Source organism: Garra rufa, chromosome 19, assembly GCF_049309525.1.
Source record: "Garra rufa chromosome 19, GarRuf1.0, whole genome shotgun sequence".
In the NCBI taxonomy this organism is placed as follows: domain Eukaryota; kingdom Metazoa; phylum Chordata; class Actinopteri; order Cypriniformes; family Cyprinidae; genus Garra; species Garra rufa.
The window spans coordinates 7,313,860-7,429,851 of NC_133379.1; the positions used below are offsets into that span (position 1 = coordinate 7,313,860).

General features: G+C 39.5%; 5 protein-coding genes, 1 long non-coding RNA gene and 2 pseudogenes across 6 annotated transcripts in view; 4 read left to right on the plus strand and 4 right to left on the minus strand.

Annotated features, from left to right (window-relative positions):
• Positions 1-3,646: 3,646 nt before the first annotated feature.
• Positions 3,647-4,699, minus strand: LOC141291894 (uncharacterized). Its single transcript, XR_012340409.1, has 2 exons — positions 4,319-4,699; positions 3,647-3,819 (listed from the first exon to the last, which is right to left on the minus strand). It is a non-coding gene; the product is annotated as an uncharacterized lncRNA (long non-coding RNA).
• An 8,448-nt stretch (positions 4,700-13,147) lies between these two features.
• On the plus strand, positions 13,148-15,542 carry LOC141291941 (serine/threonine-protein kinase pim-1-like). Its single transcript, XM_073823937.1, has 7 exons — positions 13,148-13,758; positions 14,077-14,171; positions 14,291-14,341; positions 14,455-14,833; positions 14,935-15,111; positions 15,241-15,329; positions 15,453-15,542. Exons 1-7 carry the CDS (start codon positions 13,278-13,280, stop codon positions 15,540-15,542), a joined length of 1,362 nt encoding a protein of 453 aa, XP_073680038.1. The 5' UTR covers positions 13,148-13,277.
• A 7,587-nt stretch (positions 15,543-23,129) lies between these two features.
• On the plus strand, positions 23,130-25,394 carry LOC141291942 (serine/threonine-protein kinase pim-1-like). Its single transcript, XM_073823938.1, has 7 exons — positions 23,130-23,610; positions 23,929-24,023; positions 24,143-24,193; positions 24,307-24,685; positions 24,787-24,963; positions 25,093-25,181; positions 25,305-25,394. The coding sequence occupies exons 1-7, from the start codon at positions 23,130-23,132 to the stop codon at positions 25,392-25,394; spliced, it is 1,362 nt and encodes a 453-aa protein (XP_073680039.1).
• Positions 25,395-35,124: 9,730 nt separating this feature from the next.
• Positions 35,125-37,443, plus strand: LOC141291943 (serine/threonine-protein kinase pim-1-like). The gene is made up of 8 exons (XM_073823939.1): positions 35,125-35,343; positions 35,446-35,659; positions 35,978-36,072; positions 36,192-36,242; positions 36,356-36,734; positions 36,836-37,012; positions 37,142-37,230; positions 37,354-37,443. Exons 1-8 carry the CDS (start codon positions 35,125-35,127, stop codon positions 37,441-37,443), a joined length of 1,314 nt encoding a protein of 437 aa, XP_073680040.1.
• Positions 37,444-38,039: 596 nt separating this feature from the next.
• Positions 38,040-48,126, minus strand: LOC141291944 (von Willebrand factor A domain-containing protein 5A-like; annotated as a pseudogene).
• A 1,591-nt stretch (positions 48,127-49,717) lies between these two features.
• LOC141291945 (serine/threonine-protein kinase pim-1-like) lies at positions 49,718-51,994 on the plus strand (annotated as a pseudogene).
• A 357-nt stretch (positions 51,995-52,351) lies between these two features.
• Positions 52,352-104,864, minus strand: LOC141291947 (cation channel sperm-associated auxiliary subunit gamma-like). Its single transcript, XM_073823940.1, has 30 exons — positions 104,682-104,864; positions 104,499-104,546; positions 102,196-102,343; positions 101,547-101,673; positions 101,383-101,455; positions 101,047-101,202; positions 99,626-99,791; positions 91,066-91,203; positions 90,874-90,951; positions 90,583-90,702; positions 89,214-89,397; positions 84,984-85,051; positions 84,005-84,064; positions 83,654-83,744; positions 83,439-83,562; positions 76,271-76,414; positions 76,069-76,139; positions 75,728-75,935; positions 74,621-74,680; positions 74,283-74,451; positions 73,840-73,901; positions 73,619-73,699; positions 73,404-73,460; positions 73,151-73,307; positions 71,087-71,150; positions 70,869-70,967; positions 70,142-70,255; positions 69,312-69,407; positions 69,075-69,168; positions 52,352-52,435 (listed from the first exon to the last, which is right to left on the minus strand). The coding sequence occupies exons 1-30, from the start codon at positions 104,862-104,864 to the stop codon at positions 52,352-52,354; spliced, it is 3,324 nt and encodes a 1,107-aa protein (XP_073680041.1).
• A 7,326-nt stretch (positions 104,865-112,190) lies between these two features.
• chm (CHM Rab escort protein) overlaps positions 112,191-115,992 on the minus strand; it is an 84,291-nt gene continuing 80,489 nt past the window's right edge. Inside the window, exons 14-15 of the mRNA XM_073824594.1 lie at positions 112,954-113,111; positions 112,191-112,865 (exon numbers count right to left, since the gene is read on the minus strand). Coding sequence (XP_073680695.1) covers positions 112,605-112,865; positions 112,954-113,111 — 419 coding nt within the window. The 3' untranslated portion in view covers positions 112,191-112,604. The remainder of the gene's footprint in view (positions 112,866-112,953; positions 113,112-115,992) is intronic.

A 115,992-nucleotide genomic window follows, 5' to 3' on the forward strand; every position in this document is an offset into this window, starting at 1 on the left:
GTGAAAAGGTCAACAAGAAAACCTTCACATTTAGATTGTGTTACATTTTTCACATTGTTCAGGGTAATGCGCTGAAAGGTTTTTTTGAAAAAAAAAAAAAAAAAAGCATATCCACTCTCTCTGGTTTGCGGCATGACCATTGACAAGTTACTATATTGCCTGCTGCACTGAAGAGTCTTTCAGATGGTGTGCTTGTGGCAGGAACACACAGCCAACCTGCTCAACCTGTCATGATCGGGGCTGTGGATTTTCCCTCAGCCACCTGAGGTCGCTGTCCTACACTGCACTTCCTTGATTGTCCACCTGTCCTTGTCATCAGCACTGATCACCCACATCTGTTCACAATTATCATCAAGACTATAAGTATCCTCACTGCTCATTCTGCTTCATGTCTGCATTGTCTCTAGTTATGTGTATTTTGTGTTCTTGGAAATTCCTGACCGTGTTCTTGATTTTGTTATTTTGTGTTTCAGTTTATGTTCAGTTTGTGCCGTGTTGGCCTTTTGGTTTATGTTTATTTTGTTTGTTTAATTAAAAACCCTCTTCCTGCACTTGGACCCAGACCTCATCATCTTTTACCGTGACACAACCGGGGAAAGTTAACCTGGTGCTGTTTCCACCATGGTCAGGGGTTTCTCTTCTCCATCAAGCGTTGATGCAGTTAAGTAGCTGCTTAGCTCTGCTTCCACCACTTGATGTAAACTAGGAGGTTCTTCTGGAGACATAGAGGAAATCTTGAAATAGCTGCCAAGTGTCTTTGCTTTCACAGACGTGGATGATGTTACATCCAGAAGTTCTTGAGTGGCTGGGTCATTTTGAAGTATTGAAGGACTCTGGCTTTGATTGCCCGTGTTAGATTAGTATCGTCCTGATCTTCAGAGAGTTTCTTCTTCCTCAAAAGGTGAAGAACTGGCTTAAGATAGGAGACACTTATATAATTCTCTCCCGAAAGCACATCTGTAAACTCCTGGGGCCTCATGTACAAAGACTTGCGTTGAATTCATACTAAAACATAGCGTACGGACAAAGCTGTAAATGTGCGTACGCAGTAAAAAAATCAGATGTATGAAACACTGCGTACGCGGAATTCCACGCATATCTCTTTGTACATCTGAATTAACGTGAAATTGAGCGCACATGCACGAGCGCAAAACCCCTCCCTGCCTCCTCCCCCGTATTAATATGGTAATGACTCCACTTTGGCAAAACCAAACGAAAAAGCAAGCAAGAGAAACTTAACAGAATGTGATTTGAAGGTGCTCCTCACCGGTAGACCGGAGAAAAACTGTTATTTGCAAGTTTGTAAAAAAAAAAAAAAAAATAGAGTGGGAGAGTTTAGCTGACGCGGTTAACGCAGTGGGGTCTGAACATCGCACTATGAACGAATTAAAAAAGAAATGGTCCGATGTAAAGGTGCAGGTGGAGAACAGCGGCGACTTAGCCTACGTTTCAGCGCATCAGTCAGAGTCATAGAGCGCAAGCAGATGAACATCGTTGTCTTGTAACGGTAAAATATCTTGTTTGAATAAGTGCAACGTTGTCTTTATGAAATAAACAATAGTAGGCCTATGTCTATAAAGGTTCATATAATGCCTCACACGGTGTGATGTTGACATAATGTGATTTAGTTTGACCTTTTTTCAGTTTCAGCACATGCCCCTCAAAAGGTCTGTGCACGGCTCTGGTGCCACCGGCATTTCAGCTGCCCAATCGCCCGCTCTATAAGTGCGAGAATGGGCATCACTGCCATTGCCATAGACTAAGGGATGTATACATTTGCAAATGCTTTTATATGTTCTAAATCACATAATTGGTAGAAACATATTGTCTCAATTAACCCATTTTATCAATTATAAATTAATAGCAATGTTTTCCACATGTGTTGGTGCGATACTTTGTAGTGTGCAATTTAAAATAATTGCCTCTAGGAGTCGCCAAGGGAAATAAAACAAACACACGCACAAAAAATACACGTACGCCAGACATGGGCTGCATCCGAAATCGCATACTTCATGAGTAGGTACTTAATTTCAATAAGTAGGTACTTCACAAGCGCTAAAAGAGTACCTACTGTACAGCCAAATCTCGTTGAGTATGAATGCGATCCGCCATGAGGACGTTATCATGTGATCTACGACGTTAAAACAAGAGCAACAATTTAAAAGATATGAGCGACAGGTTTAATTCATCTATTTGTATATATTATCTATTTGTATTGATGTTGATCAAATTTCTCATTTTGTGATCTTCCAGAAGAAACAGATACCTTTATGTTTTTAGTACGTTTTTAAGCTATAACCCAGTTTAATCCTTAAAGATGTTATTTTTTATTACGAAAACCTAAAATCGTAACCACTTTAATATGTTTTTAATTTATTTATGTGCAAAATTGTTTATCCACACCCAAAACTGGCTTGAAATCTCCTTTGTTTTCCTTTTTATTGTGGGATTTCTCTTGTTTCATCCCCGAGGATTATAAATAACAAAAAACAACACATGCAATTTTAATGCATTATGATTAAATGAATATTACGATAATTTAAAGATATTTAATCTTTTTTTCACGTGTAGAGAATCACATGTACGCAAACCCTTTACAGTTTTTTTCTGTCATTATTTTTTACTGATAAAACAGCCTTTTCCTGCGGTTGTATGTACTTATAAGTTCTGGGGCCTCATTTATAAAACTTTCTTACGCACTGATTTGATCTTAGAGTGTTCGTACGATCAAATCCACGTCAAAGTACAGATTTATAAAAACCGTCTTTGACGTGGAAAAGTACTTATCTCCACGTCAGATTCCAGCTTGGCGTACGACCGTTTCCTTGTGGTAATGCCTGGTATTGCAGATAGTTCAGCCTCACTATAATTTGATTTCTTGCGCTCCTTTTTACTTGCCATTGTCACAGAGTTTTTGCTTTAGGAATGAGCTCATTTTATATGTTAATTAATTAAGCAGGGGCGTTTCGACGGCGGAACATTCAGCTGCACACTATTCCACGATCATTTGTGATTTATAACCGAATGACTGGCGTACGCATGGATTTCGTGGTACGTTCGTTTCTCTGAATCGCTCTTACGATCAAATCAGAAAAGTTCTTAGATAAAATCAAGGATGGTTTCTACGCAAGTCTTTATAAATGAGGCCCCTGCAGTGATAATAAAATAAAATAAAGGAGACGGGTGCACAGAACACCCAATGGCATCACGACAACCCTACCTAGTACGTTGCCCTCCTTGTTTGCAATGTTTGTAATATCTGCACAAAGGAGACGTCAATCAGCTGCTGGAAGATCACGTCTTTGGAGAAGACTTTTGATTTTACACTCGAAAGAATTAAGTATTACTTAGAAATTAAAGATGACCTCGGAATGCATTGCTAGACAACACCAACTCTTATGAACAATAATACTGATAAATGCTAACCACTAATTAATTATATTTTTAGTAAAATGAACTACATGCACTTTTTTATACGCCATATGCATGACATATTCATGACTATGCAGTCAATGTGAATACATCTCAATTCTCAGTCAAGTAATGAATTAATGCTATATTTTATTAACTGACAAACAAGAAACACGAATAAATTTGTAAAAGAATAAATAAAAGTAACCTTGATGTTAAATAAGTACAAGTCAAAGACACATAAAACAAAGCTTTATTCAAAGTAATTGTTCTAACAATCATGTGTTCACAGCCTGTAAATAACAACTGCCATCAACAGCTGTGCCAATTCTGCATCTTTATTCTGATGAAGCAGCTGACCAGCGTGTCCACCTTCACCTGTCTCTGCCGTCCATCACGTCCCTGTCCCTGTAACATCCAGAAAAGTTTCAAGTCACCTCTGTGATTCATGTGCTCAACACTGCATTTACATTCGCATTTTATCCAACACAAATGCTCCTCTATTTATTTATATTAATACAAAAGATCAGTTATGTTTAGTTACTATATGTACATGCGTTTATTTACATTCCATTCATATAAAGTAAACGGTGTTGACAACAGTGAATTCTACTGTAACAGCACACAACACTCAGATGTCTATTACGTGCTCATCTGCAATTGTTTGCGAACTTTTTCTGTCACATATTAAATACTGTAGACATTTAACAATGGTCTTTCAGATGTATATGGTTATGTACATTCACTTTGGAGATATACGTGTGTTTACTGGATCTCCCCTCTTTGCTATACATATGAAACATGTTTTTACAGAACAGTCACAAATATACTATAATGTTACACCTTAAGCGATTTAACAGTTTGTTCTGCGCGATTGTGACACAAGGAACAGCGTAAGGTTACTCACTTTTGAAAACACCCTTGTTGCTGTTCTCCATCACGTTCGATGATGACGTAGGCTATTGATCTCCCGTGGGCTTCTGGGATAGAAAAGTAGAAAAGTATCCCTCGATCGGCACTTCGAAATCTGGGCGGGACGCAGTAGGCATCCGGGGATCTCTCGCTTACTCTTTTGTGGTTACTCTTCTCACGTACCCATTTCGCCTACTATATAGTAGGTAAGTAGGCATATTCGAACGATACTTAGGTATACGTACGCCTGAATCTCGCGAGAAATAGTGCTTCATCCTGGTAAATCTCGCCTACTCTTTTGTGGTGTTTGAGATTTCATGCATACTTTTTCTTCGCCTACTGCTTTTTGCCTACTAAATAGTATGGAAGTATGCGATTTCGGATGCAGCCATGGAGTTGGCGTGGATCAACGCACATTCTCACGTTAATTTCATCGTTAGTAAATCCAAACGTGAGTGTGAAATGTGGCGTACGCAAAGTTTTTGTGCGTACGCAGCGTTGATACATCAGGCCCCTGGGCCCTCATTTATCAACAGTGCGTAGAAAAGGTTCTATATTTTGTCCAACGAATGAAATTTAGAATGTGCCTAAGTACAAGAAAATCCGCATTTATCAAACGTGCGCAAGCAGTTCTTACGCACATGAGTAAGCAATCATTGTTGATAAATACCACGTGCGTAAGTACCATGCTCGTTCACATTCATGGTCATTAGCATTCGGAAACGCCTCCAATTAACCATATATGGTTGACAACACTTCACTTTAAGAAATACGTGATTGTGTTTTTTCCTCACTGCAATAATACTTAGAAGCCACTCTGTGCTCTCGCCAAGCAGATCAGCGCGATCTTGGAAAACGCGCTCTCTGCGGAGCGCATTGTTTGCCAAGTCTTCCAATAACGCAAGATAAGCCATTGCACTGAGACAAATATATTTCACATCTGTCTTTTATAGGGTTTCACACCAATTAAGCATCGTGTTTAAAACTAGACAAATTATAAATTGAGTGTTTTAAAGGAAACACAGGACGTATGTGGATTGCTTAAAGCTTAATGTGATCTTAAACGCTTTTTATGTGTAGTGTCGCTATTCTACCACTAGATTATCTGCGTAAGCATGCTCAGAGGTGTGCTTATATTTACACACATTTCTACGCATAAGTACAACTTGGTGAATCCCACACTTTGCGTGAAATTGTTCTTACGCACTCACTACGCACAAATCTGTCCGTACGCACCATTGATAAATGAGGGCCCTGGAGTGGATGCAGAGTGGATGGATTCTAACACCTCTATGTCGTGCCATTTCTTGTCTCCAGACAGCACATGATTCAGAGCTTTACACTGCTCCAGAACCCTTGCAATCATTTTTCCTTTGGTTCCCCATCTTGTTGGGCACTCTGTAATTAATGAGTGCTCTGGCAGATTCAGCTCTTTTTGGGCTGAAGTCAATGCCATTCTTTTCTTCCAGCTGTGGGAGAATTGACTGACCAGCTTCTTGCAAACTCCTACTGCTCGCTGCACACTGTCATCTTTCAGTGCGTTTTCTGAAAATACACCATTATAAAAAGCTTAGAATGCAATTATCTCAGTTAGCATTAGTTAATAAGATGTGAATGAGCCTACAATCAACTTTTTTTTTACAGTATATACATATATACAAACTTCTTTTTACAAATATTATTACAAATTATTACAATATGATTATGTATTGTATTTGAATATTTCCCAATTATGATATGTATATTATGAACACTTAACAATAGCAAGATGGAGTCTGTGACCAAAACATTGCAGCCTAGTCCATCCATTTATTTCCACTGCCCTTATTATGTTGGCGTATTGTCAGTAGAGATGCACACCTGGCCTTCTTCGTTCAGACCCCAGCCAGCTAGAGCATCTTTCAAAAGAAGAAGCGATGTTTTCTCCAGTATGGTCAGTGGGAAAGTATGACGTTTGTAAACGTTTGTAAACAACGACTCTTTACTTCTCATGAAGAACGCATGAGAAGGAATGTGATATCTTTTATCGTGCGTTAGGATAAGATTCTTAAAACCATCTTTTGTGACAATGTTAATCTGCATCATATCTTTAGCCAGGTAACTTGTTATGGCATCTGTTATTTCACCGTACCTTCGTGAAGATTTGTCATAGAGTGTGCTTGAGCATTTGAAGTTTGCTTGGATGTCAGTCGCGGTGGTTGTGATGAAATGTGTTCATAGGTGGGCCTTTTGGCCATGCATTCATCATAGAGTCGTCTGTGATACTTCTGCAGGTGTTAATACAGGTTGGTTGTGTTGCCCCGTGAGGTCGACACAGACGTTCGGCACTTTTTACAAAGTACTTGCCTTTGAAGTACATCAGTACGTCGAAATCCAAAAAAAGAAAATTGCTCTTCTGCAGACACACCTTGTTGGGAAGTTGAGCCGCTGATCCTGCTCATCTTTTCCAAATGATGTTAACTTTATTTGCTTGTTCAGTCAGTACATGCAGTGTTAAAATGCCCCCTATTGGTTAAACTCTGCATCAAACGTAATATACGAATGAAGACATAATATGCACATGAAGCGAACTGTCAAAAACTATGTTTATGCTTGTTACCATATTTGATAGTCCATCAAAATAATTTCAGCTCTTGCGATTTGAAAATCGCACCCATTCAAATCGCGATTACGGTTTACAAACAATTAATCGTGCAGGCCTAGCTCCAAGCAAGTACAGGAACCTGCTACTACCAAAGCATATGGCGATATGGTGCTGTGAATATTTAAGACGTACTGCTGCTGCACAAATAGCATATAAAACAACCCATAGCAGATCTATACAGGTGGAGCTGGGGAAGGTGGAGGCTTTCAGAGGAACTCTAAAAGCACACTGCTAAAGGCTCAAGTGAATGCCAGCCAGTGGTAACCATGGTTTTTGGTTTTATGTTTAGTAAAACCACGGTTAATTTTCATAAGGGTTGTGTTGTTGTCTGCCTTAGCTCCCTTTAAACCCGTTTTAAAACGATGTGAATATTTGTCAGCTAAATTTCTACGCTTTATAATTGTAATTATGTATGTTAATTGTGTAGTATTCCTAATTTGTAAGTCACTTAATATTAAGATTTGTATAAAATAAAAAATTTATAAAACTGTTGTATAAATTCAGTTTTACTTTTGCAAACTCCCTTTATAATTATTAAAAACTGTCACTTGTCTTAGTTCATCGCGATCTCCCAAACTTGCGTTTAATTAATGAAGCTCTCTACACTGCATACTGAATCTATTATTTACATGGTCTCTCATGGTATATATACTACTGTAATACTTTCAATTAGTCATAAATATACTTATAAATGTTTAAAAGTAGGGTTCAAGTGTATTTGTTACTATATATAGTTTTTTTAAATACAGATATAGTACACTTTTAGTACAGTACTAAAAAGTATACTTAGTGTACTTAGTGTATTTTAGCACACTTTTTTCACATTTTGTATATTTTTTTAAATATATTACTATTATACTTTAAACTATTCTTAAATATATTTATAAATGTTTAAAGTGTATTTCTAGTTGTAACTAAATATATATTTTTTAAAATACAGATATAGTATGTTAAAAGCACATTTTAGTTCAATTTCAGGGTGTCTCAAAATAGCACAGTTGAGTACACTTAAATGGTCTTAAGTTTATCTTAATATATACTTAATACTATTTTTTAGTACATTAAGTACAAAATTAGTGTGCGAAAATAGAGCACTTTTAGTACATTACTGAAAAGTTTACTAAGTATACTTAAAGTGTATTTTAGTGCACTTTTTTTTTTTTTTTACCTGGGTTATATAGGATAATATTACTTTTAGGGCTGGGTAATAAATCGATTTTATCAATTAACTTAAATGTGTAGTTTACATCGATTTGCTTGAATGAAAATCGGTTTCAGCACAAGCATACCCGCCAAAAAAACAACCTACAGTTGTAGAAACATTCACAAATTGTATCCGCTATAATAAAAATGGGAAAGCGATCACGGATGCTGTAGCACTGTGTATTGCAAAGGATGTGGTGCCCATATGTATTGTGGAGAAGTCGGGGTTCATTCACATGCTGAAAGTTTTGGACCCCAGGTATGTGCTACCAAGCCGCAAACGTTTTTCTGAAGTTGCCTTGCCTCAGCTATATAACAGCACACGCCAAATGATCGTTAGGGAGCTGGAAGGGGTGTCGTTTTCTCCACCACAACTTATCTGTATGACTAAAGACAGCGGCACCAATATGATCAAAGCTCTGAAAGACAATGAGTGGCCCTACCTCCAGTGCTTTGGACACAGATTGCACACTGCTACTGTATAGGTAAGAGTCTAATGGGTATGCATTTAAGTTATATATTTTCCCATTTGCAAAAGACCCATGAGCAGCCTAATTAATGTATCATGCAATTAATGCGTTATATCAATCATAATGGTATACATGCTGTGTGTGTGTGTGTGTGTGTGTGTGTGTGTGAGAGAGAGAGAGTGCGTGCACTCTGTGCATGTGCATTAATCTGTCCACAAAATTGGCATGAATAATCATAATGATATACATTATGATTACATTTAGCCAGAGGTAGTAGACAGACTTGTCTTCCTGGCTAAGAATGTTTAGAAAAAAGAAGAATGTTCAAACTAACAACAGCACAACACATAAGCACTCTATGCTCTCATGCACTGATATTTAATGTTTGTTTGCACTTTATCAGAACTACCTCCTATCTACTGAATTGCAAGATGTTAAACTTGTGTTTAAAGACATAATTTCCATTTTGTGGTGAACTGATACTTTAAAATTGTGTTAACATTTGTTACGCTTTATGATGAAACCAAATTCAGTTTGCCCCGTTTCTTTAGAACACTATATGTCTTAAACATTTGGTTCTTTTTGTAAAATATGATAGATCTTTCATTTTGGCACGGCTTATCCTTCAAAATTGTGTTCACTCTTTGAGTTTGAAACCAAATGTTTAAAGAAAATTAATCAAAAAGGCTCAAATAATTTTATGTTTTATGTTTCATTTCAAGTTACGTTATGTTACATTTTCACTGTGTACAATGGCAAAAGGCCAATGTCTTTTTGGCCTGTTGTTTCTGATTGCACTTTAACCCCAAGGGGGAAATCCAGATCAAATCCCAGAAGGGAAAATCAAAACTAAATAGTAAAAACTTGTTTTGAACAATTTCTTTGTCATTTGCCGATTAATTTTAAGTGGGGGGATTTTTTGTGAAAAAATCGGGGATTTTTTTTAGGCCATGTCGCCCAACCCTAATTACTTTATGAAGATAGTTATGCTGTTTGGGCCTAAACCAGTTTCTCACAGATTTGAATTGCGAAGCGGTGCTGACGTGGAGGTCACTTTTAACAGGGAAACGTAAGAAGTGAGTGTTTTACCTTATTTAACAGTATCGCCATCAGAAAGGGTCCAATCCACAGAGATATTAACCACAGCAGGCTGCAGTGCAAACCTACATCACCTAATATAGTTTGAAGAGAAAGAGAAACCACTGAGACATTTGACTAGGAAACATCTGTGGCTGTAAAATCCAGTGGACAGACATCAACCGCATACAGCCCAAAGTAAAGCTGTGATAAACTGAGCGTGACCAGATCCCTCCCTGGCCATTCCTGTGATGAGGGCAGCACTTACACCCTCACCAATCCCGAATGAGAAACACCTGAAGACACAATAAACTCTATTACTGTTAGTGATGAAGATATGAAAGATGGACAGATCAAACCCAGCAGACCTTCACCTGTGAGAGTGAGCGTGACTTTTCACCAGGTCCAGCACCTCTTTAGTGTTTCCCACCTCTCCATCAGTGAAGATGAACAGCTGAAGAGCAAAACAATATTAAATCTTTGACTAAGATCCATTACATTAGTACAGTGTAACATTCAGGTGCACATTGTTGTACCTGTCTGGGGTATTTGGGGTTACAGCGCTGACTGTAGTTGTGTTTTAGATATTTAAAATATTTGTGCCGCCAATGTCTGCTTGCATTTCCTTCACTCTCTTCAGAGCCTGATCCATTGTGTCCTGATAGTACTCAACACTCTGACTGCAAAGACAGAGGCAGCCAGCAGACAGAAGCGCAACCCGGCGCCGACAGACACCCAGTCTGAACACATCAGGACTGTCTGTACTCTCTTCCAACAGAAACGCTTGCTGACCTGAACTCACAGTGTCATCATACAGATTTCTCGCCTGCAGGATACAATTTTATTATGTGATGCACAGTAAAAAATATATGCAACTGAGCTGTGGTTTATATTTGGACTCACGCTTTCTCTGTCCTGCACCACAATCTCCTGCTTTCCGATCTTGGCACTGAAGTGGCAGACAGCAGCATCAGCAGGCAGAGGGAAGACGAACAAGGCCTCCAGGGGGCGCTCTTCTTCATTCACATTCTGCAGAGTGGAGGAGACTGTGGCTACATGATCCTGAACCCCAACCTCCACTGAGTCACACAAACCAACAGAACAACATCACAAAAACAGATATATCTAATACAGCTCTGATTAAAAAAAGATTGTATTCGACACTCTATATTTAAAATGACACTCTCTTAAGAACATGAACGTATAGATGTATGATTATAATTTGGTGAACAAGGGAGAACGGGACATAGGCCTATGCTCCATATGACATTTATGAAAAATGCACTTCTTGAAAGAAAGAGCATTCTTTCGGTTAAAATCGACTAACTTGCCTGAACACCTCAGGTCTCACACAGATTAAAAAAGTTTTAATTTAGGAAATAGTGATAGTAAACGGGTGAAATCATACCTGGGCCTGGCACGTTTTTCTCGGAGAGAAAACCGAAGTTCCGTTAGAGTCAATCAGGGGCGGAGTGGCAATCGGGACGACCGGGACATTTCCCGGTTGGCCGGCCGAAGGATTTACACAGCGGATCACAAATTGAGTGGGCGCGAGGCGAACGCGACCGGCCTGAGCTTATTAGAATCATTGACGTTACTAAATTCTCCGCGGATAGCGACCAAATACTCCCACATAGGAGAGAGCTGACACTTTTTGAATTTCGCGGATTATGTAAATCCACTTGGGGTTCAGAGTACAATTTTTACCCACATTATTTTCACACTTGTCTAGTACAAATATATCGCTTTGTTTTATATTTACAGCGTATACGTTTTTCGTTATTTACCTAAAAAAAAAGGAAGTGAAACGTGACATCATGCCCCGTAGGTGGGCTACATTGTAACATCTGAGGGGCACGTTGTAACACGACCATATGACAGCTTAAAATGTTATCTGATCAAATGAAAAAAAATATACACAACAAACTAAAATATTTTGTCAGTAAAATAAATGTGTTGACTTTTTCAAATGAAGTAATGACGTTTAAAAAAAAAGTTTGACAATGCATCGCATTCGCAACAATGCTTTGAACGGCCCTGATCGCAACACACAGCTGCACAGTAGTTCAAAACAATGTGGACAAATAAATGAAACACATTTGGACATTCAGAAAAACACTCTCCTCCCTCCACACACAGCTCTCATAGAACACCACACACATAAACGAACCAAATGCTTTACATTTCTTGAAATAATAACTTCTAAGGATTTTGATAAGAAACAGGTGAATAAAGGCTGACAATCAATGTTTAATGTTCAGAAGTAAGTAGTGTAAATTGCATCGCTAATGTCATAGAATAGCATAGTTTAATAACAGCGGGGCATATTGTCACACAGTGTTACAACGCTCCCCATCTGCGCCACTGGAATATAATACAGGTTAGTGTCTTCTGCTGGTTTGCGAAGCATTAATAAACTATCTAAACTGATAAATAACAAATTGGAGATTAAAATAATAGCAGATTTGTCTCATTTTAAATGAATACTAAAAACTGAAATGAAAAGTTTACTTCAGCCGGAAATGTACTTTTACTATGGTATAGTAAAGTTGGGCCGGTGGCAGCTTCTAAACATACGGCTGATTCTTCCATTAAATGTATTCATTTACGTTAAAAACGTTTTATTTCACCTATTTAACTAGTTTTTCTTAATTTAATATCATTTGCAAGGAAATGGAGGTTTACGACTTCACTCCACCAGACTGTAATCCAAATCTGAACATATTCATGGAGGAATTTTTTTCTGGTTATGTTTCCCTGCTATAACATTTGAATATGTCTTAAGGGAAAAGGAAGAAATTTTGAACTATTGTTTAGTTGTTTCTAGGTTTGATTTTTTAATTTATTGATGTATTTTTTTTCTATGTAGTATTAGTTGATTTAGTTCATCTGTTTTTTCTCCTCTTATTCACTGTTATACAATTTAAGATTGCTATTTTATTCTGTGTATCTGGATTTATATTTCAATATTTTTGTAATGCTCAATTATTCTTCTTTAATAAAAAAAAAACCCTGAACGTATTATACGTTGCATAGACGCCCTCTACTGGAGAAACTAACAACATGACAAACACTGACAGCTAATGAATAAATAAATAAATAAAGACATGTTGACCAGAGATTTTGTGTTGTCATATGGCCTAAAAAGTATAAAATTGTATGCATTCATTAATCTTTATACCGAATAAATTTATTGAATTTAAAAACAGCAACACAACAATTGCTACTAATAATGAAATGTTTTTGCTTTAAAACCTATAGGTCTATACATACATTATAAATATATTTAAATGCAAAATAATAATAATAATAATTTAATGTAATTTATTTTCTATCATGTTTTATTGATATAGGACTGAACGGGAATCATTAGAGTTTTGAAAAGCCTCGTTCAGTTTACGTAATGTGCGTTGGTTTCTATGGCAATGACGCTGCGTTGTTATGCCAACCCTAAAAAAACAATTACGGTACATAACGTTATACGATACAGCTTGCAATACAGATGTTGTCTTAAGCTATGACATTCTGATATTATTGTAGTGTTCAGTGTTTTCACAGCGATGGGACAGCGAGCTACCAAAGTAAGACCGATGACAGTTGGCGAGGTGTACGATCAACATCTTAGTACACCCCCAAAACCCGGCACCAACACCGCGGTTCAACATCCTCCTCCCCGCGATGAGACCCCTGTTGATGCTGGAGGAGGAGGAGAGGAGGTAGGAGGAGTAGGAGTAGGAAAGGAGGGAAAAGAAGGAGGAGAAGGAGAGGAGATAGGAGGAGTAGGAGAAGAGGAGGGAAGACGAGAAGGAGAGGAAGGGGGTGAGGAGAAAGAGAGGAAGGAGGAGGAGAAGGAGGAGAGGAAGGAGGCAGGGAGAGCTGAGGAGAAAAGAAAGAGTAAGAAGTGGTGGCGGAGGCTTCGCTCTTTCTTCCGAGCTGCCAAAAAACAGCCTCCAAAGAGCAGCTCAGGTCAGGGAGAGGTGGAGCAGCAGCAGGATGAGGGAGAGAAGAGGAAGGTGGCATGGGCTGGAAGAAGTAGTGATGGTAAATCACACAACCATGTTATGAAAATGTGTTGTTTCTAAACAGCTCTACTTTGATCATATAAAAACTACTATGATCAAACACAATATCAAAATGTACTAAATGTTGTACTAAAATCCACTTCAAGGCCATGATTAGATCTTTATTCCGTGACATGTTAAAAACATTACTGTTTTATGTCTATACGTACTAATGTGTGTTCAAACTTGAAATATCCATTAATTACATGTATAATTACATGAAAAAAGTTTTGAGTAAGTTTTATTGTGAATACTGCCTGACACATCACAAGTCCAGGTTGATTTATTTTTTTAATAGACTACATCTTCAGCCGCTACACCATTGGTGATCAGCTGGGGAAAGGTGGCTTCGGCGTGGTGTATGAAGGGAGACGTTTGGATGATGATCTTAAAGTAAGTAAATATAAATAATGCATTAACAAGAGAGTAAATGTTTGCCTTGTCTTTTCCTCATCCTATATTCTTAACCCTGTTTGCATTTCTTAAATGAAGTTTTTTGTTTTGTTCAACAGGTGGCTTTGAAATATGTCACTAAGACCACAAACACAGAATGTATTGTCATTGTAAGTACATTGCACTATATAAACAACATCCAACATCTAATATTAACATTAACACAAGTCCCTATTTGGGAAACCACCCTCATGTAACCATCATAAAAACTCAACTCCTTTAGCCCGATCATCCAAACCCCCTTCCAAAAGAGATCGCCCTCACCATCCTGGCAAACAAGGGTCCCAGCGTGCCAGAGATCATCAGGCTGCTGGACTGGACGGACCACCCTGACCACTTCGTCATGGTCCTCGAATGTCCCTCTCCCTGTGAGAATCTGCTGGAGTTCATCAGGCGTCAGGGTGGAAGCCTCGACGAAGAAACAACAAGGAAGATCATGCGGCAGGTGGCTCACGCTGCAAACATGTGCTACCTCCGCGGAGTGCTCCACCGTGACGTCAAACTCCAGAACCTCCTGATAAACAGGGAGACATCTGAAGTCAAGCTGATTGACTTCGGATGTGGGGACATTCTGAGGAGGACACCGTACTGGTCATACTGTGGTATGTATGATATAATTCATTTCCTCTATCCTAATAGATATGGATCATTTCTCCTGTCCAAAAGCAAACTTACACATTATACAAACTCTGCTCTCCTCCAGGCACAGCAGCGTACTCCCCTCCAGAGTACCACCGCATGCGGAAGTACTACGGCGGGCCAGCGACGGTCTGGTCACTAGGGGTCGTGATGTTCACACTGCTGTGTGGACGCTTGCCTTGTGACTACGACCTCTTCCTGCTGGAGTACAAGCAGTGGTCCAAACCCGGCCTGTCAAAAGGTGAGATCTTCATCACAAAAATAACTAACACATGTAAAACATCTTACAGCTTATCAAATAGAATAGCAATCAAATAGAGCAGATGTCAAGTGTAAGGTTACCAAACGTCCTTCCCGTCTTCCTGCACAGAATGCTGTCACCTCCTCAGGGCTCTCCTCCACGAGAAGCCAAGTCGGCGACTTGGCCTGGGGCGAATCATGTCCCACAACTGGTTTAAGGTAGTGAACCTGAGATCAGCTCAAAAAAATATTACGGGAAGGAACCAAAAGGTCAAACCTGTTGTTTTTTCTGTTGTTTCAGGTCGTCTCATAAGACCACTCCAGTTGGTGTCTCTCATGCAGCTTAGCGTCTTGCGGGCTGACATCCCTCCTCTCGCCTTTGCGTCTTGCGGGGCAGGCAAGCCACGTGAAGCGTCTTGCGCCTTGGCTTGAGGTAGCAGTATTAGCGTCTGGCGGTACTGCTTCCGGAGGTATGTGTACATATTGTATACATGTACATACTTCTTTTGGTTGTCTCTTTTTGTTTGTCCCATCATGGCCACTCCATTCCTGAGGTTCCTACCACAGCTGTGCCAATGCCAGAGCTCTCTGTCTTCAGCTCCACAATGCCAGAGCTCCCAGAGCTCCCCTGCCACTGCCAGTTGAGAGGTTCTTGTCATGGCTGCCTAAAGCGCTCTCTCTAAATGCCATTCATTCTGGTCATGGCTGGCCCAATGATTCACAGACCCAAGACCATCTCAGTCCTAGAGATACCAGTCTCAGCAACCTTACTCTCCAGGCTTGCTGCCGTGTCTGTCCAGACCCAAGGGCTCAAGGTTGCCAATAATCATCTGTCCTGCTGCCAGAAGTTCCTGTTATAGCAGCCATAGAGGGTGCTGTCATTGGTACCCATTGGTCTACAAGCTTTAATCTGAAATAAATAACAAAACTTGAAATTAATATTTTCATTTAGTAATTTAGCTTTAAACCAAAGCAGTTCAGACATGGGAAACATTACAAACTATGTATCATACAAGTTTCAACAATACTCACAGAACCACAATGCCAAATTTCAATCTGAGGTAAGTAGAAGCTAAAAAAGAAAAACACAGGTAAGTAAAAATGAGAAACTGGTTTAATTAAACTTATTTACAGGACGTGCCTGTTGACTTCGTACCTCATTGAGATGCTGCTTACTCATGGACCATTGTGGAACAAAGAGAATATGATATGAAAAATCACAAAATTGTATTCCTTTAAATATATTAATATGTCAACCTTTAAAAGATGGTAATACAAAGACGTTCATCATTATTGATCTCTCCTGGTTATATCAATAACTGTTGTAGTAGCTAGCATACTTTATCTAAATTAAATGTATGTTGAAATATAGGGACATCATGATATGGAATTCAAATATTAGCTCTATGGACTATTGTAAGGTGTTTGGTTTTATTATTGCAGGAAAACTTGGTAAGATTCTTCTTTTTTTTACTTTAATAGTAGTCTCAGCATTGTGTTGTCACCCAAATTTCAATAAAGTAACCATTTTAACCATTCTTTGGCTGTGTGAAAATATCCTCATTGAATAAAGACCGGTCCAACAGCTTCAGATAAACACTGATACACACACACACACACACACACACACACACACACACACACACACACACACACACACACACACACACACACACACACACACACACACACACACACATGTTGGGTTTACATGTTTTATGGGGACATTCCATAGGCGTAATGGTTTTTATACTGTACAAACCGTACTTTCTATGGCCCTACACCTACCCTACACCTAAACCTAGCCCTCACAGGAGATTGTGCACACTTTTACTTCCTCAAAAAAACTCATTGTGCATGATTTATAAGCCTGTTTCCTCATGGGGACCTGAGAAATGTCCCCACAAGGTCAAAATCTACTGGTATTCCTATCCTTGTGGGGACATTTGGTCCCCACAACGTGATGAATACCAGGTACACACACACACACACACACACACACACAAGGACAGATCGACCACTAAAACACACAAACACTTAAATCATCAGTGTGTGACAGAGAACTGAAGATATTTGCTCCAACGTCTCTTGACGAACGCTGACTGAATGAATGTGGTCTGGAATGGAGATCTCACCTTTCTGAGAGCCAATCCATGACGCTGCCTTCATGGCCACAAACTGCCACTCCACCTGCTGCTCTATTTTACAGCCGTATAACCAGATCAGAGCCAGGAGAGTGGCCCATACTGACCCATCCACCTGTAGACAAATCATCATCCACTTCATTTGTTACTGGACCCTGGACACAATCACTGCTGTCTTATTATTTGATCACATCTCTCACCTGTGCTGGTTTCTGATTGGTCAGCTCGTCCTCCGTTATCTCAAATGCATCAGCCAGTGTGGCGTCCAGCTTCCAGCAGCCTGACGCCTTTTGAAGAGAGTCCAGCTGCAGTAACGGGTCCTTCTGGGGCAATATATATTCACATAGTAGGTAGTATAATGTGTAAATTCAGTATGTAGTGAGCTGGTAAACTAGTATTCCATTCTAAATATAACCATTGCACCAGTCTCATGCAGTAAGTGCATGTAGGTGTCCTGGTATTGATTATGTATACTATACATTTTTTGTCCACATGAGGAAAACATATTTTAAACAATGATTTTTGACAATGGTTAAGGTTACGGGATACAATATACAATTTGTAGAGTATAAAAATGATTGTGTTAATGACAGTGGTGTTAATATACAGTCGTGGCCAAAAGTTTTGAGAATTACATAAATATTGGAAATTGGAAAAGTTGTTGCTTAAGTTTTTATAATAGCAATTTGCATATACTCCAGAATGTTACGAAGAGTGATCAGATGAATTGCATAGTCCTTCTTTGCCATGAAAACTAACTTAATCCCGAAAAAAACTTTCCATTTCATTTCATTGCTGTCAATAAAGGACCTGCTGAGATCATTTCAGTAATCGTCTTGTTAACTCAGGTGAGAATGTAGACGAGCACAAGACTGGAGATCATTATGTCAGGCTGATTGGGTTAGAATGGCAGACTTGACATGTTAAAAGGAGGGTGATGCTTGAAATCATTGTTCTTCCATTGTTAACCATGGTGACCTGCAAAGAAATGCGTGCAGCCATCATTGCGTTGCATAAAAATGGCTTTACAGACAAGGATATTGTCTTTTGGTCTTGTTTGGTACGGCAGGTTGACTTGTGCTTATTTGTCAGTTACTGCATAATTGAACTTTGAATACTTTTAAGTAATTTTATGTTTTAAAATAATTTTATCCTCAGTGACATTTTTGAAAAATGTCAAAAAAAAAAAAAAAAAGAACATGTAGGATTGTGGCCAAAACTGGTACTGCAATCACTTTCAAAATACTGTAGAACGGTGTATCCCCTCCCCCCCTGACTCGAGGTTGCCAGCTAAGCTCATAGACAGTAAAAAAATATGGACGTAGTATCCGTGACGTCACCCGTAGGATTCTGAAGCGCTATTTTGAAGCTCATAGTGGGCGGGAGTCGGCCGTCGCCATCTTGGAATCGCGTCACTCCCGGATAATCAAAAATGGGCAAAGAGGCGGGACGTGGGTGGAGCTGGTTGCTGAAACCACGCCCGCCTAGCGCGACAGTGGTGACAGCAGCGGCAATCCCCCTGTCACTCAAGTGGCTACGCCCTTAATTATGCTGAACTTTAAGGCTTAATATAACTTAAACGGATGAGTTATAAAAAAATTCACCCCCCTCACAGTTGACATGAAGGGCAAAACTAGCTATACAGACCAAAACCATTTTTTGAACCAGGCTGTAAACCTACTTTTTTCTGCTGCAAAGTTGGGCATTTTAACATAGGGAGTCAATGGGACTGACTCCCTTTTGCAGCTAGTCTCTAGCGGCCAGTTGATGAATTGCAGTTTAAGTCACTTCCGTGTTGGTTTCAACAGAGAGAGCGGGAGGTTGCCGCTTGGCTAAGCAACAGGAACATCAGTTGTGGGCTGCAAGTTTCACTTTTAAATGACAATATCCTGGCCGGACCACTGTTGTCAGTATTTGAAATGAACATGATTTCTTAATGTCTAGTGACAAGTCAGGGCCATTTTATGATTAACTGAAATAAATTTCTTAAATACGGTTCCTTTAAATCTATCTTAAATTTGTTTTGTTTAAAAATAATTACATGGAATTGAAAAGTAATAACACTAGAACACAAAGGTTTTGGTCATTATTTATTTGGAGAGGAGGGGTAAACAGAGCACCCACAATCAGAGCACTAATGCTTAAAGTCTGTCTTTTACTACAAGTCAGTAACTACACTGATTTGTTTTATTCACAAAAAAGAACGCATTTATTGTGGAATCAGACTACATTGGTTGCGCTGTTTTTTTGTGTGCGGTAGATTCAGAAATACAGATTTTTGTCTTTGGTTATTGTGTGGCGTCTTGCTGTTTTTCATTGGCCATAGTTGCAACGCCTCCGGACAGCTCACACAAGACCAAGTCCTATCTAAATGCATGGGGGAATCCTGAAATCTCTCCAGCTCATCTCGCAATTAAATTACATGTTTCAAATCAGCAACAAAATCTGAAATGAACTGCCCCATTAATGTTGTTTCTTATGCTCAAATAGCACTTAAAAGGCTTATTTTTCAAGCTAGACCAGCCAATGGGTATGCGCAGTCATAACATGCTTATTACTGTGCATGCGCATTGGCTGGTCTTGCCTCAGGTATGGGAAGCCATTTTAGCATTAGGGAAGCGTTACTCGTCGTAATTGCATTTTTACTAGTAACAATTCAATTACAGAGCTCTATAATACAATTTTTACTAGTAACAATGCCAATTAAAGAGCTCTCTGATTCAATTGTTATTAGTAAGAACTGAATTAGAGAGCTATTTAATTCAATTACATGCTTCTACAATTAAACATATCTTCAATGTGTTTTTTGACTAGTAGAAATTAATTTGTAGAGCTCTCTAATTGAATTGTTACTAGTAAATATTGAATTGTAGAGCTCTGTAATTGAATTGTTACTAGTAAAAATGCAATTAGGACGAGTAACACTTACTCAGTTTACAAATGTAAACTGTCACCTGACAACTATTTTGAAATCATACGTTTAACTGGATTTAAACTAGCCTGACAAGCCAGACCCACATAAATGTAGGGTCTGGGCACTCTCCACAGACAGGGCTCAACCGGAGGGGTGGGATAAACGGTTGTCTTTCAAACTCCTGCTCCACGCAATAGCCCTACAACCAATCAGAGCAATGAAGAAGGTGACGTAGTCAGAGCGACGAAGATTTTTAACGAAAACCGGTGCAGTCTGTCAGCCAAATAATGGACATAGATTTGCACCAGACCTTTAAAAGTAAAAACATGCACAGACAAATCCAAATTACACCCTGCGGCTTGTGACAATACATTGATGTCCTAAGACACGAAACGATCGGTTTTTGCAAGAAACAGTATCATTTTTTACCTTTGATACACAGTCACTTCCTTCTGTCATGAGCACGAGTTTAGCATTCGACTCGTTACATGTGAACGCGCTCTGCCGTAGTATACGCAAGCGCCGTAAGCAGGGCCAGATTAACACTTTGTTGTACCCTGGGCAACAATATTCAAGGGCCCCATCATCACCATAATATGGTCATATATCAAATATATTAATATAATATACAGTAAATATACTCAATACTTCAAATCCTAACTTTCATCATATTTTGATTTACAAATATTTAAATGCTCATAGAACTACAAATGCACTACTATGTCCCCTATCAAAGACATTCACTCACATATGATGCTATGAAAACAAAACACATCAGCATCTGTATAATCTGGTAAAATTGACCCACTACATTGAGAGGGAGGGAAGTATCCATTTTCACAAAAAATGAATAGATAAGCAACCACTTTCAAACCATTGTTTATTTAACAACACTTATTCCCAATAGAAATGTATGGAATTGATAGAGCTATCACAGAAGACAATGCAATCAAGTTATTAGTCCAACACAAACAATTTGAAATCTGCCAGTTATCCCTCCACAACAATTTACAGTATTTTCATAAAGCTGGCACCTCAAGGAAAAAAATAAAAATAAAATGCAGTATCACTATTTGATCATAAACATTTTGATCCTAAGCTCATTTAACTTGTTTTAAAATAGAACAACAACATATTATAGCACAATTAACCAGTTAAACATTTTAGTGCTACATAAATACACTACACAAAACAAGTTCTCTGAAGAAGACAAGATCAAATAAATGCTATATAATCTGGCAAAACACACAACTTTAGTCCTAAATAATGAGGAAGTGCATGTTTGAATTTGAAATGCCTTCATTTGGCAAACACATCTTACAATGGCTTTTTTCTGGACTTTAACTGTGCAAACTGGTGTATAACATCTTCAAAATCAAGGCCACTAACAAGTTCATGTGCAATAGCTAAAATAGAAAGTGCAGATCCGTGTCTGTGACACAATTTCTCTCTAGAAGACCAGATAGAAATAAATACCGTATATCTCATACAGCTCTGATTTAAAAAAAAAAAGATTGTATTAGACACTCTATATTTAAAATGACACTCTCTTAAGAACATGAACGTATAGATGTATGATTATAATTTGGTGAACAAGGGAGAACGGGACATATGCTCCATATGACATTTATGTAAAATGCACTTCTTGAAAGAAAGAGCATTCTTTCGGTTAAAATCGACTAACTTGCCTGAACACCTCAGCTCTCACACAGATTAAAAAAGTTTTAATTTAGGAAATAGTGATAGTAAACAGGTGAAATCTGGCACGTTTTTCTCGGAGAGAAGACCGAAGTTCAGTTAGAGTCATTAAATGAGCAAATCTATGTTTTGAGAGACGATTTCTGTTTGAAACACAATCAGAGACACCGTTAACTCTGCGTTGTGTTCTGACGCCTCACGTTATTTAAATTGAGGTTTGGCTCATGAATATTAAGTACAGAGTAGGAGTGAAAACTTTCTATGCAGCTTCTAAACATACGGCTGATTCTTCCATTAAATGTATTCATTTACGTTAAAAACGTTTTATTTAATCTATTTAACTTAGTTTTTCTTAATTTAATATCATTTGCAAGGAAATGGAGGTTTACGACTTCCCTCCACCAGACTGTATTTTTTTCTGGTTATGTTTCCCTGCTATAACATTTGAATATGTCTTAAGGGAAAAGGAAGAAATTTTTAACTATTGTTTAGTTGTTTCTAGGTTTGATTTTTTTTAATTTATTGATGTTTTGATGATTTTTTCTATGTAGTATTAGTTGATTTAGTTTATCTGTTTTTTCTCCTCTTATTCACTGTTATACAATTTAAGATTGCTATTATATTCTGTGTATCTGGATTTATATTTCAATATTTTTGTAATGCTCAATTATTCTTCTTTAATAAAATAAAAAAAAACCCTGAACGTATTATACGTTGCATAGACGCCCTCTACTGGAGAAACTAACAACATGACAAACACTGACAGCTAATGAATAAATGAATAAATAAATAAATAAATAAATAAAGACATGTTGACCAGAGATTTTGTGTTGTCATATGGCCTAAAAAGTATAAAATTGTATGCATTCATTAATCTTTATACCGAATATATTTATTGAATTTAAAAACAGCAACACAACAATTGCTACTAATAATGAAATAATGTTTTTGCTTTAAAACCTATAGGTCTATACATACATTATAAATATATTTAAATGCAATAAATAAATAATAATAATAATTTAATGTAATTTATTTTCTATCATGTTTTATTGATATAGGACTGAGAATCATTAGAGTTTTGAAAAGCCTCGTTCAGTTTACGTAATGTGCGTTGGTTTCTATGGCAATGACGCTGCGTTGTTATGCCAACCCTAAAAAACAATTACGGTACATAACGTTATACGATACAGCTTGCAATACAGATGTTATCTTAAGCTATGACATTCTGATATTCTTGTAGTGTTCAGTGTTTTCACAGCGATGGGACAGCGAGTTACCAAAGTAAGACCGATGACAGTTGGCGAGGTGTACGATCAACATCTTAGTACACCCCCAAAACCCAGCACCAACACCGCGGTTCAACATCCTCCTCCCCGCGATGAGACCCCTGTTGATGCTGGAGGAGGAGGAGAGGAGGTAGGAGGAGTAGGAGTAGGAAAGGAGGGAAAAGAAGGAGGAGAAGGAGAGGAGATAGGAGGAGTAGGAGAAGAGGAGGGAAGAGGAGAAGGAGAGGAGGGAAGTGAGGAGAAGGAGAGGAAGGAGGAGGAGAAGGAGGAGAGGAAGGAGGCAGGGAGAGCTGAGGAGAAAAGAAAGAGTAAGAAGTGGTGGCGGAGGCTTCGCTCTTTCTTCCGAGCTGCCAAAAAACAGCCTCCAAAGAGCAGCTCAGGTCAGGGAGAGGTGGAGCAGCAGCAGGATGAGGGAGAGAAGAGGAAGGTGGCATGGGCTGGAAGAAGTAGTGATGGTAAATCACACAACCATGTTATGAAAATGTGTTGTTTCTAAACAGCTCTACTTTGATCATATAAAAACTACTATGATCAAACACAATATCAAAATGTACTAAATGTTGTACTGAAATCCACTTCAAGGCCATGATTAGATCTTTATTCCGTGACATGTTAAAAACATTACTGTTTTATGTCTATACGTACTAATGTGTGTTCAAACTTGAAATATCCATTAATTACATGTATAATTACATGAAAAAAGTTTTGAGTAAGTTTTATTGTGAATACTGCCTGAAACATCACAAGTCCAGGTTGATTTATTTTTTTAATAGACTACATCTTCAGCCGCTACACCATTGGTGATCAGCTGGGGAAAGGTGGATTCGGCGTGGTGTATGAAGGGAGACGTTTGGATGATGATCTTAAAGTAAGTAAATATAAATAATGCATTAACAAGAGAGTAAATGTTTGCCTTGTCTTTTCCTCATCCTATATTCTTAACCCTGTTTGCATTTCTTAAATGAAGTTTTTTGTTTTGTTCAACAGGTGGCTTTGAAATATGTCACTAAGACCACAAACACAGAATGTATTGTCATTGTAAGTACATTGCACTATATAAGCAACATCCAACATCTAATATTAACATTAACACAAGTCCCTATTTGGGAAACCACCCTCATGTAACCATCATAAAAACTCAACTCCTTTAGCCCGATCATCCAAACCCCCTTCCAAAAGAGATCGCCCTCACCATCCTGGCAAACAAGGGTCCCAGCGTGCCAGAGATCATCAGGCTGCTGGACTGGACGGACCACCCTGACCACTTCGTCATGGTCCTCGAATGTCCCTCTCCCTGTGAGAATCTGCTGGAGTTCATCAGGCGTCAGGGTGGAAGCCTCGACGAAGAAACAACAAGGAAGATCATGCGGCAGGTGGCTCACGCTGCAAACATGTGCTACCTCCGCGGAGTGCTCCACCGTGACGTCAAACTCCAGAACCTCCTGATAAACAGGGAGACATCTGAAGTCAAGCTGATTGACTTCGGATGTGGGGACATTCTGAGGAGGACACCGTACTGGTCATACTGTGGTATGTATGATATAATTCATTTCCTCTATCCTAATAGATATGGATCATTTCTCCTGTCCAAAAGCAAACTTACACATTATACAAACTCTGCTCTCCTCCAGGCACAGCAGCGTACTCCCCTCCAGAGTACCACCGCATGCGGAAGTACTACGGCGGGCCAGCGACGGTCTGGTCACTAGGGGTCGTGATGTTCACACTGCTGTGTGGACGCTTGCCTTGTGACTACGACCTCTTCCTGCTGGAGTACAAGCAGTGGTCCAAACCCGGCCTGTCAAAAGGTGAGATCTTCATCACAAAAATAACTAACACATGTAAAACATCTTACAGCTTATCAAATAGAATAGCAATCAAATAGAGCAGATGTCAAGTGTAAGGTTACCAAACGTCCTTCCCGTCTTCCTGCACAGAATGCTGTCACCTCCTCAGGGCTCTCCTCCACGAGAAGCCAAGTCGGCGACTTGGCCTGGGGCGAATCATGTCCCACAACTGGTTTAAGGTAGTGAACCTGAGATCAGCTCAAAAAAATATTACGGGAAGGAACCAAAAGGTCAAACCTGTTGTTTTTTCTGTTGTTTCAGGTCGTCTCATAAGACCACTCCAGTTGGTGTCTCTCATGCAGCTTAGCGTCTTGCGGGCTGACATCCCTCCTCTCGCCTTTGCGTCTTGCGGGGCAGGCAAGCCACGTGAAGCGTCTTGCGCCTTGGCTTGAGGTAGCAGTATTAGCGTCTGGCGGTACTGCTTCCGGAGGTATGTGTACATATTGTATACATGTACATACTTCTTTTGGTTGTCTCTTTTTGTTTGTCCCATCATGGCCACTCCATTCCTGAGGTTCCTACCACAGCTGTTCCAATGCCAGAGCTCTCTGTCTTCAGCTCCACAATGCCAGAGCTCCCAGAGCTCCCCTGCCACTGCCAGTTGAGAGGTTCTTGTCATGGCTGCCTAAAGCTCTCTCTCTAAATGCCATTCATTCTGGTCATGGCTGGCCCAATGATTCACAGACCCAAGACCATCTCAGTCCTAGAGATACCAGTCTCAGCAACCTTACTCTCCAGGCTTGCTGCCGTGTCTGTCCAGACCCAAGGGCTCAAGGTTGCCAATAATCATCTGTCCTGCTGCCAGAAGTTCCTGTTATAGCAGCCATAGAGGGTGCTGTCATTGGTACCCATTGGTCTACAAGCTTTAATCTGAAATAAATAACAAAACTTGAAATTAATATTTTCATTTAGTAATTTAGCTTTAAACCAAAGCAGTTCAGACATGGGAAACATTACAAACTATGTATCATACAAGTTTCAACAATACTCACAGAACCACAATGCCAAATTTCAATCTGAGGTAAGTAGAAGCTAAAAAAGAAAAACACAGGTAAGTAAAAATGAGAAACTGGTTTAATTAAACTTATTTACAGGACGTGCCTGTTGACTTCGTACCTCATTGAGATGCTGCTTACTCATGGACCATTGTGGAACAAAGAGAATATGATATGAAAAATCACAAAATTGTATTACTTTAAATATATTCATATGTAAAACCTTTAAAAGATGGTAATACAAAGATGTTCATTATTATTGATCTCTCCTGGTTATATCAATAGCTGTTGTAGTAGCTAGCATACTTTATCTAAATGAAATGTATGTTGAAATATAGGGACATCATGATATGGAATTCAAATATTAGCTCTATGGACTATTTTAAGGTGTGTTTGGTTTTATTATTGCAGGAAAACTTGGTAAGATTCTTTTTTTTACTTTAATAGTAGTCTCAGCATTGTGTTGTCACCCAAATTTCAATAAAGTAACCATTTTAACCATTCTTTGGCTGTGTGAAAATATCCTCATTGAATAAAGACCGGTCCAACAGCTCCAGATAAACACTGATACACACACACAAACACAACTATAAGAAACAGCAAAAGGGTTCATTTAATCTGATCATAATTTCATTTCAGAACACAATGAGTTTTAAAATATTCTGTATAATAATATGGTGTTGATTTAAACTAATAAAGAATACAAATTTAATGAAACCCTGACAGTAATGGTTAATGAAATACTAATAGTTCTTTGGTCTTTTGATGGATCAGGATGTAAAAATACTGACGTCTTTAGATTCTTAGTCTCTTTGGTCACCTGAACCCCCCCCCCCCCCCACACACACACACACACACACACACACACACACACACACACACACACACACACACACATGTTGGGTTTACATGTTTTATGGGGAAATTCCATAGGCGTAATGGTTTTTATACTGTACAAACCGTACTTTCTATGACCCTACACCTACCCTACACCTAAACCTAGCCCTCACAGGAGATTGTGCACACTTTTACTTCATCAAAAAAACTCATTGTGCATGATTTATAAGCCTGTTTCCTCATGGGGACCTGGGAAATGTCCCCACAAGGTCAAAATCTACTGGTATTCCTATCCTTGTGGGGACATTTGGTCCCCACAACGTGATGAATACCAGGTACACACACACACACACACACACACACAGATCGACCACTAAAACACACAAACACTTAAATCATCAGTGTGTGACAGAACTGAAGATATTTGCTCCAACGTCTCTTGATGAACGCTGACTGAATGAATGTGGTCTGGAATGGAGATCTCACCTTTCTGAGAGCCAATCCATGACGCTGCCTTCATGGCCACAAACTGCCATCTATTTTACAGCCGTATAACCAGATCAGAGCCAGGAGAGTGGCCCATACTGACCCATCCACCTGTAGACAAATCATCATCCACTTCATTTGTTACTGGACCCTGGACACAATCACTGCTGTCTTATTATTTGATCACATCTCTCACCTGTGCTGGTTTCTGATTGGTCAGCTCGTCCTCCGTTATCTCAAATGCATCAGCCAGTGTGGCGTCCAGCTTCCAGCAGCCTGACGCCTTTTGAAGAGAGACCAGCTGCAGTAACGGGTCCTTCTGGGGCAATATATATTCACATAGTAGGTAGTATAATGTGTAAATTCAGTATGTAGTGAGCTGGTAAACTAGTATTCCATTCTAAATATAACCATTGCACCAGTCTCATGCAGTAAGTGCATGTAGGTGTCCTGGTATTGATTATGTATACTATACATTTTTTGTCCACATGAGGAAAACATATTTTAAACAATGATTTTTGAGAATGGTTAAGATTACGGGATACAATATACAGTTTGTAGAGTATAAAAATGATTGTGTTAATGACAGTGGTGTTAATATACAGTCGTGGCCAAAAGTTTTGAGAATTACATAAATATTGGAAATTGGAAAAGTTGTTGCTTAAGTTTTTATAATAGCAATTTGCATATACTCCAGAATGTTATGAAGAGTGATCAGATGAATTGCATAGTCCTTCTTTGCCATGAAAATTAACTTAATCCCTAAAAAACTTTCCACTGCATTTCATTGCTGTCATTAAAGGACCTGCTGAGATCATTTCAGTAATCGTCTTGTTAACTCAGGTGAGAATGTAGACGAGCACAAGACTGGAGATCATTATGTCAGGCTGATTGGGTTAGAATGGCAGACTTGACATGTTAAAAGGAGGGTGATGCTTGAAATCATTGTTCTTCCACTGTTAACCATGGTGACCTGCAAAGAAACGCGTGCAGCCATCATTGCGTTGCATAAAAATGGCTTCACAGGCAAGGATATTGTGGCTACTAAGATTGCACCTAAATCAACAATTTATAGGATCACCAAGAACTTCAAGGAAAGAGGTTCAATTCTTGTTAAGGCGGCTTCAGGGCGTCCAAGAAAGTCCAGCAAGCGCCAGGATCGTCTCCTAAAGAGGATCGGAGTGCCACCAGTGCAGAGCTTGCTCAGGAATGGCAGCAGGCAGGTGTGAGCGCATCTGCACGCACAGTGAGGCAAAGACTTTTGGAAGATGGCCTGGTGTCAAGAAGGGCAGCAAAGAAGCCTTCTCTCCAAAAAACAAACAAAAAAACATCAGGGACAGATTGATCTTCTGCAAAAAGTATGGCGAATGGCCTGCTGAGGACTGGGGCAAAGTCATATTCTCCGATGAAGCCTCTTCCCGACAGCAACTTCTTCCAACAATCCAACAACAGTTCGGTGAAGAACAATGCATTTCCCAGCACGATGGAGCACCGTGCCATAAGGCAAAAGTGATAACTAAGTGGCTCGGGGACCCAAACGTTGAAATTTTGGGTCCATGACCTGGAAACTCCCTAGATCTTAATCCAATCGAGAACTTGTGGTCAATCCTCAAGAGGTGGGTGGACAAACAAAAACCCACTAATTCTGACAAACTGTGATTATGATAGAATGGGTTGCTATCAGTCAGGATTTGGCCCAGAAGTTGATTGAGAGCATGCCCAGTCGAATTGCAGAGGTCCTGAAAAATAAGGGCCAACACTGCAAATACTGACATGTAATTGTCGATAAAAGCCTTTGAAACGTATAAAGTGCTTGTAATTATATTTCAGTACATCACAGAAACAACTGAAACAAACATCTAAAAGCAGTTTAGCAGCAAACTTTGCAAAAAACTGTCATTCTCAAAACTTTTGGCCACGACTGTACATATGGGCATCGGACGCTTCAAACACAGATACGATCACTTATTTTGACAGAGGAATTGCTCACTGATGATGAGTCGCCTTCAGATCGCTGTGTTTCCACACATTAATTTGTCATTTTTAGAGTGTTTAGTGATTCTGAATGGATCTGTATATGAGTTTTGGTTATGTCTTTTGGTCTTGTTTGGTACGGCAGGTTGACTTGTGCTTATTTGTCAGTTACTGCATAATTGAACTTTGAATACTTTTAAGTAATTTTATGTTTTAAAATAATTTTATCCTCAGTGACATTTTTGCAAAAAAAAAAAAAAAAAAAAAAAAGAACATGTAGGATTGTGGCCAAAACTGGTACTGCAATCACTTTCAAAATACTGTAGAACGGTGTATCCCCTCCCCCCCTGACTCGAGGTTGCCAGCTAAGCTCATAAGGCGTTTCTCAATGTCAAGGAAGGATCCTCGGAAGCCAGAATTTCGAGGATGCTACGTCATCGACATCCGTCGAAGGACTGTTCCAATGTCGAGGATCCTCGGAGTTTCAACCAAGGACTGCGTCCTTCGTTCGAAAAATATCTCATACACAGGAAAGGATGCATAAGTGTAGCCTTCGCGCTCTTCGCGCTCTAAAATCACCCACAATCCTATGCGTGCAGCTTTGCTATCTTGTTCAAAAATACAAATGTCGGACGTTAGCGGAGTCATTAAGGGAATGAAGGGATCATTTTGCTCAATAGGGTAAAAATAGTGTAGTTGGGGAAATTAAAAAATAAACTTGTTTGTGAGATAGGACAAGTCTTTAACAAATAGTTGTTAAATTATAAATATTTTTCAATATCAAATATTATTACAATGGCTTGGTTGAATACCGGTCTGTTATTTCTTGATAACAGACAACCGCGAAGTATACGGCACACGGTTGCCATGAAAAACAGAGCGTTGCTATGGACGCAGTTCTGTTCACTCAGGCAATATAATCGTTTTTAAATCAATAAACTCCTTTTTAATCATATTGATTTTTTGACTGTCAAGTGTGTTTAAACAGTGCAGGGTCAATTTGACGTAATGGATGTAATTATTTTTAAATAAATGATAAGAGCGGACCTTTCACTGAGGTAATGACGCAATAACGTGCACTTGCTAGCCTGTTCCATTTATGTGTTCTCCGAATGCTTAAGAGGAGTCTCGCCTAGCCTCTGAAGGAAGTGACTTGGAAGGACCAGTCCTGCCAAGGACGTATCCTTGACATTGAGAAACACCTATAGACTGTAAAAAAATATGGACGTAGTATCCGTGACGTCACCCGTAGGATTCTGAAGCGCTATTTTGAAGCTCATAGTGGGCGGGAGTCGGCCGTCGCCATCTTGGAATCGCGTCACTCCCGGATAATCAAAAATGGGCAAAGAGGCGGGACGTGGGTGGAGCTGGTTGCTGAAACCACGCCCGCCTAGCGCGACAGTGGTGACAGCAGCGGCAATCCCCCTGTCACTCAAGTGGCTACGCCCTTAATTATGCTGAACTTTAAGGCTTAATATAACTTAAACGGATGAGTTATAAAAAAATTCACCCCCCTGCACAGTTGACATGAAGGGCAAAACTAGCTATAGAGACCAAAACCATTTTTTGAACCAGGCTGTAAACCTACTTTTTTCTGCTGCAAAGTTGGGCATTTTAACATAGGGAGTCAATGGGACTGACTCCCTTTTGCAGCTAGTCTCTAGCGGCCAGTTGATGAATTGCAGTTTAAGTCACTTCCGTGTTGGTTTCAATAGAGAGAGCGGGAGGTTGCCGCTTGGCTAAGCAACAGGAACATCAGTTGTGGGCTGCAAGTTTCACTTTTAAATGACAATATCCTGGCCGGACCACTGTTGTCAGTATTTGAAATGAACATGATTTCTTAATGTCTAGTGACATGTCAGGGCCATTTTATGATTAACTGAAATAAATTTCTTAAATACGGTTCCTTTAAATCTATCTTAAATTTGTTTTGTTTAAAAATAATTACATGGAATTGAAAAGTAATAACACTAGAACACAAAGGTTTTGGTCATTATTTATTTGGAGAGGAGGGGTAAACAGAGCACCCACAATCAGAGCACTAATGCTTAAAGTCTGTCTTTTACTACAAGTCAGTAACTACACTGATTTGTTTTATTCACAAAAAAGAACGCATTCATTGTGGAATCAGACTACATTGGTTGCGCTGTTTTTTTGTGTGCGGTAGATTCAGAAATACAGATTTTTGTCTTTGGTTATTGTGTGGCGTCTTGCTGTTTTTCATTGGCCATAGTTGCAATGCCTCCGGACAGCTCATACAAGACAAAGTCCTATCTAAATGCATGGGGGAATCCTGAAATCTCTCCAGCTCATCTCGCAATTAAATTACATGTTTCAAATCAGCAACAAAATCTGAAATGAACTGCCCCATTAATGTTGTTTCTTATGCTCAAATAGCACTTAAAAGGCTTATTTTTCAAGCTAGACCAGCCAATGGGTATGCGCAGTCATAACATGCTTATTACTGTGCATGCGCATTGGCTGGTCTAGCCTCAGGTATGGGAAGCCGTTTTAGCATTAGGGAAGCGTTACTCGTCGTAATTGCATTTTTAATAGGAACAATTCAATTACAGAGCTCTATAATACATTTTTTACTAGTAAGAATTCCAATTAGAGAGCTCTCTAATTCAATTGTTATTAGTAAGAACTGAATTAGAGAGCTATTTAATTCAATTACATGCTTCTACAATTAAACATATCTTCAATGTGTTTTTTGACTAGTAGAAATTAATTTGTAGAGCTCTCTAATTGAATTGTTACTAGTAAATATTGAATTTTAGAGCTCTGTAATTGAATTGTTACTAGTAAAAATGCAATTAGGACGAGTAACACTTACTCAGTTTACAAATGTAAACTGTCACCTGACAACTATTTTGAAATCATACGTTTAACTGGATTTAAACTAGCCTGACAAGCCAGACCCACATAAATGTAGGGTCTGGGCACTCTCCACAGACAGGGCTCAACCGGAGGGGTGGGATAAACGGTTGTCTTTCAAACTCCTGCTCCACGCAATAGGATAGCGCTACAACCAATCAGAGCAATGAAGAAGGTGACATAGTCAGAGCGACGAAGATTTTTAACGAAAACCGGTGCAGTCTGTCAGCCAAATAATGGACATAGATTTGCACCAGACCTTTAAAAGTAAAAACATGCACAGACAAATCCAAATTACACCCTGCGGCTTGTGACAATACATTGATGTCCTAAGACACGAAACGATCGGTTTTTGCAAGAAACAGTATCATTTTTTACCTTTGATACACAGTCACGTCCTTCTGTCATGAGCACGAGTTTAGCATTCGACTCGTTACATGTGAACGCGCTCTGCCGTAGTATACGCAAGCGCCGTAAGCAGGGCCAGATTAACACTTTGTTGTACCCTGGGCAACAATATTCAAGGGCCCCATCATCACCATAATATGGTCATATATCGAATATATTAATATAATATACAGTAAATATACTCAATACTTCAAATCCTAACTTTCATCATATTTTGATTTACAAATATTTAAATGCTCATAGAACTACAAATGCACTACTATGTCCCCTATCAAAGACATTCACTCACATATGATGCTATGAAAACAAAACACATCAGCATCTGTATAATCTGGTAAAATTGACCCACTACATTGAGAGGGAGGGAAGTATCCATTTTCACAAAAAATGAATAGATAAGCAACCGCTTTCAAACCATTGTTTATTTAACAACACTTATTCCCAATAGAAATGTATGGAATTGATAGAGCTATCACAGAAGACAATGCAATCAAGTTATTAGTCCAACACAAACAATTTGAAATCTGCCAGTTATCCCTCCACAACAATTTACAGTATTTTCATAAAGCTGGCACCTCAAGGAAAAAAATAAAAATAAAATGCAGTATCACTATTTGATCATAAACATTTTGATCCTAAGCTCATTTAACTTGTTTTAAAATAGAACAACAACATGTTATAGCACAATTAACCAGTTAAACATTTTAGTGCTACATAAATACACTACACAATACTAAATACACAAAACAAGTTCTCTGAAGAAGACAAGATCAAATAAATGCTATATAATCTGGCAAAACACACAACTTTAGTCCTAAATAATGAGGAAGTGCATGTTTGAATTTGAAATGCCTTCATTTGGCAAACACATCTTACAATGGCTTTTTTCTGGACTTTAACTGTGCAAACTGGTGTATAACATCTTCAAAATCAAGGCCACTAACAAGTTCATGTGCAATAGCTAAAATAGAAAGTGAGATCCGTGTCTGTGACACAATTTCTCTCTAGAAGACCAGACAGAAATAAATACCGTATATCTCATACAGCTCTGATTAAAAAAAGATTGTATTCGACACTCTATATTTAAAATGACACTCTCTTAAGAACATGAACGTATAGATGTATGATTATAATTTGGTGAACAAGGGAGAACGGGACATATGCTCCATATGACATTTATGAAAAATGCACTTCTTGAAAGAAAGAGCATTCTTTCGGTTAAAATCGACTAACTTGCCTGAACACCTCAGCTCTCACACAGATTAAAAAAGTTTTAATTTAGGAAATAGTAATAGTAAACAGGTGAAATCATACCTGGCACGTTTTTCTCGGAGAGAAGACCGCAGTTCAGTTAGAGTCAGAGTCATTAAATGAGCAAATCTATGTTTTGAGAAACGATTTCTGTTTGAAACACAATCAGAGACACCGTTAACTCTGCGTTGTGTTCTGACGCCTCACGTTATTTAAATTGAGGTTTGGCTCATGAATATTAAGTACAGAGTAGGAGTGAAAACTTTCTATGCAGCTTCTAAACATACGGCTGATTCTTCCATTAAATGTATTCATTTACGTTAAAAACGTTTTATTTCACCTATTTAACTAGTTTTTCTTAATTTAATATCATTTGCAAGGAAATGGAGGTTTACGACTTCACTCCACCAGACTGTAATCCAAATCTGAACATATTCATGGAGGAATTTTTTTCTGGTTATGTTTCCCTGCTATAACATTTGAATATGTCTTAAGGGAAAAGGAAGAAATTTTGAACTATTGTTTAGTTGTTTCTAGGTTTGATTTTTTTAATTTATTGATGTTTTGATGATTTTTTCTATGTAGTATTAGTTGATTTAGTTTATCTGTTTTTTCTCCTCTTATTCACTGTTATACAATTTAAGATTGCTATTATATTCTGTGTATCTGGATTTATATTTCAATATTTTTGTATTGCTCAATTATTCTTCTTTAATAAAAAAAAAAAACCCTGAACGTATTATACGTTGCATAGACGCCCTCTACTGGAGAAACTAACAACATGACAAACACTGACAGCTAATGAATAAATAAATAAATAAATAAATAAAGACATGTTGACCAGAGATTTTGTGTTGTCATATGGCCTAAAAAGTATAAAATTGTATGCATTCATTAATCTTTATACCGAATATATTTATTGAATTTAAAAACAGCAACACAACAATTGCTACTAATAATGAAATGTTTTTGCTTTAAAACCTATAGGTCTATACATACATTATAAATATATTTAAATGCAATAAATAAATAATAATAATAATAATAATTTAATGTAATTTATTTTCTATCATGTTTTATTGATATAGGACTGAACGGGAATCATTAGAGTTTTGAAAAGCCTCGTTCAGTTTACGTAATGTGCGTTGGTTTCTATGGCAATGACGCTGCGTTGTTATGCCAACCCTAAAAAACAATTACGGTACATAACGTTATACGATACAGCTTGCAATAAAGATGTTATCTTAAGCTATGACATTCTTATATTCTTGTAGTGTTCAGTGTTTTCACAGCGATGGGACAGCGAGTTACCAAAGTAAGACCGATGACAGTTGGCGAGGTGTACGATCAACATCTTAGTACACCCCCAAAACCCGGCACCAACACCGCGGTTCAACATCCTCATCCCCGCGATGAGACCCCTGTTGATGCTGGAGGAGGAGGAGAGGAGGTAGGAGGAGTAGGAGTAGGAAAGGAGGGAAAAGAAGGAGGAGAAGGAGAGGAGATAGGAGGAGTAGGAGTAGGAAAGGAGGGAAAAGAAGGAGGAGAAGGAGAGGAGGTAGGAGGAGTAGGAGAAGAGGAGGGAAGACGAGAAAGAGAGAAAGGAGGTGAGGAGAAAGAGAGGAAGGAGGAGGAGAAGGAGGAGAGGAAGGAGGCAGGGAGAGCTGAGGAGAAAAGAAAGAGTAAGAAGTGGTGGCGGAGGCTTCGCTCTTTCTTCCGAGCTGCCAAAAAACAGCCTCCAAAGAGCAGCTCAGGTCAGGGAGAGGTGGAGCAGCAGCAGGATGAGGGAGAGAAGAGGAAGGTGGCATGGGCTGGAAGTAGTAGTGATGGTAAATCACACAACCATGTTATGAAAATGTGTTGTTTCTAAACAGCTCTACTTTGATCATATAAAAACTACTATGATCAAACACAATATCAAAATGTACTAAATGTTGTACTAAAATCCACTTCAAGGCCATGATTAGATCTTTATTCCGTGACATGTTAAAAACATTACTGTTTTATGTCTATACGTACTAATATGTGTTCAAACTTTAAATGTCTATTCATTACATGTATAATTACATGAAAATAAGTTTTGAGTAAGTTTTATTGTGAATACTGCCTGACACATCACAAGTCCAGGTTATTTTATTTTTTAATAGACTACATCTTCAGCCGCTACACCATTGGTGATCAGCTGGGGAAAGGTGGATTCGGCGTGGTGTATGAAGGGAGACGTTTGGATGATGATCTTAAAGTAATTAAATATAAATAATGCATTAACAAGAGAGTAAATGTTTGCCTTGTCTTTTCCTCATCCTATATTCTTAACCCTCTTTGCATTTCTTAAATGAAGTTTTTTGTTTTGTTCAACAGGTGGCTTTGAAATATGTCACTAAGACCACAAACACAGAATGTATTGTCATTGTAAGTACATTGCACTATATAAGCAACATCCAACATCTAATATTAACATTAACACAAGTCCCTATTTGGGAAACCACCCTCATGTAACCATCATAAAAACTCAACTCCTTTAGCCCGATCATCCAAACCCCCTTCCAAAAGAGATCGCCCTCACCATCCTGGCAAACAAGGGTCCCAGCGTGCCAGAGATCATCAGGCTGCTGGACTGGACGGACCACCCTGACCACTTCGTCATGGTCCTCGAATGTCCCTCTCCCTGTGAGAATCTGCTGGAGTTCATCAGGCGTCAGGGTGGAAGCCTCGACGAAGAAACAACAAGGAAGATCATGCGGCAGGTGGCTCACGCTGCAAACATGTGCTACCTCCGCGGAGTGCTCCACCGTGACGTCAAACTCCAGAACCTCCTGATAAACAGGGAGACATCTGAAGTCAAGCTGATTGACTTCGGATGTGGGGACATTCTGAGGAGGACACCGTACTGGTCATACTGTGGTATGTATGATATAATTAATTTCCTCTATCCTAATAGATATGGATCATTTCTCCTGTCCAAAAGCAAACTTACACATTATACAAACTCTGCTCTCCTCCAGGCACAGCAGCGTACTCCCCTCCAGAGTACCACCGCATGCGGAAGTACTACGGCGGGCCAGCGACGGTCTGGTCACTAGGGGTCGTGATGTTCACACTGCTGTGTGGACGCTTGCCTTGTGACTACGACCTCTTCCTGCTGGAGTACAAGCAGTGGTCCAAACCCGGCCTGTCAAAAGGTGAGATCTTCATCACAAAAATAACTAACACATGTAAAACATCTTACAGCTTATCAAATAGAATAGCAATCAAATAGAGCAGATGTCAAGTGTAAGGTTACCAAACATCCTTCCCGTCTTCCTGCACAGAATGCTGTCACCTCCTCAGGGCTCTCCTCCATGAGAAGCCAAGTCGGCGACTTGGCCTGGGGCGAATCATGTCCCACAACTGGTTTAAGGTAGTGAACCTGAGATCAGCTTAAAAAAATATTATGGGAAGGAACCAAAAGGTCAAACATGTTGTTTTTTCTGTTGTTTCAGGTCGTCTCATAAGACCACTCCAGTTGGTGTCTCTCATGCAGCTTAGCGTCTTGCGGGCTGACATCCCTCCTCTCGCCTTCGCGTCTTGCGGGGCAGGCAAGCCACGTGAAGCGTCTTGCGCCTTGGCTTGAGGTAGCAGTATTAGCGTCTGGCGGTACTGCTTCCGGAGGTATGTGTACATATTGTATACATGTACATACTTCTTTTGGTTGTCTCTTTTTGTTTGTCCCATCATGGCCACTCCATTCCTGAGGTTCCTACCACAGCTGTGCCAATGCCAGAGCTCTCTGTCTTCAGCTCCACAATGTCAGAGCTCCCAGAGCTCCCCTGCCACTGCCAGTTGAGAGGTTCTTGTCATGGCTGCCAAGAGCGCTCTCTCTTAATGCCATTCATTCTGGTCATGGCTGGCCCAATGATTCACAGACCCAAGACCATCTCAGTCCTAGAGATACCAGTCTCAGCAACCTTACTCTCCAGGCTTGCTGCCGTGTCTGTCCAGACCCAAGGGCTCAAGGTTGCCAATAATCATCTGTCCTGCTGCCAGAAGTTCCTGTTATAGCAGCCATAGAGGGTGCTGTCATTGGTACCCATTGGTCTACAAGCTTTAATCTGAAATAAATAACAAAACTTGAAATTAATATTTTCATTTAGTAATTTAGCTTTAAACCAAAGCAGTTCAGACATGGGAAACATTACAAACTATGTATCATACAAGTTTCAACAATACTCACAGAACCACAATGCCAAATTTCAATCTGAGGTAAGTAGAAGCTAAAAAAGAAAAACACAGGTAAGTAAAAATGAGAAACTGGTTTAATTAAACTTATTTACAGGACGTGCCTGTTGACTTCGTACCTCATTGAGATGCTGCTTACTCATGGACCATTGTGGAACAAAGAGAATATGATATGAAAAATCACAAAATTGTATTACTTTAAATATATTCATATGTAAAACCTTTAAAAGATGGTAATACAAAGACGTTCATTATTATTGATCTCTCCTGGTTATATCAATAACTGTTGTAGTAGCTAGCATACTTTATCTAAATGAAATGTATGTTGAAATATAGGGACATCATGATATGGAATTCAACTATTAGCTCTATGGACTATTTTAAGGTGTGTTTGGTTTTATTATTGCAGGAAAACTTGGTAAGATTCTTTTTTTTACTTTAATAGTAGTCTCAGCATTGTGTTGTCACCCAAATTTCAATAAAGTAACCATTTTAACCATTCTTTGGCTGTGTGAAAATATCCTCATTGAATAAAGACTGGTCCAACAGCTTCAGATAAACACTGATACACACACACAAACACAACTATAAGAAACAGCAAAAGGGTTCATTTAATCTGATCATAATTTCATTTCAGAACACAATGAGTTTTAAAATATTCTGTATAATAATATGGTGTTGATTTAAACTAATAAAGAATACAAATTTAATGAAACCCTGACAGTAATGGTTAATGAAATACTAATAGTTCTTTGGTCTTTTGATGGATCAGGATGTAAAAACACTGACGTCTTTAGATTCTTAGTTTCTTTGGTCACCTGAAACCCGAGCAGGACATTCCCCACACACACACACACACACACACACACACACACACACACACACACACACACACACACACACACACACACACAGATCGACCACTAAAACACACAAACACTTAAATCATCAGTGTGTGACAGAGAACTGAAGATATTTGCTCCAACGTCTCTTGATGAACGCTGACTGAATGAATGTGGTCTGGAATGGAGATCTCACCTTTCTGAGAGCCAATCCATGACGCTGCCTTCATGGCCACAAACTGCCACTCCACCTGCTGCTCTATTTTACAGCCGTATAACCAGATCAGAGCCAGGAGAGTGGCCCATACTGACCCATCCACCTGTAGACAAATCATCATCCACTTCATTTGTTACTGGACCCTGGACACAATCACTGCTGTCTTATTATTTGATCACATCTCTCACCTGTGCTGGTTTCTGATTGGTCAGCTCGTCCTCCGTTATCTCAAATGCATCAGCCAGTGTGGCGTCCAGCTTCCAGCAGCCTGACGCCTTTTGAAGAGAGTCCAGCTGCAGTAACGGGTCCTTCTGGGGCAATATATATTCACATAGTAGGTAGTATAATGTGTAAATTCAGTATGTAGTGAGCTGGTAAACTAGTATTCCATTCTAAATATAACCATTGCACCAGTCTCATGCAGTAAGTGCATGTAGGTGTCCTGGTATTGATTATGTATACTATACATTTTTTGTCCACATGAGGAAAACATATTTTAAACAATGATTTTTGAAAATGGTTAAGGTTACGGGATACAATATACAGTTTGTAGAGTATAAAAATGATTGTGTTAATGACAGTGGTGTTAATATACAGTCGTGGCCAAAAGTTTTGAGAATTACATAAATATTGGAAATTGGAAAAGTTGCTGCTTAAAGGGATGGTTCGGAGTAGAATTGACTTCATTGCTATGCACTCCGAAGCCCATGTAAATACCCCATACGAAGTTTTTTTTACCTTAGTCGAACATTTATGGAGATATTAGAGTTTTTCGAATTGCTTGTTACAGGAGTGAATGGTACATGTGATGTATCTCGTAAATTGCACCACTAAACGTGCAAGTAATCTTACCAAACTTGTACAGTAGTGTAAATAGGTTATGTACTCACAAAACGCTGCATCGGAACATTTGTAAGTCCACCATGAGTGTTTTAAAAACACGTTTTAGCCGATCCCTACTAGTCTCAAAAACTACAAATGGCGACACGTCGACGTCACTTCCCTGGTTTGAAAAAAGCACGTAAAAGTCCTCCTACAAGTTGACATGCACACAGATGTAGTAGGAGGACTTTTACGTGCTTTTTTCAAACCAGGGAAGTGACGTCGACTTGTAGTTTCTGAGACTAGTAGTTCTCGGGTAAAACGTGTTTTTAAAACACTCATGGTGGACTTATAAATGTTCAGATGCAGCGTTTTGTGAGTACATACCCTATTTACACTACTGTACAAGTTTGGTAAGATTACTTGCACGTTTAGTGGTGCAATTTACGAGATACATTACATGTACCATTCACTCCTGTAACAAGCAATTCGAAAAACTCTAATATCTCCATAAATGTTCGACTAAGGTAAAAAAAACTTTGGATGGGGTATTTAGATGGGCTTCGGAGTGCATAGCAATGAAGTCAATTCTACTCCGAACCATCCCTTTAAGTTTTTATAATAGCAATTTGCATATACTCCAGAATGTTATGAAGAGTGATCAGATGAATTGCATAGTCCTTCTTTGCCATGAAAATTAACTTAATCCCGAAAAAAACTTTCCATTGCATTTCAATGCTGTCATTAAAGGACCTGCTGAGATCATTTCAGTAATCGTCTTGTTAACTCAGGTGAGAATGTTGACAAGCACAAGGCTGGAGATCATTATGTCAGGCTGATTGGGTTAGAATGGCAGACTTGACATGTTAAAAGAAGGGTGATGCTTGAAATCATTGTTCTTCCATTGTTAACCATGGTGACCTGCAAAGAAATGCGTTCAGCCATCATTGCGTTGCATAAAAATGGCTTCACAGGCAAGGATATTGTGGCTACTAAGATTGCACCTAAATCAACAATTTATAGGATCATCAAGAACTTCAAGGAAAGAGGTTCAATTCTTGTTAAGAAGGCTTCAGGGCGTCCAAGAAAGTCCAGCAAGCGCCAGGATCGTCTCCTAAAGAGGATTCAGCTGTGGGATCGGAGTGCCACCAGTGCAGAGCTTGCTCAGGAATGGCAGCAGGCAGGTGTGAGCGCATCTGCACGCACAATGAGGCGAAGACTTTTGGAAGATGGCCTGGTGTCAAGAAGGGCAGCAAAGAAGCCACTTCTCTCCAAAAAAAAAACATCAGGGACAGATTGATCTTCTGCAAAAAGTATGGCGAATGGACTGCTGAGGACTGGGGCAAAGTCATATTCTCCGATGAAGCCTCTTTCCGACAGCAACTTCTTCCAACAATCCAACAACAGTTTGGTGAAGAACAATGCATTTTACAGCACGATGGAGCACCGTGCCATAAGGCAAAAGTGATAACTAAGTGGCTCGGGGACCCAAACGTTGAAATTTTGGGTCCATGGCCTGGAAACTCCCCAGATCTTAATCCCATTGAGAACTTGTGGTCAATCCTCAAGAGGCGTGTGGAAAAATAAAAACCCACTAATTCTGACAAACTCCAAGAAGTGATTATGAAAGAATGGGTTGCTATCAGTCAGGATTTGGCCCAGAAGTTGATTGAGAGCATGCCCAGTCGAATTGCAGAGGTCCTGAAAAAGAAGGGCCAACACTGCAAATACTGATTCTTTGCAAAAATTACATGTAATTGTAATTTGAAACGTATAAAGTGCTTGTAATTATATTTCAGTACACCACAGAAACAACTGAAACAAAGATCTAAAAGCAGTTTAGCAGCAAATTTTGCGAAAAACTAATATTTGTGTCATTCTCAAAACTTTTGGCCTCGACTGGGCATCGGACGGAGTTTCCACACATTAATTTGTAATTTTTAGAGTGTTTAGTGATTCTGAATGGATCTGTATATAAGTTTAGATGCAGTCTTTTGGTCTTGTTTGGTACGGCCGGTTGACTTGTGCTTATTTGTCAGTTACTGTATAATTGACCTTTGAATACTTTTAAGCAGGGCTGGACCGGGACAAAAAAAGGGCCCTGGCATTTTTGCTCAGACCGGCCCACCACAATCGGTCGGACACAATCAAAAAGTACACCATCCTTGCGGTCCCTGTAGATATGCATATCTACTGTTCTATTTCCAAAAACCTCTACAAAGCTGAGAACTAAGTGCTATGGGCCAGTGTACTCACTCTCTCTTTACTCCCTGGTGGTGATCAAAGGTGGCAGAGGAGTAGGGCCTACACAAAGTGAGGGCATCCTGAGAGAGAGAGAGAGAGAGAGAGAGAGAGAGAGAGAGAGAGAGAGAGAGGGACAAGAATGATAACTGAATGAGTAAAATGATCACCATACAAGTATCTTTAATATATAACAATGTAGAGAGATGGTTGCACATATTTCCCGGTACTTTAGCCTACTTTGTGTAATAACAAAAACATTTATTTCAGTGAAGTCCAAATAAATAAATAAATAAAATCCAAAACTCTTAACAATCTTTTGCCTTTTTTTTTTTCAATAGAATTTTTTTTGTGTTTTCATTTTTCTGATAATCAAATGAAAGCATAAACATTTATTTATTTTTAATCAAAATGAAAAATAAACCCTTTTCATTTTTGGCAAACAAACAGAGGTTTACTGTTAAAATCAATACATGGAAGAAAAATTATATTCAGTTTAAAACGTTTAAATAACAATTGTAGTATTTTTTTCTACAATTAAGTGGTTAATCTTAATATTAAGTGGTTAATATTTATTTTTTATCATATATATTGTTTTATGTAAAAAACGCCATTCATCCGCCATTCATACATACAGAGGCAAACGGAACATGCAGGATTCATATTAAAACGGTCTTTTTGCATTTCAGTTTTCACAGACACTAGTCCATATCGCGATTTGAATTAAGTGACAGACCAACTTTTGATTTATTAATCCAAAAATCAACGAATTACGTGGCATTCCGCGCTATAGTAAATTCCGTTTTTATGAATGGAGTCCGCGATCCAGTCCGTGTTTTGAGCTATTTTGAAGCTCATAGTGGGCGGAAGTCGGCCGTCGCCATCTTGGAATCGCGTCACTCCCGGATAATCAAAAATGGGTAAAGAGGCGGGACGTGGGTGGAGCTGGTTGCTGAAACCACGCCCGCCTAGCGCGACAGTGTTGACCATAGATATATATAGATGTCATTCTATATATATATCTATGGTGTTGACAGCAGCTGCAATCCCTGTCACTCAAGTGGCTACGTCCTTAATTATGCTGAACTTTAAGGCTTAATATAACTTAAACGGATGAGTTATAAAAAAATTCACCCCCCTCACAGTTGACATGAAGGGCAAAACTAGCTATATAGACCAAAACCATTTTTTGAACCAGGCTGTAAACATACTTTTTTGGGCATTTTAACATGGGGAGTCAATGGGACTGACTCCCTTTTGCAGCCAGTCTCTAGCGGCCAGTCGATGAATTGCAGTTTAAGTCACTTCCGTGTTGGTTTCAACAGAGAGAGCGGGAGGTTGCCGCTTGGCTAAGCAACAGGAACATCAGTTGTGGGCTGCAACTTTCACTTTTAAATGACAATATCCTGGCCGGACCACTGTTGTCAGTGATATAAGTATTTGAAATTAACATGATTTCTTAATGTCTAGTGACATGTCAGCCTGGGCCATTTTATGATTAACTGAAATAAATTTCTTACAAACGGTAAAAAACCTTTAAATCTATCTTAAATTTGTTTTGTTTAAAAATAATTACATGGAATTGAAAAGTAATAACACTAGAACACAAAGGTTTTGGTCATTATTTATTTGGAGAGGAGGGGTAAACAGAGCACCCACAATCAGAGCACTAATGCTTAAAGTCTGTCTTTTACTACTAGTCAGTAACTACACTGATTTGTTTTATTCACAAAAAAGAACGCATTCATTGTGGAATCAGACTACATTAGTTGCGCTGTTTTTTTGTGTGCGGTAGATTCAGAAATACAGATCTTTGGTTATTGTGTGGCGTCTTGCTGTTTTTCATTGGCCATAGTTGCAACGCCTCCGGACAGCTCATACAAGACCAAGTCCTATCTAAATGCATGGGGGAATCCTGAAATCTCTCCAGCTCATCTCGCAATTAAATTACATGATTCAAATCAGCAACAAAATCTGAAATGAACTGCCCCATTAATGTTGTTTCTTATGCTCAAATAGCATTTAAAAGGCTTATTTTTCAGGCTAGACCAGCCAATGGGTATGCGCAGTCATAACATGCTTATTACTGTGCATGCGCATTGGCTGGTCTAGCCTCAGGTATGGGAAGCCGTTTTAGCATTAGGGAAGCGTTACTCGTCGTAATTGCATTTTTACTAGTAACAATTCAATTACAGAGCTCTATAATACAATTTTTTACTAGTAACAATGCCAATTAAAGAGCTCTCTGATTCAATTGTTATTAGTAAGAACTGAATTAGAGAGCTATTTAATTCAATTACATGCTTCTGCAATTAAACATATCTTCAATGTGTTTTTTGACTAGTAGAAATTAATTTGTAGAGCTCTCTAATTGAATTGTTACTAGTAAATATTGAATTGTAGAGCTCTGTAATTGAATTGTTACTAGTAAAAATGCAATTAGGACGAGTAACACTTACTCAGTTTACAAATGTAAACTGTCACCTGACAACTATTTTGAAATCATACGTTTAACTGGATTTAAACTAGCCTGACAAGCCAGACCCACATAAAGGGTCTGGGCACTCTCCACAGACAGGGCTCAACCGGAGGGGTGGGATAAACGGTTGTCTTTCAAACTCCCTCTCCACGCAATAGGATAGCCCTACAACCAATCAGAGCAATGAAGAAGGTGACGTAGTCAGAGCGACGAAGATTTTTAACGAAAACTGGTGCAGTCTGTCAGCCAAATAATGGACATAGATTTGCACCAGACCTTTAAAAGTAAACAAAAACATGCACAGACAAATCCAAATTACACCCTGCGGCTTGTGACAATACATTTATGTCCTAAGACACGAAACGATCGGTTTTTGCAAGAAACAGTATCATTTTTTACCTTCGATACACAGTCACGTCCTTCTGTCATGAGCACGAGTTTAGCATTCGACTCGTTACATGTGAACGCGCTCTGGCGTAGTATACGCAAACGCCAAAAGGGGAAATCGGTGAAAAGTCCTGGTTGAGTTTCACAAGCAAATGTAATCTTTTAGCTTTAAATCGGTTTGAACAACCAGGATAAGCGCAAGTAATTACCATTTTGAATAGCCGTTATACCCACAATCTCTGTGCACTCTGTGTGTAAACAATGAGTGTTGTATTCATGCGACAGATCGCTTCCGGTGTTTGCGTATTCTACGCCAGAGCGCGTTCACATGTAACGAGCCTGATGCTAAACTCGTGCTCAGGACAGATGGACGTGGCTGTTTATCAAAGGTAAAAAATTATACAGTTCAGTTTTTCACACGTAATTCATGGAACCAGAGAATGTCTGACGGAACTTATGGTCGCAGGTCAGTCGCCATCATGTTAAGCCCGCCCACCCGGTGTCCCGGTACATGTCCCGGTACATCTTGGATTTTTCGAAATCTTAAGTGAATTGAGAGTAACTAGACTGCCCTTGGAAGCAAATGTAATTTGCTGCCGCTAGGGGCGCGTCTAGATTCTAGGCTAGATTTAAAGATTTATTTTTTTCTGAGGAATTTGTGATTGGTGCTCATCATGCAAAAGCCACTGCCACATATTGGCATCTAGGGATTTTCTATAACCAGTGCATATCTGAAGAATTTGTTTTCAAAAGTTCACAATGAGAGCACTAACCTTTCGTCGGCAGTCTTCTCTGCAGCAGGGGTCCTTTGCTGTCTTTATTCACAGCAATGAAGGCTGTATGAACACTGCTCACTCCTGCCTGAACACTGAGCTCCACCATCCTGCTCCTGATGCCATCAACATCTGCAGCACCTGACCTCTCCTCCTGCTCCAGAGAACAGATCAGGGTCTGGTGAATGGACAACCTTCAGGAACATGGAGGAAATTAGCTGAATTAGAAAAGCAAACAGCTAATGTCACTCCAATTCAACGTGTTTCTATGTGTGTTTTTGTGTTTTACCCTGTTTCCTCAGTTGGTTTGAGGCAGAAGTGAAGCTGGTTTGTTACTGGTCGATCTTTAAGACTGTATTTGACTGTCACTGTTCCCTCAGAGCCTCCTGAACTCTATGAGAGAGAAAAGGACAGATTTTTATTTTCTAAACAAATAGGAAACACTGGAATTAAAAAGAAACACATGCTAAATCACCTCAAACTCACCTCTCTTTTAAGTTGGGCATAAGTGCCCTTTCACCCTGGAAGAGATCATTGATGGTTGGAGACAGTGTGTCAACAGTAACGCCATCTGGAAGGGTGCGCCACTCGCGTCCAGTGTAGACACAGTGAAAGAGAAACCATTGAGACACTTTGTGAAACATTTGTGGCTGTGAAATCCAGTGGACAGCTTTACTTTGGGCTGTATGCGGTCGATGTCTGTGATAAACTGAGCGTGACCAGATCCCTCCCTGGCCATTCCTGGGATGAGGGCAGCACTTACACCCTCACCAGTCCCGAATGAGAAACACCTGAAGACACAATAAACTCTGTTACTGTTAGTGATGAAGATATGAATGATGGACAGATCAAAACCAGCAGACCTTCACCTGTGAGAGTGAGCGTGACTTTTCACCAGGTCCAGCACCTCTTTAGCGTTTCCCACCTCTCCATCAGTGAAGATGTACAGCTGAAGAGCAAAACAAAATTAAATCTTTGACTAAGATCCATTACATTAGTACAGTGTATCATTCAGGTGCACATTGTTGTACCTGTCTGGGGTATTTGGGGTTACAGCGCTGACTGTTTTAGAGGCTGTAAAAAGACCAATCTATCTTTTTGTAACTGACCATATAAAGTTATGATAAATATTAAAGAAAAAAACGTTGTCTTGTCTTAAAAAAGTTTTAAGACAAGTGTAAGCAGTTTATGCAACAAATTCTTACTGTACACAAGTCATTGGTATTTTTTTCACAGTCCAATAAAACCCCCAAAACATTAACTCAACACCCGTTACAAATCTACGTTCTGGCATAAAAATATCCTGTTACTGAATCTTAAATCTTAAACTTTGCACTTTCAGTGCGCATCTGTGCTCCTCTCTCATGATACATCATGCTGCCCATACTGCCTGATCTGTCAATCACAAATACAAACTCACCTTGAGTTCCCAGTGATTTCAACACTTCCTCTGGGAACTCTGGGTACAAACTTATCATGACCACTGGGTCCCACATCAGAGAGCCTAAAATAAAGAGAAAAGCTGTGTCTCAAATGACACAGTATGCACTATGTACTGTAGAAGCTACAGTAGTACCTGCTGGTGTGTAGCTCAGTGACATAGATGATGGTGACGGCAGCATTCTGATCCGCCAACAGACACCCAAAACTCAGTCTGAACACATCAGGACTCTCTGCACTCTGCTTCCAATGGAAACACTTGCTGACCTGAACTCACATTATGTGATGCACAATAAAAAATATATGCAACTGAGCTGCGGTTTATATTTGGACTCACGCTTTCTCTGTCCTGCACCACAATCTCCTGCTTTCCGATCTTGGCACTGAAGTGGCAGACAGCAGCATCAGCAGGCAGAGGGAAGACGAACAAGGCCTCCAGGGGGCGCTCTTCTTCATTCACATACTGCAGAGTGGAGGAGACTGTGGCTACATGATCCTGAACCCCAACCTCCACTGAGTCACACAAACCAACACAACAACATCACAAAAACAGATATATCTCATACAGCTCTGATTAAAAAAGATTGTATTAGACACTCTATATTTAAAATGACACTCTCTTAAGAACATGAACGTATAGAAATATAATTATAATTTGGTGAACAAGGGAGAACGGCACATATGCTCCATATGACATTTATGAAAAATGCACTTCTTAAAAGAAACATTGTTTCGGTTAAAATCGACTAACTTGTCTGTATGGGAACACCTCAGCCCTTACACATGTTAAAAAAGTTTTAATTTAGGAAACAGTAATTGTAAACAGGTTAAATCATACCTGAACATTTTTCTCGGAGAGAACACCGAAGTTCTCCATTGTCACGCTCCGTTAGAGTTAATGACTAGAAGACCTAACCTTCCTTCGAAAGTGAATGAAAGAAACACTAACGTTGCTACTTTTATCTCTGGTTACCGACAGAGTCATTAAATGATTAAATGTTTTTAGTGTCTAGCGTTTGAGGAAGAGACGATTTCTGTCTTTGAAACACCGCAGCAGCATTAATAATCAGAGACCGTTAACTCCAAAGTCCCTTTTAAGGCAAGGCATGTCACTCGGCGACCATCTTTGAAACGCTACTCAGGCAGGCAAGTGCAGCTCCTATCTCTTTGAATGGGGAAACATCAAATTCTCCAAAACTGTTCGCCAAGTTTAGGATTAAATTTCATATTTTAAATCTCCAAAGAAATCCAAAGAACTACCTCATAAATATGGTTCCTTGTACTCCAATAGCGTTTAAAAACGCTTATTTTTCCGGCTAAATGAGCCAGTGCGCATGCGCAGAACTGAGTGCACGTCTTAGAGCACCGATCGTTTCTATAGCAACCGGGACTTCTAACTGCAGCTGCAGTGACGCGCTGACTTTACTAATCAACGATTGGCTCTTTCACTAAGAAGGCGGGGCTTCGCGGCCATAATGAACGTTGCATTTTTCCCCATTCAAAACTACACGTCTTTGGTTAACTCTGCGTTGTGTTCTGACGCCCCACGTTATTTAAATTGAGGTTTGGCTCATGAATATTAAGTACAGTGTAGGAGTGAAAACTTTCTATGCAGCTTCTAACCATACGGCTGATTCTTCCATTAAATCTATTCATTTACGTTGAAAAGTTTGATTGCATATATTTAACTAGTTTTCCTTAATTTAATATCTTTTGCACGGAAATGGAGATTTACCACTTCAGATTCCACCAGACTGTAATCCAAATCTGAACATATTCATGTCTTTTCTCTTCTTATTCACTGTTATACAGTTTAAGATTGCTATGCTCTGTGTATCTGGATATATTTTAATATTTTTTATCATTTTAAAATTTTTGTAATGCTCAATTATTATTCTTTAATAAAATAAAAACAAATGAACATATTATACGTTGAATAGACGCCCTCTACTGGAGAAACTAACAACACGACAAACACTGACAACTCATAAATAAATAAAGACATGTTGACCAGAAATTTTGTTGTCATATGGCCCAAAAAGTATGAAATTATATGCATTCATTGGTCTTTATACCAAATATATTTATTGAATTTAAAAACAACAACAACAACAACAACAAAACAATTGCTATTAATAATGAAATAATGTTTTTGCTTTAAAACCTATAGGTCTACACATACATTATAAATATATTTAAATGAAAAAATCATTTAATGTAATTTATTTTCGATCATGTTTTATTGATATAGGACTGAACTGGAATCATCGGGAAAGTTTTTAAAAGCCTCGTTCAGTCTACGTAATGTGCGTTGGTTTCTATGGCAATGACGTTGCGTTGTTATGCCAACCCTAAAAAAAACAATTACGGTACATATTCGATACAGCTTGCAATACAGATGTTGTTTTAAGCTATGACATTCTGACATTCTTTGTGGTTTTGTTGTAGTGGTCAGTGTTTTCACAGCGATGGGACAGCGAGTTACAAAAGTAAGACCGATGACGGTTGGCGAGGTGTACGATCAACATCTTAGTACACCCCCAAAACCCGGCACCAAAACGGCGGTTCAACATCCTCCTCCCCGCGATGAGACCCCTGTTGGTGCTGGAGGAGGAGGAGAGGAGGTAGGAGGAGTAGGAGAAGGAAAGGAGGGAAAAGAAGGAGAGGAGGAGGGAAGAGGAGAAGGAGAGGAGGGAGGTGAGGAGAAGGAGAGGAAGGAGGAGGAGAAGGAGGAGAGAAAGGAGGAAGAGAAGGAGGAGAGGAAGGAGAAGGAGAAGGAGGAGAGGAAGGAGGAAGAGAAGGAGGAGAGGAAGGAGAAGGAGGAGAGGAAGGAGGCAGGGAGAGCTGAGGAGAAAAGAAAGAGTAAGAAGTGGTGGCGGAGGCTTCGCTCTTTCTTCCGAGCTGCCAAAAAACCGCCTCCAAAGAGCAGCTCAGGTCAGGGAGAGGTGGAGCAGCAGCAGGATGAGGGAGAGAAGAGGAAGGTGGCATGGGCTGGAAGAAGTAGTGATGGTAAATCACACAACCATGTTATGAAAATGTGTTGTTTCTAAACAGCCCTACTTTGATCATATAAAAACTACTATGATCAAACACAATATCAAAATGTACTAAATGTTGTACTAAAATCACCTTCAAGGCCATGATTAGATCTTTATTCCGTGACATGTTAAAAACATTACTGTTTTATGTCTATACGTACTAATGTGTGTTCAAACTTGAAATATCCATTAATTACATGTATAATTACATGAAAAAAGTTTTGAGTAAGTTTTATTGTGAATACTGCCTGAAACATCACAAGTCCAGGTTAATTTATTTTTTTAATAGACTACATCTTCAGCCGCTACACCATTGGTGATCAGCTGGGGAAAGGTGGATTCGGCGTGGTGTATGAAGGGAGACGCTTGGATGATGATCTTAAAGTAAGTAAATATAAATAATGCATTAACAAGAGAGTAAATGTTTGCCTTGTCTTTTCCTCATCCTATATTCTTAACCCTGTTTGCATTTCTTAAATGAAGTTTTTTGTTTTGTTCAACAGGTGGCTTTGAAATATGTCACTAAGACCACAAACACAGAATGTATTGTCATTGTAAGTACATTGCACTATATAAACAACATCCAACATCTAATATTAACATTAACACAAGTCCCTATTTGGGAAACCACCCTCATGTAACCATCATAAAAACTCAACTCCTTTAGCCCGATCATCCAAACCCCCTTCCAAAAGAGATCGCCCTCACCATCCTGGCAAACAAGGGTCCCAGCGTGCCAGAGATCATCAGGCTGCTGGACTGGACGGACCACCCTGACCACTTTGTCATGGTCCTCGAATGTCCCTCTCCCTGTGAGAATCTGCTGGAGTTCATCAGGCGTCAGGGTGGAAGCCTCGACGAAGAAACAACAAGGAAGATCATGCGGCAGGTGGCTCACGCTGCAAACATGTGCTACCTCCGCGGAGTGCTCCACCGTGACGTCAAACTCCAGAACCTCCTGATAAACAGGGAGACATCTGAAGTCAAGCTGATTGACTTCGGATGTGGGGACATTCTGAGGAGGACACCGTACTGGTCATACTGTGGTATGTATGATATAATTCATTTCCTCTATCCTAATAGATATGGATCATTTCTCCTGTCCAAAAGCAAACTTACACATTATACAAACTCTGCTCTCCTCCAGGTACAGCAGCGTACTCCCCTCCAGAGTACCACCGCATGCGGAAGTACTACGGCGGGCCAGCGACGGTCTGGTCACTAGGGGTCGTGATGTTCACACTGCTGTGTGGACGCTTGCCTTGTGACTACGACCTCTTCCTGCTGGAGTACAAGCAGTGGTCCAAACCCGGCCTGTCAAAAGGTGAGATCTTCATCACAAAAATAACTAACACATGTAAAACATCTTACAGCTTATCAAATAGAATAGCAATCAAATAGAGCAGATGTCAAGTGTAAGGTTACCAAACGTCTTTCCCGTCTTCCTGCTCAGAATGCTGTCACCTCCTCAGGGCTCTCCTCCATGAGAAGCCAAGTCGGCGACTTGGCCTGGGGCGAATCATGTCCCATAACTGGTTTAAGGTAGTGAACCTGAGATCAGCTCAAAAAAATATTATGGGAAGGAACCAAAAGGTCAAACCTGTTGTTTTTTCTGTTGTTTCAGGTCGTCTCATAAGACCACTCCAGTTGGTGTCTCTCATGCAGCTTAGCGTCTTGCGGGCTGACATCCCTCCTCTCGCCACGTGAAGCGTCTTGCGCCTTGGCTTGAGGTAGCAGTATTAGCGTCTGGCGGTACTGCTTCCGGAGGTATGTGTACATATTGTATACATGTACATACTTCTTTTGGTTGTCTCTTTTTGTTTGTCCCATCATGGCCACTCCATTCCTGAGGTTCCTACCACAGCTGTTCCAATGCCAGAGCTCTCTGTCTTCAGCTCCACAATGCCAGAGCTCCCAGAGCTCCCCTGCCACTGCCAGTTGAGAGGTTCTTGTCATGGCTGCCTAAAGCTCTCTCTCTAAATGCCATTCATTCTGGTCATGGCTGGCCCAATGATTCACAGACCCAAGACCATCTCAGTCCTAGAGATACCAGTCTCAGCAACCTTACTCTCCAGGCTTGCTGCCGTGTCTGTCCAGACCCAAGGGCTCAAGGTTGCCAATAATCATCTGTCCTGCTGCCAGAAGTTCCTGTTATAGCAGCCATAGAGGGTGCTGTCATTGGTACCCATTGGTCTACAAGCTGTAATCTGAAATAAATAACAAAACTTGAAATTAATATTTTCATTTAGTAATTTAGCTTTAAACCAAAGCAGTTCAGACATGGGAAACATTACAAACTATGTATCATACAAGTTTCAACAATACTCACAGAACCACAATGCCAAATTTCAATCTGAGGTAAGTAGAAGCTAAAAAAGAAAAACACAGGTAAGTAGAAATAAGAAACTGGTTTAATTAAACTTATTTACAGGACGTGCCTGTTGACTTCATACCTCATTGAGAAATGCTACTTATTCATGGATCATCGTGGAACAGAGAGAATATGATATGAAAAATCACAAAATTGTATTACTTTAAATATTTTCATATGTAAAACCTTTAAAAGACGGTAATACAAAGATGTTCATTATTATTGATCTCTCCTGGTTATATCAATAACTGTTGTAGTAGCTAGCATACTTTCTCTAAATGAAATGTATGTTGAAATCTAGGGACATCATGATATGGAATTCAAATATTAGCTCTATGGACTATTTTAAGGTGTGTTTGGTTTTATTATTGCATGAAAACTTGGTAAGATTCTTCTTTTTTTACTTTAATAGTAGTCTCAGCATTGTGTTTTCACCCAAATTTCAATAAAGTAACCATTTTAACTATTCTTTGGCTGTGTGAAAATCATTGAATAAAGACCGGTCCAACAGCTTCAAATAAACACTGATACACACACACAAACACAACTATAAGAAACAGCAAAAGGGTTTGTTTAATCTGATCATCATTTTATTTCAGAACACAATGAGTTTTAAAATATTCTGTATAATAATATGGTGTTGATTTAAACTAATAAAGAACACAAATTTAATGAAACCCTGACAGTAATGGTTAATGAAACACTATCAGTTCTTTGGCCTTCAGGATGTAAAAACACTGACATCTTTAGATTCTTAGTCCCTTTGGTCACCTGATACCCGAGCAGGACACCACCCCCTGCCCTCTTATTATTTGATCACATCTCTCACCTGTGCTGGTTTCTGATTGGTCGGCTCGTCCTCCGTTATCTCATTGCATCAGCCAGTGTGGCGTCCAGCTTCCAGCAGCCTGACGCCTTTTGGAGAGAGACCAGCTGCAGTAACGGGTCCTTCTGGGGCAATATATATTCACAGTATAATGTGTAAATTCAGTATGTAGTGAGCTGGTAAACTAGTATTCCATTCTAAATGTGACCCTGGACCACAAAACCAGTCATAAGGTAAAATTTTACAAAACTGAGATGTATATATAATATGAGAGCTCAGTAAATAAGCTTTCTATTGATGAATGGTTTGTTAGGATAGGACAATATTTGGTCGAGATACATCTATTTGAATATCTGGAATCTGAGGGTGCAAAAAAATCTAAATCCTGAGAAAATCACCTTTAAAGTTGTCCAAATTAGATTCTTAACAATGCATATTACTAATCAAAAATTACATTTTGATACATTTACAGTAGGAATTTTACAAAAAATCTTCATGGAACATGATCTTTACTTAATTTCCTAATGATTTTTGGTATAAAAGAAAAATCAATAATTTTGACCCATTCAATGTATTTTTGGCTATTGCTACAAATATACCCCAGCGACTTAAGACTGGTTTTGTGGTCCAGGGTCACAAATATAACCATTGTGCCAGTCTCATGTGGTAAGTGCATGTAGGTGTCCTGGTATTGATTATGTATAGAAGAAAAAAAAATCAGTTAACAAGTCTGAAGTCTTAAACACACATTTATAAATGGTACACAGTTGGTGATGTAAATAAGGAATTGGTAAAGGTATTGGGACTATTTGCTAGATTAGATATACAATTATAGCTAACATAGACTTTACTACATAAACTTTTAAACTTAGCTGGAGAAATAATATCATTTTGTTGTAGCTTACTTCTGTTAGTTTTACATTCAAGTATTTTGAATCTACTCAGTAATTTCCATTTTAATGAGAGACTGCTATTAAAAATGCCACTAGTTGGCGTAAAATTAAGAATTTAAAGAGACTTTAAAGTTAAGGTTAAAAAAAGGCAGACCAAAAATGTTGCTTTTCTTTTTTGCTAACTCTCAGTAAGTATGAATAAAATGACAATATTAATAGTGCAACACTGATTTTAAGTTTTAATAGCTTTTTTAAATAAGGTATTTTTTGCCAACACTTTACAATAAGGGTCACTTGGTTAATGGTAGTTAAAGTATTTACTAACATGAACTGAGTAAGAAAAATGCTTGTACAGCATTATTAATAATAGTTTACATTTACTAATGCCTAATTAAAATTCAAAGTTGTGCCTGTTAACATAATTAATGCACTGTAAGTTAACATGAATTGACTTGCATTTTCATTCACTAACATTATAAAAGATGAATACATTTTGTAATGTGTTGTTCATGTTAGTAAATACATTAACTTACATTAACTATAAGATGCTTATTGTAAAGTGCTACTTTTTTAAGTATAATGTTTAAGCATTGTAAAAATAGCACAAATGCTATACTACTGTTTTTGAAATGGTTAAGCATTAAAAGTTAATAAAGACAATTACAAAAGGCTATTTTCATTTTGTTCGGTAAACTACCACTCCAAAACTGAAGTTGCTGCAAAGTTGTGTACGTCTCGCAACTGTTTCACATTTTTTTTTGTACTGAACAGGGATTGCGTCCGTTATTTCTTTGTGTCTGGGGGAGGTTGTTGGGTACGGTGTTGCACTGAATAAATAATGTTGCTTGAATTGATGTTTGCTTTGTCTGGCTGCAGGTACTTTGTGATTGAGCGGCTATGTTTTTCCGTACCATTTCATAATGTTGTATATCATTACGTTTCAGGTGATTAAACTAATTTGTGGTGTTCCTCTTTGGTGCAGAAGCATTGCTGAACATTCCTTGTAGTATATGGTTTGCTGAGTATCATCATCTGGTTTGAAACCGAAGTAAACCCACACTTCGGAATAAGATCCTTTTTTAGGTACTAAAATGTCCGGGTTGTAAACAGACTTACTTGCACATTGCTCTGCCTCACTCATTCTTTTCTGTTTGTTTCTAACTCGAATGTCACATGACTTGAATCCACTGTTCTGGTGCAGGTAACAAGCACATCTGGCTGCTGCCCGCACAAAACCGCATGTGACGTCAGGTGTCATCAGCTGATTGAACAAGAGCAAATAAGTGATCGGTTAACATAACTTACCCCGTCGTAACATTGAAATAGATGAATGTGAGTGTTATAGTCTTTACTCATGTGCAGTTGCGGGCTGTAAACACTATTTTGCAGGTATTGCGTTAAAGTTACCATTCTTAATGCAGTTATAACTGATCCAAAACTATTTAAAATAATTGTACATGACTTCTTAATAATTAACAGACATCGTTTTAAACCATCTAGCGTTACAAAGCTAAGCTTAATGTAGTTTCACGACAACATACACAGTTTGTAACAGGGGCGCCGCTAAAGGGGGGTAAGTTAGGATAATTCTAAGGGCCCACGCCTTTTAGGGGCCCCCAGAGACCTGCTTTTGTGTGGTAGGGGGGGCCCAACCTCATATTTTGTCATAGGGCCCAAAATTGCGAGCGGCGCCCCTGGTTTGTAACTAGACAAGAATTACCTTAATGCATTGTTCATTATAAAGTGCGATTAGGAATTATATTGAGACGGATGTACATAGAGAAGACGACAAAACCATGTTCTCTGAGTGTAAGTTACACTTTCATTCATCGTGAAACGTGCTTACTTTGATCACATTATTAGAAAAAACGATTGTGACGCCACACCGACAGGCATCTGAGAATGGCTTGATTTGACAAGGGGCAAATTATTTTACTAAATTAAAAGAAAACTACTTGGTGGAGCTTTGTCATTCTAGGGTGGTTGTGTACACACACTCCCAACACACATTTCAGTTCAAATAACTTGTAAAAGTGCATTTGGCACCCGATGACCCCTTTAACGATTAATTGTGCAGCTCTACTATATGGGCTTCCTTGCATCATGCCTGATGGTTCAATTTAACTACACTGATCTACTTTATGAAATTATTATTTTACAATATGTTTATTCAGTGTTAAAACAGCCAAAGTACAATGCACTTTTCTGCAAAAGATAAAAATGAACTATAAAAAAACACAAAAAACAAAACAACAGAAAATCCTCAAAGCATAGGGTTACATACTGTAGATATTTCTAGGACTTTCCAGGCTTCTTCTGAGTGAATGAACCCATTCACGTCACGGACTCAATCTTAATAATTTAGTAATGTTTGGAAGTTTAGTAGAGGTGTCAAAAAGGCCTGAATCTATCAAATAAATGTTTTTCTTATGTTTACATTTCTCACTTTGATTTCTTCACTTAAACCAGTCATGTTTTAAAAATGGCCTCTCAGGTGATCCATGGCACATTCTGAACTTTCTCAAGAAGATCCAGGCATTTTGTGAAAGTTTTCAGAAGTAAGATGATTAGTCACGTTCGATTTTGAGTACATTTGAGGTAATGTACGTTCATGTAAGGACCTCACCTTTGGACGGGTATGCAATTTTCCAAAACTGAAGTCTTAATTCTTGGACCAGTGCATCCAGCGCAGTGTATAAGTCTTCAGTTGTTGTCGAGCAAACTGTCTGACTGATGCCACTGAAGTCGTTTCATCTCCTCCTGTAAGCAATAAGTTTTTAAGGTTTAGTAAAACCAAATGTACAAATGTGAAATGCTTATTTCCACTTCCTGTGTTCATCCAGATGATTAGTCACATTCGATTTTGAGTACATTTAAGGTAATGTATGTTCATGTAAGGTGGACCTCACCTTTGGACGGGTATGCAGTTTTCCAAAACTGAAGTCTTATTACTTTGACCAGTGCATCCAGCACAGTGTATGAGCCTTCAGTTGTTGCCATTCGAGCGAACTTTCTGACTGATGCCACTGAAGTCCAGAACACAAGAAAAATGGGGAAAATGACAACTAAAACCAGGAATAACAGGCTGAAATTGAGATGAATCAGAGTGGTAATAACTGGAGACTCACTGTTTGTTGACTCGGACTTAAGCGGTTCTGTGTCGGTTCTAGACTGGATGCATGTTGATGCACCTGCGATAGTCTCAGCCTCAGACGTCACGCCCACGGAACGTTGGCTAAACGTCTGATGCATATGGTACACTTAACTGGAAACACTTCAGGAATGTCGAAGTCGTCATCCGATTAGTTGAATTTGACCGGATTTCCGGGATATGCGAGTGTCTCGTTTGCTTTCGGTCCTCCGGGAAACAAAGTGCAGACTGATTTACTCGGCGTTTTGCTAAAAGGTGCTTATGCAGACGCGATTGTTGTTATACACTTTTGCGACGTTCGCGAACAAATTACTGACTTACTGCTTGTTCTCCCTCTTCTTATTTAACTGGTTATTTCAATGACTGACTTGTTGCACGCCAGTCTGTTGTTGAGGCATTTCCATGCACCGAAACGTGACGCTGAACGAAACGAACTGTGATTGGCTGTTTGGCATGTCGGTCAAATGGCCTTATGGGCGGGCCTTCGCCAAATAAAGCTGCCATGAATTCCAGACCTTCAGCCGTCAGTCTGAAGGTCTGGCTACGCGAGACTACACCTGCGATGGCTCCTGGTCAGGCTCTAGAGGACACACTTTGTTTTTCGTGTATTTTTATGCAAACAAATTAAATTCATTAGAAACACCTTTTTTTTTTTAGCACAGATTAGAGCGGAAAATAACTTGTAAAAATGTCCTCATGTAGAGCTATTTTCCTTGGTTTTGCATTCAAGTGCATGTTCCTGGAAGAGGCCAGTTTCCAAGAATGGTGTGCATAGAAGTCATAGAGTAATTCTATTCTATTTAATATCTGTATTTTATATGCTGATATATGAGACTGAATTCATATACATTTGCAGCTGGTTGTGACTAAACACATCTGTGCAGATCAGGTGAGAAACCAACAAGAGTGGAGATTAAAAATAAAATCAGAAACAGGCTGGAACTGACTTGAATCAAAGTAACAATAATCAGGCATAAAAAATTCACCAGGTGGAGATATTTTACAGCATTCCATGCTGCCAAAGAACAAATACAATGGGTCCTCTCTTTTGCCCCTGAGTTTCAACTTCCAAAATGCAGTTTAAATGCAGCTTCAAAGGGCTCTAAATGATCCCAGCCGAGGAAGAAGGGTCTTATCTAGCAAAACAATCGGTTATTTTCTAAAAATTTGCAAACATTATGTCTGCTTTCCAGCCTTCAGATCTCAATGAGCTATGCACACTCTGTTTGCCTGTTGTTTATATCTGTAGACTGTGGTTGTACACTGTATTTGACTAATGTGTCTTTAGACTGCGTGTTTGTAAATACTTTCCATCCGCTTCAAACGCTAGTGACAATAACTGACCGATAATCACTGGACTGAACCAAAGACTATAGAATAACTTGATGTTTCCCCATTCAAAGAGATAGGAGCTACAGTCGTGGCCAAAAGTTTTGAGAGTTACATCAATATTGGAAATTGGAAAAGTTGCTGCTTAAGTTTTTATAATAGCAATTTTTGCATATACTCCAGAATGTTGTGAAGAGTGATCAGATGAACATCAGGGACAGAAAACCTTAGGACATCCTACTGAATTCCATGGTTTTCTGTATGGGGACATAATAAAACATTATCTTGTCCTTGGCAGGTCATAAAATTTGAAAAATAAAATCTCAGATGAACAATAACACATGGCATATTGCACTGTTTTATCATTTATTTAACAAAAACAAAGACAAAATGGAAATGTGTGATAATGTTAGGACACCCTTACTGCTAACGCAGAAGTTAAGAGTGTAAGTAACAGTCAGTCACTGCTAATCAAATGCCTTTTATTAACTGATCAGGGATGCAAACAGAGGTATGGTCAAAAAGGAGTGAGATTATCAAAGCCCGTGTCCCCGCAGGCAGCAAATATCATATAATTACATTGCCACCAACCTCTGCCATCCAGGGCTCACCCTATACACATACAAAGTTCTTTATATGAAAATACACAGATTCTGTAACATCAAAAATTTTACAGCCCTCATCCACTTTCTGCACTGTAAGTGCCTGGCTCTCATCAAATTCTCTCATTCTGCAAATGAAAAGCTGCATATTTTAGCCTCAGTGTAGCATAAAGCGACCTGACATCTATAATCAGGACGTCTAGATACCCTATACCAGGGCTATTCAATTAGATTCATTTGAGGGCCGGATTATCGAACTGAAAATTTGAAGGGGAAAATTTGAAGGGGGAAAGTGAGTTCAGTCCTCAGACGAGAAAGAACGACGGCGCGTAAGTGTCTACTTTAATACTATTTCACTAGGCGGTCGTTACTTAGAGTTGCTGCTAAAAGCACTTTGTCGTTTCTGTTTAATTACTTATTCCTAAGTATTAATTTTAAGCCGCTGTTCTCTTAAGCACTCTGTAGTTTCTATTTACTTATTGGTTAATATTAAATTTGAGCTGCTTCTAAAACGCACTCTGCAGTTTCTATTTACTTATTGGTTAATATTAAATTTGAGCTGCTTCTAAAACGCACTCTGTAGTTTCTATTTACTTATTGGTTAATATTAAATTTGAGCTGCTTCTAAAACGCACTCTGTAGTTTCTATTTACTTATTGGTTAATATTAAATTTGAGCTGCTTCTAAAAGTAGTTTCTATTTACTTATTGGTTAATATTAAATTTGAGCTGCTTCTAAAACGCACTCTGTAGTTTCTATTTACTTATTGGTTAATATTAAATTTGAGCTGCTTCTAAAACGCACTCTGTAGTTTCTATTTACTTATTGGTTAATATTAAATTTGAGCTGCTTCTAAAACGCACTCTGTAGTTTCTATTTACTTATTGGTTAATATTAAATTTGAGCTGCTTCTAAAACGCACTCTGTAGTTTCTATTCACTTATTCGTTAATATTAATTTTGAGCTGCTTCTTAAAGTACTCTGTTGTTCTATTTAATTATTCGTTTGTTTTATTTACATCTATTCACTGTTAGAAAAGGAGTGTTCTTCTGTTATTTGTCCTGCGATTGTTTTTGCTTTAAATTCTAGTTTTTATTGCAATCATTAAAATTGATAACTGAGCGTACGGCCAAGGGAAGCTTTTGTTTTTGTCATATCGTTCCCTTCTGGAGCTATTACAAGTGCGAAGCTGTTGCTTTTTGAGTTTCGATTGAGCCATTTTGCGTGCGGGCGAGACATTCGCGGCTCACTGAGCCTAGGAGGCGTCCCTAGCTTTTATCATTGAAGCACTGTTTGGTTGTCTATTTAACTGCGTCAGAACAGCTGACGCTGAAGCGTCAGCGGAAGCGTTCAGCCTCCTCGCGTGAAGACCGACGAGAGTAAAGACTGCGACTTTTCCTGCGCGACTTCTCCGAGCAACGACACCGACAACGCACTTAAGTACTCCTCTCCTTTATTTCACTCTTCTTTCTGTCCTCCTCTATCATGTGTTTCCAACTCATTCCGGTGGTCTCTTCACACCGCACTAATATCACACGCACACGTCGACGCAATATTTCTAACCTGCGTCCTATCGACACTTCTTCCACTGAACCTTTCTCTTTCACGGTTGGACTCTGGAACTGTCAATCAGCTGTCAACAAATCTGACTTCATTTCAGCATTTTCTGTGCAATCTGGTTTGAGCATTCTAGGCTTGACTGAGACCTGGATTCGTCCAGAAGACTCTGCAACCCCAGCTGCTCTTTCTAATAACTTTTCCTTCTCTCACACCCCTCGTCAGACTGGAAGGGGTGGGGGGACGGGACTTCTTATTTCTAACAACTGGAAATACTCAACCCATTCTCCTCTATGCAATTATAGTTCATTTGAATCTCATACAATCACTGTAACATCTCCTATCGAACTCCACATTGTGGTAATCTACCGCCCTCCTACTCAACTTGGCATCTTCTTAGAAGAGCTGGATGGGCTGCTGTCCTCGTTTCCAGAGGATGGCAGCCCACTTCTAGTCTTTGGGGACCTCAACATTCACCTTGACAAACCCTATGCTGCTGACTTCAATTCACTTCTAGCTTCATTTGATCTACAACGTGTTATCACTACATGCACTCATAAATCTGGCAACCAACTTGATCTCATTTACATGCGAAATTGTATTTCAGACAATATTGTGGTCAAACCCCTACACATCTCTGACCACTTCTTCATTACATTTGACCTACATCTTGCTACTTGTGCACTCCCAACCCCTCTACCTGTTACTTTTAGAAGAAACCTACGCTCTCTCTCACACTCCCATCTTTCTTCTTTAGTATCCTCCTCCCTTCCCTCTCCTACTCACTTCTCATCCCTGGACACTAATGCAGCAACTGACACCTTATGCTCCACTATTACCTCCTGTCTAGATGCTATATGCCCTCTCTCCTCCAGGCCAGCACGATCTGCTCCGACAACCCCTTGGTTATCCGATGTTCTTCGTGAGCATCGTTCCAAACTTAGGGCAGCTGAGAGAAAATGGCACAAATCTAAGGATCCATCCGACCTCAGTATGTATCGGTCTATGCTCTCATCTTTCGCTACCCAAGTACATACAGCCAAATCTTCATACTTCCACAACAGGATCAACAATTCCCCGGACGCACGCAACCTTTTCAAAACATTTAATACACTGCTTTGTCCCCCTCCACCACCTCCCACAACTTCTATAACAGCTGATGATTTCGCCACATTTTTTACAGACAAAACTACATCGATCAATAATAAGTTCTCAGCTCCACACATACAGGAACTAAAATTGACCACAATCACGGCTGGAACCCCCCACTTCTCCTTCTGTCCTTGCTCGGAGGCAGAAGTAACCAAACTTTTCCTCTCCAGCCATCCGACGACATGTCCTTTAGATCCTATCCCCTCACACCTTCTCCAAGCAATCTCCCCTACAATCCTACCGGCGCTCACACACATCATCAACACATCTCTTCTCACAGGCACTTTTCCCACTACATTTAAGCAGGCCCGGGTAACCCCACTGCTCAAAAAACCTACACTTAACTCCTCACTCATAGACAACTACAGACCTGTCTCCCTCCTTCCATTCATAGCAAAAACACTGGAACGGGCTGTTTTCAACCAGCTATCCTTATTCCTCTCACAGAACAATCTACTGGACTCTAACCAATCAGGGTTCAGAAGCGGCCATTCAACTGAGACTGCGCTACTGTCTGTCACTGAAGCCTTGCGGACGGCAAAAGCTGAGTCCAAATCATCGGTACTCATCTTGCTGGACCTATCTGCAGCTTTTGACACTGTGAATCACCAGATCCTCCTGTCCACCCTCTCAATGCTGGGTATTACAGGGACTTCACTTCGCTGGTTCAAATCCTACCTCTCTGGTAGGTCTTTCAGAGTGGCCTGGGGAGGCGAGGTATCCAAAACTCATCAACTGGTCACTGGGGTTCCTCAGGGTTCAGTTCTTGGACCTCTCCTCTTCTCCATATACACTACATCTCTGGGCCCCATCATACAGGCACATGGCTTCTCCTACCATTGCTATGCTGATGACACACAGCTCTATCTTTCTTTCAAACCAGACGATCCATCGGTAGCTGCACGGATCTCAGGTTGCCTAGCGGATATCTCTGCATGGATGAAGGAACACCATCTACAGCTCAATCTAGCAAAGACGGAACTCCTTATCTTTCCTGCCACTCCATCTCTACAGCATGACTTCTCCATCCAGTTAGGTTCATCAACAATTACCCCATCAACTTCAGCCAGAAATCTGGGTGTTATCTTTGACAACCAACTGACTTTTAAAGACCACATAGCTAAGACCGCTCGATCTTGCAGGTTTGCATTGTACAACATCAGAAAGATCAGGCCCTTCCTAACAGAGCATGCTACACAACTCCTCGTCCAGGCCCTGGTCATTTCCAGGCTGGACTACTGCAATGCTCTTTTAGCTGGTCTTCCAGCATGTACAATCAAGCCTCTACAAATGATTCAGAATGCAGCAGCACGACTGGTCTTCAACGAGCCCAAAAAGGCCCATGTTACACCTCTCTTCATATCCCTGCACTGGCTACCGGTTACAGCACGCATCAAATTCAAGACACTGATGCTGGCCTATAGGACAGCCACCGGATCATCACCTGCCTACCTCCATTCACTACTACACATCTACACTCCTTCCAGAAGACTGAGATCCTCTAGTGAAAGACGCCTCATTGTACCACCACAGAGAGGTATTAAATCACTGTCCAGAACATTCTCGTTCAACGTTCCTGCCTGGTGGAATGATCTTCCCACCCCTATCCGGAATGCAGACTCCTTAACAGCTTTCAAACGACTGCTGAAAACCCATCTTTTTCGACACTATCTGACTCAATAAAAAAAAAAAAAAAAAAAAAAAAAAAAATATCCTCCCTTCTAGCCTGTTTTTCCTCTCTTTCTTGATCTTCTCCTTCTAGCCTGCACTCTTCTAACAACGCCTGATATATGGTATTTTTGAACACTTCCTATGTTGATCTGCCTCCTTAGGATGAATCACTTGTTGTATTCCCAATTGTAAGTCGCTTTGGATAAAAGCGTCGGCTAAATGAATAAATGTAAATGTAAATGTAAATGGGGCCAAGGGGGTGGGGGCCGTCCTGATCTCTTTCTAGGGAGGCCTATACAATTACATTGAAATGCATATTCACTAAAATTAACTAATATTACCAACACCAGCATCTATAAAAGGTTAACATTAGTGCTGTCTTTCAATCAATAAAAATAAAAAAATCACACATTTTTCTGTAATTAATCATGATTAATCGCATATTTATATAGTCAAAATTTCACACTGAACCTCCAAATTAAGGTAGAAACAACATGAAGTATATTTTAAATATGTGTTTAATGTCATCTTTTTACCAAGTAGCCTATTATTAATGAAGTATTGATATCAATACTGCTACTGGTGTCTCTATTAAATGAATTTTCTCTCAGTTTTACATATTAATTATGTCCATTTCAACATTACAGTATAATTGAAAGCCAATATTTTCAACATTTAATAGGCTCTGAAATATATAAAAACTTTTAATTTAGGTAATTTTAAAACGATCTTCACACAAAATGTAAATTGTATATACATAAACTATACAGATTATTATTGCCATATACTGGTTATAATCGTGATTTTATGTATTTTAATTTGACATAAGTGTTTGTTTACCCATCAAAATAACATTCAAATTGGATCATAAGAGCTTTAAAGTGCTGAAAATGGTTGTGCAAAAAGCTTGAAAGTCATTTAAAAGTGCTTAAAGGTCCCATATTGTACACATTTCTGGAGGTTTATTTTAGTTGTTGATGTCCTTAAGAATATATATTTGCGGTATAAGTGCCAAAATCCATCTCAATATATTTTTACAGCTCCTTTTTTAGGAGCTCTGTCAAAAACAGGTCGATTTTGGCCCATCTAATTAATATTCATGAGCCTCTCTTCTGATTGGCCTGTTGTTTTCTGAGTGACGCACAACCAGGCCAATCACAGGTAACTACGGTCATGTATGCTGTAAGCGAGCACAGAGCAATAGAGAGAGCTGATACTCAACAGGATATTTCAGAATGATTATTAATGTTTTTTCTTTTTCAAACACCGAATGCAGTAAGCTACATAACTGTTGCTTCAGTAAAGCCCCTTTCACAATGCGCGCTGATTCTGGAAAATTACGGGAACGAGCGCTGTGTGAACAAAAGCCAGAGACATAAAGGCAGTGTTGTAGTGATGATGCACGTTATCAAGCGACTCTTCACGACAAAAAATACGTGCAAAGTAATGAAGCGGCGATCAGACAGAGCCAGCTCCTCACTATCAGCGCTGAAGCACAATTTGTTCAGGTTAGTTTCAGTTTAGTGAAACGTACGCGTCGCATTACATCTCACATCCAAACATCACATGTCTTTATGGTTTGTGTGTAAAGCACGCACAGATTCCGGAAAACAACTGTGAATGAACCAAATTAAACAATTCCGGAACAAATCATGGGACACAACCGTGTATTTACCGGAATCGCTGTGTGAAAGAGGCTGAAGTTAACGTGCCAGTGGTCTCTTAAATTCACGTTGTTCTGAAGCCTGTGCAATGATCGTAGCTTGACATCTATCGACTGAACAGGGTTTTCTCCACTTGTTTTCGTGTTGTTGTTGCTCAATAAAGGAATGGATGCCTTGTTGTCTGGGTTTGACAAAAGGAGGGTGGGATGGTGGTTGGCCCTCGGGGCGGTGACTTGAGTCGATCGGACGTCACATCGTTACGGAAGTCACAGCAGCTCGTGAAAATGAACAGCTACTTTAAGCAGGCTGTGTGCAGTTTACTGTGGATTGACTGTTTTGAAACTCATATGGTAGTTAGATAGCCCCTAGACCTTAGTTATCATGAAAAAAGCCAGGAAATTTCGATTTTGACAATATGGGACCTTTAAATTTGTCTCTCAAAAGGTTGTACAAACCCTGAAATGAATACAGTAATAACATTCGACTATGCTTAAGTTGGTGCTACTTCTGGTTGTCTGACATAGCCTACATCAGCGCTGTTTATAACAGAATTCTGAACAGAATTTGAATGATTCTCCCTAGATCTTGCAGCAACCTTAATTCATTCTGGGCGAATTCACACACTTTTCACTGGATCTCGCAGCACTGTGCAGTGTCGCAAAATCAACTTTGGTTCTCGAGTAAAGGCTGTTCTGAGCTCGGACAAGCGTGTTTGTGTTGCGGTCCTAGCTGATAAACGGTCCGCGCTGCACAGCTCAAACGTGGCGCGCTTCGGTTTCTCGTTCGGTTCGTTTGCCGTTTTATGTTTCTCATATGAAACAGTAATAGCAGCGCTTATGAGTTAAACAACGCGGTGGTCGCGCCAGTGCGACAGCTCACAAAATTTCGCCGCACCGGCAGAAAAAATGAGACCATTTGGTCGCAGTCTGGAGCCCTACAAGCGCTTGTTAAATCTGCCGTCTATTGATGTTGCGGTCTCCGGTAGATTGTTGTTGTTCTTGGCTCTCTTGCTTTTCTTTTTTGGCTGGCCCGGGCCAGTGTTGCCGCCTAGTGGACAAACTAATTAGTGCAAAAACCAACGCCCCCCACCCCCCCCCCCCCCCCTCAAAAAAAACAACTCATCGGATCTGCACGATTCACACATGTCCCCCACACAGCCGTGAAAAAGCCGGCATCCGCCAAAAGACGCGCCGTTTGCATCCCTGATTGATCATCGGCAAGTGTGAGCACCTCCATCAAAGCAGAAGTTTTGGCAGTTTGGCTGGTCTGGAGCCTTCGCGTGTGTGTTAACACAATGCCAAGGAGGTAAGACATTAGTGATGACCTTAGAGAAGCAATTGTTGTTGTCGTCAATCACGGAAGAGTAATACAGCCATTTCCAAACAATTTGAAGTCCATCATTCCACAGTGAGGACGTTTATTCACAAGTGGAAGACATTCAAAACAGACACCAATCCTCCCTGGTGTTGGGAATCCCCAAGATTGGACCGAGTAACGCTCAGAAAAATGGCAGACAACCCAAGAACTTCACCGCAGATGCTACAGGCCTCAGTTAACATGTTAAATGAGAAAGTTCATGACAGTACAGTTAGAAAAATATGGGACAAGTCTGGCATGTTTGGAAAGCTTGGCAGAAGAAAGCCTCTTCTATCTACAAAAAACATGACAGCATGTTTTAGGTTTGCAAAGTTGCATCTGAACAAACCATAAGACTTGTAGAACACATCAATTTGCTTTGAACAGACTAAAGTGGAGATGTTTGGCCATAATACACAGCGCCATATTTGGTGAAAACCTAAAAAACATAATAGCAAAAACACCTCATACCAAAAGTCACACATGCTGTTGAAGGGCTAATGGTTTTGGGCTTGTTTTTTTAGCCAGGACCTGGGCACCTCACAGTCAATAAGTCGACCATGAACTGTTCTGTATACCAAAGTATTCTAGAGCCAAATGTGAAGACGTCCATCCGACAGCTAAAGCTTTGCCAACACTGGGTCATGCTACAGGACAATGATAACAAGCACACCAGCAAATCTACAACAGAACGGCTGGAAAAGAAAAGAATCAAGGTGTTGCAATAGCCCAGTCAAAGTCCAGACCTCATCCTGACTAATGCTATGGTGAGAGTGTGTATAAACAAATGCCCACAAACCTTAATAAAATTAGAAGAGTAGGGCAAAATTCCTCTAGAATGATGTGAGAGACTAATAAAGTCATATAGAAAATGATTACTTCAAGTTATTGCTGCTAAAAGTGGATCTACAGGCAACTGAAACATAGGGTGTCCTAAGTTTCTCACAATTGACTTTTCCATCTTGGCTTTATATTTGTAAATAATAAATAATGACACGGTGTGATATGTTATGTGATGTTGTTCATCTGAGGTTTTATTTTCCAAAATTTAAGGCCTGCCAAGTACCAGATAATTTTTATTAGGTACTGATACAGAAAATCATGTAATTCAGTAGGCTGTCCTAACTTTTTCACATGACTGTATGTGCGCTGTTAGATGCATGTCCTATCATTTGTGTGGAGAGTGGAGGTTAAAGCGTGCTTTACAGGACATGGAGACACCAGCGCGATCACTTGCATTGCAAACATCTTAAAATGTGCCGTCTTTTTTTGCTCGTACATTATTCGTAACTGTAAAGGGTCTACATTTATTTGTGTGCATTCACAAACAATTTCAACAAAATGTTGTGCTTTTACCATAAAGAAAACAAAGAGTTCCTTAATCAGGAACAGGAGCTTCACATGAGCTCAACACTTATTTTTGAGAAGGATATCTAAGCTAAAATGGAGAATTTTCATTTTTGGGTGAACTACCACTGTAAATCAAGTTTCTCTGCTGCACAGCATGTCCTGACCAACACATCTGAAATCTTGATCCAAAAAGAAAGAAATCGGACAGTGTGCATTATTTATATTTTTAATTTGGGATTTTATCCTATTTTTTTAATTAGTAGCATTATTGCTCTAAATCTATGAATTAAACTTTATACAGACATTTAAAACAAAACAATGACATACTAAAACATAAATGAAACAGTTAAAAAAAAGAATGACATAATACCATCACACCAAGGATGCATGCCATAGTCACCTGAAATAGAAGAACATGTAATGAAGCATGAAGTACCATAAAAAATGAAGTACCATAAATGAAAAATAAAGTACCACAAATAGAAGAGAACAAAAACACAGTAAATATGAAAACAAAACCATTATGGTAAGGTACAGTGTAATAGTAATTATAAGGATAAATTTGCTTTAATATCTTGTTGCCTCTTTTGCAGAGTTGCAAAACACGTATCTTTACAGTGTAGATATATCCTAGTGTATGCACATCCTTACAAATATCTCATACTTAAACCAGTAATCCATTATTTTTATTTCCAAAACATATTGTGGCATAAGTATTTAAATTTGTTTAAATCTGTTTTGTTTTTTTAATTATTAATATTTTAATAATGAATACATGGAAATCATTTTCTGTTTTAACTGACATAATACCAATAATGTTTAAGTATGCTACACACAGATATGGGTGTATATGTTAGACACTCACCAGAAAGATGTAGCACTTCCTACTTGTGCTCATGGGCAAGTCATAGACAATTAATTCAAAACGGAAGATGTGACTGCAGTATGTCTCTGTATCCCTACACAAAAAAAACTAGTATAGATTTTCAAGATGCAAAATATTTTCAACGTTTTGTGTTTAGGTGTAAACTCATTTGATACTGAGAAATGACACCACACATTAAATCAGAAATATGAAAATGCACAGGGAAACTTCATTCACCTGTTTGAGACTTCAATGATGAAGTAGAAACGAGGAGATCCCACAGGGTTCATGGATAGCACATCACCACAGGGAGACTTAGGCTGGCAAAGCCACCTACACATACAGTTTCAACATTAAAACATGCTAGAACATGTCTTAAAGGCATAGTTCACCCAAAAATGAAAATTCTGCCATTAATTACTCACCCTCATGTCGTTCCAAACCCGTAAGACCTTTGTTCATCTTCAGAACACAAATTACCACGGTCAAGGCACAGAAACGTATTAAAAATAGTCCATCAGTGGTTCAACCTTAATTTTATGAACCTGCAAGAATACTTTTTGTCCACAAAGAAAACATAAAATAACAAGTTTTCAGCAATTCTTCTTTTCCCTGCCAAAATTACGTTTGAACCACTGATGTCAAATGGACTATTTTATCGATGTCATTACTACGTGTCTGTGCCTTGACCGTCGTAGTTCCCTTGCTGTCTACGGAGGGTCAGAAAGCTCTCAGATTTCATCAAAAATATCTTAATTTGTGTTCCCGAAGATGAACGAAGGTCTTATGGGTTCGAAACAACATGAGGATGAGTATTTAATGACAATAATAATTTTTGGGTAAACTGTCCCTTTAGGAACTGGTCTGACCAACTATCAGTTAGTCAAGGGGTAATCAGCCTTACAAATCCTTTTTATAACTGACTTAAAACAGTTATAATCAGTCAAAACGTTGATGCAAGCAGTCACCAGACATTTTTTATTGTGGGAGAAACAATGACACAAAAATGTTTTGAGATCTAATAATAACTGACTGTTGAAGGCCGTAGAATATAAAAGTGGTGTCACCTGATTCCATTGATTCTGGTGGCATTCAGGATAAGAAATCCTTCCTCAGTGACACTGCAAGAGGTTCTTCCCTTCTCACAGCTTTTTACATCCCATATCCGTGCTTTCTTTGATCTGATACACAGACAAACATGTAACAACAACTAAGGTATCTGAATGGGGACAATCCATATACATTTTTTAGAGCTACTGCATTTTTGGAATTTATCAAAAACTTCAAAAGGTACACACACACACACACACACACACACACACACACACACACACACACACATGTTGGGTTTACATGTTTTATGGGGACATTCCATAGGCGTAATGGTTTTTATACTGTACAAACCGTACTTTCTATCACCCTACACCTACCCTACACCTAAACCTAACCCTCACAGGAGATTGTGCATACTTTTACTTCATCAAAAAAACTCATTGTACATGAGTTATAAGCCTGTTTCCTCATGGGGACCTGAGAAATGTCCCCACAAGGTCAAAATCTACTGGTATTCCTATCCTTGTGGGGACATTTGGTCCCCAGACTCCCCACAACGTGATGAATACCAGGTACACACACACACACACACACACACACACGAAAGAAGTAATTAGCGTGACAGAGACCCATGCATTTTTGCATTAAGTATCATTTGCGATGCCATTCATTTTTAATAAATTGCTGGAGGTGTGGAAAAAATGATGCTGTACTAAATAAAATGACTAAAATGTTCTGTACCTGTACTTGAGGCTGTTATACCTCAGAACTTCCTCAGGGCTGTACAGACGAATGTTCTTCCTTAAGTAAGGACCACCACCAACTACTTTAAAAGTGTAGCTAAAAAATATACATACACAGAATGTGTAAGAGATAAACATGTCATGACATCTGAGGAACACAAAAAGCCAATATGAAATATACTTCTGACTGTTCATATAGATTACGAGGTGCTTTACCTGCCAATAAACTTCCTAGACTCTCCTAAGACCACATCCTGAATGAGGAAGAATGGAAAGAACACTACAGAGAGATAAAGAGAGAGAGATGACTCTTTAAACCATTCAATACACAATCTGTATTGTATAAAGCGCTATATAAATAAAGGTGACTTGATTTGATAGCAAAAGTTCATGCAAAAACCATGAGAAGACAGATCAAATTAAAATTGCCTGATTTGCATATTTAGTCATCAGACATGTGATCAGCCAATGACAAAAAAGGGAGGAATGTTGTGTGGAGAAAAATTAATTTACAGTATATTATGATATGCTAGGAACAAATAAATGTAATGACAGGGAACGTAACAATAACAGAAATAAATAACATTGTGAATTATAATTTACTTATCTGACAGTAAAAGGACAAATAAGACATATAGTCAACATCAGAGAGAAGGCTACATCTATAAGAAACTATTATCCTTAAATAAATATTTAACACATAAACAATGTTTAATTAATAGGTTGATACTTTGTGTAAAGCTGTCTAATGCTGATGTTAAATACTGTATGATTAACAAATTGCATCGCTTCACTACTTCAGCATCTCTGCAATAATTTTTATGTGTAAAAGCTGAAGAATGCTGTCTGTATTTCAGTATATATATAGTCTGTAATGTTGCTTTAATGGATGTCATATAGACAACACCGAATTACAAAATTTGAAGGTTTTACAGCATTTTGTAACTTGCAGTTTCCCAATAAAGTGAAATGTGTATAGAAAATCAGATCCCATCTACAGGTGCATCTAAAAAATGTTTAATATTGTGAATACGTTTTTTAGTTTTTTACTTATTTCAAAAACTGAAACTTTCATATATTCTAGATTCATTACATGTAAAAAATTGTTTTGATGATTAGAGCTTACAGCTCATGAGAGTCAAAAATCCAGTATCTCAAAATATTAGAATATTTCATAAGATCAACCAAAAAAGGATTTGCAAAACAGAAAAGTTCAAGCTCTTTAAAGGATAACTATTGCCAAAATGCAACCTGGGCTGTTTTTTTTTTTTTTTACTGTAAACGAGACAAACTTATATCTAAAAGCATAATTACGACAAACGAGCCGTTTTTGAGATTGACCCTGATTTCGTTTTGTGGTCAATGGCCACTAAGAAGGCTCGACACACCATGAAACTTTGCTCGAAGTATCGCCTGGGTCTCTACACATGAACCCGAGCCCGTGTACACAGAAAAAGAAAGTTTTTGAACAACTCACTTTCACTGTTTGAGTTTCCGCTCGCGGCCGTCTTGCCAGTCAAGAGGTGTCGATCTCCGAATGCGAGGAGAGTAAAGATGGATAGCTCCTAAAGCATATTTCCATATAAATGCACAGCTAATTCAATGTTTTGTCGCAAGTGAAAAACAATATTAACCTTCTAGTTGTAAAAAGAGCCTCATATAAGCCTAATATTTCATCCTATGGAGCCCATTCATTCGCATTTGGAGATCGACACTTCTTGTCTGGCAAAATGGCTGCGAGCAGAAACCCAAACGGTGTAAGTGAGTTGTTCAAAAACTTTCTTTTTAGTATACTCTGTGTACACAAACAATGTTCTCAATGCTCGAGTTCATGTGTAGAGACCCAGGCGATACTTCGAGCAAAGTGCCAGTGTGTGTCGAGCCTTCTTAGTGTTGTAAAAATATCGATTTTGATGCGCTCAAAGTTATGCCCCTAGAACTCCCATTCACCGGCCATTGACCACAAAACGCAATCACGGTCAATCTCAAAAACGGCTCGTTTGTCGTAATTATGCTTTTAGATATGTTTGTCTCATTTACAGAAAAAAAAACAGCCCAGGTTGCATTTTGGCAATGGTTATCCTTTAAAGTATGTTAATTTATGGCTCAATACTTGGTCAGGGCTCTTTTAGCACAAATCACAGCATCAGTGAAGTGTGGCGTGGAAGTGATCAGCCTGTGGCACTGTAAAGGGCACTAATTTTTTTAGATGCACCTGTACAATCACAAACAGATCCAGAAGTTATTTGTCTTGAATCATCATTGGCAGCAGGTTCTTACAGTTTTTATAGTAAAAGCAGGGTGTAACTGGGTCAGGATTCAAACAGCTGAAGTTCCTTCTGTTAAGCCGTACAGACTCCTGCAGAGTGGTTCTGGCATCAAACACCAGTCGGTTACCAGGAGGGCAACCGATATAGACTGGCAAACTCTGCAGACCCTAAGAAACCAAGAACATGATGTAATGAGCCTCAAAGAGCATGAAACAAACAACTGAGAATAACAATGTAAAGGAGTAAGGATGTATAAGCATTACCAGCAGAACCATCCCATGATCAGTTTGCTGCAAACACTGTCTGGGTGAAATCCCAGTCTGATAATCAAAAAATAAACACAAACCATACAAATATCTTTATAATATCAAAATCAATCCAAGTCAAATCTGATTGCTAATCAATAATTTGTACATAAAATGCAACAATTGCATTCTTTTAATCTGTAAATTTTCTTCAGTGATATTTTATTACTGACCCTAAACATCACGCTGAAAGGCAAAAGTCTCTCTCCTGGAAACACCTGGCCTTCAACCATGCCTTTTTCAGTCACCGTCACCTAGAGCAGAAGATTTGAGTAAGCACAAATGAACAAACACTCAGGACATAATTTACAGTAAGAACTGATGTTTCTAGGTGTTTATGTGCCTTATAAAGGACTCCTGCATGGTTCAATTTCACGTATCTCCGGAGAGTCACCTTCAGATACTTAGAATCAGGGACCGTCGCAAACATTCTGATATCGTTTACAGCACTCTCACCTGGAACAAAACATATTAGAGGCAGGCCTGTCAATACATGACACTAATAATCATCTTTTTTGTACATCATTATGATTCCCATTTTGAATTCGCTTCTAAGTATGTTACAGATTAGAAAAATAAAAAGCAGTTAAATTTGAGCAAACTCAGTCTTACAGTGATGTATAGGTATAATAATGTTGTCACCAAAAGCAAAGATAGCAAAATAGCGTTCTTGCATAAGATGACAAGCAGATTTTCACAGCTTTCTGCTTTTCAGCAAAATTGTGAATGCATAAAGTGCGTGACAGGCGGATTGCAACTCAAACTGACTGGCTAAACAAAAAAGTACAATTAATTACAAATGTACAGCATAGTACAGTGTATATGTGAGTTCCTAACCAAAAGACTCTAGAGTGAGCTTATGGGCTCTTATGAACAGAGAGAATGAGAATGAGGCTCCTCTGTCCAGGTAAACTCTATCAGGAAGTCTGGGTGTTATGTCTGAGTGTCCTTTGCTGTCTGTGTTAACACCTGACACATTATTATATGACAGGTATGAACAGAAGTCCTGAAACACGATAAAAACACACATTGTAACACTTCTATTAACTTTGCCACCAAAATACTCTGACGACTGATGTCTATTATATATTTTTTCTTTTAACTAGCACTTTTACATTTTAAAATGTGTAATTGTGAACTGTTTATTTGCAGAGAGAAAAAGTGAAATGTGCCACCTCATAGAGCACACCGCTGCATATGCGTGAGATGGGGCTCTCTTTAGGATCTCCAATGACCTGAAAAAAGGAGGAGTAATATAAAGGTCAAGCATGTATGTGACCCTGGAACACAAAACCAGTCATAAGGGTCAGATTTTTTTGAAATTTAGATTTATACATCATCTGAAAGCTGAATAAATATAATTTTCTATTCATGTATGGTTTGTTTTGTTAGGACAATATTTGGCCGATATACAACTATTTGAAAATCTGGAATCTGAGGGTGCAAAAAAAAAAAAAATCTAAATACTGAGAAAATTGCCTTTAAAGTTGTCCAAATGAAGTTCTTAGCAATGCATATTATTAATCAAAACTTACATTTTGATATATTTACGGTAGAAAAATTAACAAAATATCTTCATGGAACATGATCTTTACTTAATAATACAGTTAGGTTAGGTTGAAACACCCATCTCATTTTCTCTTTAAACTTTAAAATCATCCTACATTGCTGCAGAAGTACCGACCCAGTGTTTACAAAGTGAAAATGCAAAGAGGGTCAAATGCCCTTTACAAAAAAGGCGATGTAGGACGATTTTTAAGGTGGAAGAGAAAATAAGATGGGAGTTTTTCGACTTACCCTAACTGTATTGACCCGGATTACAGAGTACACATGCATATGGCAGAGCTAGATAATACAAGCATTTGAGGTTAAAAAAATGTATATAAATTATTTTTTTTTTTAGAAATTGACCAATCATTTTGCTAGATAAGACCCTTATTCCTTGACTGGCATCGTTTAGAGCCCTTTGAAGCTGCATTGAAACTGCATTTTGGATGTTCAAACTGGCGGGCAACTTTGAAGTCCACTATATGGAGATGATTTTCTTAAAAAACATAATTTCTTTGTGACTGAAGAAAGAAAGGCATTAACATCTTGGATGACAACAGGGTGAGTAGTACATTATCTGTAAATTTTTGTTCTGGAAGTGAATTATTCCTGTAAATATAAGTCATTATTTTGAAATGAGCCCCAGCCTTGGCAGGCAGTACATCTACAATTACAATTTATAGTGTTAAATACAGTGTATAAATACAGCATATGCCAGATTTATAGAGACTTACCATGATGTATTGTGCATGCAGCTGCAGCAGGTGGTAGACGAGACCCTGGTACACATCCAATGAATGTGTGGTGTGTAATTCAGAATAGGACATCACTAGTTGGGGGGCGACTGAGTATCGCTGCAATCGGTTAAAGCTCCCAACATGAGGGACCCTGTACTCCTGGTCAAAGGGACATGCAGACAGGACTGGCAGGTGACTAAATGACCTATGTGGGAACAAAGAAAGATGTGTCAGATTAACAGATTAGAAAGTCAAAATAATTTTTTTTTTTTACAAAATTCTTAAAAAAGCTGTAAAAATAAATGCACATTCACTCGTAAACAAAATTACTGTCGTACAAAATATCAAACACTGGGATTTTCCTCTTCACAATAGAACCTTTACCATCCAAGTCTACTGTGTACAGCACCTGCACACAAATACAGACACACACCCCTAAATGTATGCACAGTCATAGAGTTAGTGTTATTATTGATTCATTTTTTAATTGTAACCCAGTTCTAGCAGGTATTTGCTGTTTGTGAGAGTGCTTATGCACACCTCTTGTAACTCTTTATCTCCGTCATAAAACACTGTGAGTGTGCTGTGATCACCGGAAAGAGCTTGTAGATGGGAGAACTCATTCCAGCCCTGAGAAGGTCGTAAACGAAACACAGATTCTGTTCTTTCTTGACCCCACCACAGCTTCAGAGAATCATATAGAGGAACACAAGAAAAGAAAATTTGCTATTAAGTACTTGTTTTTTGCTTTTGTTATTTTGATATAGATAGATGGATGGATGGGTGGATGCCCTAGTGAAAAATAAATATACTAAAATGTGTTTAGATTACATTTATTTCATGCTAAGTATACTACAAATAGATTTATATATTATGTACTTGACAAAAATACCCTGCAATTGTACTTTTAGTATACTAAACCGGTATATTTCAAGTCTACTAAATTGGAACAACTAATTTTGTACTTAATGCACATTAATTGTGTGGAAGTAGTGCTGAAGTCCATCTAAAGGTTTACTTAAGTATATTTGATTGTGCTACAATGGAACTATTGCAAGTATACTTTAGGTACACTTTAAATATTTTGTATTTAAAGGGGTCATCCGGTGCCACATGCACTTTTACAAGCTGTTTGAACTGAAATGTGTGTTGGGAGTGTGTGTACACAACCACCCTAGAATGACAAAGATCCACCCAGTAGTTTTCTTTTAATTTAGTAAAATAATTTGCCTCTTCTCATATCGAGCCGTTCTCAGATGCCTGTCGTTGTGGCGTAATGACGAAGAGAGGCCGCTCCTGCCGTAGTTGATTGACAGCAGGGTTTTAGCATAGACCCGCCCCGAGTGAAGTAGACTGACAGCACTGAGGGAATGTGACAGCTGATCTATCTAATGGCGCTTTTCCACTACACAGTACCAGCTCGCCTCGGCTCGGCTCTGTTTGGTTTTCCACTGTGTAAAAGTTGTACCTGTACCTCCACAATAGTACCTGGTTGTCATAGCGATGCTGCAGGAAACTGCCGTGATGTAATATTCTACGCGACACACACCCGCTGTCTGCACCTCCTCGTTTGACCACGGCTTATTCTTCCGAGTTGCCATAATATGTAATGGATTGGATATGTCACGCAATCTCTGGCCAAACTTTTTAAAAATGGCGGGGTTATTCTTATTTTATTATTTTTTTTTTTATTGCATTACTTGAACAATTAACATTCAATTCACGATGCATTACATTCATAAACAATTATTCATTTAAAAAATAAAAATAAAATAAAAAATTAACATAAATGTGAAAAAAATTAACAATAATAAGAAAAACAAGGGGATATACAAAATAATCATAACAAAGAGGAAGAGTTCAGTTTTTTTAAAATGGTTAAAGTTCTGATAGCTTTACGGCTTGACAGTCCTTGAAGAGTTTCAAAATAATTTCTTAAGTCAATTTTGAAATGAGAAATGCTAGGCTTAATTCCAGACCATTTACATTTGTGTATGTAAAACTCGCCTAACAATATAAGAAGATTTAACATAAAATTGTGACTGTTATCCATGTCTTTTTTATCACAAAAGAAAATAACATCTCTTTTACTTATATTAATTTTAGAACTACTCAACATTACAAGTAAACATTCAATGTCAATCCAGAAGTATTTCACATATATACATTAAAAAAAAAAGATGCATAATAGACTCAGCAATTATTCCACAAAAAACACAAAATTCATCTAAATCATTTTTGTATCTCTTGAGAAACAGGTTAGTTGGATAAATCATGTGTATAATTTTAAAATGAGTTTCATTGACTTTGTTGGTGACGCAAAATTTGTTATTATAGGTCCAAATCAATTTCCAATTGATATTCTCAAAATGGTTATTCCAAAAGTACTTACATCGAAATGTTGCAGGACAATGAATCAAATATCTAAAAAGAGTATTATTGCATTTTTTATCTTTAATATTAATACCATTTAGTAAAATCTCTTTTTTGAAAGTTGATTGCATGGATTCATTACAACCTTGTAAAAGTCTCACAAATCCCACTGGTATTGCATCAATTACAATGCTATATTCACGAGGAGGAATTGGAATACCAAATTTCTTTAAAAATTCACTATATGTAAGAAGATATCCTTCATTATTAATCAGCTGTGAAACCAACAGAATACCATTTTCAATCCAATTATTATAAAAAATCGTTTTGTTCTTATATTTAATATATTTATTATTCCATATTATCTGTCTATGGGGAGAAAAATTGTGTTTGTATATGAGATTCCAATAAAGAAGAGTCTGTCTATGAAAATTGGATAATTGAATGGGAAGTTTATTGACCTCAAAATCACATTTCAAAAGAAATTCTATCCCTCCAACTTTTCCAAAAATAAGATTTGGAATAATATACCATATCTTATCTTTATGTTTAGTATAATGTTTTATCCAGTTCAATTTGAAAATTGTATTAGATGTGACAAAATCAAGCGCATTCAAGCCTCCTTGATTATATGAATTACATAAAATATTTTTGTTTAAGTAGTGAGGTTTGTTTTTCCATAAGAAATTAAAGAGAGCTGAATCAACTTTTTTAAGAAAAAAATTTGGTACATCTAATACTTTAGCCGGGTAAACCAGACGAGATAGACCCTCAGTTTTTGACAAAAGAATCCTACCTTTAAAAAATTCTAATAAATTAAATAGAAAATCATGTTGTACAGTATCAAATGCTTTATATATGTCTACAAATAAAATATAACTATTATCATTTATATAGTCCTTATAATCAATTAAATCTAGAATTAATCTAATATTATTGCTAATGTGACGTCCTTGCATAAAACCTGACTGACTATCATCTATAATTGTATCTAAACATAACTTTATTCTTTGTGCAAAAACGTGAGCTAACAATTTTACATCATTATTAATTAAAGTTATAGGCCTCCAATTGTCAAGAAGCAAGCAGTCCTTATTGGGTTTAGGTAATAATGTAATTAAGCCCTGACACATGGACGGGGGTAACTTACAGACTTCTATAGCTTCTTTAAAAACGAATAATAAAAATTCAGAAATGTATTCTTGGAATATCTTATAAAATTTGCCTGTTAAGCCATCATTCCCTGGTGATTTGTTATCCTTTAACTTACTTATATTCTTTTTAATTTCTTGTAAAGATATATCTTGATCACAAATTTCTTTCTGAGTTTCGTCGATACAATGTGCAATATTTTTTATATGAGAAAGAAAGTTTGAACTTAGATTATTATGTTGTTCAGAATATAGTTTTTCATAAAACTCTTTTGTAAAATTAGAAATTAATTTAGGATCTTCAGATATTTGCTCATTAATTTTAAGTTTATATATACTATTGATATTAATGTTTCTTTTTTCTAAATTATGGAAGTATTTAGTATTCCTTTCACCATGTTCCATCCATTTCCGTCTAGTACGAATGAAAGCCCCTCGTGCCAAGTTTTTATATATATTATCCAATTCGGATTGCAACTCAACTAACATATTCATATCATCTTGCGTACGTTCATCCTTTTCATAAATAAGGATCATTTCCTTAATAATTCGGTCTTGTCTTGATCTTTTTTCCTTAGATATTTCTTTACCCCTTTGGATGGCTATGTTACAAATTTGAAATTTTGTATATTCCCAATGTTTACTGTACATTTGATCTTTTTTGGCTTTAGTTAAGTTTTCAGTTATAATTTTAATGGTTCTTTCTTTGAATAATTTATCACTTAAAATGTATTGTTTAATTTCCAGTGATTTGGCTTATATTTAATTAATGGGCTCTTTAGGCATATTACTAATTTAATCATATTATGATCAGAGAAAACTGAGGGTTCTATTTTTGTTTCTTCAATACTATCTAATAGATCATTAGAAATAAGCCAAAAGTCAATTCTAGATCGCTTAGATGAATCTTTGTTATTCCAAGTGAACTGGATTTGATTTGGATTTTTTAGTCTCCATACATCACAACAATTTAAGTGCAGACAGAGATGATAAAATTGTCCATAAGTACCTTTTAGGGATCTTTGAGGATAACAATCTTTAATAGGGTCATTTATGCAGTTCCAGTCACCCCCCCAATATTAATTTAGCATTAATGAAAGAATTTAGTAAAGTATTTATTTTTCCTTCAAATTCTGCAAACAAAATTGTGTTTCTTTGACTATTATTATGACCATATATGTTACCTAAAATAAAGATATTTCCCATAAATTCAACAACTAGAATTATCCATCTTCCTGAATCATGAATTACATTTTTAAGGATTTTCCCTCGAAAAGATCCTTTTAATATGGCTACACCAGCTGAATTAGTGTTTCCATAAGACATCCATATATTGTCTCCCCATTGACTTTTCCAGAAATAAAAATCTGAATCTAAAGCATGCGTTTCTTGTAAAAAATAAAAATCTGCCTTAAGAGATTTGCAAAATAAAAAAACAGCTTTCCTCTTAATCGGTTCTCGTATACCCCTCACATTAAAAGAATAAAAGGATAAAGACAATGTGCACTAGAACAAGAATTAAGGTATAATAATAAAAAAAAAACTTTGGTTAAGGTAGAACAAAGAAGCAAAATGATTTTTTACACCTTCTGAACACAATGCATATAATATGCAAACTCTATACTCAACATGAGAAATTTAAATTTGAACTATGACGTAACTAAACTTAGCTTACAATGATATAATAATTCTTAACAAAGGACACAGAGATTGATCATCATATGTATCCATTGATAATTCAGAACAGTTTCATGGTTACATTCTTATCGCTTTACCCTCAATGATGGCTTTTGCTCCAACGAAGAAAGCTTTTTTTCCTTGCTTTCGGGCCTCTTCAATTTGTGGCCATAATCTCATGCGTGATTCTTTGTCTTTTGTTGTCAGATCTTCGCCGAACTTTAACTTTTTGTTTTTAAGGAATTCCGAATTCTTTGCGCATTTCCAAACTCTTTCTTTGGTTGATCTTGAAGTAAACCTTGTTATCACCGGTCAAGTTTTGCGGTCTTCTTTCCGCCCAATCCTGTGGCTGATGTCGATTTGAAGTCGCAGATCCTCCCCCGGGTCTTGGATGACGGTTTTGCAGATGTCGATTACGTCTTCTCCCTCCTGTTCTTGCAGACCATACAGCCTTAAGTTCCATCTTCTGTGATAACGTTCCATTTCGTTCAGCCGGTCTTCCACACCAGTTATTTTCTGTTGATCATCACTTTTTTTCTTGACAGCTGTTATTTCTTTCTTCATGTCTTGGACTTCGTTGAAGAGGAACTCGGATGATTCCTTTAAAGCTTCGATGGTGTCTGCATTTTTCTTGATCAAGCTTGCAAGATTGTCTGCATTTTCTTTTATCTTTTCAGCCACGAGTCTCACAATGTTGTCTTGCAATTCAGTGAGTGAAATTTCAGGTTTTCCTTTCTTAGCGGCCGGAGTACAAGGACCGGAATCAGGGAGGGGGGGAACATCTCCGTCTGAATTAGCATAGGAGTGCATATCGCCTGCTTTGACGACTTCCATAATATCTTCCGTTAAGTCTTTGTTTTCTGTGGTAAACCAAAGCTTCTTTTTTTCCTTTGTCTTTAGGTCTTTTATCTGCCATCTTCCGATATTACATGCCTTAGAACAATCAGTCTGATTAAGGAATGTGCAAAAAAACTTTCTCATTCAAAACCATAAACAAAAAGAGATATTTCGTCGAGTTTGCATTGTTAAACTTAAATTTAAGGTTAAAAAATCATTTAGAGTTTCTAGCCAAGAATATCTCCAACTGTCCCGGCCGCCATCTTGCGCGCGCCCCCGGGTTATTCTGGATACTATTGCTGGCGCATGCAATGATGACGCAGTGAATAGTGACGATTCTCTCTGACCAATCAGCAGTCTGCTGTGTTTTCACGTCACATTTTAGTATCGCCTTAGCTCGCTTGGAACCTCACCGGAGGTGGCCGAGTCGAGCCGAGGCGAGCTGGTACTGTGTAGTGGAAAAGCGCCATAAATGGGTTCATGTTTACGTGAATCATTTCTCACCATACTGCTTTATAAACGAGGATCAGTATAAAGCTTAGCTTTGTAACGCAAGATGGTTTAAAATGGTGTCTGTTAATGATTAAGATGTAACCTTAATGCAATACCTGCAAAAGTGTTTACAGTCCGCAACTGCACATGAGTAAAGACTATAACACTCACATTTATGTATTTCAATATAAGGACGGGGTAAGTTATGTTAACCTATCACTTTTTTGCTCTTGTTCAATCAGCTATAAGTAAACACTGTGTAAACATCGCGTTAGTCTCGACAGTAAACACACCGCGTTTGTCTCTTTACCACAGTAAATACAGTAAACACATCACGTTAGTCTCCACAGTAAACACACCGCGTTCGTCTCTTTACCACAGTAAACACATTGCGTTAGTCTCCACAGTAAACAGATCTCTCTCAGTACTCTACTCTGCCAGTACATACAAAGATAAATCAAAGCGACATTAAGTTTACTAACCATTCAGACACGTCCAGTATAAGCCGTAATTGCCGAACTTCTTTGCGGGTGTCATCTTGTTTCGGTTCCAACTCCGGTTTTTAAATTAAATTTTCAATGGATAGGGTTGTACAGTGTCTTCAAAGCCCCCCAAGTGCCATTTCCCCCCAAACTATACAACTATACCCCCAACTGTTGTCTAGGCAACACCCCGTGTGCTATGTAATGACACGCCCCACAGAACTGAGGGGCGGGGTGAGCAGAGGTTCATATCATTTAAAGGGCCAGGTACTGATATCGCTTGCTGAGAACAGAGGCATTTTTTACCAGGTAAAATGAGTGGGTTTTTTTACACTACCATAGAGAATTTTTAATCAAAGTATAATACAAACTTTTCATTTCTACCCTAAAGCATCATATTAACTTGTGGAAAATGGGCATCGGATGACCCCTTTAAAGACCGTTATTATTTTGAAGATCATACAATGGTGACATTAAAACATATTTTAGGCTTATTATTACGAAATGTGAATTGTGCACAAGTAGTACTCCAAATAAGGTTTAAATATAATTTTATGTCAGTAAATATGTTAACAGATTTGAACTAAACTTAGTATAAAATAAAAGCATTTTAAATCTATTACTTTTTTACTAGGGTGAATTGATAGACAAACAGTTTCTTGTTTTAGAAACATATAATATACTGTACATACACACCTCCTCCTGTTCAGTAACAAAGACAAATGTTCCATCATAAGAAAGAGTGAAGTATTTTATCATCTGTTCACCAGGAAATCCGCTGTCATGCCAAAAACCTTGCCCCTCTTCCCAACTGCACAAACAAACACAAAAACATGTTAACAAATTCTGTAAGTGCATGTTTTAGTGTAAATGCACATGTGTGTACATACGTAAGAATATATGAGAAGATGAGTGAGTTTCCCCAGATGTACAGAATTCCAGTGCTTGGGTTGAACGTCATTCCGTTAAACTTCAGCTTCTGAGAACTTCTCTCTTGGTGCCCTGTTAGACACATAAATACTATAAACACATTTTATTATGATAATATACCTGCAAAACATACATACAGGCTAAACTGAACACACACACACAAAAAAACATACTGTCACTAACAATTATTTTGATAGTCGAGTAATGGGTAAAATGCAATGAAAGATTTTTAAAATCAAGTACTCAAATTTAATCCAGTAATCGTGGCAGCCCTAGCTGTCACACATGCACACTAGGGTCACAGACAAATAAAAATATGTGTATGTGCTTACGTTGCCTCTGACTATAAATGATGAACTCAGGTAAAATCTCAACCTCGTTGAAATCACTATCTGTGAAGAAACAAAAAATAAATTCCTGACTGTGACAGATTTGTGAACAGAGTTCTCACAGGGCAAGATGCCCCCCTTAAAAACAATCTGGATTTATTTTTAAATTGTAATTTAGATATATGTAGGGCCCTAAGATTTCCATGATATGGAAAAGGCAGGCGGAATTGTGGCTGTAAACTGTAACAGTAAACTGTAAAATGAAGAATGTCACAGACAATGTCACAGTGAGCAGTATGTAGGAATGATCTTGATCTTGATGGAAAAGCAAATCTACTAGTATGATGTCAGTTACATTTGTCAAATTTTGGATGAATAAATAAAATAAAATAGGTCAGTACAGTTACATCAACAGATACATTTTAAAGGGGTAGTACACCCAAAAAGGAAAATTCTGTCATTAATTACTCACCCTCATGTTATTCCAAACCCATAAGACCTTCTTTCTTCTTCAGAACACAATTTAAGATTTTTTTTTGATGAAATCTGAGCACTCTCTGACCCTCCCATAGACAGCAAAGGTACTACAACGTTCAAGGCTCAGAAAAGTACCAGTACCCTTGCTGTCTATGGGAGACCTCTCGGATTTCATCAAAAATATCTTAAATTATGGTCTGAAAATTAATGAAGGTTATGGGTTTGGAACAACATGAGGGTGAGTAATTAATGACTAACCGTTTAAACTGCAAAGAAACTAAATATGAAAGCTGTATGTTTCAGAGCTAATCTGAGAGTTTCACCAGCACTTTACCATTTTATTGACGAAAAACTCATCATATCATACACACAGAATTTCACAAAATACAAATTTCTCAAATTTCTCTATTTCGCCACGGCTGCTGCCCCTTCCAGTGTCCTGAGCGAGCCTCCTGGGCCCCTTTTCTGGCTTCGGCCAGGGCTCGCATCAAGGAATACCAGTCACCGTATAGCATAGCACCACCTACTTCAGTGAGGCTGGAGCACTGGGAATGTGTGGAGCTCACGTCCTTTCTGTAGGAGGTTCGGAGCAATACACATATAACTCAATTCAGGGTATATGGAAGATTGGAGGTGGTTGAACCCTCGTGAGATGATAGAAGGTCTACCGGGGAAACACATAGCCTCTAGGGTGCATTGTGGAATATATAAGAGATGCAGTTAAGTCTCTATGTGGAGCCTGGCCCTCTACCGGTTCTGAAGGATTCATCGAGTGAGGGCCTGACGCCGGACGCTCCGCGGAGGAACTCGACAGAGTTACTCTAGGGATACTCTGGAGCAGTATAGCAAGCCGACCCGAGCCAGAGGCCTCTCTGTGTTTCTACCTGTTTGAGGTGAGAACACAGGAGGAGACTGGCTCTACACGAAGGCTATAGAACCTAGTGAACATGTTGGGGGTCGCCCAGCCCGCAGCTCTACAAATGTCATTTAGCGAGGCGCCACGAGCCAACGTCTAGGAGGATGCAACACTTCTAGTTGAGTGTGCTCTCAACCTGAGGGGGCAGGGCACACCCTGAACCTGATAGGCCAGGGTAATGGCATCCACTATCCAGTGGGCCATCCTCTGCTTGGAGACGGCATTCCCCTTCTGCCTGCCTCCATGACACACAAAGAGCTGGTCTGAGGTCCTGAAGCTTTGTGTCCGGTCAACGTAGCATCTTAGTGCTCGGACGGGACAGAGCAAAGGTAGGGCTGGGTCTGCCTCCTCCGAGGGCAGCGCTCGCAGGCTCACCACCTGGTCCCTGAAGGGAGTGGTAGGAACCTTGGGCACATAATCAGGACGGGGCCTCAGTGTTACCTGGGAATCCGCCGGGCCAAACTCTAGGCACGATTCGTTGACCGAAAATGCGTGCAGGTCTCCTACTCTCTTGATGGAGGCCAGTACGAGCAGGAGCAGAGTTTTCATTGAAAGAAACTTCAGCTCAACTGACTGCAAAGGCTCAAAGGGGGTCTGCTGTAGTGCTGTGAGCACTAGAGACAGGTCCCAAGAGGGTACGGAAGGGGGCCTAGGAGGATTTAACCTTCTGGCGCCCCTGAGAAACCTGGTGACCAGGTCGTGCTTCCCCACCGACCTTCCTTCTATGAGGTCATGGTTGGCAGAAATGGCAGCCACATAGACTTTAAGGGTTGAGGGGGACAGCCTACGAGCATCTTCGGGGGTCCTCTCTATGAGAGGAACACCAGTCAACGAATAGGTTCCATTTTAAGGCGTAGGCATGTCTCGTGGACTGCGCTCGCGCCGAAGTAATGGTGTCAACTACCCCTTGAGGTAGGTCACCTAGAACCTCCGCGTCCCGTCCAGGGACCAGACATGTAATTTCCAGAGGTCTGGACGCGGGTGCCATAGGGTGCCCCATCTCTGAGTCAGTAGATCCTTCCTCAGAGGATTTTGCCAGGGAGGGGCTGTCGCGAGGAGCATCAATTCTGGGAACCAGGTCCGAGTGGGCCAATAAGGGGCTACCAGGAGGACCTGCTCCTCGTCCTCCCTGATCTTGCACAGTGTCTGTGCGAGAAGGCTCACTGCGGGAAACGCATATTTGCGAAGGCCCCACGGCCAGCTACATGCCAGTGTGTCCGAGCCGAGAGTTCCTCCGGTCAGGGAGTAAAACAACTGGCAGTGAGATGTCTCCGGGGTGGCGAACAGGTCTACCTGAGCCTCCCGGAAGCGTCTCCAAATCAGCTGGACCGACTGGGGGTGGAGTCTCCATTCTCCGGGAAGCGCAGCTCATGAGAGCTCGTTGGCCGCACGGTTGAGCAACCCAGGAATGTGAATGGTACGAAGCGACCTCAGATGCTTCTGACTCCACAGGAGGAGATGACGGGCGAGTTGCGACATGCAACGGGAGCATAGACCACCTTGTCGGTTGATGTACGCAACGGTCGCAATGTTGTCTGTACGGAGCAGCACGTGCTTGCCTCGTAGGTACCCTTTGAGTCGGAGCAGGGCAAGACGTACTGCAAGCAACTCGAGGCAGTTGATGTGCCAAGTTAGCTGGGGGCCCGTCCAAACCCCTGAAATTGCCTGGCCATCGTACGTGGCTCCCCAACCGGTGGTGGAGGCATCCGTGTGTACCACAGCATGCCTGGAGACCTGTTCCATGGGTACTCCTGCCCGTAGGAATGAGAGGTCTGACCACGGGATGAAGGTTTGGCGGCAGGCCGGTGTTACTTGAACCCGGTAAGAGCCGCGTAGCCACGCTCTTCTCGGGACTCGGCCATGAAGCCAGTGTTGAAGCGGTCTCATATGGAGCAGCCCTAGCGGTGTAAGCGCTGCTGCTGCTGCCATATGCCCCAGGAGCCTCTGAAACTGTTTCAGTGGGACCGCCGTCCTGCTCCTGAATGTATTCAGGCAGTTCAACATTGACTGAGCACGGTCCTGAGTGACCGAGTCCAGTTCCATACCAAGAAAAGAGATCCTCTGCGTAGGAGTGAGCTTGCTCTTTTCCCAGTTGACCCGAAGGCCCAACCGGCTGAGGTGTGTGAGCACCAGATCCCTGTGTTCGCATAACTGGTCCCGAGACTGTGCCAGAATAAGCCAGTCGTCGAGGTAGTTGAGTATGCAAATGCCCTGTTCTCTGAGGGGAACAAGGGCCGCCTCCGTGACTTTCGTAAAGACACGGGGAGAGAGGGACAGCCCGAAGGGCAGGACCGTGTACTGATATGCTCTGCCTTCGAACGCGAACCGCAGAAAGGGTCTGTGGCGCGGAAGGATTGAAAAAAAAAGTACGCGTCCTTCAGTTCGATCGCTGCTAACCAATCATGGGGACGGACACATCTGAAAATGTGTTTCTGTGTGAGCATCTTGAACAGTAGCCTGTGGAGGACCCGGTTCAAAACGCGCAGATCCAAGATCGGCCGTAACCCGCTTTTCTTGGGTACTATGACGTACGGGCTGTAGAAGCCCGACCTCATATCGGCTGGAGGGACCGGCTGTATCGCTTCCTTAGCCAGCAGTTTCGCAGCACTCTCGACCTGCCCATCGTCGCTCGCTGGCAAGGGGGGAGGGTGGGTGAGGCGCAGGGATGACCCGCGCGCTCCCCGCCGTCCCCTCTGGGGACCCAGAGATAGAGAAATTTGCTCTTTTGTCGAGTATTTGGGAAAAAACAAACAAAAGATTCTCCGCCCGGCCCTCCTCCGGGGGAGGGAGTGGTGCGGTCACCATCTCCCGAAGAGCAGTATCCTCCATCTCTGGGTCGCCCGTCTCAGGGCCTCTTGCTCTTGCGCTTTGCACTGGTCTTTGTGGGGGCCTGGACGGGCTGGGCGGCTGCCCTGCGACCGGCTCCACAGCGCCGTTGTGAAGGCTGCTGCGGTGGCTGCTGTGGAGCGGGGGCGGAGGCAGGGGGCCGCCCTCGGCGACGAGCAGACTGAGGTGCCGCCGGTGGCCGGGTGGAGGCAGCAGCTGCACGCCGGGGCAGGATGTGACTGATGGCCTCAGTCTGCTTCTTGGTGGCGGAGAACTGCTGGGCGAAGTTTTCCACCGCGTCGCCAAAGAGGCCGGTCTGGGACACCGGAGCGTCGAGGAACCTGGTCTTATCGCAGTCCCTCATATCAGCCAGACACAGCCAGAGATGGCGTTCCTGGATCACCATAGTGGAGATGGCACGACCCAGAGGCCGCACGGTCACCTTGTGGCGATACGAAGTTCACGGAGAACTTCTGGGTCATGACCACCCTCGAACAGGTCCTTCAGTGCCTGAGCCTGATGAACCTGTAGTAACGCCATGGCGTGTAAGGCAAACCAGCGGCACCACAGGCCGAGTAGGCACTGCTGATCAGCGCCGACGAGTGCCTACAGGCCCGGGAAGGGAGCGACGGGCTGCCCCGCCAAGTGGAAGCAGCGCCGGGACACAGCTGCATCGCGACAGCATGCTCCACCGGCGGGACGCCCGTATAGCCCCGCGCTGGCCCGCCATCAAAGGTGGTGAGGGAGGAGGTCCCACTCGAACGGTTTCGGGCAGTGAAAGGTGCCGTCCATGTCCGGGTGAGCTCTTCATGCACTTCCGGGAAGAAAGGCACTGGGGTGGGACACTGAGAACCAGCGCGGGCCACCCCGAGATACCAATCATCCAGCCGGGAGGGGTCAGGACGTGATGGAGGATTCCATTCAACCCCTACCCTCTCGGCGGCCCGGGCAAGCATAGCCATCGTCTCCGGGTCGGTATCCGGCACCGCTGACCGCCCAGTGGACGACAGTGCGCCGTCATCCTCCCCAGAAAGGTCTGGCTCTCCCTCCGGTGCCGCGACCGACATCTGTTCGTCGGGGGGAGCCCCAAAGGTAACGGGCGGTACCCCTAGAGGAGGTCCAACCCGCTCCCCTGAAAGCTCCAGTGGCAATGGAGCGTCGGTGGAAGGAGGAGCCCCTGCCGATGGAAACGGCCGCATCCAGAAAAGCACGGGGAAAAAGGCATGATGTAAATGCCTCGTCTTTATAAAGACGTTCACCTGTGGAGCTCTTTTAAAATTCACTCTTTCAGGAATTTGCTCTTTTAGTGCTGAAGCGCACAGGGGAGATGGCCGCAGCAACACAGAAGGTGGGTGGTGCAAACCAGCTGTGTGCTTCCACTCGACACGGAAGACCACCGCCGCTGAAGCGCCGTGCCACCAACACAAAAAAGAAAAAGAGACGTTGTTTTGAAAAATAGCTTCGATGACTGGTCAGAAGACTGGTCCGGCTCCGAAGCGAAAGCTTGTCTATGATGCATGGCACCTGCTGCTCATTATATGCTCACGCTGTGATCAGCCGCAGCTGGCTGCAATCATGCATGCCAATGTTCATTGGCTCGTTTAGTTTACAAACGAAGTAGATTGGTCTATCCAGGCGATATCCCAATTAGTCAGTCTCGACGAGACGTCGAAGAGACCGACTGAGAGGGAACAAAAGTTTACATACACATTGCAGAATCTGAAAATGGTTAGTTATTTAATCAAAATAAGTTATTTTTTATTTAGTACAGACCTGAATAAGGTATTTAAAAGATGTTTACATATATTCCACAAGAGAAAATAATAGTTAAATTTATAAAAATTACCCCTTTCAAGTTTATATGGTTTTTCAGCATTTTTGTGTATTTGAACCCTTTCCAACAATGACTGTATGATTTTGAGATTCATCTTTTCACACTGAGGACAACTGAGGGACTCATATGCAACTATTACAAACACTCACTGATGCTCTAGAAGAAAAAAAAGATGCATGATTATGTAAACTTTCGTGTACATTTTTGTTCATTTACTATTGCCCTTCAGAAGCTACTTACGTTTCCCAGAAGACAAAATAAGTCAAATGTACCTGGGTCTTCAATTTCAAAAAAGTTTTCACCCCCTGACTTTTAATGCATTATGTTTCCTTCTGGAGCATCAATGAGCATTTGATCCTTCTGTAATAGTTGCATACAAGTCCCTCAGTTGTCCTCAATGTAAAATGAAAAATGCTAAAAAACAAAGAATTTGTGAAACCTAAAGAATTTTTCTAAAAAAAAAAAGCTCACCAAAGAAGCAAAATCATTAGAATACCAAGTCCTGTTTGTTTTACAGGAGTGTGTTACCTAAAGTGAGCAGTATGTAAGAACGCTCTTGATCCTGATGAAAAAGCAATTCTACTAGTATGATGTCAGATACATTAGTCTGGGCATTCTGGGCCGCTGAGCGCACGTGGCAGCTGGGATCTAAAATAGAAGACCACATCAGTATCATACTCTCTATAATTACACAGTTAACACATCAGGCCTCATCTGATCTATATGAAAATCAATCTACCAGAAAAAAAATAAGTAATGTAGAGCTTTAGGTTAGTGATTTCATAACAATACACTTACTGTTCACAGTTCTTCTTTTACGGTTGTTTAGTAATGTCATAAACTCGCATACAGTGAAGCCAAAAGAATTCAGCAACTCTGTAAATTTAACATCTCCATCTAGTGGAGAAAATTACATAGCTTATGAATGCAGGCAGAACATTGATATCTAATCAAAATGAAATTAAAGTAAAAGAGTTGTATCAGAGAGAATGCAGTAGTTTAGTATCTGACCATAAACCTCTGCACGGTAAAGGGTTCCACTCTGCAAGCCTCCCCCCAGAACATAGAAGTACTCTCTACCATGATGAGGAAGACTTACTGGTACCAAACCAGACACACAGACTGAAGTTAACACCTGTTCCCATGCATCTATGAAAAAGAGAGAGATGTTTTAAAGACATGAAAACAAAATTACCTTTTTAATAAATATCCCTTATGATATTGTGCATCACTTCCATTATTCTTAAAGAATAAAACTATTTTCAGATTTTATTAAATATTTAATAATCAAATTATTCTACTATTCAATCACAAAGAAAACAAGAGCCTACTTTTCAGAATATACAAAGTCCCTCCCTACATTATTTGCAACTGAATACTCTGTTTTTGCTCGGAAATGCATCATGTTACAAAATGTAAATGACATTATGTGTCACACACACTGTACGCATACCCCAGCATATGTGGAAAAACGTCTCAGGTTACGTATGTAACCCTAGTTCCCTGAGAATAGGGAACGAGACACTGCGTCCTCTAGAGGGCGCTTTGGGGAACGCCGCAGCGTGCCTCGAGTCTGAAGAATGCATAGAAAAACTACATGAAATGGCCGGCGCCAGCGTATGACGTCACCGTGGCGCGCCAGTCGCTGCCGCTGCGTCACTACCGGGCGACCATAACATAAAAGAGGCGCCCGTGCAACACAATACATCTTCAATGTCTGAAGCTTTATCGTCCGAAGCATGGCGAAGAAGTCTAGAGGACGCAGTGTCTCGTTCCCTATTCTCAGGGAACTAGGGTTACATACGTAACCTGAGACGTTCCCTTCCGAAGGGAACTCTCACTGCGTCCTCTAGAGGGCGCTTTGGGGAACGGAATACCAACGCTGCCATGCTGAGGGGAGTGCATGCTAAGCCAGCGAGCACTAAGCAACAATTCTGAGAGGAATTGCCCCTACTAGGACATGGTGACGGCTGTCAAAACGTTACCCCTCCCGGCCAGAGGCCTGAACTGTTACCCACTTACCAGACTGGGTAGAACCCAGGGCACAGCTCAGGCTTGGAATTAGTTAGTAATTCCTTCTGAGGGAAACGGCTAAGTTTCGATGGAAACTTAGACTTGTCAGAACCAGAGACTACCGCAACATAGGGCCAAGTTCCCTCAGGAACTGGCTCCCCTATGAGGGCAGAAACCTGTCCTGGGTCCGTTCAAAGGGCCACTAGTAGTGGCACGCCCTAATAGTGGATGGTCAGCAGACATCAGCTAAGATATCAAAGGAGTCGAACTAGGGCTGCACGATTAATCGAAAAAAAAATCACGATCTCGATTCACACATAAATGCGATCTCATTTCTAAATGAAGGCGATTCTTTTCCGTGTATTTCCCTGTATACAGAACAGATCATGCTGCATTCAAGTGTTCACCAATCAGTAATAAATATCGAGCGGTTCTCTCTTTACCCTCATTTCATTGGCTAGGTTACGCTGTCACTCACGTGACGTGTCACAAGGTGTCAGACCTAAACGTCAGTTTACTCGGTGGATTTGTAAGTTGGCGGTAAGAGGGAGAAAAATGAGCCAAAGTGTGGAAAATTCTGGTGGCGACGGCGAAAGTGAGAATGTGACAAAATTAGTACAGAAAAAAGGAGCACATTCCACTGTGTGGAACTTCTTCGGGTTTAAACCCGAAGACGATGCGCAAACAGTGATCATTTGTAAGCAGTGTTTTGGCATCGTCGCAGCACCGCAAGGTAATACCACTAATCTGTACAACCACCTCAAACGTCACCACAAAATACAGTACGAGTTAGCCATGAAAGACAAGGGAGCCACAACTCAAAGCACCAGTCGCCAGACAACACAAACTTCCATAACTCAGACGTTGTACGGAGCATCGCCATACCCGTCAAGTTCACAGCGGCACAAAGAGATAACAAACGCCATCGCTTATCATTTAGCTAAAGACATGGCTCCAATCAACACTGTTCAAAATGAGGGATTTAAGGCTATGATGAAGACTTTAGACAAGCGCTACTGTTTGCCCTCTCGCAATTATTTTTCATCCGTTGCACTGCCAGATCTATACACCCGGTGTCGTACGACAGTCGAGGAAGAACTGCAGAATATTCATTACTTTGCGGCAACAACAGACCTATGGTCAAGTCGAACCATGGAGCCTTATTTAAGCTTGACAGTGCATTTCATAACAAGGGACTTCAAAATGAAAAGCCGCTGCCTACAGACGGTGTTCTTCCCTGCTGATCACACTGGCGAGGAATTGGCTCAAGGACTAAAGGAGAGTCTCAACTCCTGGAGTTTGGAGGAGCAAAAAATGGTGTGCATCACCACAGACAGTGGAGCAAACATTGTGAAAGCAACCTCCCTAAACAACTGGACAAGGCTTCAATGTTTTGGCCATAGACTACATCTGGCTATAGGTGAGCTGTGTATTAACAATCAATAACTTATCAATAACTAATCTATAACTTTATATTTTCATTTAAATCAGAAAAATGTGTAAATTAAACATAAGTTGAAAAAATATAAATGGTCCCATTTTTACTCTGAGGCTTAAATGAACATTGAATATTGAATTTTATTTTAAAATTAGATTAAAATAAATAAAGCATAAACACACACAATTATGTATATCCTGCTTTATGTTTGTCCCATTATATTGAATTTGAATAGCTATTTTAACAATGCAAGAAAATGTATGTAATGTTAAATTAATTTACTGCAGCGTTAATAACAAAGCATATTTTTATTTCAAGAGAATGCAATGAAAGACTCACGGATTGAACGAGCTGTGGGTCTTTGCAAAAAGATTGTGGCCTACTTCAGCCATAGTTGGAAGCGGAAGAGGGAGCTTGCTATTGCCCAAAAGGAGCTCAACCTGCCTGAACACCAGCTTAAAACGGAGTGCCCGACAAGATGGGGATCCCGACAAGCTATGGTCCAGAGGGTCCTTGAACAGCAAACTGCTATTGGTCATGTTCTCTCCTCTGACCGGAAAGCTAGACACCTGACACCAACCTGGCAAGACATCGAAGTCCTTGAAGTAATCAACAAGACACTCACCCCACTGGCAGATTTTACTGATGCTCTGTCAGGGGAGCAGTACGTTACTAGCTCCTCAGTCAAGCCGGTCCTCCACCTTTTTGAAACAATAACGGAGTACAGGAAGATGATACAGATCTTGCACGATCAATTAAGTCAAAAATCCTGCATTACCTTCAAGAGAAGTATAGTGATCCACACACTCAGGAGCTGCTCGATTTAGCCACAGTATTGGATCCACGATTTAAACTGGACTATGTCAGTGAGGACAACAAAGTCAGTGTCAAGGACAGACTGAAGAATGAGATGACTAGCATTGGTATGGTAAGTATATTTTTACACGATTCACAATATTGTCTAACAGAGTAAGAAATGTACGGCTAAATTGTTTACAGCTGCAAATAACTGAAATTGTATTTATCTGACCCACTGCTGATATGTTATTTTTGTTAGCAAGTGTAGAATACTGTATTGAGATTTTTAAGTTATCTTTTCTCTTTTTCAGCAAAGTCCCCCCACAACTGTCCCCAGCACCCAGCCTTCGCTGCTCCCCGTAGAAAAGAAGAGAAAAACCTTAGGCAGTTTTTTTAAAGCAGCGAAGGGCAATGAGGCAGCAGCATCCTCATCTGATTCACAAGAGAATGATGTTGACATGGAGCTCGGCTCATATCTGCTCACGAGAAACATTGACAGCGAAGATGACCCCTTAGTCTGGTGGAATGAAAACAAGGGACAATATCCAAAACTGTCTGTGCTGGCAAGGAAATACCTATGTATCACTGCTACAAGTTCCCCATCAGAAAGGGTTTTTAGCACAGGGGGGAACATTGTAACATGCCTGCGTTCCTCCCTAAAACCTGAAAATGTTGATCGTTTAGTGTTCTTGGCCAAGAACCTTTGAGGAGCACAAAGATTTTTTTTGTTATTGTTAAGTACAGTTAAGTTATTGTTAAAGTTCCATTTAGTTATTTTTACAAATTTATTTTTATATTTTTTTGTTAATGAGACCGTTAATGAGACTGTTTTATGTTACACCAGCACTTTATTAAACTAAACGTCCTGTGTTTTATTTTTGTTCTTGAGTGCAATAAATTTTGGTTAAAAAAATGAGAATCGTCTAAGAGAATCGTGATCTCAATTCCCATAAAGGAAAATCGTGATTCACATTTTAGCAAAAATCGTGCAGCCCTAAGTCGAACCCAGGGAACCGGGGTTGTGAGCCAACTCCAATAGATGGGAACGAGGCAAAACGCGTGACCCATACCAAAAAAGGGGTTTAAAGGAGGAACCCAAAACTTGGTGGGAACCTACCAACACGTGGATTTTATTGAAGTGCCCCAGGTATATGTGCACTTACCACACTTGTGGTTTTAACTGGAAGACGCCCAGGCATAGCGTGGGACGCTTACCGACATGATCGGATTTAAGGAGAGTGTTTTCCCAGGGGGTTTCACTATCAGCTCCATGCCGTCTGAAGAGACGGAAAGGGGATAACCCTGATGGTGAGGGGATTGCCACACTAACCCTCCCCTGGACAGAAGCTCGCAAGCTATCTGTCAATAGAGATGAACATGGAGCTGAGACCATCTTGTAAAAGTGGACGATAGTGGAGGACAAAATCCTAACCCTGATCCACAGGGAGGATCGCTTCTCCAGAAGGGGGCACTGCTGTCTTTAGGGAACCCTTAATGAGAAGGGGAAGCGTGCACAGCCCGGTCCACACGACCTATATAAAGGTCTGGCAATCTCACGAAGGTGGGTTGGCGCTCATAGAGGACCCTTCCCAGAAGGGGAGCTGCGCAACTGAACAGGAGCGAATGCTCTCACTGTTACCCTTCATAGAGGGGAGCATACATCCAGAATAAAGGCTGGAGAGTAAAAACCTGAAGCATGAAGGTCAAGCTCCTACCCTGGGACACAGGGAGGAGAACTTGGCCACCAAGGAGTGGTGCTCTTATAAGTGAACCCTGGAAAGGGGGCACGCCAACGTCCTTGTAGCAGGTCCATAACTCTCAAAGGTCTGTCCCTGGTAGATTCCTACCCTCAGGAGGGAGGAAGCATTCAGTCCTGGGAAGTTGCTCTGAAGGAAACCCTAAATTAGGGGAGCTAAGGTCAGTTCCAGCAATCCTGCGCACAGGGAGGAACGCGAGCTCTTAACCTTCACAAACCCATTCCTCAGAAAGGGGAGCACTGTTTGATTTGCCTTGAAAGTTTCTGGGTAGCTCCTGAAATGAATAAGGACAGCTTCCTAGATTAGACAATTCGTAAACCTTTCCTCAGAAAGGGAAGTGAAACGAGGCCTGCGGAGCGAGAATCAATCCTAAAGTGACGGCTTTCTAAGGTGTTAAACACCAAAGGATGCTCAAACCCTCTGTAGGGGAAGGCATTCGTCAGCCTGGGTGTAGATCCTACATCAAGTGCTGCCTCAGCCCTCAGGCTTAGAATGAGGCGACTTGAAGAGAGTCACAAAGTGGCGCTCAGATTTTGCATAAAACCATTTCCGCAGAAAGGGGAGCGCACACCAAATAGACCGAGAATCAAGCCCCAGCTGGAAAGTGTGTCACCAGGTGGTGCTCAAGTAAAACCTTTTCCGCAGAAAAGGGAGCAATCAGACCTGCTCCGAGTCCGCAGCGAGCACTCCGGCCTACTGGCACTCCTATTTAAGTGAACACCTATCTCAACAGGTGGAGTCACTCAGTTTCCATGGAAACCGTATTTAGGAGAGGACACGAAGCGGATCCTCGCACGCAGGCCGTCTGCAACAGAGTTAAACATACTAGTGCAATCTTAAACGTGAATATCTTAAGATGCTTACCTAGGAGAAGAAAAATATTTTTCTTTTGCTCGTTTAACCACTGAAGGGGGAAGCCTGATAGTGCTGGAACAAGTGTTGTGTAGACGGACACCACCATACAACCGGAAGGGAGGGGTGCTCCGTCGAGATGTTTCCATATTCCTTTTTTCTGAGGAAAAACACAACACGCAACCTAAACCCCGCAGGCAACACACCTATCCAGCCATAGGGGGGCGTAACTAGGGAGTTATGCTCCTGTCTCAACAGGGCATGAGTCTACACTAGGCCTGCAAAGGACAGCATAAACATACCAAGGGCAAACCTAAGAAAGACTTAGGGAGCTTACCTTGAAGAGGACAAAAGTCCTATGTGTAATATATGCTGTAAGGGTTGGTTTACCGCACAGCCTGTGGAGTGGAGAGGGCAAACACTGCCGTAACCTTAATCCATAGGATCAGAGGGGGGCGTCTGCCATAGACTCGTCGTATTTCTTCTGTGAAGAGAGAAAACATACACAGGCCTGAGACAGTATGAAGTTCCTTCAAAGTAAAAAACGGATCATACTCACCCATTTAAAAGCATCCTGCTTCATAGAAAGAGGCGGGATTCCCCTCAGAGACCGCCTGATTCCAGACCGTCAGTAAATTAGGGTTCCATACAGGTAGAACCACCAAAGAACATCATGGGTCCGGGGAGTGCAGGAAGCTTTAATGGAGACAGGGGAATTAGTATGGCGACCCGACTGGACCGAGGGAAAGAGAGGTTTTATTAGGTATTACTCTGACCCCTGCGAGAATTTTGTCTCGCTTGGATGACTTCCCTCAAATCCTGTCTGCCACCTCTCGATCCGCGTCGCCTCCTAGACCTGCTCGCAGACGGAGGAGGAGCGCGGGATGCAACACTAGCCTTCTGCACCTGCCTCTGTTCCTCAGAAGGAGGCGGAGTAGGACCCCTGTGGTGTTCGGGCTGAGACCTGGACCTTCGAGGGATAAAGGACTTGAAGGCAGCTGAGCGCGTCTTCGCTTCTCTGAACTTTTCGACCACCGTCTCGACGGAGGCACCGAAAAGCTCAGATGGCGAAACCGGTGCGTCGAGAAGAAAGCCCTTCTCTTTCCTCCCGACATCAGCCAGGTTCACCCACAGATGTCTCTCCGTAACCACCATAGCCCCCATGGCCCCACCCATGTGGGTAGCGGCCTGCTTGGTGGCATGGAGAGCGAGATCCGTGGTGCGACGGAGCTCAGCCACCTGGTCAGGAGAAAGACCCTGACCATTGTCCAGGTCCTTCAGCAGATCGGCTTGGTAGGCTTGGAGCACTGCCATGGTGTGCAGTGCACCCACCGCCTGACCTGCTGCTGCATACGCTCTGCCGTTCAACCGGGATGTTAATTGCAGGGCCGGAGAAGGCAGAGAGGGAGTCTTGAGAGAGGAAGCCCGCCCTGTGGAGAGATAGTAGGCTAGTGTCTCTTCAACAGGGGGCATCTTCTCATAGCCGTGGTCACGCAATCCCTCGATGTTAGCATAGTTCGCCATGGACGAACTATGAATGCGCGCCGAGTACGGCTTTTTCCAGACCCTCTCGATCTCAGTATGAAGATCGGGAAGGAATGGGAGACTCACCGGAGCTGGGTGGTTATGGCCTGAAAGATATCGCTCGTCGAGGCGACCCCGCGGCGCTATGTCAAGCCTGGCCGTTGCGCGGTCCATAACCTCTAGCAGCTCTTCGTATGCAGGGCAGGAAGGTAGAGAGGATTCAGCCTCAGCGTCTTCATCCATCTCTAGCACTTCCTGTTCTTCTTGGGTGGAACCCAAAAGAGCACTTGCTCCTGGATCTGACGACGTCAGCGATAACGCATCATCATCAGCTAGGAGCCTGTCATCGTCTCCGGCTGGCGAGAGAGAGAGACCCCTCTCAAGTTCGTCAGCCAGTTCCACTTGCGAGCCCCACGAGCTCAGTTTCCTCCGTGCCTCGGCAACGGCAGGACCCGAACCGCGAGGGGCAAGTGGACGCTCATCTTTCCTCAGAAAGAGAGACAGACGAGACCGGAGCTTCTTCATAGAGAAGCGCTCACAATGTACACACAATGCCCCCTCAAGGACATCGCGTGTGTGCTCTTCGCCCAAACAGAATACGCAAAGATCATGTGTGTCAACAGGTGTCAAATAACGAGGACACGGATGAACACACCGCTTAAACGACTTGCTAGTGCTTGCCATGATAGTAGTTCAAAGAAAGGATTCTTACCGTTTCTTCCAATGCACATCCAAACCGAGAAAGCTGAAGACAGCGAAGATGTATTGTGTTGCACGGGCGCCTCTTTTATGTTATGGTCGCCCGGTAGTGACGCAGCGGCAGCGACTGGCGCGCCGCGGTGACGTCATGCGCTGGCGCCGGCCATTTCATGTAGTTTTTCTATGCATTCTTCAGACTCGAGGCACGCTGCGGCGTTCCCCAAAGCGCCCTCTAGAGGACGCAGTGAGAGTTCCCTTCGGAAGGGAACTGAGATCTTATGTGAGTGACAGGTTGTAACTTTTAAGTTCACACAGAATAAAATACTGCACTTAAATGTGTGTGAAAAAGACAAGAAGGCCTGCTATCACTCTTTTCCACTCTGGTCTTTGCTGAACTCCCATAGAAATAAAGATCTATGCATACAAATACATTACCAATGCTCTAAAAACTTGAAAAAATTGTAGAACAACCACATAAACGCTGTTGTACCTGATGGTGGCACTCTGAGAGGAAGAAGAGAATAGTTTCCTAGGAATTGGTATAGCTCTTGATTATGTCTGACAAATAGTGAGCTCTCTGTAGACACAGTTTCTTGAATCATAGAAGACTCCATCTGTAGACACTTCCGAGAGCCAGATGAGCTCTTTATATTCACCTATACATGCAAATTTACATTTATTCAAAGATTGGCACTGGCTATGTGGGCCATTCTACAGAATTGGTGCAAACTGCTGTCCCACAACCAAAAAACACATTTAAAAATCATTTAAGAATTCAGATCTTAGATGTATCAATTGAAACAGTGTTTAAGTCCATTGCCTGAGACTGATTTTAACTACACCCCTACATTTATGATCAGGAAACATTTCTGTGGCCCTCTCTCTCATAAATACAAGGTGTGAGTAGATAGATCCCACCATTTTGAGGTAAATTGTTTTCAGAAGTCTAAAAATCTATGTCTAACTTTAAAAGACGTCACTACCGAACATTTTAGCACACTTGCAATTAAGCACACTTTTTGGGAATTATTCCTTAACATTTAGTATTTATATGTGTACAACTGTTCAGAACTGTGCTAGCTAACCATGTGCTGATTAGCATCTTTGAGATCTTTGAGCTAGGCTTAAAAGTACCTAAAATTGTCACTACCGAAACAATGATGACATGCTTTGGTTTTGGTGGTGACATCCTTGTTTTTTTTGCTGTTATTCCCTAAAATTGTCACTACCGAAACAGTCACGACCGAAAAATGTCATCATTGTTTTGGTAGTGACAAAAGGGAATACATAATCCCTTATTTAGGGGAAATAAACAAAATTTTAGTACAGTTATGCAAATGTTTAGTACTTTAGTATGTTATGTTTTAGTAGTGTTTTAGTATATGAGTTAAAGTTCTGTAATGTGTTGCTACCAAAACATTACTGTCACTACTGAAAATATGTAGTCATGACCGAAACATGGAATGTTTTGTCAAAAATACAGTATATTAAATGATCAACTAAGGTGTTATGATTAACTTAACTGTTAAGCTTAACTTTGAAATCAGTATGCCTTCAAAATAGAACAAACCTAACAAATCACACTTGAAATATTGTTAAAATTGTAATTGTTATTGATTTACCTCTACTTTTTAATAAAATAGCAAAGATCTTAATAGGTCAATATAGCCCTTCTTATTGAATTTTATATTATTGTGTTTCAGTAGTAACAAATTTGGGGAGAGGAAAAATATTCCAAAACTTTCTTAAAATACAATATAGATATTATACAATTTGCATACATTGTATGCACAAAATTTGTGGAAAAATACTTTTTTTTAAAGATGTTTCCAACTCTAACTTTAAACCAATTTTGTAGAATAACCCATACACGCAAATGTTATGAATTCTTTCATAAAGTTCATCAACAACCTCTATGACGGATGTATGCTGAAACTCAGTAGCAGTCATAAGCACAGCTTTCACGCCAGGTATTCCTGGCAACAAGAGAACAGGAGCATGGTCCACTACAGCCCAGAGTGGACGGGATGGATTATCAACTCTCAGCACACCTTCTACAGCCCGTATCTATTCACACATAAACACCATACACAAATAAAAGAGGGCCAAACTTTATTGAAACTCTTAAAATTTTAAATATTTTCTATTGTATCACTGGCTCTTGATATTGTAAATGACATCCACTTAAACATTTCATAATGAATAGAAAGTAAATACTTTACTGTACTGTGCTTTCTTTGACCTCACCTCAGTTCCAAAGGATGCTTCAGTCTCTTCCTTCTCTGTAGTGACCATGTAGCCATTCACATTTAGGGCAAAACTGCAGGTTTCACCATCACAGAAACAGGCTTAGGTTATTATATGGAGACACTGATGTATAAAAACAGATACAAACCTAAATATACACTCACCTTTTCTCAGGTAGATGCTGAGAACCCATTTCAATGGATTTCACCTTCACCCGTTGCACCACTGATCCATTGACGAAGGGCATTGGGGCATACCAGCTAAACTCGCACTTCTCACTTCCACAGGTAGCTAAACAAACACACACCAGCAAAACCACCAACACAAATTTATGTCTTTATATTCACAACATTACTAAGTGCTGAACTATTCCACACACACACACACACACACACACACACACACACACACACACACACACACACACACACACACACACACACACACATGTTGGGTTTACATGTTTTATGGGGACATTCCATAGGCGTAATGGTTTTTATACTGGACAAACCGTACTTTATATCGCCCTACACCTACCCTACACCTAAACCTAGCCCTCACAGGAGATTGTGCACACTTTTACTTCCTCAAAAAAACTCATTGTGCATGATTTATAAGCCTGTTTCCTCATGGGGACCTGAGAAATGTCCCCACAAGGTCAAAATCTACTGGTATTCCTATCCTTGTGGGGACATTTGGTCCCCACAATGTGATGAATACCAGATACACAAACACACACACACCCACACACACACACACACACACACACACACGCACGCACGCACGCACACACACACACACACACACACACACCATTGTCTGATACTGAAGCAACTGATAGTTCCACCTCAAGTCTCTGTGGTTTGAAGTGAGTGGGGTGTGTGGGCTCTTGGAACGTAATAGCTGCTTTTGGAGTCAACCCGGTCATTGAGTTTTCCAGCATGACTCTTCCTGAAGACTCCTACAGACACACAATAAATGTAACATTGGTAATACATACTGCTGCACACAGTGTTTGTTTTACAACAAAGCACCATTCATCTTTCAAGATTTATCTGTCCTCAAAGTGTTACATACACTACCAGTAAAAGTCAGTGATGGGAATAACGGCGTTACAAATAAACCACGTCACAGCATTGCTTTTTTCAGTAACGAGTAATCGAACTAATTACGGTTTACCTCGTAATGGTGCGTTCACACCGCCCCAACCGTCATGCGTCAGTTGCGGCAAGATTACATGTAAAGTCAATGGTTGAGTCCGTCAGCGGTCCGTCAGGGGCTCTGCGTTGCGTTGGGTCCGTTGGATCCGTCGACTTTTCAAGCGTTACCTGCGTTTCAAGCGTCAACGCAGCCAACGCAAGCAACGCAGAAGTTCAGCTAGTTGAACTTTTGACGGACTTAACGCACTTGACGCAGTGCGTCAACCAATCAGAGCGTCTGTCTCACTGTAGCGACGTCACCACACGTATCTTGAATGAAGCGGGAGCAGAAAAAAATATCGTTTTCAACAATGGAAGACAAGCTTATTGTAGCCGTCTGCAATCGCAGAGAACTGTATGATCCGTCCTCGTTTTTGTATAAAGACAGGAATGTCTATTTAATATAAATAAAGCCAAGCCACTCTCTCGATACGATCCGCCATAGTTCAGAAAGTCCAGCGAGGAAGCCCCTACCACGTGATCTTTTTTGCTCAACGCACATGCGTTGCCGGACGTGTGCGGTGTGAACGCACCAAAAAGCAAGCGTTGCAATCTTCAACGTACATGCGTCAAACTAGATGCGTTAGGACCGTTGCCTGACGCAGACAAAGTGTGCGGTGTGAACGCACCATTACAACGCCATTACTGTTACTGACAATAAAATGCAGCGTTACTATAATTTTCGAGTTGCGTTCTTCTGAGGTAAATTCTATCCCTCTCAGTGCGTCGTCTTCCAGAAACGAAAAGAGAGAGGTGATGGAGAATGAGACTGCAGAGAGTGCACCCTGTTTATTTTACAAAAGCACATTGTTTCTTTGTTATTATGACTCTACACAAATAAAAGCAGACCCAGGCTGAAATGTAAATTCATGTCTGTAAAGTAGGGGGCGCAGCACAAACAAACCTTTCAGCTGTGCTTTGCTTTCACTGTTTTTATTCATTTTGAGGAATACTAAATCTTTTTGTGCAAGTAAGATGAGTGAATGCATGTTCAAAACTAATTACAGTAGCCATCATGTTCACACAACACAAACAATGCATTTGCATTTACCAACACCATATCTCAACATGGAGACAGGAAAGCTGTCAGTCAATAAATGGGAAAACAAAGTAACTGGCATTACTAATTTGAAAAAGTAACTCAGATATTTTCTTGTAAATTAAAAAGTAATGTTACTTTACTAGTTACTTGAAAAAAGTAATCTGATTACATAAACAGCATTACTTGCCATGTGTTACCCACAACAATGTCTAAGATGTTTGAGAAATAGGTGTAGGCTAAATATTTTTTACAACAAATAAGTATAAATGTAGACTGCATTGCAAAACTATTTATATGCCTTCATTTTTTTAATGGTTTGTTACAGTGGTTAACTTCACTTGAAATGTAGTAACATCTACAACAAATATGAATGCTCCTGAGCTAATTTTCAACTGTCCCAGAGGTTTGAATACTTATGCAATGGAATATTTAAGTTTTTGATTTTTAATAAATTTGCAGATGTTAAAAGCCTGTTTTTTGCTTTGCCATTATGGTGTATAAACTGTAGACTGATGTGGAAAAAAGTCATTTAAATCGATGAGGAAAAAAATTATTGAAAACAGTTTAATATAAGGCAGCAACATAACAAAATGGGAAAAAAAATTAAGGGGTATGATTACTTTTGCAAGACTCTGTAAAAGTGTTACAATTGATATATGTATGGTAATTGTATAGGAGACAGAGGTTGACTGAAGGTGGATTTTGCTGAAACAGATAACTAAGTTGTTATAATGGAGAACCAAAAAATGTGTCACCTGTAGAAGCCTTCAGTGCTCCCCGTAGAGGAACACAGAAGAAAAAAAAAACAACTGTCAACTTTTACCATTCATTCCTAAAGATATATCAGACCTCTATGTAGGAGTGGATTTTACTACCTTAAAGCTGCACAGCAGGTCGACCTTCAGGTAATATGGAAATCCCATCTGTGAGAACAGAATATTATAAAACATAATGAACATACAAAATTCACTACACAATGAACATGTCAAAATTAATATTTCTTTTTATGTCAATGGACTTACTGTATATTTTGGATAATATGAAGTGTGTGAGCTTACATTTTCTTGCTTTTCCATAGGGCCCAGATCTTGCACCTCCATGCCACGAGTCTCAAGACTGCACATCCCAGTGGAAACATGTTTGGTTTTACACAGACTCACATCCCACTCACAGTCTCCAGCGTGAGATGGCGTAAAACCCAGCATTGATAGTGCAAGCAGCACAATCACAATCAAAGACATTTCTGAAACAAAGACTGGAATTGATTTAAGAGCTTGTGAATTGAGACGTGAAATCAGGATCAATACCAGCCTTACAGCTGACTGATCATTTTAGAAGAACTTTATTAAGACATTTCTGTCTCTAACTTGCTTCATAAACAAATAGCCTAAAATGCTGTAAATGTGTCTGACAGTCCGTCAACATATTTACACAGCTAAAATGTAGTGATCTGTGCCTTTGGAGTATTTTTAGGTGTTGACAGACAAGCAAAAGGGATGAAAAAGAAGAAAAATCACATGACACTGTTCACCTGTTTCAACGTATCAGTTCACAGTACTTGTAACATAGTTTAACTTTAAGCTTGAGAGTTTTTTTATGGCCAATCAACGTACATAATTATTTGATATTTCGAACATAATTCATAACCGCTAATTTGACAGAGAAAGTGATTAAAGATTAACATTTTACTGCAAAAATAAAATAAAAATAAAATAGTATTGAAAAATGTCAATTATGAACAGCCATCATCTGTGATGACATTTGATAATGTTTTATACTACATCTTTGTTTACATATATTTAAGATTTAAAGCCTTTGAAACAAAGATATTTCAGGGTTTCTGCAGATATGAACAAGTGAAATTTAAGACTTTTTAAGACCTTTTTAATACCACCTTATATGAAATTTAAGACCTAAACCTGTAATGGAAATACACATTATATAACACGCAAATATGTAATATTAAATGTGTTTAATGTAAAAAGTAAACAAAATTTCATGGCTGTCATAAATTAAATTTATTACTACAATATACAGTTAACTTTTCATATCAGCAGATACTATTCCACACAAAATATCGACATAAAACTACCACTAGAGATATCGGGTGATTTAAACAATTTATTCTGAAGCAATATTTTCATCAGTGTTCTATTAGCTTTTACATCTTAAATCAATTTATTAAATTAAATTATTTTTTCTGATTCTAGCAAAACGCTGAATCTTTTAGTAGTAAAACGTTGTTTGGAGAATGTGCTATACTTGCTGCGATCCTTATCTGGAACTATTTTCGTTGGTGAAACAGAACAAAACAGTAAATATTTTGTCTAAAATATAAGTAACTACTTGACTAACTACTTGTTTATTGAACTAAAATTAATGTGACATTTGTAATTGTGAGAATATTCAGCAAAAAGCTCCCTTAGTATATTACTGAACTATATCATGTTATAAATAAACTATAACGTTACATTTTCAATTTTTACCTCAGTGTGTTTCTTTAGAGTTTCTTTATGTGCGCTGTTTTCTGTATTTGTTTTGAAGTCTCTCACAAAGATAAATTGCTGTTTACGTTACTTTGAATGTATTAAAGTAGGAATCTTTCTTGCATTTCGATGCTTCGCTGGTTATTTTTGTCACTTCAGTTTTAATCAGGCTGTACAACAAAAGGAGAATTTAACGTTAAATGAGCATTAGAGATAGCGTTACACGGACATTGGAAAAATAAACCTGTGTAAATTATTTAAGACCTAGAACAGCGAATTTAAGACTTTTGAAGGCCTAAAATTTTGATTTTTAAATGTTAGACTTTTTAAGACCCCGCGGAAACCCTGTATTTACTGTTTACAACGGTATTTTTGTATTCATAGTATTGTTTGAGGTGGCTAGTCAGCCGTTAACCGTTTATCATTTGTACAGGGTAAGTTATCAACTGCAATTAGACACTCATAATGAAATATACAACGATTTAGTTACAGTAAGCCAATTCAGCAAAATGTTAAACGGTTTCGCTAATTTTAAGAATTACCTCAGAAATGTTAACGCTGACCAGACGGGAAACCGGTTAAATAAATCTTGAGTGACCGCTGGAGTCTGACAACTTTTCGCGGGCTAGGCTACACTTGTTCTCATGTCAAGAAGAGATGGGCGTTACCATTTTTTTTAAATTCGAAACTATACTGATTTTTTTTACTGATTATTTTAATAAATATGTAAAAATAAAAAAATGTTCATTTCTATGGGGGAAAAAACAAATAAAAAAATAATTCACAATAAAATAAAATTGCATTTTTTTTATATAAAATGTATTAAGTTATTAATTTAATAGTTAAAACAATAACAAAAACAATAAAACAAAACACATATTTATAGTTAAACGATTTAAGTACTTTTGTGTTGTTTCAATTTTTCATTTTCATTTTTTTTACTTTTGATATTGTGAAAAATAATATATTTCGTTGTATAGATAAATAGTAATTGTGCAGTTAATTCTCATATTGTATTTTCATAAAGTTTCAGAATATTTGTCCTCCCCAAACTTGTCACTACTGAAACACAGTAATAATACTTTAATTAGAAGGGTTATATTGACCTATTAAGATTTTGCTTACATCTACATTGTATTTTTTTCAGAGGTAAATCCATAACAATTAACTTCGTAATAATATTTCAAGTAATTTATGAGATTGGTTGTATTTTGAATCTGATTTTTCTTTGTAAAAGGCAAAAAGTTAATCATATGATCTCAAAAGTTAAGGTTTCATTAGTATGAATATACATTGAACCAAAAAACAAAAACCATAACATCTTATTTGATAATTCAGCATACTTTATTTTTGACAAAACATCTCTTGTTTCGGTAGTGACAGCACATTTTCGGGAATAACAATAATGCTTTGGTAGCAACCACATCACAAAATTTGAACTCACATACTAAAACATACTAAAATTAAAAAAGGCATAACTTTTCTAAATTTTTGTTAATTTCCCTCAAATATAAGGATTATGTGTTCCCTTTTGTCACTACCAAAGCAAAGATGACATGTTTCGGTCGTGCCAATTCTGTGGGATAACACCCAAAAAACAAAGATGTCACTACCAAAACAGAAAAAAGGTGTTCAGTAATGACGTTCCTTAAAGTTACACACAGATTTTTCAGACTTTTGAACACATTTCCCTCAAAATGATTGCTACTACTTACACCTTGTAGTTATGAGAGAAAGTGACACATATATTATATAATATATTATATATATATTATATATAAAATTTCCTAATCATAAATGTATGAGTTTAGTTCAAATCAGCTTCGGTCAATAGACTAAAACATAATTTTTATTATTATTTTTTTAACTTCACTTTTTAAAAGAATCCAAAAGATGCTTTTATAAATAACAATGTAACAAAAAAAGATTTCAATATAATTTTCATAAGTTGAAATTTAAGGGTTAGGGCTTGTGACAGCCACCTTACAATTGAAAGTACCCAATAAATTATAATTTTATATTTATTACGCGTACTAATATTTTAAATAGTATAGTGGGTTTCAATAGATAATAGAAGGATCTTAATAAAAAAATTCTAAAATGCTCTATGTGCATAAAAGTCATGCATTGACATAATATAGCCACTAGATGTCAGTAAAAACACATTAAAGAAACTAGAAGCGCAGACGGATGTGTGCGTTTCTTAGCTGTAGGGACTTTTGGCGCCACGGGCTTGGAAAATAACGCTTTTCCATTTCTAAATGTTTACATTAAATAAATGACTGCTTGGTAAATTTTATTCAATAGCATTCTGTGATGGAAATAATGGTGGAGTAAATGTACAACCATTTTAGAATAAAATGCTAACTCCGCGAGTACGTGAAAATAAACATCATTATGGCTGCATGTTTGTCTCTTTGTATTGAGCAGATGGCTTCTCTAAACATGTCTATGCATTGATACAATCCTTTTTGGTGTCCTAGATGTTTGCATTCCTTCACATTCCACCTCTTAGACAGCATCTTGTTAAGTGGCCTTCTTAAAGATAAAATCAGATGTAGCCAGAGGCATCTGCTAAATAAAAATATTTGTGTGTCAATCCTTAATTTGTTGCGAAAACATTTTACAACTCCTCAGAGTAAGTCCCTAAGGATTCCTCACTGTATGCACCCCATAGAGCCGGAGAAACGTGGCCCCCGCTAGGTGCCTTGCCTGTGGCACATTTTACCCTTTTGCGTTTGAATGTCAAGACTCTCCATGCAGAAAATTGATTCCCAATGATGCTATTGAGCAGGCAGGTCACTCAAGAGAGAAGAAAATAATCTCATGCCCCCAAAACAATGAGATGAAACCAAAATGCTGGAGATAAAGGATTGTCATGAAATTACGAAAATCGAGGAAATCGATCACAGAGCATGAAGCAGCTATATGGACACTCAATAGGTTTAAACCTAAATAAGGGGCATGTTTGAGACCATAGGTTCTCGTGTCTCTGCTGAGGAAAAATATTGGTAGGTCACTCGGAGGAAATTATGTCATTTGAGAGTCCTCAAATAAATGAATAGGATATAGTGAACTTACATTCCCTGAGAGATTTTATTAGAGCAAAGGCAAATAATAAAATTATGTTTTGTTGGAAGTTCCTTTATTGGAAATAAATTTAACTTTTATTGACATTTAAAAATATCATGTTTTCATGATCTGTTTCTTAAAAAGAAAATTCGTGTTCTGTTCATAAATTATTATTTTTTGGTTGCCCCTAAGCCTAATAATTCAAATCTGTTATGGCATGAACACCATTTTTTAATCACCAGAACATAGCCTGTGAGTAATATGGCCTAGTGCAAAGATATTTGTTAGCTGAGGCTTTTATGAGACATCTTCAACCCTAAAACATCCATATGTAACGGGGTTGGCACAAACACATCTTTAAAATGAGATGGAATGAGTTATGGATATTTAAATAAACTGTAATGTGTGCTTTTTAACAAGGCACAATAAACTCAGTTACCTATTCAATTTTCTGTATATGAATTCCAAACTTAAAGTAACAGGGTTGAAATAAAGTAGTGTTGTAGGGTCACGCTTAGTGTTACTAACAACAAATAACTTCATCAAGCTTAATAGTTCAACTTGTTATGGGATAAACATTTTTATTTTAGTCAGCGGAACATAATATGGTCTAATATGATGGTTGTAAGTTGAGGCTGTTATGAGGCATTTTGGATATAACAGGGTTGACAAAACACATTAAAAAAGGCAAGAGTTATTATTATTTAAATAAATCATAATGTGGGTTTATGAAAAGGCTCAATAATCTCAGTTACCTATTCAAATCACTGCATGGATTCCAAACTCGCAGTAACAGGGTTGAAAGTAACTTGCAGTAACTCTGTTATGAGACAAACAAATAACACTTGCAAGCGGAGGCCATTATGGTCATCAAGAACATTTTACCTATACAGCAACAGGGTTGACAAAACACATTTAAAAGAAAAAATGGCATGAATTAGAAATATATATAAAAAATGTGCAATTTAGAAAAAAGGCGCAATAATCTGTTACCTATTCAAATCGCTGCATGAATTCCAAATGTGTAGTAACAGGGTTGAAATACAGGTGTATTTTGGGTTATTAATGCTTGAGAATTCAACTCTGTTATGGGATAATAAAAAAAATCTGAAGCCATTATATCTATCAAGAACATTTGGGATATACAGTAACAGGGTTGAAAAAATATTTCAAAGAAAAAAATGGCATGAGTTAGAAATATACATAAAAAAATCATAATGTGTGATTTATGAAAAGGCCTAATAATCTCAGTTACATATTTAAATTGCTGCATGAAAGCTTGCCGTAACAGGGTTGAAATAAAGGTGTGCTTTAAGGTCAGTCTTTGGGCTGTTAATGACAAATAACTTCAAGCTGGATAGTTGAACTCTAATCAAAACACAACCTGTGAATAATATTGTGTGGTGTAATGATACTTGCTAGCTTGCCAAGGCCATCAAGAACATTTTAAATATACAGTAACAGGGTTGACAAAACACATTTTAAAGAAAAAATGGCATGAGTTAGTAATATTTAAAAAAATCATAATGTGCAATTTATGAAAAGTCTCATTAATCTTAGTCACCTATTCAAATGGCTGCATGAACTCCAAACCTGCAGTAACAGGGTTAAAATAAAGTTCTGCTTTAAGGTCAGTCTTTGGGTTATTAATGACAAATGTCATCAAGCTTGATAGTTCAACCCTGTTAATGGATAAACATTTTTTTTCTAATCATCAAAACACAATCTGTGAATAATACAGTGTGGTGCAATGATACTAGCTAGCTGAGGCCATTATGGCCATCAAGAACATTTTGAATATACAGTAACAGGGCTGACACATTTTAGTAATAGTTAAAAAAAAAACAATGTGCAATTTATGAAAAGGCTTAGTAATCTCAGTTACCTATTCAAATCGCTGCATGAATTCCAAATGTGCAGTAACAGGGTTGAAACAAAGTTGTATTTTGGGTTATTAATAACAAATAACTTGAGAGTTCAACTCTGTTATGGGATATACTTAGTTTTTTTAATCATCAAAATACAATCTCTAAATAACGGTGTGGTGCAATGATATTTGCAAGCTGAGGCCATTAATAGACATTTTTGCACTGATCTTCAACCCTGAAACAAAGCTGACACATAACACATTATCATAGAGAAATTGCTTGAGTTAGTATAATATTAAATAAATTGTATATGTGATTCATCTCCAGGCACAACAAACTCAGTTAAATATTTAAATTGAAATGTATAAATCCCAAACGTACAGCAAGACGGTTGAAATAATGTGTTCCTTTTTAGCTATTAGTACTGTAAAGGGGTATTTTAGATGATTATAATCTTATTTCTTGACCACTAATCTGAATATAGGAGGCAGATGGTTCCCTGTTTTGGTCCTTCAATGTCTATAGAGGTTACAGGTTCTTTTTCAGACAAATTTTCTTAGAAAAACTCCACCATCACAGGAACTTCAAAACATCTCACATTCTGCATTCTAAGCCTACACAACATGCAAAACCACACATCCTAAAATAGGAGTGAATTAAACTGAAGACTGGGTTATATGTGACACACATCACTCTTGACTTGACTCTAAACACTCGTCAGTGCCGTCAGGGGTGTGCTTACTCCCAGCCGTCGGAAAGAATCAGCACACTTCCTCTGGTCTGGGACTAACCTGGGCCATGTGTTCAGCAGTAATTCTTCCCCTCCAGAACGAGTAAATACCCTCGGCAGAGCCCATATCAAATTCCAGGGAAACAAAGACAGCAAGCGCTGTGAGGGACGACTGCACACTCGCAGCCATAATGAGCCATCTGTTCAGCCATGGCAGTGCAAACCAAATGTCATCAAACTGTGCTCCTTCCCTCGCGCTTCCTCACCTCGCCTTCATGGCAGGTAAACCGCACTCAGAGAGCATCACTAATGCTCGGCATCACAGTTTACATCAGAGTTTCGCGCTGAAATCTGTTTGTGTCAGTGACAGATGAATAGTGCAGTGTGACGAATAATGATCTAAAATGTGTCTTCAATTAAATATTTAATGCTGGCAACCATGACACATTTATAGCATACATTTGAATGTGATGACAAAACAGACATAAGGCAAAATGAAAAAGACAGAGCATTCAAATAGACATCTGAAATACAAGGTTGTTCTGCATGTGTCACGTGAATAACTCCAGAATATTTGATAGGCACCTTGATTGAACCATGCAAAATTGTGAATACATTCGGGGGAAAAAGCATCTTAGTTTTTAAAAAGTAAATACATAAACAGCATACAGTAACCGGTCAAAATAAAACCGGTGAAAATGCAAAAGAAAGGCACATTAAATATATAAAAAAAAAGGTTGAACATAACAGGATTGAGAACTTGATGTATTTTGGATTCCATATGCTCAGTGACTGTGAAGAAACGAACAGATGTCTCTAAAGGGGTTATTCATCAGAGGATGGGGTCGTGTCTGACGGTGCCTGCTGGGTAACACTGTCCACCTCTGCAGGTTCAGAACTCTCAGTTGATGGACTCTTCTCACCTTCTTCCTCTGCCTGGCTTTTATCTGCTTCTGCGTTCGCACTCTCGTCAAACCCTGGCCCTTCGGCCTGTGGACCTTCGCCGTCGTAGATGATATCCTCTGGGTTGGGAGCAGGTGGACAGAACTCTTCATCAGGGAGGATGTGATTAAATACGGATTCAGCCTAAAAATAAACAGAAACAATCACATTTCTGCCTAAACCAAGCAAAGCAATATCTGATCCAGTGTCTGCCTCCCTCTGCTGGACTCACCAGTTTAATGGAGTAGTCACTGCCCAGGTTGCCATCCGGACCGGTGCACACGTGAACATTGCTCGGTAGGTTGTAGCTGCTGCTGTCTAGGGCTGATGTGTCCCTCATGTTGAAGTACATGACCCACAGCACTGCAGGCTTGCTTCGCTCCTCTGCACCTGCATGTGATGTTTAAACAGTCATTTCTTTTCAGTCTAAATGTCTTGACATAAGAAGGCTTTGCATTTCAGATGTCTTACTCTGGACAATTCTGACAAATATTAAGTCAAATCTGGGCTAGTTGTCTACATTAAAGCTCATGACCACGCCTAGATAGAATCGATTCCCTTTTTTTAATCATTTTTGCACTTTTCTGCACTTGGTAATGGATTATTACTATTTAACTATTAATATACCAGTCAAAGGTTTGGTAATAAATATGGCTTTTTTTCATGATGATGATTATTATAAGGGGTTCAAGCATGCAGTAATTGCAATTAATTTTAAGGTTTTTTTTATTATTATTTTTCTCTGCTAAAACTGATTGTGCAGACCAAATCATAAGGCCTAGAGACCTGAAACTTGGTCAGAAGGTAGAGCTCCCTGAGGAGACATTCTGACAAAGGTTTGCCCCAATTGGCTTAATGGGGGAGCTACAACGCAAAAAACAAAAATTTCAGACATTTTTGGCCATAGCTTGTACACCGTTTGCCGTAGACTCAAAAAATGTATATCATTGCATTTCTTGGGTCAGCATGAACAGTCAGAAAATTTTTGAGCTACAATGTACAGTTTTCCCTGAAAAACCTACTTTTGTGAACTAGTCCTAGTCCTATCTCTGGACACTGAATATTAATAATTATCAAAAAAAAAGTAGAAATTTCGACTCACGGTCGTACATTTAGCTATAAATCTGGAATGGAATGAGATATCGTTACCGAACTCGGTACACGTGAATAAGCTTAATCTTTAGTCAAACAAAAAAAACTAAATTGCACAGCTCTGCCCTTGGTCATTAGCCTGGAAAAATCCAGACCCTAATCTATTAAGATTAAGGGTCTGGGATCGAGCAATGAAAACTGCCTAACTCGAGGGGCGGCACCAAGCATGCATTTGAAACTCTAACTGCACGCAATTGGATAACGCCACGACCAATCACAACAATACACGCTTAGCTACCAGCAGACCTAAATGATGTTTCATTAACAAACTGGAGAAGCGCGTCAGATGCTTAGCGTAAACATCACAAGTCAATCAGCGCCATAGGTTTAAATACAGCTGACTCACCTCAATTCACTCGATGGTTTATCAGTAAACCTCCACCACCCCATCTCATCACTCTGAGTTCTCGCTACTCCTATTGGGGGGTAACGTACTCTGGGTTCGGGCCACTCCCGAGCTCGGAGCCCTTCACCGGACAGCACGCCAAACATGCACTACTATTCTCCGGCTAATTATATGTAAGCGTGAACTCGTGAATTGATAGATTAAACTCTTGCCGTATCCAGTCGGCAAAACAGCAAAAATGTCCTTCTTGCAAAGGAACGATTCGAGTTTTCGGTTTTCTGTTCCTCTTTTATATGGAAAGCCAAGTCTAACTCGTTCATTGTAGCGGCCAAAGCCGTTTCAAACAACTTGTTCATCTGTAGCGACAGCGATCTTTCAAAGTTTACTATATGATTCGGACGTCGCAGTGCTGTCATCATCAGCTTAGCTCGCCTCTGGCCCGCCTACATCAGATACACCGATTTGATTGGTTCCCACAATTGCTTACGTATTGCAGTAACCTGCATCATTGCTCGATGCCAGAGTGTCTTGCAGAGACAATTCAAATTGTGCTCTCGCCAGACCTCTGGATTTCCAGGGTACTTGGTCATACTATAAGATAAAAATATATAAGAAAAAAACATATAAATGGCTATAAATACGCAACCGTTGGTCCGACTGGCTTGAAAATTGGTATGCCGTGTCTTGGTCCAAGTGTCTATAAGGACATTTGCATGTCTCCAAAAAAATGGCCGCCATCAGCCAATGAATTTTAAACACCTATTAGACAAGGTTAATGGAGGTCGATCGGAATGAAACTTGGTGGGCATGTTCGACTCCCTAAAGGTCTGTAAGATTTTTGAAAGAAATCAGCCACTAGTTGGCACTAACAAGTTTTATGGCTCTGTAATCATGTGGTCTTTCACACATCCACACAATGTGCATATCATTTGATAGATCTCCTCATGTTGAATAACTTTGCCAATGCTGTCAATCAAATCGTTCATTAATTATTCTCAATTATGTTAAAAACCTTCTTTTGCAAACCAATCCTAGGTTTTTTCGCCCAATCTCGATCAAACCACTGCAGTGCAGTTCTCTAGACTCTCTAGATCAATAATTATCAAAAAAATGTTGAATTTTGTCCTTTGGTTAGCTATAACGGGGTCATTTAGAAAAGGGGCGTGGTCACATACACCCAAAAGCCTATAGAACTTAAACCAAAACTCAAAACTTTATGAAAATTGGTGAAAATATGTACCAGATGACTCCTAACAAGCATGCAAAGTTTAATGAAGATCGGACCATAGGTGGCGCTATAACAGTTAAAAAGGTGTCAAAAACATATTTCTATTGTAAAATAACTAAAATCGCAATAATATATATATATATATTTACATATACACTATATCATATGATAGATCTCCTCATTCTGAACAACTTTGCCGATCAAACTGTTCTTTTAATTTAAAAAAACACTTTTTTATACACCCTAACAGCATAGAAGCAATCAAGGCCTTATTTGCCTGAACCCTGGTAATTGCTGCTAGCAGCTATATTTATTATTATTTTTTGAAGAAGAAATCTGTTCTGCTTACCAAAGGTGTATTAATTTGATTAAAATAGTAAAAACAGTAATATTGATCAATATTATTACAATTATAGTAAAGAGGCAGATTATAATTTATGAATATAACATATATATATATTTTTTATTTTTAAAATGAAATAATATAAAAAATATATTATAAAAAAACTGCATATTATAATTATTTCTGATGGAGCATATAACAT

Excerpts from the sequence above, each read along its gene's own strand:
- LOC141291941 (XM_073823937.1), top strand. The coding sequence starts at position 13,278 with ATGGGACAGCGAGCTACCAAAGTAAGACCGATGACAGTTGGCGAGGTG. Across the intron at positions 13,759-14,076 it reads GGCTGGAAGAAGTAGTGATG|ACTACATCTTCAGCCGCTAC; the intron begins GTAAATCACACA and ends TTTTTTTAATAG. Across the intron at positions 14,342-14,454 it reads ACACAGAATGTATTGTCATT|CCCGATCATCCAAACCCCCT; the intron begins GTAAGTACATTG and ends CAACTCCTTTAG.
- LOC141291942 (XM_073823938.1), top strand. The coding sequence starts at position 23,130 with ATGGGACAGCGAGTTACCAAAGTAAGACCGATGACAGTTGGCGAGGTG. Across the intron at positions 24,024-24,142 it reads GTTTGGATGATGATCTTAAA|GTGGCTTTGAAATATGTCAC; the intron begins GTAAGTAAATAT and ends TTTGTTCAACAG. Across the intron at positions 25,182-25,304 it reads TGTCCCACAACTGGTTTAAG|CTTAGCGTCTTGCGGGCTGA; the intron begins GTAGTGAACCTG and ends TCTCTCATGCAG.
- LOC141291943 (XM_073823939.1), top strand. The coding sequence starts at position 35,125 with ATGGGACAGCGAGTTACCAAAGTAAGACCGATGACAGTTGGCGAGGTG. Across the intron at positions 35,660-35,977 it reads GGCTGGAAGTAGTAGTGATG|ACTACATCTTCAGCCGCTAC; the intron begins GTAAATCACACA and ends ATTTTTTAATAG. Across the intron at positions 37,013-37,141 it reads CAAACCCGGCCTGTCAAAAG|AATGCTGTCACCTCCTCAGG; the intron begins GTGAGATCTTCA and ends CTTCCTGCACAG.
- LOC141291947 (XM_073823940.1), bottom strand. The coding sequence starts at position 104,864 with ATGTCTTTGATTGTGATTGTGCTGCTTGCACTATCAATGCTGGGTTTT. Across the intron at positions 75,936-76,068 it reads ATCCCAGTGTTTGATATTTT|GTCATTTAGTCACCTGCCAG; the intron begins GTACGACAGTAA and ends GTTCCCACATAG. Across the intron at positions 74,681-75,727 it reads TGCATGCACAATACATCATG|GTCATTGGAGATCCTAAAGA; the intron begins GTAAGTCTCTAT and ends TCCTTTTTTCAG.